The 144,179-nt window shown below is 44.4% G+C and overlaps 1 protein-coding gene across 1 annotated transcript; it reads right to left on the minus strand.

Annotated features, from left to right (window-relative positions):
• Positions 1-87,962: 87,962 nt before the first annotated feature.
• LOC123041683 (defensin-like protein CAL1) lies at positions 87,963-88,719 on the minus strand. The gene is made up of 2 exons (XM_044464264.1): positions 88,494-88,719; positions 87,963-88,389 (listed from the first exon to the last, which is right to left on the minus strand). Exons 1-2 carry the CDS (start codon positions 88,558-88,560, stop codon positions 88,199-88,201), a joined length of 258 nt encoding a protein of 85 aa, XP_044320199.1. The 5' UTR covers positions 88,561-88,719; the 3' UTR covers positions 87,963-88,198.
• Between the last annotated feature and the right edge of the window lie 55,460 nt (positions 88,720-144,179).

Genomic DNA, 144,179 nt, shown 5'->3' on the forward strand with positions numbered 1-144,179 from the left:
ATTCAGGTTAGCTGTAGCACGTTTCGGGAAATGCGCTACAACTATCCCTACCTTATCCCCACGCGCACGACCGGCCCTCTCACTCACACTCTCACTCTCTCCCGCATAAACCGTCGTCGTGCGTTGCCGCCGCCGCCGCCTTCGTCCGTCCGCCGCCGAGGTACTCCCCTCCTTCTGTCCCTCCTCCATCCTCCTCGCACATCCTCCCTCCTCCTGCGGCCGCCCCTCCCTCCTCCGCCGCCGCCCTCCTCCCTCCGCCTGCGGCCGCCCCTCCTCCCTCCTCCGCCGGCAGCCCTCCTCCCACCGCCTTCGACCTCGCCGCCCCTAGCTACCTCTCCGTCGCCCCCACCCCCTGCCACTAGTTAGTACTAGATTTAGTAGTAGTAGATGTTAATTTAGGGTTAGCTAGTACTAGATGTTGCTTAGTTAGTACTAGATTTTTAGTAGTAGTACTGGTAGTTGAACTACTTTAGTTGTAGTTGAACTAGTTTAGTAAGTAAATCAATAAACTAGTTGAACTAGTTGAATTAACAGAACTAATCTATTTTTAGTAAGATAATTAATATAACTAGTTGAACTACTTTATTTTTAGAAAGAACTAGTTTTTTTTCTATTTATAGTAAGTTTATATTTAGTAAGAACTAGTTGAATTAATAAAACTAGTTGAACATGTCATGTTTGTTGTTAGTGATAACTTATATGGTTTCAGGTGACCTCCGTTGTCCCCGTCACCGACCCCCTCCGACATCCCCGCCGTCGTCCCAGTCACCGACCCCCTCCGACATCGAGGTGAGACCAGCCAAATATCCTTGTATATCTTGTGTTGTTGCTCAAATAGGATATGTGGTTGCCCAAGTGGCCGTTCATGTTCAATTTACATCTCCGAGTGGCCTATGTTTTGCCGGAGTGTTGATTAATTTCCGTTCCGGCAAATTTCAGGCGCTCGATATGTCCTTTTTTAGCAAAGGTCATGCCGGATTTTGTCGTGAATTCTGCCATGACTTGTGCTAGAATATGTACAAGTTTAATCTTTGAATTATGATTGTAGGAAATGTCGTACTCGGACGACGACGGTCTCCCGGGGGAGTGTAGCTGGTGCCACGGTGATCGAGGTATGTGTGACAGGTTCGTTCGGCTGGACAAAGATTGGCGCTTCAGCATTAAGCTCGAGGAGACCTTCGATTATGCAACGGTACGCAACAACGACAAGTGTTTTTTTCTCCATTAAGCATGACTTCAACTATTTCAACGTCTAATTTTCATATTTTACAATTCGACTAGCTTATCCCATGCCATGCAAGACGCTATGTCTTGGAGAGGATGGGTTTTGAAGACCATGAAAATTTTGAAACAAAGAAAATACACCTAAGGACCCATCATGATATGGATTTTGAAGTAAATCTATGCAATGCTCAGAGCGTAACCCATTTTGGTTGCCCAAATTGGGAAGCACTTTGCAAAATGTATGGTTTTTATGACGGTATGATTGTCACCATGGATCTTGGTGATCCTGACAGCGAGGAAGACAATATGGACATTTGGGTCCTTGTTGATACGCTTCCGATTGTACCGCTATGTGAGTTTCTCAAACATAGTTATTAACTAATTTATATTATTTATTTCAAAATAGTTGATAGCTTATTTCCATTGACAGCTTATTTTGATTCTTCAAAGACTGTGCGGAAGATGGTAGATAAAACCCACTACACCGAAGGCACCCAATTAACGTATAAGGAGAAAAATCATCTGATCGCATTTTGTACTCTTCTTGACAATTACAATGACTATTATCAAACTCCTCCAAATTATAGTGAATACGTTCCACTAGTGCATGTGTTGAACAACGATAAGTTCTCTGGAGATACCCTGGTAAGATTTTTTACTATTACGACATCCGTGCATCTTTTGCATACTTCTAAAACTAGTACATCATTGCTAACTACGAAGTTATTATCATGTTTTTCAACAGAAACTCCCGATGGATTGTGTGCCTCATCTGATGTCTCTGCATGGTCGCCTCTCAGTTCTGAACATACTGCCAGGTAAATCTACGGAGCTCACCTGCGCATATCGGATTTCTAAAACCCGTGAACACATGATCATCAGAGAATGGAAGAAATGTATGGACATTCGCAAGGAGGTTCTTGGAAGTAACATTCAGCGAAAGGCAAGAATTGGAGACAGGCTAATCTCCATTCTCCATAATGGAGAGTCAGGGGCTATCTTGTTTTTTGTTATTTTACCTTAGAAAATGTAGTAGGTCTTAATCGAATGTAATAGGTCCTATGAGGTACAATATGTTTATTATGTGGTAATGTGTTAGAGTTGATAATGATGATCTTGAGGAGGTGTTATGTGATGTCAATGATAAAAAACGATGATATTGAGGAGGTGTTATATGAAAATGATGTATTATGATGCTAAGTTGTTAATGATATGATGATGATGATGATATTATTATATCATTGGGTGAAAGAACCGTGGATTAGTTTCAAGTGGATGGACATCCACTTGAAACTAGTCCACGGTTCTTTCACCCCACGATGTAATAACTCATTATGATGTAAAAACAATCTCTAAATTTCTGTTGTATGAAAACTTGTGTAAAGGTGTATGAATACAACATGAAAAGAAAAAGGAAAGAAATAAAATACTAATAAATAGTAGTAGCGCGGGTAAGGAGAAGCGCTACTACTAGTTACCAGTAGCGATGTTCTGATGAAGCGCTGCTACTAAGTCAATTTAGCAGTAGCGTGGGCCAAGACGCGCTATTGCTAAGCATTAGCTGTAGCGCCTTATCAGTAGCTCTCCTGCCCGCGCTACTGATAGGACCAAAACCCACGCTGCTGCTAGGCTTTTCCTTAGTAGTGTATGATGATAGTTGATTTGATTCTGCTGAAAAACAGAAACTTTGCGCTCACGAGAAAAAATTCAATAAATCACAGAAACGTGATTTTGCATTGATTCTTTTTTCTGCTGATCAATAGACGAATTTTACAGTACGTCCTATTTTGGTAGGAGTTTTAGAGTTCCATAAGTTTGAGTTAGTTACATATTTCTACAGACTGTTCTGTTTTTGACAGATTCTGTTTTTCGTGTGTTGTTTGCTTATTTCAATGCATCTATGGCTAATAAATTAGTTTATAAACCATAAGGAAGTTGGTATACAGTAGGTTTAACACCAAAATAAATAAATAATTATTTCATTGAAGTACCTATGTGGTGGTTCTATTTTCTTTCACTAACGGAGCTTATAAGATTTCCTGTTGAGTTTTGTGTTGTGAAGTTTTCAAGTTTGGGGTAAAGCTTTTATGGACTATGGAATAAAGGGTGGAAAGATCCTAAGCTTGGGGATGCCCAAGGCACCCCAATATATTCAAGAATATCCAAAAGCCTAAGCTTGGGGATGCCCCGGGAAGGCATCCCCTCTTTCGTCTTTGTTCATTGGTAACTTTACTTGGAGCTATATTTTTATTCGCCACATGATATGTGTTTTGCTTGGAGCATCGTGTATTATATTAGTCTTTGCTTTTTAGTTTGCCACAATCATCCTTTCTATACACACCTTTTGGGAGAAGCCTATTGGATTAGAATTTGCTAGAATACTCTATGTGCTTCACTTATATTTTTTGAGCTTGATAGTTTTTGCTCTAGTGCTTCACTTATATCTTTTAGAGCACGGTGGTGTCTTAATTTTGAAGAAATTGCTAGTCTCTAGTGCTTCACTTATATTATTTTGAGAGTCTTTTAGAACTTCATGGTATTTGCTATGGTCGTAAAGTTGGTCCTAGAATGATGAGCATCCAAGTTGGGTATAATAAAAACTATCATATGAAGTGAATTGGATGCTATGATCAATTTGATGCTTGATAATTGTTTTGAGATATGGAGGTAGTGATATTAAAGTCATGCTAGTTGGGTGATTATGAATTTAAAGAATGCTTGTGTTGAAGTTAGCAAGTCCCGTAGCATGCACGTATGGTTAAAGTTATGTAACAAATTTGAAACATGAAGTGTACCTGGCTTGTGCATCCTTATGAGTGGCGGTCGGGGACGAGCGATGGTCTTTTCCTACCAATCTACCCCCCTAGGAGCATGCGCATAGTACTTGGTTTTTGATGACTTTTAAATTTTTGCAATAAGTATATGAGTTCTTTTCACTAATATTGAGTCCATGTATTATACGCACTTTTACCTTTCCGCCATTGCTAGCCTCTTCGGTACCGTGCATTGCCATTTCTCACCTTAAGAGTTGGTGCAAACTTCGCCGGTGCATCCAAACCCCGTGATACGATACGCTCTATCACACATAAACCTCCTTATATATTCCTCAAAACAGCCACCATACCTACCTATTATGGCATTTCCATAGCCATTCCGAGATATATTGCCATGCAACTTTCCACCGTTCCGTTTATCATCATCATGACATACGTTACTTTTGTCTTATTGCCATTGCATGATCATGTAGTTGACATCATATTTGTGGCAAAGCCACCATGCATTATTTTTCATATATGTCACTCTTGATTCATTGCACCATCCCGGTACACCGCCGGAGGCATTCATATAGAGTCATATCTTGTTCTAGTTTCGAGTTGTAATTCATATGTTGTAATCAATAGAAGTGTGATGATCATCATTTTTAGAGCATTGCCCAAAGAAAAAAAAAGAAGAAAGGCCAAAAGAAAAAAAGGAAAGGCCCAAAAAAAAGAAAAAAAAGAAAAAAAAAGTAAAAAAAAGTAAAAAAAGAAAATAAATAAAAAGGGCAATGCTACTATCTCTTTTTCCACACTTGTGCTTCAAAGTAGCACCATGTTTTTCATATAGTGAGTCTCATAAGTTATCTTTTTCATACTAGTGAGAATTTTTCATTATAGAACTTGGCTTGTATATTCCTACGATGGGCTTCCTCAAATGCCCTAGGTCTTCGTGAGCAAGCAAGTTGGATGCACACCCACTAGTTTTCTTTTGTTGAGCATTCATTTATAGCTCTAGTGCATCCGTTGCATGGCAATCCCTACTCCTCATGTTGACATCAATTGATGGGCATCTCCATTGCCCGTTCATTATCCTCGTCTATGTGAGACTTTCTCCTTTTTGTCTTCTCCACACAATCCCCATCATCATATTCTATTCCACCCATAGTGCTATATCCATGGCTCACGCTCATGTATTCGTGAAGGTTGAAAAAGTTTGATATTATTTAAGTATGAAACAATTGCTTGGCTTGTCATCGGGGGTATAGAAGTTGGTAACATCTTTGTGTGACGAAAATGAAGCATAGCCTAACTATATGATTTTGTAGGGATGAACTTTCTTTTGCCATGTTATTTTGAGAAGACATGATTACTTTGATTAGTATGCTTGAAGTGTTACTATTTCTTTTATCAATATGAACTTTTATTTTGAATCATTTGGATCTGAACATTCATGCCACAATAAAGAAAATTACATTGAGAATTATGCTAGGTAGCATTCCACGTCAAAAATTCTTTTTTATCATTTACCTACTCGAGGACGAGCAGGAATTAAGCTTGGGGATGCTTGATACGTCTCCAATGTATCTATAATTTTTGATTGTTCCATGCTATTATAATACCCCTTTTGGATGTTGGCTTTATTTTATACATTTATATCATTTTTGGGACTAACCTACTAACCGGAGGCCCGGCCCATATTGTTGTTTTTTTTGCCTATTTCAGTATTTCGAAGAAAAGGAATATCAAACGGAGTCCAAACGGAATGAAACCTTCGGGAGCGTGATGTTTGGAACGAACAAGATCTGGAGAGCTTGGAGTGCAAGTCAAGAAGTTCCCGAGGACCCCATGAGATAGGGGGCCGCCCCCCTGTAGGGCGCCCCCCCTGTAGGGCGCGCCCCCTGTCTCGTGGGCCTCTCGGGCGGCCACCGACGTACTTCTTCCTCTTATATATACCTACGTACCCCGAAAACATCTAGGAGCACCATGAAACACAATTTCCACCGCCGTAACCTTCTGTATCCGTGAGATCCCATCTTGGAGCCTTCGTCGGCACTCTGCCGGAGGGGGAATCGACCATAGAGGGCTTCTACATCAACATCCTTGCCCCTCCTATGAGTTGTGAGTAGTTTACCACTGACCTACGGGTCCATAGTTATTAGCTAGATGGCTTCTTCTCTCTTTTTGGATCTCAATACAATGTTCTCCCCCTCTCTTGTGGAGATCTATTCGATGTAATCTCTTTTTGCAGTGTGTTTGTCGAGATCCGATGAATTGTGGGTTTATGATCAGATTTATCTTTGGATAATAATTAAATCTTCTCTGAATTCTTTTATGTATGATTGAGTTATCTTTGCAAGTCTCTTCGAATTATCAGTTTGGTTTGGCCTACTAGATTGATCTTTCTTGCCATGGGACAAGTGCTTAGCTTTGGGTTCAATCTTGCGGTGTTCTTACCCAGTGACAGAAAGGGTTGCAAGACACGTATTGTATTGTTGCCATCGAGGATAACAAGATGGGGTTTATATCATATTGCATGAGTTTATCCTTATACATCATGTCATCTTGCTTAATGTGTTACTTTGTTCTTATGAACTTAATACTCTAGATGCAGGCAGGAGTCGATCGATGTGTGGAGTAATAGTAGTAGATGCAGGCAGGAGTCGGTCTACTTGTTATGGACGTGATCATGCCTAGATAATCTCATAACTATGCGCTTTTCTATCAATTGCTCGACAGTAATTTGTTCACCCACCATAATACTTATGCTATCTTGAGAGAAGCCTCTAGTGAAACCTATGGCCCCCGAGTCTATCTCTTATCATATTTGCTTTCAATCTACTTTTATTTGCATCTTTACTTTTTGCATCTATATTATAAAATACCAAAAATATATTTATGTTATCATACTATATCTATCAGATCTCACTTTCGCAAGTGGCCGTGAAGGGATTGACAACCCCTTTATTGCGTTGGTTGCGAGTTCTCAGTTTGTTTGTGTAGGTGCGTGGGACTTTTGAGGAGCCTCGTACTGGATTGATACCTTGGTTCTCAAAACTGAGGGAAATACGTATGCTACACTTGCTGCATCACCCTCTCCTCTTAGGGTAAAACCAACGCTAGCTCAAGACGTAGCAGTACACAGTCTTGGGTTGTGGCTATACTATCATGTATGAATTAAAAACATGACAAAAGCTTACCTCCAGGTCAGCCACGAAGATATCCGTCATATCTTTCACGCCACAGTCATGGCGTATGCTTGCTCCTTGATGATCTGTGTCGGTGTCAAAACCAGCGGATCTCGGGTAGGGGGTCCCGAACTGTGCGTCTAGGCGGATGGTAACAGGAGACAAGGGACATGATGCTTTTACCGAGGTTCGGGCCCTCATGGTGGAGGTAAAACCCTACTCCTGCTTGATTAATATTGATGATATGCGTAGTACAAGAGTAGATCTACCACGAGATCAGAGAGGCTAAACCCTAGAAGCTAGCCTATGGTATGATTGTTGTTCGTCCTATGGACTAAAACTCTCCGGTTTATATAGACACCGGAGTGGGCTAGGGTTACACAGAGTCGGTTACAATGGGAGGAGATCTTCATATCGTATCGCCAAGCTTGCCTTCCACGCCAAGGAAAGTCCCATCCGGACACGGGACGGAGTCTTCAATCTTGTATATTCATAGCCCGGGAGTCCGACGAAAGGTCTTAGTCCGGTCATCCGGACACCCCTTAATCCAGGACTCCCTCTATAGCCCCTGAACCAGGCTTCAATGACGACTAGTCCGGCGCGCAAGTTGTCTTCGGCATTGCAAGGCGGGTTCCTCCTCCGAATATTTCATAGAAGATGTTGAACACCAGGATAGTGTCCGGCTCTGCAAAATAAGTTCCACATTCCACCGTAGAGAGAATAATATTTGCATCAATCGGATCTGCTGACGTATTCCATAGCATGACGTCACGGCCAGGCCTTCATTCGAATCATTTTACTGTTCCACCTCAGCGCGTTTAGCGAGGCGGTTTCCTTGGCACGTCCTGTCAAAGCAGAGATCGTGTCCCCTTATTCCGGGATTCTCATCAATACGGGCGTGGGTAACCCAACCGCGCCATTAACCACGGCGCTTGGGAGATAAGCGAGTTTTACTAGGCCGATGGGGGCTCGTAGTTTCGGCCGCCCATATAAGGGGATAAGAATCTGCCCTTTCCATTCACGTCTTCTTCCTCCTCTGCTTATCCGTCCCTGCGCGCTCAAGCTCCAGCGCCCAAGCCTGCACTTCCCACCTCAACCTTCTCCAATCATGTCCGGAGCGGGAGGTAGATGGATGGCCTCCTCCGTCACGGAGGGGCAAATCAAGAAACTGAGGGAAGCCGGATACTTGTCTGACGACATCGCGCACCGGCTTCCAGATGAGGGGCAACTCATCCCCACCCCCAGGCCCCATGAGAGGGTTGTATTTCTCCCCCATTTCCTCCGCGGACTGGGTTTTCCTTTTCACCCGTTCGTCTGGGGGCACATGTTCTACTACGGCCTGGACTTCCACGATCTGGCCCCGAACTTCATTCTCAATACCTCGGCGTTTATCGTCATGTGTGAGGCCTTCTTCCGCATCCAGCCTCACTTTGGCCTATGGCTGAAGATCTTCAGCGTCAAGCCGAAGGTTGCGAAAGGCCGACAAGCAGAGTGCGGAGGTGCTATGGTGGGCAAGATGGCCAACGTCACTTGGCTCGAGGGTGCCTTCCTGGAAACCATCAAAGGGTGGCAAGCGGGGTGGTTCTACATCACCGAGCCGCGTGACCCTAAGTGGGCAGCGGCCCCCGAATTTCGATCCGGCATCCCCACCCGACTCACATCTTGGAAAGAGACGGCGTGTCGTTTGGTAATCCGGAAGAGGTGACCAGACTCCAAACCTGCGTCCGAGACCTGGTGACCAAGAAGGTCAAGCTTGTCAATGTAGTCCAGGTCATGCTCTTCCGCCTGATCCTCCCGTGTCAATGACGGGACTTCAATTTGTGGGAGTTCGACCCGGCCCAGCACCAGACTCTATCCCGGCTCTTCGAAACGAAGCACGAGGACGCCTGGAAGGTGCTTTCCAAGAGTTCCGAGGTCTCCCCTCCCGTCACTGAGGATCACGGATTCTGCGCCAAACATCAAGCCTCCGAAGTAAGCTTACATTTAGTCCCTTACGCGACACCCGAATTTCATAGTGTGACTCTATGTGGGATCTAAACTCCCGTTCCTTTGACAGGACTGGAAGAGGACATCCAGACAGTTTGACTGTCCGGCCCCTTTGCCCGAAGGCCCAGCAGACGCACGCTTAGCGAAGCTACTGGTTCCGGCACCTCACGTGGTGCTGGAGAAGAAGGCCAAGGAGAAGGCCACGGGGACCCGAAAGAGTTCCCGGTGCTCGGTGGTGTCGGATTCATCGCCCGACGACCCCAAAGCACCCTCCGCCTCGGAGGACGAGGAGGAGGAAGAGGAAGAAGAAGAAGAAGCCTCTCCCCCTCCTGCGAAGGGAGGAAAGAAAAGGAAGGCCGCCCCAACTAGGGAGGCCGGAGGGTCCAAGAAGGGGAAGACCCCTCTGCCGGACTATGCCTCGGATGCCGAGGACAGCGGGGAGGAATGGCCACCCAGGGTCATGCAAAATCGTAAGTATCCGGATATCCGAATAAATTATGGCGCTCCTCTGATGCCTGGTTCCTTCTAATGCTGAATTTAATGATGCAGTCCACCCCGGGCTTAGCTCGGCGATTCATCGAGTGGATCCCTGGACTCGTCGGATGTGAATAGCGCTTCACTTCCGACGGCCTCCTCCCCTCTCCCTACAGACGATGCTGAGGTGGAGTCCCAAAAGGGGAAAAACCAGGAGGAGGTGGTCCTAGAGGCGCCACAAGGCAACCTCCCGGACTCCAGGCCCAAAGGGGGTAAAGCTCCGGAGGGATCTAAGTCTGGCCCCGGGCCGAACACTGCTCTGGAACCGTCGATGGTTCCGGAGCCCGACAGGCGACGCCTTCATAAGAAAGGTAAGCCTACGATGCCGGTGACCTTCGTCCATCCGGAGGCGCCGGCCAATTTGCTGGAGGCGCTTAACGGCGCTTCCATCGACGAGGAACACCACACTGTCATGAGTGCGGTGATTCAGAAGGTTTAGTCCGCCAAGAGCGGGCTGACAGAAGCCTGTACAAGCCTGTTAACAGGCTTTGAGGTATGTGTTCATAAACATATAAAAATGTTACCGCATAGACAGTAGCCCCTGATGCTCAGTTCGGTGTTCGGAAAGAAAAGCCGAGCTGAGGATCTAAAAAGATATACGCAGGAGTCTACTAGAAATGTGTCAATATGGGAATGCAGGTTGCGCTGCTGACCTCTGCCGCACTGACTGCGTAGGTCACTGCATTGAAAGAAAGCCTCGAGCGGTCCGAGAGCGAGCTCGGCCGTGCCAAGAAGCAGCTCGAGGATAAAGAGGGTACATAGTACCGCCTGTAAATGTATATAGAAATACTTGGTTGCAAATAATGACAGGACCAACGTAAATGTTGCAGGAGCCACAACCGAGGTGGCGACCCTGAAGGAGGCGGTCTCCAAGGCCGAAAAGAGTGCAGCCTTGGAGCGCACCGAGCGAGAGAAGCAGGAGGCGTGGGTGGCGGAGGTGCGGCAAGAGCTCCAGGCTCTCGTGGAAAAACACGAGAGTTTGGAGCGTGACTCGAAGACTCGAGAGTCCGAGCTTGCCTTGGCTCTTGAGAGTGCCAAGACCGCTAAGGCCGAATCCTAGAAGGCCCTTCAAGAGATCGAGGCGATGAAGAAGATAGCAGCGGGTAAGGCATTCTTTATGCAAAGCAAGAATATAAAAGTAAATTATTTGTTACTTACCCGAATCCGGAGCTCTCCAGGAGCGTTCGCCGATCTGCCCCGTAGTGTGTTTGATGCTGTCGCATTCTATCGAGCCGAAGAGGGCAGCTCGATGGAGAAGGTGTTCTGGTCCCAATATGCTGAGGCCGGACATCCGGTGCCCCTGAGCGACCAGATGAAGCAGTTGGTCGAGCTCCACAAGGTGGTCGAACAGGCCATGAAGGGCCTCGTAGTTCGGTATGGCCCGGGGAAGCCATGCCTGGGAGCTACTTCGGTTTGGTGCGGCAGCTAGTGGACGCTTGTCCGTGGATCGAGGTCATCAAGCGCTCCGTCTGCATTGAAGGTGCCCGTCGGGCCCTTGCCCGTGTGAAGGTGCACTGGGGCAAGCTGGACGCGAAGAAGCTTCTGACGGATGCGCCACCGCCGGGCAAGGAGTATCGCACGCCCGAGATGTATTATAATGGCGTCCTGAAGGGTGCCCGCCGTATAGCGGATGAGTGCTCCAAAGATGTAATTTTTGAGTAGACTCGCATTTATTATCCTGTACGCTGAAACTTCGTTCATATGCATTAAGCAAAGCTTGTTAATTTAAAATATTACCTTCTGTGCGGCCGTTTATCAAATCTAAGAGATGCAAGTCGTCGGCTTCGACCCCCATGCCACGAGTGCTGGGGTGTTCGGGATAAACCTGAGCGCCCTTGTTCCCATCCTTGGGTCCATCTAGGGAGGCGCTCAGCACAACGAACCAGGTCGTCGGACTTATGATGCTTTATCACTCTCACTTAGCCGTAGAATTCTATAATTTTGAATTTCGGCGAAGCCCCTAGTATTCGGAAGACCGAGTTCGGGGCGCTATCCACGCCTAGGCCGGATAAGTCCGGTTCCTCGCTCTAAGCGGCATAAGTCTTTAAGGACTCGTAAAACCTCGCGAACAGCGACCGGTCTCTCGCACTATCATGACAGTCGGTTTTAGCTTTCTCTACTAAGGTGTTAACCCAGCTCAACTGGGGCACAATCGCAGTAGTTCTCCCAGCACTACCTTAGCCAACATTGCGGAACGTAAGGTACCAAAACATGGGAGCCGGGCAAACCCAACTATTGACCAAAGACATGATTCAGAGCCGATGCATATAGTGCTATAAGTTTGGGGTGCCGCACTCATGAGAGTGTTCGGTCTTCTCACACCATGTTATGGGGTGTTTTAATCCCCTAGTGTATTGTCTGTACCAAAGTGTACGGTTGCAGAATGTCATGACTGAACATATTTGTATATAAAAAATAGATAAGTACAATAATAGATAAGAGCTATATATTGTTTATTAAAAAAGGGCTGCTGCGAAAGCAGAATGATACAAGGAGTGCGATAAGCAAGAGATGGGATTATTTGACATGTTCCCCTCCAGGGGCAAGCTGCGGGATTGTAAGTAAAACAGGTATTAAGCTCGTTATAGAGACCACCTGGACGTTTGACGTGGCTTGCTCTCTCCCTGGCTGTTGCATCGTGTGTTCGGCGAGTGTATTGCCGGACAGGCCTTCCGAATAGTTGGGTCCTGAAAGCGTGTAAAAAGGAAAACGGCGAAATAGGGAGCCCCTTAGTGTGGTTGAGCCGCATTCTGGGTGTGACGTAGTTGTGCCCCTCCCCTTATGCCCATGGTATCTCTAAGGCATAATTATGTACGCGTGGTACCAGTATCGCCATTTGGCGGGGGCTGGGGTTGGGGCCGCACTGCTATGCTTGCTCGGAACGTGCCAGCCGGATTTGTTGTAGGTTACTTCGGGCTCGCTTGACGTTGTCCGGACGTTTGACACCTGGATTGGAGAACTGCCTTGAGAGGCTACTCTGTACTTCCGCCGCTAGGGCCGCCGTGTGCTCCTCCGTTCGGAGAGAGCGTTTGGTGTTTCCGTTTACCGTGATGACTCCGCGAGGTCCTGGGATCTTGAGCTTGAGATATGCGTAGTGCGGCACCGCATTGAATTTTGCAAATGCGGTTCGTCCAAGCAGGGCGTGATAGCCGCTGAGGAATGGGACTATGTCGAAGATTAACTCTTCGCTCCGAAAGTTATCCGGGGATCCGAAGACCACTTCGAGTGTAACCGAGCCTGTACAGCTGGCCTCTACACCTGGTATGATGCCTTTGAAGGTTGTCTTTGTGGGTTTAATCCTTGAAGGATCGATGCCCATTTTTCGCACTGTGTCCTGATAAAGCAGATTCAGGCTGCTGCCGCCATCCATTAGGACTCTGGTAAGGTGAAATCTGTCGATAATTGGGTCTAGGACCAATGTGGCGAATCCTCCATAACGGATGCTTGTGGGGTGGTCCCTTCGATCGAAGGTGATCGGGCAGGAGGACCATGGGTTGAACTTTGGGGCGACTGGCTCCAACGCATAGACGTCCTTGAGAGCACGCTTCTGCTCCCTTTTGGGGATGTGGGTGGCGTATATCATGTTCACCGTCCGAACTTGCGGGGGGGATCCCTTTTGTCCTTTGTTGTTCGGCGGCCGGGGCCCCTCCTCGTCATTGCTATGTAGCCCCTTGTCTCTGGTTTCGGCACTTAACTTGCCTGCCTGCTTGAACACCCAACAATCCCTGTTGGTGTGATTGGCTAGCTATTCGGGGGTACCGTGTATCTGGCACGACCGGTCGAGTATCTGGTCTAAGCTGGATGGGCCCAGAGGGTTTCTTTTGAATGGCTTCTTCCGCTGGCCGGGTTTAGAGCCTCTAAATCTGGCATTGACTGCCGTATCTTCAGTATTGTCGCGGTTGATGCGGCGCTTATGCTTGTTGCGACGTGACCTGCCGTTGTTGTCCTTGGTATCCGAATTGCCGGGGCTCTTGGTTATGTTATTGCTATGAGCTAGCCAGCTGTCTTCTCCTGCACAAAAGCGGGTCATGAGTGTCGTGAGGGCTGCCATAGATTTGGGATTTTCCTATCCTAGGTGCCGGGCAAGCCATTCGTCTCGGATGTTGTGCTTGAAGGCTGCAAGGACCTCGGCGTCTGGACAGTCGACTATCTGGTTTTTCTTGGTTAGGAACCGTGTCGAGAATTGTCTGGCCGATTCCTCTGGCTGCTGGATTATGTGGCTTAGGTCATCGGCGTCTGGCGGTCGCACATAAGTGCCCTGGAAGTTGTCAAGGAATGCGGATTCCAGGTCCTCCCAACAACTAATTGACTCTGCTGGCAGGCTATTAAGCCAATGTCGAGCAGGTCCTTTAAGCTTGAGTGGGAGGTATTTGATGGCGTGTAGATCGTCACCACGGGCCATGTGGATATGAAGGAGATAATCCTCGATCCATACCGCAGGATCTGTTGTGTCATCGTATGATTCGATGTTTACGGGTTTGAAGCCCTCGGGGATTTGATGATCCATTACTTCGTCTGCGAAGCATAGTGGGTGTGCGGCACCCCTGTACTGGGCTATATCATGACGCAGCTCGGATGAGCTTGGTCTGTTGTATTCGGCCGGGCCGTACTTATTATGTCCGGCGTGATGGTTAGCGTCACGTGAAGCGGGGCGCCCATGCGATCCGTAGATCGATCTTGTTTGCCTTGCCTTATTCTCCAAGATGTCTCGCAGGTCTGTTGCGTCTCCCCGTACTCTGGTATGTTTTGAGCGGTGCCCGGGTGCGGCTTGGGTCGGGGGCCTGAAGGCCTCTCTATCGCGGCCACGGGGTGGCCGATCCGGTGCATCATACGCTGGTGATGTAGGTTTAGTTGCTTCCCCCTCAAGTTGGGGTAGCAGCCTGCGCTTTGGGTAGCTCTTGGAGGGGCGTTCTAGTTTATACTCTTCGGCCGCCAGGACTTCGGTCCATCTGTCGGCTAGCAAGTCTTGGTCAGATCTAAGCTGCTGCTGTATCTTCTTGAGGCTGCTTGCCGTGGCCACAAGTCTGCGTTTGAAACGCTCTTGTTCGACGGGATCCTCTGGCACGACGAATTCGTCGTCGTCGAGGCTTGCCTCGTCTTCGGAGGGAGGCATATAATTGTCGCCCTCAACCTCTCTGTCGGCCGCTGTCTCATGAGGGCTGACTCCTTCGTCCTCCTGCACGGAATCTTGCTGGAGGGGGTTGTCTTCGGCACTGTCCGGCGTGTTGTTATCTCCAGTGCCGGAATCGCCGTTTTTGCTTTGGCGGGACTTAGAGCGGCGCCAGTGACATCGGCGCTTGGGTTGCTTCTTGGAGGGATCATCCTCCGTTTTTTCCTCGCCATCCCCCGCTTTAGGGGTGTCCACCATGTATATGTCATATGACAAGGTGGCTTTCCAGTTCCCTATAGGTGCTGGTTCTTGATAGTCTCCTTCATCGGCGTCCATGCCGTCGATGTCTTCATAGTCAAAGTCAAGCATGTCGGTTAAATCGTCGACAGTGGCTACGAAGTGGGTGGTGGGTGGGCCTCGAATTTCTTCGTCGTCCGTATCCCAACCATGCTGGCCGTAGTTCGGCCAGGGCTCTCCTGACAAAGAGAGAGACTTTAGTGAATTCAGGATATCGCCAAAAGGCGAGTGCTGAAAGACGTCCGTGGCGGAGAACTCCATGACCGGAGCCCAATTGGGCTTGATCGGAAGAGGTGCGGGATATACGGAGTCCGGAGCGGAGTCCGGCACCTTGGAGTCACGGGCCTTGCGAAGGACCAGGCTGGTATCCGGCTCTATCGCTGTAGAGATTGCATCTTCCGGGGCAGCGTCCAACAGTCCATCCCCGACTAGCGCAGTGGGCTCTGAGCTAATGGTCGGAGCAGACACCTGAGCGACGCTCTATGCGTCGTCCGGCGGCAGACCTAAATCGTGCCCATCATGACAATGCGGCGCGCCCGGTCGTGGCTCGAATCCATCGAAGATCAAGTCCCCGCGGATGTCGGCCGTGTAGTTTAAGCTTCCAAACCTGACCTGATGGCCAGGGGCGTAGCTTTCGATCTGCTCCACATGGCCAAACGAGTTGGCCCGTAGTGCGAAGCCGCCGAATACGAAGATCTGTCCGGGGAGAAAAGTCTCATCCTAGACCGCATCGCGATTGACGAGCAAAGAAGCCATCGGGCCTAAAGGCGACGACACAGAGGAACTCTCAATGAAAGCACCAATGTCGGTGTCAAAACCAGCGGATCTCGGGTAGGGGGTCCCGAACTGTGCGTCTAGGCGGATGGTAACAGGAGACAAGGGACACGATGTTTTTACCCAGGTTCGGGCCCTCACGGTGGAGGTAAAACCCTACTCCTTCTTGATTAATATTGATGATATGGGTAGTACAAGAGTAGATCTACCACGAGATCAGAGAGGCTAAACCCTAGAAGCTAGCCTATGGTATGATTGTTGTTCGTCCTATGGACTAAAACTCTCCGGTTTATATAGACACCGGAGAGGGCTAGGGTTACACAGAGTCGGTTACAATGGGAGGATATCTTCATATCGTATCGCCAAGCTTGCCTTCCACGCCAAGGAAAGTCCCATCCGGACATGGGACGGAGTCTTCAATCTTGTATCTTCATAGCCCGGGAGTCCGGCCAAAGGTCTTAGTCCGGCCATCCGGACACCCCCTAATCCAACACTCCCTCAATCTGCAAAGAATTTCTCTGCGCCAATGTGAATACTTGGTTGGTCCATGCCTTATTCTCCTCCGGGTGGCGCAGGGCAGATGCGACCTCAGAAGCCATCACCAACAGCTCATCGGTTGACCCCTACACAGGTGCCGCAATGGGATTTGTCCTGGGAAGGGGAGTGGCAGTGCCGGTGACCATGCCATGGACGTAATGGTAGGTGGAATGGACGAGAGGTTTTACCCAGTTTTGGGCCCTTCTTGGGGGAGGTAATGCCCTACTCCTGGTTTTGGTATTATTTCTATTCTGATAAGTTGCCTTTCGCTTGATTACAAGGGTGCTTCTTGTGGAAGAATGCTCATCATTTTCGCTAGTCCCTAGCTCTACATCATATACCGGCCTAGGGTTACATTACGATCCCTGGGGTGGGCCTTGGGTCAACTATTCAGGTAGCATCGTCTCAGCTCTTTTCAGGAGGGGTGACCCGGGTGTCATATGTATCTTGGAGGGGGCATCCATCTCGGAGAAAGGTCATTCTTGGCTCTAGGGGTCGAGTCCCGTCATCCTTGCCTCATGATCTCGTCAATTATTCAAATGTCGTATTTATAGCGATGTATATATAATCATGAGAATTTTTGCCAAATTAGATGTGTCAGACAACAATGGCGTCGAACCACAAAATGAACCTTGTCGATATTTTAAGGGTGATGCCTAGCATGGGACACTGCTGGCACTGGCCATTTCTGTGGCGTTTAGGAAAAGTACACTAGTAGATAGGCCTGGGCTTTCGGTTAAACCGAACCGATCGGTTCGGTGCCTTAGTTAATTTTTAAATTTGGTTTCCTGATTTTATGGACTGATCGGTCTTGTGATAATACACTAACCGAGGCTTCGGGTGCACCGAGAATTTGGCTTGGTCCTAGGTTATAACCGAAGAGAACCTATATTTTCTTTCTGAACCTGAACACAGTACCTATACTGGCTGGGGAGGTGAATCGGGAGTCAAATGTTAAGTGAGAAACAATGAGCAAAGAAAAGGAATTGAACGCGTATATCATACTAGTGCTGACGCGCCGCATATGATAGGAGGAAACATAATATGGATGCAAGCGGGCTGCCAGAGATGAAGGCATGACGACCGCTGCTGCGTGGGCCCATGGCCACCGCCGGCCGCTGCTGCGTGGGAGCAACGGGAGCCTCCGCCGCGTGGGGCACATGGGTGCCGCCGGTCACCGATGAATTGTGGATTTATGATCAGTTTATCTATGAATATTATTTGAATCTTCTCTGAATTATTATATGCATGATTTGATACCTTTGTATTCCTCTTCGAATTATCGGTTTGATTTGGCCAACTATATTGGTTCTTTTTGCAATGGGAGAGGTGCTTAGTTTTGGGTTCAATCTTGCGGTGCTCTCACCCAGTGACAAAGTAGGGGCAGCAAGTGTATTGTATTGTTGCCGTCAAGGCTAAAAACATGGGATTTTCATCATATTACTTGATTTTATCCCTCTACATCATGTAATCTTGCCTAAGGCGTTACTCTGTTCTTATGAACTTAATACTCTAGATGCATGCTAGATGTGTGGAGTAATAGTAGTAGATGCAGCCAGGAGTTAGTCTACTTGACACGGACATGATGCTTATATTCATAATCATTGCCTTGGATATCATCATAACTTTGCTCTTTTCTATCAACTGCTCGACAGTAATTTGTTCACCCACCATATTATTTTCCTTCAAGGAAGAAGCCTCTAGTGAAACCTATGGCCCCCGGGTTTATTTTCCATCATATATTTTCAGATCTATAAACCAAAAACCCAAAAATATGTCGCTGAGTTTTATTTAATTTTATTTTGTTTTACATTTTAGTAATCTTTTATATCTATCTTTATCAGATCTCACCTTTGCAAGTGACCATGAAGGGATTGACAAGCCCTTTATCGCATTGAGTACAAGTGTTTGATTGTTTGTGCAGGTGCATAGATTGGAGACTCGCGTGTATCTCCTATTGGATTGATACCTTGGTTCTTAACTGAGGGAAATACTTATCTCTACTTTGCTGCATCACCCTTTTCCTCTTCATGGGAAAAACCAACGCAAGCTCAAGAAGTAGCAGTTCGTCCCACTTTCGTTGGATCTAATTTAAAGAAGGGGTCAATATATATGAATGAAACTCAACACAATTGATGGTAATAAAATAAAATTGTGAATATTGTTTACGTACTTCAAGTTGTTCTAAAATTCGGCCCTTCTCACAGGTCGTCTGGCAAATGAACTCGCATACAATCCACATAAATTATTCCCATCTTCCTGCCTTAAGCACTTGATGAGAATTGAGTTCAATCAAAATAATTATCAAGCATGATAATGCTATTGAAACTAGAATCAAAGAGAGATGCACAAAACTAGCTAGTAGTACTTACATTGAGATGTCAAAATCACAGCTCCTGTTTCCATTCACCCCTAGCCTGCTTGGTGAACTTTGTCCAAACCCTGTCCGACAAAGAAAATGAATAAAGGAGTTATTAATTACTTGATATCAGGAAATGAATGAAAGTTGCCGATATAGTGCGATAATGATTGAACTTACCTCTGTAGCATTTTACTCAGGTCCGCCCACATCTAAGGGTCTTTATGTTTCGAGTCCATGACAAGTACTGATCCATTGTCAACCTGAATGATTAGCAGAATAAAGTGGAACCTACGCACGCATAACTCATCAATTACACTTAACATCAAGTAAGTGAAATAGAATGTGTACCACACAGTAATTAACACTCAGTTGAAGTTGTAATGAAATAATATGTTGCAATGAACGCCTTTAGCAAGTTTTTCTCAGTGTCCTCGGGGCTCTTTTGTACCGTAAATTCATTTATGGTATTTCGGTTAATGAACCCAATGTCATATATTTGTCTTGTACTGCATTCGAGAATCTTCTTTCTGCATAATATAGTGAGGATAATTGTACATGCAATAAACAAGCTGAGCTAGAGACTTAATTACAGAATTAATACTTACAGACAATAGCAATTGAGGATAGATTTGTCGAGGGCGTCTTCATTGTATAACTAAAATAATTCATAAAATTCAATGAACATATCCTCGTCTCCATTGAAGTAATGCTCATCTCTAATTCCCACCATGAGCCAGTTGATCCCTTCCTTTGAGGCTTCCACGTACCACTCATGCAATTTTTGCATTTGTGTTGGTAGATGCCAGAGCTCCTCAGGTCTGACGAGAGGCTTCCCGTGCTGGTATTTGTATGCTAAATCAACCATGGGGAACTCTACCTGCTCACCTAAGTATTAACCAAGAGTGAAACCAAGATCATGTCCCACTGCCTCCGCATCATAATCCATATCAGTAAACAAGTTAAGTAGGGGGCATGAATGGTTTATGCTCGCCGAGCTAGGGAATTGTTTTCTCACTTGCACTACTACTTCCCAACGGCTGCACATGTTCTCTATGTGACTTAATAATCGAGCGGTCATAGTTTGATAGCAGCGAAGGAGCACTACAAGAAATATGTCAACTTGTGACCACCATTATTGGTCACTGAAAGGTCACAAATTTCCATTTGCGACCTTTTTGTGACCAAAAACAGAAGGTCAAAAGCTGGCCGTCATAAACTGACTATAGCGACCTTTCTTCTGGAATGGTCGAAGACGTTTACGACCAAAATATTCCTACTGTGGTGTTTTGGTCACTAGCAACCTCCCCAAGCCACGTAGGCATCCAGCGTGGCAAGCTGATGTGGCACAAGATTCAGCCCGATCCAATTCGGTTTTCTACATGGGCCTAGCCCAACAATTCGGCCTTTTTACTGTATATTTTCTCTATTAATTTTCTCTAGCTACATGGGCCTGGCCCAACAATTTGGCCTTTTTATTTTCTAGGCATGGCCTTTTGCGACCCATTTCATTTTTATTTTCGAGGCTTTTTTGTGGTCAAGTTTTTAGATGGGTCCCAATTGTCAGATTTTTCCTGGCAGTGGATCCACATCGCTTTTTAAGCAGTATATATCAAACAGAAAGAAGAAAAGAATATGAAAATCTTCAAATAACAACCAAAATAGGTTTATTACAATATATTCTGTACAGAACAGAACATGTGAAACTCCATACACTCGTTCACATCACAACAACCAGTTTAACCTACAAATATTGCATGCCCAGGAACTTAAAACTTCACGTACATAACCATACAATATTCCACACAATCACAAATATTGCGATTGAAAAATAAAACGCTCTGCCAAGTTAATTAAAGCTAGCTACTCTTGGATTGGTGTAGCATTCGTCTTCTCTGCTTCTGCTGCAGTCTCCTGTTAAACAGAATAACAACAAATCGAGTTAATAAACAAGCTTGAAGCACTGTCGGAAACAAAAGCATAAAAACAAACTAATGTCTCACGTATAATCATAGGATAAATCTATGTTGAAGCACTATGTTTAGATGTATTTTAATTAATTTCAAATGTGTAATGTAAGGTGTTGTGGATCAGTGTATAAGAACAGCAGTTTGTAAATAACAGGAACAACTTGGTATTACACACAAAGCACTATACAGATTTTAGCTTTTCTATCCAAGTACAAATAGTAAAATGGAACATAGGCAGGTTGATTATATTTGACAGAGCTAGCACATAGATACAAAATAATAATGTTTGATACAGAAATTAGTAATATGGGAATCAGTAAGGTCCTCTCTTAGTGCTATGGGGATTAAGAGTATGAACACGAAAAGCTAATTGGCAAAAAAACTTGCTGGTCTTATACAGCTTAGTTATATATGCACGACTCACAGCTCATGACATGATACTAAGAGAGAACATCATAGAGACTCAAGCAAATCCTAATATAAAGCTACTCAGACCATAACTTTCACATCATAGGGACACAATAGTGTATTACAACACTGTCCAGATATAAAAACTGAGTAACCAGCAAGCAATCAGATTGGGAACAAATCAGTTGGGGTTCTTAACTTTCAGTATGCAGTATGATGTTTGCTGTTCCAATGTCTGCACCAGTGGAGAACTTGACACCCTCCTTGGTGACAGAGATAATAACTGCAACACACACAAGCCACCGTCAGACTGGTAGAAACTGGTATTCAGCATATTTCTTTTATAGGAAACAGAGACGACAAGTGTAGCATATTTCTTTTACAGGAAACTGGTATTCAGCATACCAGTGTCGCCGATGCTGCTGAGATCCTTGCAGATCCTCTTCGGCCTCCACCAATGCCAAAACTTCGGCCTCTTCTCGAACAGCAGGTTCACCACCTTGTCCTGCAACCACACACCAACGCAACCCAGTCAGATCACACGCGCCAGGACCGGGAGATTCCAAGCAAGTGTTATTTCTGCCATTTATTAATTACACATGCAATAACAACATGGACATGCTACCAATTACCTACCAAGACACAGAAAGTCATTCACTACAAACAATAAACAGAAAATACAGCAGAGAGAGTGTCTCTTTCACCAGATGTGGTGGTCGCTGCTGGAATTACATAGTTCAATATAGACAAGGTAGCTTAATACAAGATAAGATAAAAAATAAGCCACATATTTTCTGCTAGCAAACAATAGGTTGAAACCAAGTCATGGCACCACCTATTCCTGCTCAAATAGAGTAGTATGTCATGGGAAAGTGACTTATCAATAATAGCATTTCAGGAAAACAGGAGGTTTACATGATAGTATGTAATGGGACAGTGACCTATCAATCACATAACACAGTCCAACAGAAATATCTCTATTTGCCCCTAAACTAAACCAAGATAGTATGTATTGCAGATAAAACAAACCTATAGCAGCCATGGTACTAAGAAGAGCAGTAGGTCAGCCTCCTACACACCCAACCTACAACAGTTGTGGCTACACCCAGACTACATCAGCAGTTCTACCAATAGCAATAGATCGAGTCAATTATCTCACCCACAGTAGCTCACCAGGAGCGAATTTGAGGAGGACCGGGGCACGAGCAGCTGGATGCAGGTCATGGGCGTGGTCGGGGAAGGACGCAGGTCGTCCGAGGATCCTGTCGACGCTGTCGCCGTCTTGGTTGCTGGAGAGTTGTGGTCGTGGCTATGTCCACATGCCTGTATCGAGCCTGCAGCCATCATACATACATTCAGTTTATTCAGCATAATCCTATTGTCATTAGTACTTGAGCTTCAACCTGAGCCAAGTAAATTAATTAATTCAACCACCAGACAAGGGTTTGATGCATTCATTCAGCCAGAACAGAATAGGAAATGGAGATATGCTTGTTAAGGCAGGTCAACCTGGGCCTAGTAGTAAGTAAACAACCAACAAACAAGGTGTTCATTCAGCCGGTGTAGACTATGAAACGGAAATGGAGTACTACTTGTTAAGGCAAGTCAACCTTGAAAAAGATAAGTCGTCGACGCTCACCGGCGCACGTACATCAGTCAAGACAAGTCACATGTTGGCCCACAAAGCCTATGTTTAACAATCCTGGTGAAATACTATCATGGGAAGAAAAACTGTAGGTAAATGGAACACCTGACGCTTCGTTCTTTACATGGACGCTGACAAAAGCACATACGCATGAACAACGTTCAGAGTGCGCTAACGAACTAGGAGTACTTAAGAAAGACAATGCAATCTTTCATGTCTAAGTCTAAGTTCTTTACACGTACGCTGACAAAGAAAACATTCAGAGTGCGTTAATGAACGAGGAGTGCTCGACTTGGACGCTTCCATCAAATGGTCAAAACAGGGAATGAACGCGAGCATGCGCAATCCACGGGTTATACCTCGGGTGCCGTCGGGGAAGGCCTTGGTGACGCTCTTGGGCGTCCTGCGCAGCCCCTCTCGGCGGTCGTCATCGCCGATCCCCACCAGCAGCGCGCGCACCGTCAGCTCCATGGTGTCCCCCGGCACCTTCCCGCCGCCGAGCTCCACCAGAAGATCCTCCTCCTCGTCATTGTTGCACACGCACGAGGCGACAGTGGCGAGGTGGGCCTCCTCGAGCGCTCCCATGGCGGCAAACGGTGTCCTCCACGCGCGCCCACCTAGTGATGGATCTAGCCGCTAGTGCTGGATCTGGCCGCTGCTGGATCTCGCCATGGCTGTGCGGTGCGGCTATGTTTAGGGCGCGAGCGAGGAGGGTCCGACCACGGCCGTGGGAGAGGAGGGGAGGGGAGAGGTCGCCGATGGCCGGGGTTGGCGGAGAGGATGGAGGTCAGCGGCGGCGGGTTGGGTGGGTGGGCTGGGAATCGAGAGAGACAGAGGAGGAGCGGCGCTCTCCTCGCCTCTGGTGGGTTTCTAGCCACTTGAGGGGGGAGGCATGGATACTCGGGCTCCTCGCCGTCGACGCAGGGGTGGAGGCCGGACATGGTGCGGGGGCAGGGGCGGCTAGGGTTTTGGCCAAAGGGGACGGCAGCGGCTAAGGGTGCGGGAGAGAAGGTGGAGAAGTGGGCGCGTGGGGGGCGTGGGGGTGGTTGTGTTAGGGCTAGGTGGGTGAGAGGGTGAGGGGGCAAGGACTACCGTTGGATCCAGGAGCATCCAACGGTGCTTGATGCATGATCTGCGTGAGATGGCTATGGCCCAATCAGAACGCAGCACGCGTGTATGACGTTATGATCATCTAGTATTGGATGTTATGACCATATAAAATTGGTCGTGGTCAAATAAAAATGAAGTGTAAAATCATGTCAGCATTTTATTTTTTATGTTTTGAGTGTCCAAAATGAATTTTTTTTGTGAAGAAGCTATCAAATATTTACTTGAGGTGCATCTAGGAATGAAAAACAATGTTGTCTAAGAGAGTTTTCATTTTTCTTTGCACGGAAAAACCATTTTCCATTTTTCGATTGCCCTAAATGAGGTTTTTTTGTGAAGGACCTACCAAATAATTGTTGCAAAATTGGACAAAATCATTTTTCTAAAATACTAGGCCATATTTAATGCACAATTGACCAAATGGTTGGGTGTAAAAAGTTTTGATCCACCTCTCATGAAAAAGACAAATTTCCGTCTATTCAGCTAGAAGCGGGTCAAATTAGAACTGTAGTTGCCTCGTAGTTTGCTCTTTATTTTTTCCAAAAATCATTTCTAAGTACATAAGTATCTATTTAATCATAAAAACATAAAAAAAATCCAAGATTCAACCACTAGCTAGGAACGGTCATTCCCGCCGTTTTGACCGCATTTTGAAACGGGCATAAAAAATTCCAAAAAAATCAAATAATTGGGAAACCTTCGCATTGTGTCATCATATGTGGTCAAGTTCCTAGTAAAAATAACAAACTTATAATACGTCAATTATTATAAAAAAGTGTTCTCGGAAACGAGCTATCATGTGTGGAGATCAATGGCTTTCAAGCCAAATGATCAATCTTATGGCCACATTCATGGCATAGTTGGTTCAAATTATCTCATATTGTGCACAAGAGTGCATATTGGAATGGCAAACAATGTTTCCTAAGAGAGTTTTCATTTTCGTTGGACGAAAAAACCATTTTCCATTTTTCGAGTGCCTGAAAGGAGGTTTTTTTGTGAAGGACCTACCAAATAATTGTTGCAAAATTGGACCAAATCATTTTTATAAAATACTAGGCCATATTTAATGCACAATTGACCAAATGGTTGGGTGTAAAAAGTTTTGATCCACCTCTCGTGAAAAAGACAAATTTCCGTCTATTCAGTTGGAAGCGGGTCAAATTTGAACTGTAGTTGCCTCGTAGTTTGCTCTTTATTTTTTCCAAAAATCATTTCTAGGTACATAAGTATCTATTTAATAATAAAAACATCAAAAAAATCCAAGATTCAACCACTAGCTAGGAACGGTCATTCTCGCTGTTTTGACCGTATTTTGAAACGGGCATAAAAAATTCCAAAAAAATCAAATAATTGGGAAACCTTCGCATTGTGTCATCATATGTGGTCAAGTTCCTAGAAAAAATAACAAACTTGTAAAACGGCAATTATTATAAAAAAGTGTTCTCAGAAACGAGCTATCATGTGTGGACATCAATGGCTTTCAAGCGAAATGATCAATCTTATGGCCACATTCATGGCATTGTTGGTTCAAATGATCTCATATTATGCACAAGAGTGCATATTGGAATGGCAAACAATGTTGTCTAAGGAAGTTTTCATTTTCGTTGGACGAAAAAACCATTTTCCATTTTTCGATTGCCCCAAATGAGGTTTTTTTGTGAAGGAACTACCAAATAATTGTTGCAAAATTGGACCAAATCATTTTTATAAAATACTAGGCCATATTTAATGCACAATTGACCAAATGGTTGGGTGTAAAAAGTTTTGATCCACCTATCGTGAAAAAGACAAATTTCCGTCTATTTAGTTGGAAGCAGGTCAAATTTGAACTGTAGTTGCCTCGTAGTTTGCTATTTATTTTTTCCAAAAATCATTTCTAGGTACATAAGTATCTATTTAATCATAGAAACATCAAAAAAATTCCAGGATTCAACCACTAGCTAGGAACGGTCATTCCCGCCGTTTTGACCGCATTTTGAAACGGGCATAAAAAATTCCAAAAAAATCAGATAATTGGGAAACCTTCGCATTGTGTCATTATATGTGGCCAAGTTCCCAGGAAAAATAATAAAATTGTAATACGGTAATTATTTTAAAAAAGTGTTCTCAGAAATGAGCTATGAAGTGTGAAGATTCATGGCTTTCAAGCCAAATGATCAATCTTATGGCCACATTCATGGCATAGTTTGTTCAAATGATCTCATATTGTGCACAAGGGTGCATATTGGAATGGCAAACAATGTTGCCTAAGGAAGTTTTCATTTTCGTTGGACGAAAAAACCATTTTCCATTTTTCGAGTGCCCGAAAGGAGGGTTTTTTTGTGAAGAACTGCCAAATAATTGTTGCAAAATTGGACCAAATCATTTTTATAAAATACTAGGCCATATTTAATGCACAATTGACAAAATGGTTGGGTGTAAAAAAATTTGATCCACCTCTCGTGAAAAAGACAAATTTCCGCCGATTAAGTTGGAAGCGGGTCAAATTTGAACTGCAGCTACCTCATAGTTTGCTATTTATTTTTTCTAAAAATCATTTCTAGTTACATAACGACCTATTTAATCATAAATACATGGTTTGGTGGCGATACGTCGAGGTTTGGGCGGTGGCCGAGTGCCCCAACTCTGGAGCGCGTAAACTCGCATGCCTGCCGCGTGGTCACCGCGTGACCGTGGCGTTGCCATGTGTTCTGGGCGGCCTAGGCATGTCTAGTGGGTTGGGCACTCCCCAGGTTGGTGCTAGGAAGAAAATTACAGCATAATATTCTCACGAGGACACCGATCGATGCTCAAACATGAATTAGCAGCCAAGTGTTTGATTAGCAGTACGGGAAATGTACATGGCTAATGGGCGTGAGTTTTGGGTGAGGATGATCAATTACTAAGAAGACCGTTTTCACAAATTTTCAGCTCAAAAGGAGGAGCCTAGGTGGTACTTGCTTTTCAAACTACCACACTGGACATAACTACGAATGTTGAAGCTCGGCTCAAAATAATGAATGTATTGAGCTAGCATTTGGTGGAGGATGGTTATTTGGGCATAGGAAAGCACTGTAGAAAATGGATACTATTTGGAGATGCCAAAGTGGTACTTCCTTCACAAACTGTTGTTCTCAACAGAATAAGAAAATGAATATTTTTGAATTATTTTTGAACTAGGCAAGGAAGGTCTTTACATATTTGACGAAGGTATGACCCAAAGAATTTATGAGATTTTTTTGGGAATTTTGGGAATGACAGAAATATAGGTTGCTTCACAACCTAGGGCAAAAACTGCCACATGGACATGACACATGGGCAAAACTGATGAGGTGGCGCCTAGTCATAGCAACCCACCACAATTTACAAGGCTATGACCATCTATATTGGTCGTTAACAACTAGAAATAAGGCAGCGGACTAGCGCTATTTGCTTTATGACCATTTCGTGTAAGGAAATTACGACCTTTCTGACCAAAATGGTCGCAATGGTTTAGGGTTTGGAGCCCCCCGAACAGCTTTTGACCAATTGGTCTAAAATGGTCATAAATTTATGACTAATTCTTCGAGGGTCACTGACATAAGGTCATAAGTTGACATATTTCTTGTAGTGGAGGCGGTGGTCGCGTAAGGTTTTTCAGACAACGCGTCGGTTTTCTCGGATCTATTTTCTCCTTTTGCTCGGGTCGTTTCGGTGCAAGATGGCATTTCACATCGGCATCCACGGCCTTCTTGAGTTCCTCATCACTCAGTTGGTATGGTAACTTGACAGGATCCTCCTTGACGCTTGTACCTGCTCTGTATTTCTTCATAATTGTACTACTAGCCACCGAAGCGGCGGTTCTCTTCCGCCCGCGGGGCTGAGGTGGCGGAGTCCGCTGACACGGTGGAGTCTACTGAGGGGCCTCCTCCCGCGTATTCTGTTGGCACGGTGGACACAACTAAGGTGGTGGAGTCTACTGACGCGTCCGAGACGGCTAAGGCAGCGGAGATAGAGCTGGATTGCTACTGTGAGGAGTCTGCCGAGGGGCCTCCTCCGATGGAGTCTACTGATGCGGGGTCCAATGTGGAAGCACAATGTGTTCCTTTTCCATAGAATGGTAGGTTTTTTTGGCATATTCCAGTTCAGTCTCGCCTTCACCTGTAGGGAATTCAAGCTCCAACTGCTCAAATCCGTTGATACTTCATCCACCCTAACAAAAGCATAGCCATCTGGAATCAGAGAGCATTGGTAAGTTTCATTAGGTCCAGTAGGTAAGACAAAGCCGACCGCCACCTTCACAGATATGTTCAAGCATTTTGAATGTAGCTCACAATTCTCCCTCTTCGTGATATCATCCACAGAGTAGCGAGGAGTCGTGATATGATCTATGGGCCGAACGGGCTCCATGGAAGCCTCGTTGCTTTTCCACTGAGATGGTGAGCCAACAGTATCAAATGCAGGATCTTTGTGCCGCTGAGATGGGCCGGTAGCTTGCTGGCTAGTAAGTGCCTCTATTTTCTTCTCGTGCAACACTAATATTTCTTCTACTTTCTGCAGCCGGTCTGCATCATGTTTCTTTTTTCTCGCTTGGCTTCTATATGTGTGACTGCTGCCGGGAAACCCAATCTTCCATGGAACCGAGCCTGGTGTGCCTCGTGTTCGTCCACCGTGTTCTGCATTCCCAAGGGCGCATGTTAGCTCATCTTCTCTCTATCGGGATTGAACTTCCCATCCAACACATCCTTCATTGCATCTTTAATAGCTTGGACAGGTGTTACAAGTTGCTCTTTGTATAAATACACTTCCCTGTTTCTGGGTTCAACGTTCCCCCATGTCTGTAGAACCAATTCCTTGTCCGTTCAGTCCACCCCAATGGCTCTGGATCGATCCCTTTAGCAATCAGGTCATTCTCAATTTTGTCCAATGGCAACCTTGAAGCCACCTGACCCCATAACATGCTGATATTCCTTCTTTGTAGCATTTTTCTTATTTATTCTTGACCTTTTCTTTGCTTCATCCGATGTCTTGTACTTCACAAATGAGGGCCAGTGATCTTTTATCTTCTCATTTGCTCTAGTGAATGCTGGAGTTTTGTTTTTTAGGGCATACTCTTGGTGCAATATTTTCTTCCAATTGCAGAATTGTTGGGCCATCTTCTTAAGAGCCCACGCCTTGACTTTTTGATCTATAACATTGTTATTTGGATCCACCTCTGGCGGTAGGGTGAAATTTGTCATGAGTGTATTCCAAAGCATTTCTTTGGATCTATCTGTTGGAAATATGCCCTAGAGGCAATAATAAAAGTATTATTATTATTATTATATTTCCTTGTTCATGATAATTGTCTTTTATTCATGCTATAACTGTATTATCCGGAAATCGTAATATGCGTGTGAATACATAGACCACAATCTGTCCCTGGTAAGCCTCTAGTTGACTAGCTCGTTGATCAATAGATGGTTACGGTTTCCTGACCATGGACATTGGATGTCATTGATAACGGGATCACTTCATTAGAAGAATGATGTGATGGACAAGACCCAATCCTAAGCCTAGCACAAAGATCGTGTAGTTCGTATGCTAAAGCTTTTCTAATGTCAAGTATCTTTTCCTTAGACCATGAGATTGTGCAACTCCCGGATACCGTAGGAATGCTTTGGGTGTACCAAATGTCACAACGTAACTGGGTGGCTATAAAGGTGCATTACAGGTATCTCCGAAAGTGTCTGTTGGGTTGGCACGAATTGAGACTGGGATTTGTCACTCCGTGTAAATGGAGAGGTATCTCTGGGCCCACTCGGTAGGACATCATCATAATGTGCACAATGTGACCAAGGGGTTGATCACGGGATGATGTGTTACGGAACGAGTAAAGAGACTTGCCGGTAACGAGATTGAACAAGGTATCAGTATACCTAATCTCGGGCAAGTAAAATACCGCTAGACAAAGGGAATTGAATACGGGATCGATTGAGTCCTTGACATCGTGGTTCATCCGATGAGATCATCATGGAACATGTGGGAGCCAACATGGGTATCCAGATCCCGCTATTGGTTATTGACCGGAGAACGTCTCGGTCATGTCTGCATGTCTCCCGAACCCGTAGGGTCTACACACTTAAGGTTCGATGATGCTAGGGTTATAAAGGAAGTTTGTATGTGGTTACCGAATGTTGTTCGGAGTCCCGGATGAGATCCCGGACGTCACAAGGAGTTCGGGAATGGTCCGGAGGTAAAGATTTATATATAGGAAGTCCTATTTCGGCCATCGGGACAAGTTTCGGGGTCATCGGTATTGTACCGGGACCACCGGAAGGGTCCCGGGGGTCCACCGGGTGGGGCCACCTATCCCGGAGGGTCCCATGGGCTGAAGTGGGAAGGGATCCAGCCCAAAGTGGGCTGGGGCGCCACTTCCCTCATGGCCCATGTGCCTAGGGTGAAGGGGGGACCCTAAGGAAGAGTCCTAGGAGGGGAAGGCACCTCCTAGGTGCCTTGGGGGGGAGGGAATCCTCCCTTGGCCGCCGCCCCTTTCCCATCTAGGGCCGCCGCACCCCCTAGGGTGGGAACCCTAGAGGGGGCGCACCCTCCTCCCTCTTCCCTATATATAGTGAGGCCTGGGGCTACACATAACACGTGATTCGATCTCTGCCTGTTGGTGCAGCCCTCCCTCTCTTTCTCCTCATATCTCGCGGTGCTTGGCGAAGCCCTGCAGGATTGCCACGCTCCTCCATCACCACCACGCCGTTGTGCTGCTGCTGGATGGAGTCTTCCTCAACCTCTCCCTCTCTCCTTGCTGGATCCAGACATGGGAGACGTCACTGGGCTGTACGTGTGTTGAACGCGGAGGTGCCGTCCTTTCGGTACTTGATCATCGGTGATTTGAATCACGACGAGTACGACTCCATCAACCCCGTTCTCTTGAACGCTTCCGCTTAGTGATCTACAAGGGTATGTAGATGCACTCTCCTTCCCCTCGTTGCTGGTTTCTCCATAGATAGATCTTGGTGACATGTAGGAAAATTTTGAATTTCTGCTACGTTCCCCAACAGTGGCATCATGAGCTAGGTCTATGCGTAGTTTCTATGCACGAGTAGAACACAAAGTAGTTGTGGGCGTTGATGTTGTTCAATATGCTTACTGTTACTAGTCCAATCTTGTTTCAACGGTATTGTGGGATGAAGCGGCCCGGACCGACCTTACACGTACTCTTACGTGAGACAGGTTCCACCGACTGACATGCACTTGTTGCATAAGGTGGCTAGCGGGTGCCAGTCTCTTCCACTTTAGTCGGAACGGATTCGATGAAAAGGGTCCTTATGAAGGGTAAATAGCAATTGACATATCACGTTGTGGTGTTGCGTAGGTAAGAAACGTTCTTGCTAGAAACCCATAGCAGCCACGTAAAACATGCAAACAACAATTAGAGGACGTCTAACTTGTTTTTGCAGGGTATGCTATGTGATGTGATATGGCCAAGAAGAATGTGATGAATATATGTGATGTATGAGATTGATCATGTTCTTGTAATAGGATTCACGACTTGCATGTCGATGAGTATGACAACCGGCAGGAGCCATAGGAGTTTTCTTAAATTTATTGTATGACCTGCATGTCATTGAACAACGCCATGTAATTACTTTACTTTATTGCTAACCGGTAGCCATAGTAGTAGAAGTAATAGTTGGCGAGACAACTTCATGAAGACACGATGATGGAGATCATGATGATGGAGATCATGGTGTCATGCCGGTGACGATGATGATCATGGAGCCCCGAAGATGGAGATCAAAAGGAGCAAAATGATATGGGCTATATCATGTCACTATTTGATTGCATGTGATGTTTATCATGTTTATGCATCTTGTTTACTTAGAACGATGGTAGTAAATAAGATGATCCCTTACAACAATTTCAAGAAGTGTTCTCCCCTAACTGTGCACCGTTGCTACAGTTCGTCGTTTCGAAGCACCATGTGATGATCGGGTGTGATAGATCCTTACGTTCACATACAACGGGTGTAAGACAGATTTACACATGCAATACACTTAGGGTTAACTTGACGAGCCTAGCATGTACAGACATGGCCTCGGAACACGGAGACCGAAAGGTCGAGCATGAGTCGTATAGTAGATACGATCAACATGAAGATGTTCACCGATGATGACTAGTCCGTCTCACGTGATGATCGGACACGGCCTAGTTGACCCGGATCATGTAATCACTTAGATGACCAGAGGGATGTCTATCTGAGTGGGAGTTCATAAGATGAACTTAATTATCCTGAACATAGTCAAAATATTTTTGCAAATTATGTCGTAGCTCACGCTATAGTTCTACTGTTTAGATATGTTCCTAGAGAAAAATTTAGTTAAAAATTGATAGTAGCAATTATGCGGACTAGGTCTGTAAACTGAGGATTGTCCTCATTGCTTCATAGAAGGCTTCTATCCTTAATGCACCGCTCAGTGTGCTGAACCCCAAACGTTGTTTGTGGATGTTGCGAACATCGGACATACATGTTTTGATAACTACGTGATAGTTCAGTTAAACGGTTTAAGTAGAGGCACCAAAGACGTTTTTCGAAACATCGTGGAACATATGAGATGTTTTCGAGGGCTGAAATTGGGATTTCAGGCTCGTGCCCACGTCAAGAGGTATGAGACCTCCGACGATTTTCTTAGCCTGCAAACTAAGGGAGAAAAGCTCAGTCGTTGATCTTGTGCTCAGATTGTCTGAGTGCAACAATCACTTGAATCGAGTGGGAGTTGATCTTCCAATAAGATGGTGATGTTTCTCCAAAGTCATTGCCACCAAGCTGCTAGAGCTTCGTGATGAACTATAAGATATCAAGGATAGATATGATGATCCTTGAGGTATTCACGATGTTTGACACCGCGAAAGTAGGAATCAAGAAGGAGCATCAATTGTTGATGGTTGGTGAAACCACTAGTTTCAAGAAGGGCAAGGGCAAGAAGGGATACTTCATGAAACGGCAAATCAGCTGCTGCTCTGGTGAAGAAACCCAAGGTTGAACCCAAACCCGAGACTAAGTGCTTCTGTAATAAGGGGAATAACCACTGGAGCAGAATTACCCTAGATACTTGGTAGATGAGAAGGCTGGCAAGGTCGATAGAAGTATATTGGATATACATTATGTTAATGTGTACTTTACTAGTACTCCTAGTAGCACCAGGGTATAAGATACCGGTTCGGTTGCTAAGTGTTAGTAACTCGAAATAAAAGAGCTACGGAATAAACGGAGACTAGCTAAAGGTGAGCTGACGATATGTGTTGGAAGTGTTTCCAAGTTTGATGTGATCAAACATCGCACGCTCCCTCTACCATCAAGATTAGTATTAAACCTGAATGATTGTCATTTGGTGTTTGCGTTGAGCATAGACATGATTGTATTATGTCTATCGCAATACGGTTATTCATTTAAGGAGAATAATGGTTACTCTATTTATTTGAATAACACCTTCAATGGTCTTGCACCTAAAGGAATGGTTTATTGAATCTCGATCATAGTGATACACATTTTCATGCCAAAATATAAGATGGTAATGATAGTACCACTTACTTGTGGCACTGCCATGTAAGTCATATTGGTATAAGAACGCATGAAGAAGCTCCATATTGATGGATCGTTTGGACTCACTTGATTTTGAATCACTTGAGATATGCGAATCATACCACATGGGCAAGATGACTGAAAAGCCTCGGTTTTAGTAAAATGGAACAAGATAGCAACTTGTTGGAAGCAACACATTTTGATGTGTGCAGTCCAATGAGTGCTGAGGCATGCAGTGAATATCGTTATGTTCTTACTTCATAGATGATTCGAGTAGATGTTGAGTATATTTACTTGATGAAACACAAGTCTGAATTATTGAATGGTTCAAGTAATTTAAGATTGAAGTTTAAGATCTTCGTGACAAGAGGATAGAATATCTATGATATGATCATAGAGATGAATATCTGAGTTACGAGTTTTGGCACACAATTAAGACATTGTGGAAATTGTTTTGCAATTAATACCGCCTGGAACACCATAGTGTGATGGTGTGTCCGAACATCATAGTTGCACCCTATTGGGTATGGTGCGTACCATGATGTCTCTTATCAAATTACCACTATTGTTCATGAGTGAGGCATTAGAGACAACCACATTCACTTTAAATAGGGCACCACGTAATTCCGTTGAGATGACACCGTATGAATTATGGTTTAGAGAAACCTAAGTTGTCGTTTCTTAAAAGTTTGGGGCTACAACGCTTATATGAAAAAGTTTCAAGGATTGATAAGCTCGAACCCAAAGCGGATAAAATGCATCTTCATAGGACACCCAAAACAGTTGGGTATACCTCCTAATTCAGATCCGAAAGCAATATGGATTGTTTCTTGAATCGGGTCCTTTCACGAGGAAAAGTTTCTCTCGAAAGAATTGAGTGGGAGGATGGTGGAGACTTGATGAGGTTATTGAACCGTCACTTCAACTAGTGTATAACAGGGCACAAAGAGTTGTTCCTGTGGCACCTACACCAATTGAAGTGGAAGCTTATGATATTGATCATGAGACTTCGGATCAAGTCACTCCCAAACCTCGTGGGATGACAAGGATGCGTACTACTTCAGAGTGGTACGTAATCCTGTCTTGGAAGTCATGTTGCTAGACAACAATGAACCTACGAGCTATGGAGAAGCGATGGTGGGCCCAAATTCCGACAAATGGTTAAGAAACCATGAAATCCGAGATAGGATCCATGTATCATAACAAAGCATGGACCTTGGTGGACTTGCCCGATGATCGGCAAGCCATTGAGATAAATGGATCTTTAAGAAGAAGACGGACGTGGACGGTAATATCATCGTCTATGAAGCTCGACTTGTGGCGAAGAGTTTTTTCACAAGTTCAAGGAGTTGACTACGATGAGATTTTCTCATCCGTAGCGATGCTTAAGTCCATCGGATTCATGTTAGCATTAGCTGCATTTATGAAATCTGGCAGATGGATGTCAAAACGAGTTTCCTTACCAGTTTTCGTAAGGAAAGGTTGTATGTGATACAACCGAAAGGTTTTGTCGATCCTAAGGATGCTAAAAGGTATGCTAGCTCCAGCGATCCTTCTAAGGACTGGAGTAAGCATCTCGGAGTTGGAATGTGCGCTTTGATGAGATGATCAAAGATTTTGGGTTTATACAAAGTTCATGAGAAACTTGTATTTCCAAATAAGTGAGTGGGAGCACTATAAAATTTCCGATGAGTATGTGTTGTTTCCATGTTGTTGATCGGAAATGATGTAGAATTTCTAGAAAGCATGCAGAGCTATTTGAAAAGTGTTTTTAATGGAAAGCCTGGATTAAGCTACTTGAACATTGAGCATCAAGATCTATAAGGATAGATCAAAACGCTTAATGGTACTTTCAAATGAGCACATACCTTGACATGATCTTGAAGGTGTTCAAGATGGATCAGTCAAAGAAGGAGTTCTTGCCTGAGTTGTAAGGTATGAAGTTAAGACTTAAAGCTCGACCACGGCAGAATAGAGAGAGAGGACGAAGGTCGTCCCCTATGCTTAAGACATAGGCTCTATAGTATGCTATGCAGTGTACCGCACCTGAAGTGTGCCTTGCCATGAGTCAGTCAAGGGGTACAAGAGTGATCCAAGAATGGATCACAGGACAACGGTCAAAGTTATCCTTAGTAACTAGTGGACTAAGGAATTTTCTCGATTATGGAGGTGGTAAAAGAGTTCGTCGTAAAGGGTTACGTCGATGCAAGCTTAACACCTATCCGGATAGCTCTGAGTAGAGATACCGGATACGTATAATGGAGCAACAATTTAGAATAGCTCCAAGTAGAACAGTTATTTGGAATAGCTCCAAATAGAATGTGGTAGCTACATCTAGGAGATGACATAGAGATTTGTAAAGCACACAGGATCTGAAAGGTTCAGACCCGTTGACTATAACATCTCTCAAAAGCATAACATGATCAAACCCAGAACTCATCAAGTGTTAATCACATGGTAATGTGAACTAGATTATTGACTCTAGTAAACTCTTTGGCTGTTAGTCACATGGGGATGTGACCTTGAGTGTTAATCACATATCGATGTGAACTAGATTATTGACTCTAGTGCAAGTGGGAGACTGTTGGAAATATGCCCTAGAGGCAATAATAAAAGTATTATTATTATTATATTTCCTTGTTCATGATAATTGTCTTTTATTCATGCTATAACTGTATTATCCGAAAATCGTAATACACGTGTGAATACATAGACCACAATCTGTCCCTGGTAAGCCTCTAGTTGACTAGCTCATTGATCAATAGATGGTTACGGTTTCCTGACCATGGACATTAGATGTCATTGATAACGGGATCACTTCATTAGAAGAATGATGTGATGGACAAGACCCAATCCTAAGCCTAGCACAAAGATCGTGTAGTTCGTATGCTAAAGCTTTTCTAATGTCAAGTATCTTTTCCTTAGACCATGAGATTGTGCAACTCCCGGATACCGTAGGAATGCTTTGGGTGTACCAAACGTCACAACGTAACTGGGTGGCTATAAAGGTGCATTACAGGTATCTCCGAAAGTGTCTGTTGGGTTGGCACGAATCGAGACTGGGATTTGTCACTCCGTGTAAATGGAGAGGTATCTCTGGGCCCACTCGGTAGGACATCATCATAATGTGCACAATGTGACCAAGGGGTTGATCACGGGATGATGTGTTATGGAACGAGTAAAGAGACTTGCCGGTAACGAGATTGAACAAGGTATCGGTATACCGACGATCGAATCTCGGGCAAGTAAAATACCCTAGACAAAGGGAATTGAATACGGGATCGATTGAGTCCTTGACATCGTGGTTCATCCGATGAGATCATCGTGGAACATGTGGGAGCCAACATGGGTATCAAGATCCCGCTGTTGGTTATTGACCGGAGAACGTCTCGGTCATGTCTGCATGTCTCCCGAACCCGTAGGGTCTACACACTTAAGGTTCGATGACGCTAGGGTTATAAAGGAAGTTTGTATGTGGTTACCGAATGTTGTTCGGAGTCCCGGATGAGATCCCGGACGTCACAAGGAGTTCCGGAATGGTCCGGAGGTAAAGATTTATATATAGGAAGTCCTATTTCGTCCATCGGGACAAGTTTCGGGATCATCGGTATTGTACCGGGACCACCGGAAGGGTCCCGGGGGTCCACCGGGTGGGGCCACCTATCCCGGAGGGTCCCATGGGCTGAAGTGGGAAGGGATGCAGCCCAAAGTGGGCTGGGACGCCACTTCCCTCATGGCCCATGCGCCTAGGGTGAAGGGGGAACCCTAAGGAAGAGTCCTAGGAGGGGAAGGCACCTCCTAGGTGCCTTGGGGGGGAGGGAATCCTCCCTTGGCCGCCGCCCCTTTCCCATCTAGGGCTGCCGCACCCCCTAGGGTGGGAACCCTAGAGGGGGCGCACCCTCCTCCCTCTTCCCTATATATAGTGAGGCCTGGGGCTGCACATAACACGTGATTCGATCTCTGCCTGTTGGTGCAGCCCTCCCTCTCTTTCTCCTCATATCTCGCGGTGCTTGCCGAAGCCCTGCAGGATTGCCACGCTCCTCCATCACCACCACGCTGTTGTGCTGCTGCTGGATGGAGTCTTCCTCAACCTCTCCCTCTCTCCTTGCTGGATCAAGACATGGGAGACGTCACCGGGCTGTACGTGTGTTGAACGCGGAGGTGTCGTCCTTTCGGTACTTGATCATCTGTGATTTGAATCACGACGAGTACGACTCCATCAACCCCGTTCTCTTGAACGCTTCAGCTTAGCGATCTACAAGGGTATGTAGATGCACTCTCCTTCCCCTCGTTACTGGTTTCTCCATAGATAGATCTTGGTGACACGTAGGAAAATTTTGAATTTCTGCTACGTTCCCCAACACTATCGTCAACATAAGTGATTCCATCCGCCTTTGGCTTATTCCATTCTTGAATGTGGATCGGGATGCAGTCCCTAATAGTAACTTCGCACTAACTTATAAATCGGTTTGCGTTCTATGCGGAAGAATCGGTTTGCCATCTGAAGTGACTTCTTCGATCTTGAACCTTTCATTATCGCCCAACCTTTTTTTCAGGCCTGTTTCTTTATATAAGATTGGCTCGATCTGGAGGGCTAAAAGAAGCAAGAAGCATTAATATATGTATGTACAAATCAATTAATCCATCTAGTCAACTGAGGCTTAATTAATATACCTCACTGGACTTTGTAATAATTAAGGTTCCAACACTGGAGCTGTCATGTTCTCCCTCCAATTCCTCACCAGAGCCGTCATCTTCTCCCGGCTCTACTCCCTCACCGGAGTCGTTCAAGAACAGTGAGGTGATATCATCATCTCCGTTGAGGATTATATCCCTCAACATTGCTTCTTGTTCTTTGTCTCTGTCGTGTTCCATAGTTTCTGCAAATATTACAACATGGCATAAACATAGGAGCAACAGGTTCATGGGAATCATCAAGGCAATATACAACCATGAGATAAACTATTTTTCAGACTTAATGAAATCATATGCATATGAGCAATGGATTAGTGGAAAACATCATGCAAAGTTGACAAGTTTTATAACAGGCAGTTTCAGACATGGCAGTTTTCAGCAAGTGTAAAACAACACCAGTATCATAGCATTTTTGCAAGCTTGCTACAGTGCCTGAACATGTTTACCATGGCATGGGAAAAATACCAATAGCAAGTAGACATGAAAATGCACCAAACACATGTACAAAGTTTATTGATATGATGCTTGCATTAAATCAAACAAAAATAGCAAAATGGCAAGTTTTATAAGTTTCAGCACTTAACATCAGGATGCACTTTTGCAACATAGATTAACACATCAAGATGAACTCTATTATGCATGCAAATGACACCATCATAGTGGGGGGCATGCTATCACCGGCTCCTGTAGGGTAGCAGGGAGGACACCAGTGGACGGAGGGACTCCTTCGGCGATCGTCGGGGACTCCTCCGGTGATCGTTGTGGGCTTGCCAACGGTGATCGTCGGGGACTCCTTCGGTGATCGTCGGGGACTCTTCCGGCGACCGTCAGGGAGTCATCATCGGCGTTCATCGAGGACTCATCACCGGCGACCATCGGGGCCTCCTCCGGCGAGTGATGCTCCGGCTCACCTTTATTTCATTGTTCGCATCATATTTCTTTAATTTTGTTTTTATCTCTCACCACATGTCTATATTTTTTGTACACCTATCAAATACACAATTCACATTTTTTTATAATATATGTTTTAATACCAATTCTTATTCATACACAATGTACATTTTTGTATACATCTACAACATTTTATACACATTGTACATTTTTATACACATCTAAAACTTTTTTGAATGCTAAGGAAAGGGGGACGACTGGAAAGCTCATCGCGGGGAGGGGGCTCGGTCGTAGGGGAGGGGGTCCGACAGTGTGGAGGAGTCGTACAGTCTCATCAGGGCAGGGGGGACTTGGGGCACCAGCGCAGGCTTGGAGGAGGTACGGGCGATGGCGCGTGGGGGGCGTGCTCACTAGCGCGGGCTCGGGAAGAGGAGATCGGCTGGCGATGGGCAGAGGACGGCGGCGCAGCTGGCGTCGGGCAGCGGGGCTGGCCCACCGTGAGAGGCGTGTAGCCGACATTAGGCAGAGGGGGCAAAGGAGGCAGAAGCATCGGCGAGGTGAGGCCGCGGCGCATGGAGTAGAGCGGCGTTGGCGGGCTCGGGCGGCACTTGGAGGCCAGCGGCGGGAGCTGACGTCGAGGGCGCGGTCGGGCAGCCTGACAGCGTCGCGTGGAGGCCAGCGGCGGGAGCGGACGTATCGAGGGAGCTGGTCGGGCGAGGGAGAGGAAGATTTGGGGGAGGAAGAAGGGGGCGGTTTAAATACCAAGAGGCCTTTAGTCCCGGTTGCATCCACCAACCTGGACGAAAGGGTCTTTAGTCCCGGTTGGTGGCTAGAACCGGGCCTAAAGGCCTACCTTTTAGTCCTGGTTGGTGCCACGAACCGGGGATAAACCAATTTTTGTCGTGGCCCAAAGGGCACGAAAGGCTGGGCCTTTAGTCCCGATTGGAGCCACCAATCGGGAATAACCTAATTTATAAAAATACTTTGTTTTGTTTTAAACAGATTCAGAAATAGTAGCATACATGCCTAGTTTTGATTTAATTCTTTTTTCTATTAAAGTTTTTAACAAAAATAATTTATAAAAAATTTAGTTGGGTAAATTTTACTTTCTGTTAACTTTACTTTAGATCAGAAACAAATTGTATTATTAGCTGAATTTTTTATTTAGTTCTAAGTTGATATTATTTTTATCATAACTAGAGTTTTATAAAAGCTTTTTAGTTGAGTCTTTTTGCTATTGAAGAATATTACAAAATACTTTTTGTTAACCTAATAGTGTTATATTTTCTTTTCTGTTAAGTTATTTGTTTAATCCAATACTTTTTGTTAACCTAATATATTTTGATGCATACATACATAGTGATTCAAAAGAAGCCGACACCAATGTTCCCTATGTGAAGGAGATAGACCCTGACTAGAAGATTCATAGTAAGAGTCCATATCCTTAACAAACGATGCAATTATGTCAGAAGCTTATCCCTTCTGGACAACCCAAATATTTAAACTAGTCGACTGGCTCGTCACTTGGCGAGGTGGAAAAAATACGGGTGCGAGAATGTGCGGTAGGCCTTTAGTCCCGGTTTGAGCCACCAACCGTACTAAATATCCAGATAATTTTAGTTTTGTTTTAAAGAGATTCAAAAACAGTAGCATACATGCCTAGTTTTGATTTATTTCTTTTGCTATCAAAGTTTTTAACAAAAATACTTTATGAATATTTTAGTTGCATAAACTTTATATAATTTTAAGTTAATATTATTTTGATCATAACTAGAGTTTTATAGAAGCTTTTTAGTTGATTATTTTTGCTGTTGAAAAATATTATAAAATACTTTTTGTTAACCTAATAATGTTATATTTTCTTTTCTGTTAAGTTATTAGTTTAGTATTTTCTTTGCTGCTAAGTTTTATTTAGGACAAAAACTATTTTTGTTGTTTGTAGTTAAGTCCTACAGTTCCACTAGGAGTTTCTATTAGGATTTCCTTGAAGTTTTGTTTTCCTTTCTATTTGCTTTTTCTTATTGTTTTCTTTATTGCTTTATTTATTGATTGTCTTTTTCTTGCTAGAGTGAATGCTTATATGAATGCAATGTTTGATTATATAGTGACAAACAGTTCTATCAAATTATTGTTCATAGGTACCATTGCCGCAACATTTCGCATTGAAGGGCCAGTATCAGGTGGTGGTTTATCAATATGTTTTTCAAAATATGACACAAGGCGATCAATGTTGTCAAAATCTTTCTTTCAGAATCTAAAGCCCTTGGAGTATAACCCAACATACTCATGATGTGTGTTTGTACTCCCGATGAAAGATAATATAAAGGTGCCTGGAGGTTCATGAGATATGCCAAAACAATAGACTATTCTCATAGGATTCTCTGGTTTCCTAGCCCTTAACATATCATCAACTTCCCCTTTTAACCCTTTCCTGAATTTAACTACAGAAAATTGCTATGGAAATCATCTTGTATGTAAACCAACCTCATCAAGATTTTCAAAAGATTCATCACCACTGGATCATGGTTATTTCTAGAGAATGGCCATCTCTTCATTTAGCTCTGCTTGCATGTTAGTTAAACTATGAACCTATTTTTGTTCACATTCTTAATTTTGCCAGATAATACATCGCCTTCATGTAACTGCAGTGATTCTAGATCAAAGCCATCATCAGAGTAGTTGTCTCCCATAACTATGGCTTTCAACACAGAACCAAAGCTGCAAATTATTTAGTTGTCATGTATATGTCGAATAGTTACTTGAACAATCCTACCCATCTGATATGTTGTCCTTAGTTTCACCAGAAAGCAACCAGAACTCCTCATCTGGACTTGGCTCGGTGCTATGTCTTGAGCTTGCGTTGGTTTTCCTTGAAGAGGAAAGGGTGATGCAGTAGAGTAGCGTAAGTATTTCCCTCAGTTTTTGAGAACCAAGGTATCAATCCAGTAGGAGGATCCTCAAAAGTCCCACGCACCTACACAAACAAACAAAGAACTCGCAACCAACGTAATAAAGGGGTTGTCAATCCCTTCACGGCCACTTGCAAAAGTGAGATCTAATAGAGATAGTATGATAAGATAAATATATTTTTGGTATTTTATAATATATATGTAGAAAGTAAAGATGCAAATAAAAGTAGAATGGAAGCAAATATGATAGGAGATAGACCCGGGGGCCATAGGTTTCACTAGAGGCTTCTCTCAAGATAGCATAAGTATTACAGTGGGTGAACAAATTACTGTCGAGCAATTGATAGAAAAGCGAATAATTATGAGATTATCTAGGCATGATCATGTATATAGGCATCACGTCCACAACAAGTAGACCGACTCCTGCCTACATCTACTACTATTACTCCATACATCGACCGACTCCTGCCTGCATCTAGAGTATTAAGTTCACAAAGAACAGAGTAACGCCTTAAGCAAGATGACATGATGTAGAGGGATAAACTCATGCAATATGATATAAACCCCATCTTTTTATCCTCGATGGCAACAATACAATACATGCCTTGCAACCCTTTCTGTCACTGGGTAAGGACACTGCAAGATTGAACCCAAAGCTAAGCACTTCTCCCGTGGCAAGAAAGATCAATCTAGTAGGCCAAACCAAACTGATAATTCGAAGAGACTTGCAAAGTTAACTCAATCATACATAAAAGAATTCAAAGAAGATTGAAACATTATTCATAGATAAACTTGATCATAAACCCACAATTCATCGGATCTCGACAAACACACCACAAAAAGAGATTACATCGAATAGATCTCCACAAGAGAGGGGGAGAATATTGTATTGAGATACAAAAAGAGAGAAGAAGCCATCTAGCTAATAACTATGGACCCGTAGGTCTGTGGTAAACTACTCACAACTCATCGGAATGACTATGTTGTTGATGTAGAAGCCCTCCATGGTCGATTCCCCCTCCGGTGGAGCACCGATGAAGGCTCCAAGATGGGATCTCGCGGATACATAAGGTTAAGGTGGTGGAAATTGTGTTTCGGGTGCTCCCTAGATGTTTTCGGGGTACGTAGGCTTATATAGGAGGAAGAAGTACGTCGGTGGCTGCCCGAGGGGCCCACGAGACAGGGGGCGCGCCCTATAGGGGGGGCCTCCTATCTCGTGGCTGCCTCGGTTGCTTCTTGACTTGCACTCCAAGTCCTTGGATCACGTTTGTTCCAAAAATCACGCCTCCAAAGGTTTCATTCCATTTGGACTCCATTTGATATTCCTTTTCTTCGAAATACTGAAATAGGCAAAAAAAATAGCAATACGGGTTGGGCCTCCGTTAGTAGGTTAGTCCCAAAAATGATATAAATGTGTAAAATAAAGCCCATAAACATCCAAAAGGGGTAATATAATAGCATGGAACAATCAAAGATTATAGATACGTTGGAGACGTATCAAGCATCCCCAAGCTTAATTCCTGCTCGTCCTCGAGTAGGTAAAGGATAAAAAAGAAAATTTTGATGTGGAATGCTACCTAGCATAATTCTCAATGTAATTTTCTTTAATGTGGCATGAATGTTCAGATCCAAATGATACAAAATAAAAGTTCATATTAACATGAAAATGGTAATACTTCAAGCATACTAATCAAAGTAATCATGTCTTCTCAAAATAACATGGCCAAAGAAAGTTATCCCTACAAAATCATATAGTCTGGCTGTTGCCCTATCTTCATCACACAAAGTATTTAATCATGCACAACCCCGATGACAAGACAAGCAATTGTTTCATACTTTAATAATCTCAAACTCTTTCAACTTTCACACAATACATGAGCGTCAGCCATGGACATAGCACTATATGTGGAATAGAATGGTGGTTGTAGAGAAGACAAAAAGAAGAAGATAGTCTCACATCAACTAGGCGTATCAATGGGCTATGGAGATACCCATTAATAGATATCAATGTGACTGAGTAGGGATTGCCGTGCAACGGATGCACTAGAGCTATAAATGTATGAAAGCTCAACAAAAGAAACAAAGTGGGTGTGCATCCAACTTGCTTGCTCACGAAGACCTAGGGCACTTTTGAGGAAGCCCATCATTGGAATATACAAGCCAAGTTCTATAATGAAAAATTCCCACTAGTATATGAAAGTGACAACATAGGAGACTCTCTATCATGAAGATCATGGTGCTACTTTGAAGCACAAGTGTGGAAAAAGACATAGTAGCATTGTCCCTTCTCTCTTTTTCTCTCATTTTATTTTTTTTCTTCTTTTTCTTTGGCCTTCTCCTTTTTTTCTTTTTTTCTTTTCTCCCCTTTTTTTCTTTCTCCTTTTTTTCTTTTTGTAAAGTCTGAAGTCTCATCCCGACTTGTGGGGGGATCATAGTCTTCATCATCCTTTCCTCACTAGGACAATGCTCTAATAATGAAGATCATCACACTTTTATGGATTTACAACTCAAAGCTAGAACAAGATATGACTCTATATGAATGCCTTCGGTGGTGTACCAGGATATGCAATGAATCAAGAGTGACATGTATGAAAATTTATGAAAGTGGCCTTGCCACAAATACGATGTCAACTACATGATCATGCAAAAAGCAATATGACAAAAGTAATGCGTGTCATATGAACGGAACGGTGGAAAGTTGCATGGCAATATATCTCAGAATGGCTATGGAAATGCCATAATAGGTAGCTGTGGTGGCTGTTTTGAGGAAGGTATATGGTGGGTGTATGGTACCGGCGAAAGTTTCACGGCACAAGAGAGGCTAGTAATAATGGAAGGATGAGGTGCGTATAATCCATGGACTCAACATTAGTCAAAAGAACTCATGTACTTGTTGCGAAAATCTAGAAGTCATCAAAAACCAAAGCACTACGCGCATGCTCCTAGGGGGATAGATTGGTAGGAAAAGACCATCGCTCGTCCCCAACCGCCACTCATAAGGAAGACACTCAATAAATAAAATTGTACTCCAACTTCATCGCAAGGCAGTTCACCATACGTGCATGCTACGGGAATCACAACCCTTAACACAAGTATTTTTCATAATCACCTTAACTAGCATGACTCTAATATCACTACCTCCATATCTCCAAACAATTATCAAGCATCATATTGATCATAGCATCCAATTCTTTTTCTATGATAGTTTTTATTATACCCAACTTGGATGCTCATCATTCTAGGACCAACTTTGTAACCAAAGAAAATACCATAATGTTCTAGAAGACTCTAAAAATAATATAAATGAAGCATGAGAGACTAGTAATTTCTTCAAAATTAAGACACCACCGTGCTCTAAAAGATATAAGTGAAGCACTAGAGCAAAAAACTATCAAACTCAAAAGATATAAGTGAAGCACATAGAGTATTGTAGCAAGTTCTAATCAAGTAGGATTCTCCCAAAAGGTGTGTACAGCAAGGATGATTGTGGTAAACTAAAAAGCAAAGACTAATATAATACACGACCCTCCAAGCAAAACACATATCATGTGGCGAATAAAAATATAGCTCCAAGTAAAGTTACCAATGAACGAAGACGAAAGAGGGGATGCCTTCCCGGGGCATCCTCAAGCTTAGGCTTTTGGCTATTCTTGAATATCTTGGGGTGCCTTGGGCATCCCCAAGCTTAGGCTCTTGCCACTCCTTATTCCATAGTCCATAAAAGCTTTACCCAAAACTTGAAAACTTCACAACACAAAACTCAACAGGAAATCTTATAAGCTTCGTTAGTGAAAGAAAACAAAACCACCACATAAGGTACTCTAATTAACTCATTCTTTATTTATTTTGGTGTTAAACCTACTGTATTCCAACTTATCTATGGTTTATAAACTATTTTACTAGCCATAGATGCATCAAAATAAGCAAACAACACACGAAAAACAGAATCTGTCAAAAACATAACAGTCTGTAGCAATCTGTAACTAACGCAAACTTCTGGAACTCTAAAAATCCTACAAAAATAGGAAGTACTGGAAAATTTGTTTATTGATCAGCAGCAAAAAGAATCAATGCAAAAGCACATTTCTGTGATTTATTGATTTTTTTTCTTGTGAGCGCAAAGTTTCTGTTTTTCAGCAGAATCAAATCAACTATCATCATAGTTTATCCTATAGTTTCTACTTGGCTCAAACACTAATTAAAAGACAAAAACACATCTAAACAGAGGGTAGATGCAAGATTTATTTCTAAACAGTAACAAAAACAAAGAACATAAAGAAAAATTGAGTTGCCTCCCAACTAGCGCTATCATTTAACGTCCCTAGCTAGGCATAAAAGCGAAGATAGATCTAAGTAGTGCCATCTTTGGCACCAAATTCATAAGTAGCATGCATGATAAATTCATGAGGTAATTTGACTTTATTTCTTGGAAAGTGCTCCGTGCCTTTCTTTAGTGGAAATTGGAATCTAATATTCCCTTCCTTCATATCAATAACCGCGCCAATCATTCTAAGGAAAGGTCTACCAAGAATAATAGGGCAAGAAAGATTGCAATCTATATCAAGAACGATAAAATCTACGGGCACCAAATTTCTATTTGCAACAATAAAAACATCATTGATTCTTCCCATTGGCTTTTTAATGGTGGAATCCTCAAGGTGCAAATTTAAAGAGCAATCATCAAGATCATGGAAACCTAGAATATCACATAAAGTTTTCGGAATCGTGGAAACACTAGCGCCCAAATCACACAAAGCAAAACACTCATGATCTTTAATTCTAATCTTTATAGTAGGTTTCCACTCATCATTAAGTTTTCTAGGTATAGAAACTTCCAAATTAAGTTTTTCATCATAAGATTGCAACAAGGCATCAACGATATGTTTGGTAAAAGCTTTATTTTGACTATAAGCATGAGGAGAATTAACAACGGATTGCAACAAGGAAATACAACCTTCTAAAGAACAATTATCATAATAAAATTCCTTGAAATCCGAGATAGTGGGTTCAATACTATTTAAAGTCATGACCTCTCCAATCCCACTTTTACCAAATTTAGCATCAAGATCTAAAAACTCCGAATTTTTTGGACGCCTTCTAGGTAAAGTTGACTCATCATCAGTCCCATAATTATCAAGATTCATATTGCAAAACATAGATCTAATAGGAGACGCATCAATAACTTTAAGATCCTCATCATTATTTTCATGGAAACTAGAAAAACACGCTTTTATAAAGCTATCTTTCTTAGCACGCAATCTAGTGGTTCTTTACTTACACTCATCAATGGAAGTTCTCATTACTTTGAGAGACTCATTGATATCATGCTTAGGAGAAGAAGATCTAAGTTTAAGAGAACCAATATCAAGCGAAAGTCATAGGGCATTAATATTCAAGCAAAGTCATTGATATCAACGTTCCTAACCAAATCATCAACTTTGTGCAATTTTTCTTCAAGCAAAGCATTAATATTATTTTGAGAGATCATAAATTCTTTCACACTATTCTCAAAATTAGAGGGCATATTATTAAAATTACCATAAGAATTATTGTAGGAATTTCCATAATTATTAGAGGAATTACTAGGGAACGGTCTAGAATTAAAGTTTCCCCTATAAGCATTGTTTCCGAAACTATTCCTACCAAAAAAATTCACATCCATAGATTCATTATTATTCTCAATTAAAGTAGACAAAGGCATATCATTGGGATCAAGAGGAGTATTTTTAGTAGCAAACAACTTCATAAGTTCATCCATTTTTCCACTCAAAACATTGATTTCTTCTATAGCATGCACTTTTTTACTAGAAGATCTTTCGGTGTGCCATTGAGAATAATTAGCCATAATATTATCAAGAAGTTTTGTAGCATCTCCTAACGTGATTTCCATAAACATGCCTCCCGCGGCCGAATCTAGGAAATTTCTAGAGGCAAAGTTCAAACCGGCATAAAAAATTTGTATGATCATCCATAAATTCAAACCATGAGTAGGGCAATTACGAATCATCAATTTCATTCTTTCCCAAGATTGAGCAACATGCTCATGATCAAGTTGTCTAAAATTCATAATATCGTTCCTAAGAGTGATAATCTTAGCGGGAGGAAAATACTTAGAGATAAAAGCATCTTTGCACTTGTTCCAAGAATCAATACTATTTTTAGGCAAGGATGAAAACCAAACTTTAGCACGATCTCTAAGTGAAAACAGAAATAACTTCAATTTAACAATATTGTTATCCGTATCTTTCTTCTTTTGCATATCACACAAATCAACAAAGTTGTTTAGATGAGAAGCGGCATCTTCACTAGGAAGGCCGGCAAATTGATCTCCCATAACAAGATTCAGCAAAGCAGCATTGATTTCACAAGACTCAACATCATTAAGAGGAGCAATCGGAGTACTAAGGAAATCATTATTATTGGTATTCGAGAAATCACACAATTTGGTATTATCTTGTGCCATGGCAACAAGTAATCCAACACACAAGCACACAGAAAAAGGCAAGCGAAAGAGAGAGGAGAAGATTGGGAAAGAGAGGGCGAATAAAATGGCAAAGGTGAAGTGGGGGAGAGGAAAACGAGAGGCAAATGGCAAATAATGTAAATGCGAGGGAGATGAGTTTGTGATGGGTACTTGGTATGTATTGACTTGAGCGAAGACCTCCCCGGCAACGGCGCCAGAAATCCTTCTTGCTACCTCTTGAGCTTGCGTTGGTTTTCCTTGAAGAGGAAAGGGTGATGCAGCAGAGTAGCGTAAGTATTTCCCTCGGTTTTTGAGAACCAAGGTATCAATCCAGTAGGAGGCTCCTCAAAAGTCCCACGCACCTACGAAAACAAAGAAAGAACTCGCAACCAACGCAATAAAGGGGTTGTCAATCCCTTCACGGCCACTTGCGAAAGTGAGATCTAATAGAGATAGTATGATAAGATAAATATATTTTTGGTATTTTATAATATAGATGCAGAAAGTAAAGATGCAAATAAAAGTAGATTGGAAGCAAATATGATAGGAGATAGACCCGGGGGACATAGGTTTCACTAGAGGCTTCTCTCAAGATAGCATAAGTATTACAGTGGGTGAACAAATTACTGTCGAGCAATTGATAGAAAAGCAAACAATTATGAGATTATCTAGGCATGATCATGTATATAGGCATCACGTCCGCAACAAGTAGACCGACTCCTTCCTGCATCTACTACTATTACTCCACACATCGACCGACTCCTGCCTGCATCTAGAGTATTAAGTTCACAAAGAACAGAGTAACGCCTTAAGCAAGGTGACATGATGTAGAGGGGTAAACTCATGCAATATGATATAAACCCCATATTTTTATCCTCGATGGCAACAATACAATACGTGCCTTGCAACCCTTTCTCTCACTAGGTAAGGACACCACAAGATTGAACCCAAAGCTAAGCACTTCTCCCATGGCAAGAAAGATCAATCTAGTAGGCCAAACCAAACTGATAATTTGAAGAGACTTGCAAAGATAACTCAATCATACATAAAAGAATTCAGAGAAGATTCAGATATTATTCATAGATAAACTTGATCATAAACCCACAATTCATCGGATCTCGACAAACACACCGCAAAAAGAGATTATATCGAATAGATCTCCACAAGAGAGGGGGAGAACATTGTATTGAGATCCAAAAAGAGAGAAGAAGCCATCTAGCTAATAACTATGGACCCGTAGGTCTCTGGTAAACTACTCACAACTCATCGGAAGGGCTATGGTGTTGATGTAGAAGCCCTCCATGGTCGATTCTCCCTCCGGTGGAGCACCGGCGAAGGCTCCAAGATGGGATCTCGCGGATATAGAAGGTTACGGCGGTGGAAATTGTGTTTCGGGTGCTCCCTAGATGTTTTCGGGGTACGTAGGCTTATATAGGAGGAAGAAGTACATTGGTGGCCGCCCGAGGGGCCCACGAGACAGGGGGCGTGCCCTATAGTTGGGGCGCCCTCCTATCTCGTGGCCTCCTCGGCTGCTTCTTGACTTGCACTCCAAGTCCTCTGGATCATGTTTGTCCCAAAAATCACGCCTCCGAAGGTTTCATTCCGTTTGGACTCCATTTGATATTCCTTTTCTTCGAAATACTGAAATAGGCAAAAAAGACAGCAATACGTGTTGGGCCTCCGGTTAGTAGGTTAGTCCCAAAAATGATATAAATGTGTAAAATAAAGCCCATAAACATCCAAAAGGGGTAATATAATAGCATGGAACAATCGAAAATTATAGATACGTTGGAGACGTATCACTCGGCATAAGGGGTCCTTCGATCAGAGAAACCACACAGTACCTCCAACTTTATGTCTACAATGTTTCCCTCTTATAATTAAAACACTAAAAGGATAGGAATAATTGAAAATTCATAACTTAATAAATAATTCTTAAAAAAAGCATGTTTCAAACGCCAAAATGCCCAAGCCCTTACAAAGATTCCCTCTGATTAGTCCGAAGTGGGATTTTCCATCTATAAGTCCAGAAACTCACTAGAGAGAAAGTCTTCACTTTTTCTTCGCGTGTGTCTTTGTTTGCAAACAATAGCCAAAAGTCTCCATGTGTGCATGTCTAATCCAGTCGTCAAACTGCCCTGTGTGTTGGAAGCATACAATATTCATGTGTTGATTGATATACAAGGACACCAAGGTAGAATTTTGTAGAACTGTGTAGTGTGCTTGCGCCCAAGAATGCCCATCCCTACATTTTATTGATTTTGGTCCTAGTGTGCCTTTTCCACTAAGTATCCCCTCATGCTGCGATTGAGGAACACAAATCCGCTTAAGGTCAGGAATAAAGTCAACACAGAACTCAATAACCTCCTTTGTTTCATGGCCCTTGGAGATGCTTCCTTATGACTACCATGAACCTCTCAAAGGAGAATATATTGTGTAGAAATACAGGACCCAGAAAGGCAATCTCTTAGACTAGGTGAACTAGGACACGCATCATAATATTGAAGAAGGATGGCAGGAACACGAACTCGAAACTGACAAGACATTGGACCAAATCATTCTATAACCTTGGTAGGATTTTCGGATCGATTACCTTCTGAGAAGTTGCATTGAGGAATTCACATAGCTTCTCAATGGCTAATTGAACATTTTCTGGTAGAAGCCCCCTCAATGCAAATGGAAGCAATTGCGTCATAATCACGTGGCAGTCATGAGACTTTACGTTTTGAAAATTTTCCTCTGCCATATTTATTATTCCCTTTATATTCGACGAGAAGCCAGACAGGACCTTGATACTGAGCAGGCATTGAAAAAAGATTTCCTTCTCTTCTTTGGTAAGAGCGTAGCTGGAATGACCTTGATACTACTTTGGATGCATGTTGTATTTTTTGTTCATACGTTGCTGGTCCTCCCATGCCTCCGATGTATCTTTTGTCTTCCCATACACGCCCAAGAAGCCTAGAAGGTTCACGCAAAGATTCTTCATCACGTGCATCATGTCAATTGTAGAGCGGACCTCTAGGACTTTCCAATAGGGTAGCTCCCAAAATATAGATTTCTTCTTCCACATGGGTGCATGTCCGTCAGCATCATTCGGAACAGATTGTTCGCTAGGACCCTTTCCAAAGATTGCTTTTAAGTCCCTGACCATATCAAATATATCATTACCAGTATGGGGGACAGGCTTCTTTTGGTGATCTGCCTCACCCTTGAAATGCTTGCCTTTCTTTCTTAAGGGATGCCTGCTCGGAAGAAATCGATGATGTCCTAGGTACACATTATTCTTACATTTGTCCAAATATATACTTTCAGTCTCATATAAATAGTGTGTGCATGCATTGTATCCCTTGTTTGTATGTCCTAAAAGGTTACTAAGAGCAGGTCAATCATTGATGGTTACAAACAGCAACACTCGTAGGTCAAATTCCTGATGTTTGTGCTCATCCCACATACGTATACCTTTTATATCCCACAACTGTAGAAGTTCTTCAACTAATGGCCTTAGGTACAGATCAATGTCGTTGCCAGGTTGATTAGAGCCTTGGATGAGCACTGGCATCATAATGAATTTCCGCTTCATGCACAACCAAGGAGGAAGGTTGTAGATATATAGAGTCACAGGCCAGCATCTATGATTGCTGCTCTGCTCCCCAAAAGTATTAATGCCATCTACACTATACCAAACCATACAGATGACCCACAAGTATAGGGGATCGCAACAATTTTCGAGGGTAGAGTATTCAACCAAAATTTATTGATTCGACACGAGGGGAGCCCAAGAATATTCTCAAGTATTAGCAGTTGAGTTGTCAATTCAACCACACCTAGATAACTTAATATCTGCAGCAAAGTATTTAGTAGCAAAGTAGTATGGAAGTAACGGTAACAGTGCCAAAAGTAACAGTAGCAGTTTTGTAGTAATTGTAACAGCATCAACGATAAAGTAACTAAGCAAATAGCAATATGTGAAAAGCTCGTAGGCATTGGATCAGTGATGAATAGTTATGTCGGATGCGATTCCTCGTGTAATAGTTATAACATAGGGTGACACTGAACTAGCTCCAGTTCATCAATGTAATGTAGGCATGTATTCTGAATATAGTCATACGTGCTTATGGAAAAGAACTTGCATGACATCTTTTGTCCTACCCTCCCGTGGCAGCGGGGCCTATTGGAAACTAAGGGATATTAAGGCCTCCTTTTAATAGAGTACCGGACCAAAGCATTAACATTTAGTGAATACATGAACTCCTCAAACTCCAGTCGTCACCGGTAAGTATCTCGATTATTGTCACTTCGGGGTTAACGGATCATAACACATAATAGTTGACTATAGACTTGCAAGATAGGATCAAGAACTCACATATATTCATGAAAACATAATAGGTTCAGATCTGAAATCATGGCACTCGGGCCCTAGTGACAAGCATTAAGCATAGCAAAGTCATAGCAACATCAATCTTAGAAGTGGATACTAGGGATCAAACCCTAACAAAACTAACTTGATTACATGGTAAATCTCATCCAACCCATCACCGTCTAGCAAGCCTACGATGGAATTACTCACGCATGGTGGTGAGCATCATGAAATTGGTGATGGAGGACGGTTGATGATGACGACGGCGATAGATTCCCCTCTCTGGAGCCCGAACCGACTCTAGATCAGCCCTCCCGAGAGAGTTTAGGGCTTGGCAGCGGCTCCGTATCGTAAAATGTGATGAATTCTTCTCTCTAATTTTTTCTCCCCGAACGTGAATATATGGAGTTGGAGTTGAGGTCGGTGGAGCTTCAGGGGGGCCACGAGGCAGGGGCGCACCCTAGGGGGAGGCGTCCCCCACCCTCGTGGACAGGGTGTGGCCCCCCTGGTGCTGATTCTTTTGCCAGTATTTTTTATTAATTCCAAAAGGTTGCTCCATGGATTTTCAGGTCATTCCGAGAACTTTTATTTCTGCACAAAAATAACACCATGGCAGTTCTGCTGAAAACAGCGTCAGTCTGGGTTGGTTCCATTCAAATCATGCAAGTTAGAGTCTAAAACAAGGGCAAAAGTGTTTGGAAAAGTAGATACGATGGAGACGTATCAACTCCCCAAAGCTTAAACCTTTGCTTGTCCTCAACCAATTCAGTTGATAAACTGAAAGTGATATAGAAAAACTTTTACAAACTCTGTTTGCTCTTGTTGTTTGCAAATATGTAAAGCTTTCAAGTTTTCAGCAAAGATTATAAACTAACCATATTCACAATAACAGTTAGGTCTCATGTTTACTGATATCAATGGCATAATCAACTAGCGAGCAATAATAATAAAACTTGGATGACAACACTTTCTCAAAACAATCATAATATGACATAACAAGATGGTATCTCGCTAGCCCTTTCTAAGACCGCAAAACATAAATGCGGAGCACCTTTAAAGATCAAGGACTGACTAAACATTGTAATTCATGGTAAAAGAGATCCAGTCACAATCATACCCAATATAAATTAATAGTAATGCATGCAAATGACAGTGGTGCTCTCTAGCGGGTGCTTTTTAATAAGAGGGTGATGACTCAACATAAAAGTAAATAGATAGGCCCTTCGCAGAGGGAAGAAGGGATTTGTAGAGGTGCCAGAGCTCGATTTTGAAATAGACATAAATAATATTTTGGGTGACATACTTTCATTTCAACATAACAACCAAGAGATCTCGATATCTTCCATGCTACACACATTATAGGCGGTTCCCAAACAGAATGGTAAAGTTTATACTCCCCCACCACCAACAATCATCAATCCATGGCTTGCCCGAAACAACGGGTGCCTCCAACTAACAAAAATCCTGGGGGGGGGGGGGTTGTTTGCAATTATTTTGATTTGATTTAAGCATGGGACTGGGCATCCCGGTGACCAGCCATTTTCTCGTGAGTGAGGAGCAGAGTCCACTCCTCTTGAGAATAACTCGCCTAGCATGGAAGATACAGACAACCCTAGTTGATACATGAGCTATTTGAGCATACAAAACAGAATTTCATTTGAAGGTTTGGAGTTTGGCACATACAAATTTACTTGGAACGGCAGGTAGATACCGCATATAGGAAGGTATGGTGGACTCATATGGAATAACTTTGGGGTTTATGGAATTTGGATGCACAAGCAGTATTCTCGCTTAGTACAAGTGAAGGCTAGAAAGAGACTGGGAAGCGACCAACTAGAGAGCGACAACAGTCATGAACATGCATTAAAATTAATCAACACCGAGTGCAAGCATGAGTAGGATATAATCCACCATGAACATAAATATCGTGAAGGCTATGTTGATTTTGTTTCAACTACATGTGTAAACATGTGCCAAGTCAAGTCACTCAAATCATTCAAAGGAGGATACCAACCTATCATACCACATCACAACCATTTTAATAGCATGTTGGCATGCAAGGTAAACCATTATGAACTCCTAGCTAATTAAGCATGGCATAAGCAACTATAATCTCTAATTGTCATTGCAAACATGTTTATTCATAATAGGCTGAAGCACGAACGATGAACTAATCATATTTACAAAAACAAGATAGGTCGACTTCATACCAACTACTCTCATCCCAATCAGTCCATCATATATCGTCATTATTGCCTTTCACTTGCACGACCAAATGGTGTGGATAATAATAATAGGGCACGTGCATTGGACTAAGCTGGAATCTGCAAGCATTCAATTCAAGGGAGAAGACAAGGAAATATGGGCTCTTGATTAAATCAACAACGATGCATATAAGAGCCACTCAACATTTTCATTATGGTCTTCTCCTCTCGACCCCCAAAGGAAAGAAATAAAACTATTTACACGGGAAAACTCCCACAAGTAAAAGAAGAACGAGAAATCTTTTTGGGTTTTTCTTTTAATTACTACTACAAGCATGGAAAGTAAACTAACTAATTTTTTTGTTTTCTTAAGGTTATTCAAACACACAAGAAGAATGCGAGAAAAAGAAAATAAACTAGCATGGATAGAACAATGATAAAGTATGAGCATCGACAACTAGAATGAGTGTGTGAACATGAATGTAATGTCGGTAAGAAATACGTACTCCCCCAAGCTTAGGCTTTTGGCCTAAGTTGGTCTATGGCCATGGATCTGAGCTACTCTCTCCGGTGTACTGAGGAGTGCCATCTGAGTGCCACTGGCTAGCGATCTCCTCTGGATCCCACTGATAAAAGGACGGTCGATAAGGATCAAGTGGTGGTTTCGGCTCAGGTTCTGGAGCTGATGTCTGGCCCTGGTACGCGTAAACGGCCTCCGGCATGACGAGAAACGTGCGTGAAGATAAGTCAAACAAAGAGGGTGCACGTAAGATAATAGTCTCACTATGAGTTTTATGAAATCTCAAATTATACTTAAGCATCTTCTCATCATTTTTAACAATAAACTCATGCGCTACCATACTCTTATAATCTAGAAAAGTAGGAGGCAGCAACTTTTCCTCTTTCTCATAATGCCTAATAGGTATCCTGAAGTGTTTAGCAAGGCGTGAAGCATAGATACCTCCAAAGATGGGGCCCTTTGTACGGTTCAGACTTAATCGTTGAGCAACAATAGCGCCTAAACTAATAGTGGTATCACGAAATAAAGCATGGCACAAAATAACAATATCAGGAACACTAAGGTTTCCACAGTTCCCACGGCCAATTAAGCATCTACTAGCAAATATTGCAAAGTATCGTAGAATAGGAAAGTGTATGCTAGTAATTCTTGCATCGTAAACCTTCCTCATTTCCCCTACGGTGATCATATCAATAAATCCATCCACATCTCTATGATGTGGTTCCTTTATGCTGCCCCCGAAGGGTATCTTGCAAACCGCACAAAATTCACATAGTGGCATCTCCCTAACCTCATCATATAAATGAAATTCCACTGAAGGTGGTGATTTCTTAGCATGAAAGTAAAAAATTTGCATGAAAGTATTAGTGAATAAGAGATAATGTTCGAGCTGGTCGTGGAGGAAGTCGGTGAGGCCTGCATTATCTGCCAAAGAATAAAAATCATCATGAATCCCAACTGCTCTCAAGAACTCATCACAAGGCCATTCACACGGCCGAACTTCCGCGACGCGAGGGATATTATACTTGGGCTTTTTATTCTCCTTACTTTGTTTATCCTTCGAGCTTTGGCTAGAAGAGCCCCTCAAAAACCTCTTTATCATTTTCTAAAAAATTTAGGAACTCAAAATAAAAGTGAACCAAACTCAACAAAATTGATAGCAACTACTCCCACAAGTGTCTAGAGACTATATCATGCATTAGAACTACTTGTTACCAAATAAATTTGACATGCAAGCTCAAGAACAGGGTCACCTTAGCAGCAAAAATTTGCAATGAATAAAGCACTAGAACAAAAACTAATTGGACCATTGGAGGAGTCACGTACCAAAGAACAATCCCCCAAAGCAGTTTTGTGAATGGAGCTTTGAGCAAGGAGATCGAAAATGGCAGCAAAATGAGCTAGAACTCGTGCTTGAGCTGGATAGTGATTTTTTTTGGGAGGAAGAAGAAGAGCATGGGTGCAGGAATAAGTGGAGGGGGGGTCATCAGGGGCCCACGAGGTAGGGGGGCGCCCCCAGGGGGGCGCGCCTTAGACCCTCGTGGCCAGGTGCTTGCTCCCCCTGCTGCGTTCTCAGTGCCAGATATTCACAAATATTCCATAAAAATCATATTTAATTTTTCAGGGCAATTGGAGAATTTTTATTTTCAGGGTACTTTTTATTTCATGGATAATTCAGAAAACAGACAGAAAATACTATTTTTACTTTATTTAATCTAAATAACAGAAAGTAAAAGGAGGGTACAGAAGGTTGTGCCTTCTAACTTCATCCATGTCATGCTCATCAAAAGGAATCTACTAACAAGGTTGATCAAGTCTTGTTAACAAACTCATTCTGAACTGCATGAAACCGGAGAAATTTCGAAATGACACTAGGTTACCTCAACAGGGATATGAACATCCCCAATAATAAGAATATCATATTTCTTTTTGACAATAGGAAGAGGAAATTCAAAACCTCCAATAATAATCGATGGAATCTTTCAAATAGAATTGATGATGTGGGCTTGAGGTTGTTTCCTCAGAAGTGTACCGTATGCTCATTACAATTAACATGAAAAGTGACATTGCCTTTGTTGCAATCAATAACAGCCCTTGTAGTATTCAAAAAGGGTCTACCAAGGATAATCGACATACTATCGTCCTCGGGAATATCAAGAATAACAAAGTTCGTTCGATAGTAATGTTTGCAACCACAACAGGCACATCCTCACAAATACCGACAGGTATAGTGGTTGATATATCAGCCATTTGCAATGATATTTCAGTAGGTGTCAACTTATTCAATTCAAGTCTACGATACAAAGAGAGAGACATAACACTAACACCGGCTCCAAGATCACAAAAAGCAGTTTTAACATAGTTTCTTTTAATGGAGCATGGTATAGTTGGTACTCCTGGATCTCCAAGTTTCTTAGGTATTCCACCTTTAAAAGTATAATTAGCAAGCATGGTGGAAATTTCAGCTTCCGGTATCTTTCTTTTATTTGTAATAATATCTTTCATGTACTTAGCATAAGGATTCACTTTAAGCATATCAGTCAAACGCATACGCAAAAAGATAGGTCTAATCATTTCAGCAAAGCGCTCAAAATCCTCATCATCCTTTTTCTTGGATGGTTTAGGAGGGAAAGGCATGGGTTTCTGAACCCATGGTTCTATTTCTTTACTGTGCTTCCTAGCAACGAAGTCTCTCTTATCATAACGTTGATTCTTTGATTGTGGGTTATCAAGATCAACAGCAGGTTCAACCTCTACATCATTGTTATTGCTAGGTTGAGCATCAACATGAACATTATTATTAACATTATCACCAGGTTCATGTTCATCACCAGATTGTGTTTCAGCATCAGAAATAGAAATATCATTGGGATTCTCAAGTGTGTCAAAAACAGGTTCACTAGAAGCATGCAAAGTCCTATCATTTTTATTTTTCTTCTTTTTAGAAGGACTAGGTGCATCAACATTATTTCTCTAAGAATCTTGCTCAATTCTCTTAGGGTGGCCCTCGGGATACAAAGGTTCCTGAGTCATTTTACCCGTTCTAGATGCTACACTGACAGCAAAGTCATGTTTATTATTATTTAATTCATTGAGCAAATCATTCTGAGCCTTAAGCACTTGTTCTACTTGGGTGGTAACCATGGAAGCATGTTTACTAGTGAGTTTAAGTTCACCCTTAACTCTAGACATATAATCACTCAAGTGTCCAATCATATAAGTATTACTTTTCAATTGTCTACCAGCATAAGCATTGAAGTTTTCTTGTTTAGCGAAAAAGTCATCGAATTCATCCAAGCATTGGCTAGCGAACTTAGTAGACGGGATTTCAACTTTATCATATCTATAGAGAGAATTTACCTTTACTACCTGTGTCGGGTTATCAAGACCATGTATTTCTTCAATAGGAGGTATATTAAGGCCATGTATTTCTTCAACAGGAGGTAAATTCTTAACATCTTCAGCTTTAATACCTTTCTCTTTCATAGATTTCTTTGCCTCTTGCATATCTTCAGGATTGAGAAATAGAACTCCTCTTTTCTTTGGGGTTGGCTTAGGAGTTGGTTCAGGAAGTGACAAATTGTTTTCATTAGTCAACATATTATTCAATAGCAATTCAGCTTGATCAACTGTTCTTTCCCTGAAAACACAACCAGCACAACTATCCAGGTGGTCCTTGGAAGCATCAGTTAGTCCATTATAAATGATATCAAGTATTTCATTTTTCTTAAGAGGATGATCAGGCAAAGCATTAAGTAATCCGAGAAGCCTCCCCTAAGCTTGTGGGAGACTCTCTTCTTAAATTTGCACAATATTATATATTTCCCTTAAAGCAGTTTGTTTCTTATGAGTGGGGAAATATTTAGCGGAGAAGTAATAAATCATAACCTGGGGACTACGCACACAACCAGGATCAAGAGAATTAAACCAAGTTTTAGCATCACCCTTTAATGAGAATGGGAAAATCTTAAGGATATAGTAGTAGCGAGATTTCTCATCATTAGTGAACAGGGTGGCTATATCATTCAATTTAGTAAGATGTGCCACAACAGTTTCAAATTCATTGCCATAAAAAGGATCAGATTCAACCAAAGTATTTATCTCAGGGTCGACAGAGAACTCATAATCCTTATCAGTAACACAGATAGGTGAAGTAGCAATAGCAGGGTCATATTTCATTCTAGCATTAAGAGACTTTTGTTTCAGCTTAGCTAATAATTTCTTAAGATCAAATCTATCATTGCAAGCAAGAAAATCTCTAGCAGTTTCTTCATCCATAACATAACCCTCAGGAAGAACAGGCAATTCATATTTAGTGGGAGAACCTTCATCATCACTTTCATCAATATTATCAGTTTCAATAATTTCATTCTCTCTAGCCGTAGCAAGTTGTTCATCAAGAAATTCACCTAATGGCACAATAGTATCAAGCATAGAAGTAGTTTCATCATAAGTATCATGCATAGCAGAAGTGGCATCATCAATGACATGCGACATATCAGAATTAATAGCAGAAGCAGGTTTAGGTATCGCAAGTTTACTCATAACAGAAGGAGAATCAAGTGCAGAGCTAGATGGCAGTTCCTTACCTCCCCTCGTAGTTGAGGGATAAATCTTAGTTCTTTCATCTTTCAAGTTCATCATAGTGACCAGAAGATATAAATCCCAAGTGACTCAAAGAATAGAGCTATGCTCCCCGGCAACGGTGCCAGAAAATAGTCTTGATGACCCACAAGTATAGGGGATCGCAACAGTTTTTGAGGGTAGAGTATTCAACCCAAATTTATTGATTCAACAGAAGGGGAGCCAAAGAATGTTCTCAAGTATTAGCAGTTGAGTTTTCAATTCGACCACACTTGGATAACTTAATATCTGCAGCAAAGTATTTAGTAGCAAAGTAGTATGGAAGTAACGGCAACAGTGGCAAAAGTAACACTAGCAGTTTTGTAGTAATTGTAACAGCAGCAACGGTAAAGTAACTAAGCAAATAGCAATATGTGAAAAGCTCGTAGGCATTGGATCAGTGATGGATATTATGTCGGATGCGATTCCTCATGTAATAGTTATAACATAGGGTGACACAGAACTAGCTCCAGTTCATCAATGTAATGTAGGCATATATTCCGAATATAGTCATACGTCCTTATGGAAAAGAACTTGCATGACATCTTTTTTCCTACCCTCCCGTGGCAATGGGGTCCTATTGGAAACTAAGGGATATTAAGGCCTCCTTTTAATAGAGTACCAGACCAAAGCATTAACACTTAGTGAATACATGAACTCCTCAAACTCCAGTCATCACCGGTAAGTATCCCGGTTATTGTCACTTCGGGGTTAACGGATCATAACACATAATAGGTGACTATATACTTGCAAGATAGGATCAAGAACTCACATATATTCATGAAAACATAATAGGTCAGATCTGAAATCATGGCACTCGGGCCCTAGTGACAAGCATTAAGCATAGCAAAGTCATAGCAACATCAATCTCAGAACATAATGGATACTAGGGATCAAACCCTAGCAAAACTAACTTGATTACATGGTAAATCTCATCCAACCCATCACCGTCCAGCAAGCCTACGATGGAATTACTCACGCACGGCGGTGAGCATCATGAAATTGGTGATGGAGGATGGTTGATGATGACGACGGCGACGGATTCCCCTTTCCGGAGCCCCGAACGGACTCCAGATCAGCCCTCTCGAGAGAGTTTAGGGCTTGGTGGCGGCTCCGTATCATAAAATGTGATGAATCCTTCTCTCTGATTTTTTTTTCTCCCCGGACGTGAATATATGGAGTTGGAGTTGAGGTCGGTGGAGCTTCAGGGGGCCCATGAGGCAGGGGGCGTGCCCCCACCCTCATGGACAGGGTGTGGGCCCCCTGGTGCTGATTCTTTCGCTAGTATTTTTTATTAATTCCAAAAAGTTGCTCCGTGGATTTTCAGATCATTCCGAGAACTTTTATTTCTGCAAAAAAATAAGACCATGGCAGTTCTGCTGAAAACAGCGTCGGTCGGGGTTAGCTCCATTCAAATCATGCAAGTTAGAGTCCAAAACAAGGGTAAAAGTGTTTGGAAAATTAGATACGACGGAGACGTATCACATACCTTGCATCATCTGCAAACTCCGGCCACTTTCTCTCGATTGTTCTCCACTGTGACCCATCAGCGGGTACTCTCAACATCATGTCTTTCTTACGGTCTTCTTTGTGCCATCGCAAGAACTTGGCATGCTCTTTGTTTCTGAACAAATGTTTCAACCGTGGTATTATTGGATCATACCACATCACCTTGGAAGGAACCCTCTTCCTGGGGCGCTCACCCTCAACATCACCAGGGTCATCGCGTGTGATCTTATACCGCAATGCACCACATATCGGGCATGCATTCAAATTCTCGTACTCCTCACCGCTATAGAGGATGTAGTCATTAGGGCATGCATGTATCTTCTGCACCTCTAATCCTAGAGGGCAGAGAACCTTCTTTGCTTCGTACGTACTGTCAGGCATTTTGTTATCCTTTGGAAGCTTCTTCTTCATTATTTCCAGTAACTTCTCAAATCCATTGTCAGATAAACCATTATCTGCCTTTCATTACAGCAATTTCAGTATGGTACCGAGCTTTGTGTTGCCATGTTCGCAATTTGGGTACAACCATTTTTTGTGATCCTCTAACATGTGATCGAATTTTAACTTCTCCTTTTCACTTTCACATTCTCTCTGTGCATCAACAATGACCCGCGAAGATAATCAGCGGGCACATCTGGTGCCTCTTGATCTTCAGCTTCCCGCATTGCAGTATCGCCGTATTCAGGGAACATATGATAGTTGTCATCATCCTCTTCTTCTTCATTGTCTTCCATCATAACCCATCTTTCACTGTGCTTGGTCCAACAACTATAGTTGTGCATGAAACCGTCTTTAAGCAGGTGGGTGTGAAGGATTGTCATGGAATAGTAATCTCTATCATTTCGATAGACAACACATGGACAACACATAAAACCATTCAGACGGTTTGCCTGAGCCACATCAATAAAATTATGCAGGCCCGTAACGTACTCAGAAGTGCGTCACTCACCGTACATCCATTGCCGGTTCATCTGCGCATTATATAATTAAGTATATAAAAAACCATTACAAAACATCATGAATAGAGAAATGACCAAATTAATACAAGTTTATCACATTAAAACCAAAGTACAGTAGTGATCAAATGTTATTACTGCAAAACTAAATACATAAAGTTCATATATAGTTCTCATAAAACAACATACAACTATCTAGAGCATCTAAAAACATTGAAACTAACATATAACTATGTAAAACATTTAAATGCAATAACAAATGCAATCCAAATCACAACTAAGGTAATAATTGATCCAACAGCATAATGATACCAAGCCTCTTTATCAATGACATATTTTATAATCTTTCTAATCTTCAATCGCATTGCATCCATCTGGATCTTGTGTAGATCGACGACATCGGCAACATGCAACTCCAATTTCATCTTATCTTCTTCAATTATTTTCAATTTTTCTTTCAAATAATTGTTTTATTTTTCAACTAAATTTAACCTCTCGACAAGAGGGTCGGTTGGAATTTTCAGTTCACATACCTCCTAGATGAAAATATCTATGTCAAGTTGGTCAGCATAATTGTCATAAACACTAAATGAAACAAATAGTTATAAAAAAATATACCACATTCGAATCATAGACCAGACGAGAGCTGGCGGGTGCTGATATCAAAACCCTATCACTATATAATAACAAACAATAAAACAAGTAAGAAAATTATACAAGTGACTATCTAAATCATACAAGTAAGATTATTATTTTTAAAGATAAGAACAAGAGGCTCACCAGGATGGTGTCGGTGACGAGATCAGCACGGGCGATCAACGACGGTGAGGACGGGGACAGGGACGGGCTTGGAGGAAGAACAGAGGAGAAGAAAGCTTAAGTGTGGCTCGGGCACCTCATATCTTGTTTGTTTTGTGTGAACTCAAGTGGCATCATGCTCTCAGGCATTTCATCGAGCACCTCTTGTGCATAGGAAGGGAAAATAAACTAGCACACACCTCCCACCTTCTATGAGGAAAAAACAGAGGAGAGGGCAGGCACGGGCGAGGGTATATATAGGCAAATTTGTAGTCCCGGTTGGTGTCTACAACCGGCACTGAAGAAAGACCCTTTAGTCTCAGTTGGTGTCTCTAACCTGGGCTAAAGGTCTCATTCGAACCGGGAGTGATGTCTGCCGAGCTCCGACCGGCGTCCTAGCCGCTCGAACCGGGACTAATTAATGCTCACACTAGTCCCGGTTCGTAACGCGGAACTATTGCTCCGGTCCGACTTGAACCAAAGCTCTGTTTTCTACTCCCTCCGTTGCATAATATAAAAACGTTTTTGACACTATTGTAGTGTAAAAAACGTTCTTATATTATGGGACGGAGTGAGTACTAGTGTAACACGCCCCGGGTACTTAGCATAAAACCAGGGGCATGCTGTCAAAATTCGACTCCACTAGTACTGGTGTAGTAGTGGGCCCCTTTTTCCACATGTCACTGGTACTAGTGGCGTCCTGTTTTGTGCACGCGTCACTAATTATTTACACCGATAAGGGTTTATCTGCTAGTGCCACATCGGCGAGGAGTCGGTTATGAGCCCCGCCCCTGCTGCCTATTCTCGGCCCCCGGTGACCTCTGCAGGCTGAAATCGCGTTCGACACGGTGGGATCCGCTTCCCAGCCTCCCCGCCATTGGATCACCATGTTTCATTTGTTTTTGAAAATTGATGTAACGGTTTTAGGTCATTTTTTCGCTACCTAAAACAGTGTCTCTCCACACCTAAAAAGTGTTTTTCGGCATCCAAATTTTAGGGTAGCTGTTGGACATGTTCTAAGATTTGAACGGGATACATTCCCATAAGGTTGTACCTACGGTCACGCAATATGAGATACGCGGATATGGCCATATGCCGTCCATGATCAGCCATCGGTTCAAAGCCTACCACCGTGTGCAGTCACATGCAACACATTGCCGAACCCTGCTGCAACGGTTCCACGTCACAGGTCAGAGGCGCTGCCCACGGGCGGCAGCGACAGTCCGAAATTCGAGCCCCTCGCTCTCCCCGCGCTTCGCTGGACGGAGAGCATCCGGAGCTGCAGCGATCAGAAAGATGGGCTTGACGTGCAAAGGCAGCGCCCCTGACGCTGACATCGCGTTTGAGGCATCGAACTCACTCGGAGCTCACTGAAGGGGACGAGGGCACGCTTTATGGTGCCGCCGATGTGTGCGGCAGACTCCGACGCGTCTCTTCGCGCCTCACGACCTCTGTGGGATGCATTCGTGGACCGTGGCGACCGCCGAAACAGAGGCGCGTCGAATGGGATGGAGAGTTGTGGGCTCGCATGCCACGTGAAAGCTAGGGTCGGATCACACACGTCGTTGCCGCCATCTTTCTTTGATGATGATGAAAAATGTCAGTGCTGCTGCCTTTGGTTTCCGAATATGTCGACGGTTCTATTGATGTATGACGTGGGAATAATAACCGTAAAAGGACTTTGCCAGTAGTGCATATTTTAGGAGCAACGCGCCACAGCCCACGGGTACCTGATATGGACGCGGGGGCGACGCGACACTCTTCCCTCATATGTGCCATGATCGACGCCTTCATCGGGCTACTAAACGACACGGAATTGTAGAGTAGAACTATTACAGGATGCACTGCCCACGTGAAGGATCGACGTGTTGCCACACGAGCCGTGCACCGGCCGCGTTCAGCATGTGCCCTTGAATCGGACCGGTCGAACGCTCGTATCAACCTCGGATAGTGCCTTCGGAATCTTGAATTGTCCAACTTCTTTCTTGTCTTCGTATCGGCCGCGTTGTGTGGAGGGGGAGACGACCACGACATGTGTTTGAAGCTCTTGTGGTGGACCAGCCCACGTCCACGACGCGCGACCGTCTCCGACTGGGGCTGCCCTCTACGTAGCTATGCTTGGACGATCTTCTCGTAATTGGACCGTCGAACTAGTAGTACGTAGACTACTGAGGAGCACAGAAGGGAGTGAGGCTCCATGGATGCACACCCATGCACAAGACGGAGTTACTACGTTAGACTAGACGAACTAGGAGAGTATTCTAGCAGGTCCTGAAAATGTGGTGAAACCCGTAAATTTATAGTTTTGGTCGAAAAAAATGCACCGAATAGATTCGTAAAACGGGGAAACCAAAAAAATATTATCCACCCCCGGATATTATCACCTACATACCCCATACTTACAATTCTAGAGTCGATTTTTAAGGTGAACGGGAACGAGTCAACACCCCCCTCGGTACCGGCACCGGCGACTCCCAAGCTCGATTCCACGACGAGTAGACTCGATTCCGACGTCAATCTTTGATTCCTGGCAAGAAAGTTTGTTACTGGCCGATTTCTCACGAAATTGTGGCCTATTCGTGTGTACCAGCATGGAAGCGCCTCCATGGCCAAGCTCCACACGGGAGAACCTCCACTCGAGGAGGCGGGTCGATGCGGGACAGGCCAGATCTAGGAGAGCCGGGCGAGGGTGGCCATGCTCGCAGCCCATGGAAGCACCTCCACGGGAAGAGGCGGGTCGAGGCGGGGGAGGCCAACATTAGGAAGGCCCGAGCCGGGTGGAGGCGGTGACGGGAGCCGGAGCGCTTCTCTAGTGGCGCTCAATTCGTACGTAAAATATAGACTCATTGAGGAAGATGAAGTAAAGAAAAAGGACATTTTTATAATGTGGTTTTACGAGATCCATTTTGCATGGACCTTCGCGATACCGTAAAATCATTCTCGGGGTACTGGAAATGTGTTTTTCAGTTTCAGTTTATCCGGTATCTACTAGAGATGCTCTGATCCCCGCAACTTGATTTCTTATTCTCCTCTCCTATATATGTAATTTTTTGGATACATTTTTAATTCAGAAGACAAACCCTCTATGAATATGTTAATTTCAAAACTGATTTAAGTTTTCAGATCCTTTATTTTAGCCAATTTTATTTTTTATTTTTTCAGACTCTGAAGTGGTCGTTGGATAGTTGTCCTATGTATGTTGCTTGACCAGGCGCTGTCCTCTCTAATTTCACGTCTTCACCATCCACTATTGCAGAATAACCTACAAATGAGTCCAAAACCTATTCATTGACAGGCTTTTATACCTGTTCACTTCTATATACATTAGTAGTGAATCCAGGCTTCCTGAAACACCTTTAGCCCTGCTGAAGTTTTCATAATGTTAGACAAATAAATAATGGAAAATTCTAGAACTAAGAAGAAGTGTCTTTTTGTGCATATTACGCATTGTGTTTAAGCCGGAGAGTGGAATCTTCTGGATAGTACATACACGTGGTAACATTCAATGTAATGAAGAGAATATCCAACAACTAACACTACTACTTAAATTTGCCACCTCTCAACCATTGGATCGGTTTTATCATGCGACCAACATACAAAGTTGTCCGTACACTATATATGTTGGAGAACATAGCATGCAATTTAAAAAAAATCCTACGCTCAAGCAAGATCTATCTAGAAGATGCATAGCAATGAGAGGGGGAGAGTGTGTCTACGTACCATCGTAGACAGTAAGTGGAAGCGTTTGAAAACGCGGTTGATGTAGTCGAACTTCTTCTAGGTCCGACCGATCAAGTACCGAACGTACGGCACCTCCGAGTTCTGCACACGTTCAGCTCAGTGACGTCCCTTGCCTTCTTGATCCAGCAAGACGTCGAGGTAGCAGATGAGTTCCGTCAGCACGACGACGTGACGACGGTGATGGTGAAGTGATCCGCGCAGGGCTTCGCCTAAGCACTACGAAGATATGATCGAGGGTGTAAACGGTGGAGGGGGGGGCGCCGCACACGGCTAACAATTGATCTGGTGTACGCTAGGCGCCTCCCCTCCTCATATATATAGGTGGGAGGGAGAGGGGAGAGGCCAAGGGGCGCCTCAAGTGGGGCGGAATCCCACTTGGGCTCCAGCCCTGGTTCTGCCCCTCCTTCTTTGTATAGGCGCCAGGTGAAGGAAGGGGGAGGTGGCGCCCCCCTTTCCTTTCTCCCTTGAGGAGCGGAAGGAAGGAGGGACTTGCCCTCCTCCCATTCCTTTCCCTAGGGCTGGCCGGCCTGATGGAGTGGCGCACCAGGCCCTTGTGGGCTGGTTTGTCCCTCCCTTGGCCCATTAAGCCCATAACTTTGCTGGGGAGTGCCCGGAACCGCTTCCGGTGACCCTATATGTACCCGATACCCTCCGCAACACTTCCGGTGTCCGAATACCAGCGTCCTATATATCAATCTTTACCACTCGACCATTTCAAGACTCCTCGTCATGCCCATGATCTCATCCGGGACTCCGAATAACATTCGGTCACCAAATCACATAATTCATATAATAGTATATCGTCATCGAACGTTAAGCGTGCGGACCCTACAGGTTCAAGAACTATGTAGACATGACCGAGACACCTCTCCGGTCAATAACCAATAGCGGAACCTAGATGCTCATATTGGCTCCTACATATTCTACGAACATCTTTATTGGTCGAACCGTTATGACATCATGGGTAATTCCTTTTCACTACTAGGAAAAATCCTAGCAGTAGCGTGTGTATTAGGTGTATCCGTAGCGCGGGGCCCCGCGCTACTGATACGGCGCTACAACTAACATGTATCAGTAGCGCGTGTTGACCCACGCCACTGCTATACATGGCTAGAAGCAGCGAGCTTTAGCGCAACACGCTACTACTAATAGCTGCAACGCTTTTATCTAGGGTGCGCTACTGGTAAGAGCACGCTGCTGCTAACTTTATTCCCCTTGCTATTGTTAGTTTTATTAGTTTATTTTGCATATTTATTTTGTATTTGAACAGGCTTTATACAATAATCTTTAGCATATCATACACATACAAATGTAATCATAGCATCAAATCATGTCATCATCATAATCATCATCCAACACGAAGTGGTCTCTCGTCATCATCTTGAAAATAGCGATACAAGTTTCGATTACTTGCAACTACATCGTCATCCATCTAAACAATGATATACGCGAGAAGAGCTATCACTATGAGTGAGAGCGAAACTATGTAGTACATAAGTTCGTATCCCTCTCTCGCACTAGCGTGAATCTAAACTAACTATTGGTTGTCGCTCGAAAACCGGAAATCGGTACACCTGGGCCTGACACTCTGGCCACTCATCGTATACTCCTGGCGTAGCACTTCTTCACCATCGATGATCTATGCACCTCCATCGTCACATGAGTTGATGATATGCAACATATATAGTTGAGCAACAGAAAGAGATAGACTTGGCAAAAATAGAAGCAACATATCATAAGCATAAATAACAAAGTTCATCGTACCCAAAATACCCTAACTAGAGATCTTCGCTAGTCGAGGAGGACGGTTTAATTACATCACAAATAAAGCTCCGTCGTGCATAACTCAAAGTTTCATCATACAGAAAGTATGGACTAAACGGACACATTGTCATATATCGACAATCATGCAAACATGTCGTGCCATCCATCCAAGTCAGGGAGATAGTCCCCGAGCTTAGTGAAAGGCTTCAGGTCGAGACGCTGAGTGGCTACACGTGTTCGGACGTCTTCCCACGACATTTGCCCTTCCTCGTAGAACATTAGTTTTTTCGAGGACCTCCTTCATTATGATTTGAGCAAGTTCACGCCGGATGTGATAGAACTCAGCTCGAAGTCGATGATCTGGGATATCTCCTACATTCTTTGCCCACTACAGAATATGGGTAGCCCCGGATGTAGGTGACATGCGAAGGTTCTGCTGATCCCATCTGTACTCCAGCATGTGGTGTAGGACATAGAATCCATCACTAAGAGTGTCACTCGATTGCTGGATGCAGCAGAAGTTGGTCTTACGGCCAAAGGCGGGCCCACCGTTCCTAGTCTTTTTGGTCTTGATCTCTCCACCCCGTACGCCGTAGAAAAAGATAGCAATGTTGAGAACCGACTTGATGTGGGTGTAATCCTTTTTGTTCATGTTCTTTGACGAGTCCAAGTAAAGAGCATGGAAGTATCAAGGGTAAAGGATTATGAGGACGGTGCGCCCGTGGCTGCGCAAAATAAGTACACCTCAAATTAATTAGCCTCCACTATGCAAACGGATGATTGAAATCGAAGGAGGGATATCCGTGCGGATGACTTACAGGGGATGATAAGGCATGAGAATCGTCTCCTTGTCCTTATTGGCGACCATGAAGTCGATGATGTAGTCCCTTGCGTATTCACGGTGCTTTGCGCAGACTGCCAAGAAGCCCTCGTGCATGAAGTACGGGCCAGCGACACAGATATAAGGTATCTGCTCAATCCCAATGATGTAGTTCATGTACAAGGCATAAAGGCGGACAAACCTAAAATCTAGTTTTTTCAAGTGAAACATGTTGAAGATTTAATCGAATCGAAGGAAGAACTTCTCTGTGGGGAATGTGTTGACGTACAACCTTTGCCGCGGCACGTTAACCGCGTAGAGTGGGTATCCTGGATTTTCCAAGGCGATTAGGCTTTTCTCTCTCCGTAGCACATCGTCATGCAGTCTACTTAGATCGTCATGTATGGCCTCTACCACTGCCTTAGGTAGGATTAGTTCACCGAGGATATGGTATTTCGCCGCACCAAGGACAGGTATACGGTCTTGAACCCGAGGCTGCGGAGGCGGCTGGATCATAGAAGCAACTTTATTGTTGCATTTCCTCGCTCTCTTCCTATGCTTATTTGGTGGAAGGTCGTCTATAATACGTTCAGCCTCCGGAGGCGGCAATTCAGGCACCGACTCATGACGCTCAAACCTTGAGTACTCATACTGCTGAGCCATCAATCCTCCGTCATCATAGGCGCCAGTATTGAGATACTGTTAAGTGTCATCGTCATCCTCATCCTCATCTATGGCGATGTCATCACTGACTAATGGAGCCTCTTCCACACGCCATCCGCTATCACCCAGCATGACAGGCAACGCTAATTGGGTAGGTGGGGTGTTGATGTTCATACCTTGCTGAGGCTGCGTGGTCGTGGGTGTGCTCCCGGCCACCTCCAGACGAAGCAGACTCTTTGGCCACAACAGGATCCACGTCTTGCAATCGCCAAGCCGCCGCGGGGTCTCATCATCACCCCCCTAGTACCGGAGGAGCCAAATTCTTGTGGCCCGGTTTGACACTGGCCACGGAAACCTTGAAGATGTATATAATAGGACCACTTAAGAACATGTACATGAGAAACTACAACAGTAGATAAACATGAGCAAACACAATTGAGGAATTTTCATATATCATGACCACTTCAAATTTGCCCAAATTATGAACCCTAGAACTCAAATTATGAACCTAGAACTCAAATTATGTCCTAAATTTTTGTCCTAATAAAAATTCACTAAAAATTAAGAACCTACTGGACTTGCAGCACTAATAGAAATTTATATTTTTATATTGTTTTTTCTCTAAACTAAATCCTACTACCCTAGTTAACATCTACTTAAACCTTACTTTTCTAACATTTGTAATTAAACACTACAGCCCTAACCCTACTGCCCTAGTTAAGCGTATACAATTGTTTCCAAAAAATTATATTTAGTTAACTACTGAACTAAAATTTTACTCTAAACTAAACCCTACCACCCTAATTAACATCTAGTTAAACAAAATTAATTCAAAAACTAAACCCTACTGAACTAATTAACATCTACATTATCTACTACTTAACATCTATTATTACCCTAACTAAAAAACATCTACTATTAACCCTACTACCCTAGTTAACTAGTACCATCACTACTACTAATTAACATCTACCACTACTACTAAAAACATTATCTATGAACCCTACTACTAATTAACATCTACTACTACTAATAAACATGGCAGGAAGAAAGGCAGAGAGAGAGGAGGGGGGCTTATAGAGAGGGGAGAGACGATGGCGGGGAGGTGCTCGGCGACGGAGGCAGGGGCGGCGAGGGCACGGGGCTCTGTTGGCGGCAACGGAGGCAGTGGCGGTGAGGATCGGACGAGGGAAGTAGTGGCGGCGAGGGCGCATGGCTCCGGTGGCGGCGACGACGGTGAGGGCGCACGGCTCCGGTGGCGGCGACGACGGCGAGGGAGCAGGGGCAGTGAGGGACAGACGGTGATGGACGAGATCGATGGGGAATTGGGGGAAGGACTTAGCAAAATTCTGAGCCCACACGGGGTTAAGTCAAAGTAGCAATGGCGCTGGTAGGAAAAATGCGCTATAGTTAAGTTAGCTGTGGCGGTTTCTACTAGAACGCGCTACTGCTATTGGAAGCAGTTATTTATTTTCCTTTTTCTTTTCCTTTTATCTAAGGAATGTAGCTATAGCGCGGGCTTGAGGGACGCGCTACTGCTATGCATTTCTCCTTTATTTTTCTTTTTCTTTTGTTTATCTTTACATTTTATTTTTTTCATTTCTCTTTTTTCTACTTCTTTCATGTTAATTATTTTTCTATTTCTTTTCCATTTTATTTTCTTCTTTATCAGTAGCGCTCTTTGCAGGAAACGCGCTGCTACAACGCACATAGTGGTAGCGCGCTTACTGTGGCATCGCTACTACTATTCCTAGCTTATCGCCAACAGGATGGGAACTATAGTGGTAGCGCTTTTTCCAGCAGACGCGCTACTGCTATAACTATATTTGTAGCGTGGTATATGGAAACGCACTACTACCTTGTAACAGTAGAGCCTTATTTTAACCTGCACTACTGCTTCTACAACTATTGCTTCTACAACTATCGCTAAGAATAATGATAAAGTAAAGCAATTACATGGCGTTTGCATTTTATACAAGAAAGAGACAACCATAAGGCTCCTGCCGGTTGCCGATAACTTCTACAAATATGATCATCTCATACAATAACGTATATCACATCATGTATTGACCATATCACATCACAATATTCCCTGCAAAAACAAGTTAGACGTCCTATACTTTGTTGTTGCAAGTTTTACGTGGCTGCTACGTGCTTCTAGCAAGAACCGTTCTTACCTGCAGCACAAAAACCACAACGGTGATTTATCAAGTTTGTTGTTTTAACCTTCAACAAGGACCGGCCGCAATCAAATTCGATTCAACTAAAGTAGGAGAAACAGACACCCGCCAACCACCTTTATGCAAAACTAGTTGCATGTCTGTCGGTGGAACCGGTCTCATGAACGTGGTCATGTAAGGTTCGTCTGCACCGCTTCATCAAACAATACCGCCAAATCAAAATACGACATTGGTGGTAAGCAGTATGACAATCACTACCCATAACTCTTTGTGTTCTACTCGTTCATATCATCTACGCATAGACCTGGCTCATGATGCCACTGTTGGGGAACGGAGCATGCAATTTCAAAAAATTTCCTACGCTCACGCAAGATCTATCGATGCATAGCAACGAGAGGGGGAGAGTGTGTCTACGTACCCTCGTAGACCGTAAGCGGAAGCGTTTGACATTGCGGTTGATGTAGTTGAACTTCTTCTAGCTCCGACCGATCAAGTACCGAACATACGACACCTCCGAGGTCTGCACACGTTCAGCTCGGTGATGTCCCTTGCCTTCTTGATCCAGCAAGACGTCGAGGTAGTAGATGAGTTCCGTCAGCACGACAGCGTGGTGACGGTGATGGTGAAGTGATCCGCGCAGGGCTTCGCCTAAGCACTACGAAGATATGACCGAGGGTGTAAACGGTGGAGGGGGCGCCGCACACGGCTAACAATTGATATGGTGTGTGGTAGGCGCCTCCCCTCCTCATATATATATAGGTGAGAGGGAGAGGGGAGAGGCCAAGGGGCGCCCCAAGTGGGGCCGAATACCACTTGGGCTCCAGCCCAGGTTTGCCCCCCCCCCCCCGCTTCCTTATATAGGCTCCAGGTGAAGGAAGGGGGAGGTGCCCCCACCCCTTCCCATTCTCCCTTGAGGAGGGGAAGGAAGGAGGGACATGCCCTCCCCCCTTTACTTTCCCTAGGGCTGGCCGACCTGGTGGAGGGGCGCACCAGCCCCTTATGAGCTGGTGTGTCCCTCCCTTGGCACATTAAGCCCATATCTTTGCCAGGGAGTGCCCGGAACCCCTTCGTGTGACCCTATATATATCCGGTACCCTCCGGAACACTTCCGGTGTCCGAATACCATCATCCTATATATCAATATTTACCTCTTGATAATTTCAAGACTCCTCATCATGTTCGTGATCTCATCCGGGACTCCGAACAACATTCGGTCACCAAATCACATAACTCATATAATCCTATATCGTCATCGAACGTTAAGCGTGCGGACCATACGGGTTCGAGAACTAGGTAGACATGACTGAGACACCTCTCCGGTCAATAACCAATAGCGGAACCTGGTTGCTCATATTGGCTCCTACATATTCTACGAAGATCTTTATCGGTCGAACCGTTATGACAACATACATAATTCCCTTTGTCCATCGATATGTTACTTGCCCGAGATTCGATCGTTGGTATCTTCATACCTGCTCAATCTCGTTACCGACAAGTCTCTTTACTCATTCCTTATCTTGCAACTAACTCATTATTCACTTTGCTTGCAAGGATTCTTATGATGTGTACTACCGAGAGGGCCCAGAGATACCTCTCCAATACTTGGAGTGACAAATCCTAATCTCGATCTATGCCAACCCAACAAACACCTTCGGAGATACCTGTAGAGCATCTTTATAATCACCCGGTTACGTTGTGACGTTTGATAGCACACAAGGCATTCCTACGGTATCCGGGAGTTGCATAATCTCATAGTCGAAGGAATATGTATATGACATGGAGAAAGCAATAGCAATAAAACGATCATAGTATAAGCTAACGGATTGGTCTTGTCCATCACATCATTCTCCTAATGATGTGATCCCTTTCATCAAATGACAACACATGTCTATGGTTAGGAAACTTAACCATCTTTGATTAACGAGCTAGTCTAGTAGAGGCTTACTAGGGACACGATTATCTATGTATCCACACATGTATCAAGTTTCCGGTTAATACAATTATAGCATGAATAATAAACATTTATCATCATATAAGGAAATATAAAATAACAACTTTATTATTGCCTCTAGGTCATATTTCCTTCGGTCTCCCACTTGCACTAGAGTCAATAATCTAGTTCACATCGCCATGTGATTTAACACTCAAAGGGTTTACTAGAGTCAATAATCTAGTTCACATCGCTATGTGATTAACACCTAAAGAGTACTAAGGTGTGATCATGTTTTGCTTGTGAGAGAAGTTTAGTCAACGGCCCTGCCACATTCAGATCCGTATGTATTTTGCAAATTTTGCAATGCTCTGAGCTACTCTAGCTAATTGCTCCCACATTCAATACCTATCTAGATTAAGGCATAGAATCATCTAGATCAGTGTCAAAGCTTGCATCATTGTAACTCTTTATGACGAACTCTTTATCACCTCCATAACCGAGAAACATTTCCTTTGTCCTCTTTAAGGTAACTAAGGATAATTTTGACCGTTATCTAGTGATCTATTCGTGGATCACTATTGTACACCATTGCCAAACTCATGGAAAGGTACACAACAGGTTTGGTACACAGCCATGGCATACTTTATAGAACCTATGGCTCAGGCATAGGGAATGACTTTCATTCTCTCTTTATATCCTGTCGTGGTCGGGTTTTGAGTCTTTACTCAACTTCACACCTTACAATATAGGCAAGAACTCCTTCTTTGACTGATCCATTTTGAACTCCTTCAAAATCTTGTCAAGGTATGTACTCATTGAAAGTCTTATCAAGCATCTTGATCTATCTCTATAGATCTTGATGCCCAATATGTAAGTAGCTTCACCGAGGTCTTTGATTTAAAAATTCTTATTCAAGTATCCTTTTATGCTATCAAGAAATTCTATATTATTCCCAATCAATAATATGTCATCCACATATAATATCAAAAATGATACAGAGCTCCCACTCAATTTCTTGTAAATACAGGCTTCACCGTAAGTCTGTATAAAACCATATGCTTTGATCACCTCATCATAGTGTATATTCCAACTCCGAGATGCTTGCACTAGTCCATAGATGGATCGCTGGAGCTTGCACACTTTGTTAGCACCTTTAGGATTGACACAACCTTCTGGTTGCATCATATACAACTCTTCTTAGAGATATCCATTTAAGGAGTGCAGTTTTGACATCCATTTGCCAGATTTCATAAAATGTGGCAATCGCTAACATGACTCAGACGGACTTAAGCATCGCTACGGTTGAGAAAGTATCATCATAGTCGACCCCTTGAACTTGTCGAAAACCTTTTACGAGAAGTCGAGCTTTGTAGACAGTAACATTACCATCGGTGTCAGTCTTCTTCTTGAAGATCCATTTATTCTCTATGGATTGCCGATCATCAGGAAGTCCACCAAAGTCCACACTTTGTTCTCATATATGGATCGTATCTCAGATTTCATGGCCTCAAGCCATCTGTCAGAATCTGGGCTCACCATAGCTTCTTCATAGTTCATAGGTTCGCCATGGTCCAGTAACATGACTTCCAGAACAGGATTACTATACCACTCTGGTGTCGATCGTGTTCTGGTTGACCTACGAGGTTCGGTAGTAACTTGATCTAAAGTTTCATGATCATCATCATTAGCTTCCTCTCTAGTTGGTGTAGGCATCACGGGAACGAATTTCTCGGATGAGCTACTTTCCAAATTGAGAGAAGGTACAATTACCTCATCAAGTTCTACATTCATCCCACTTACTTCTTTTGAGAGAAACCCTTTCTCTAGAAAGGTTCCATTCTTGGCAACAAATATCTTGCCTTCGGATCTGTGGTAGAAGGTGTACCGAATTGTTTCCTTAGAGTATCATATGAAGAGGCACTTCTCCGATTTGGGTTTGAGCTTATCAGGCTGAAGCCTTTTGACATAAATGTCGCAACCCCAAACTTTAAGAAATGATAGCTTAGGTTTATTTCCAAACTACAGCTCATACGGTGTCGTCTCAACGGATTTAGACGGTGCCCTATTTAACGTGAATGCAGCATTCTCTAATGCATAACCCCAAAATGATAGTGGTAAATCAGTAAGAGACATCATAGATCGCACCATATCCAATAAAGTACGGTTACAACGTTCGAACACACCATTATGTTGTGGTGTTCCAGGTGGTGTGAGTTGTGAAACTATTCCACATTGTTCTAAATGAAGGCCAAACTCGTAACTCAAATATTCGCCTCCGTGATCAGATCGTAGAAACTTTAATTTCTTGTTACGATGATTCTCCACTTCTCTCTGAAATTCTTTGAACTTTTCAAATGTTTCAGACTTGTGTTTCATAAAGTAGATATACCCATATCTGCTCAAATCATCTGTGAAGGTTAGAAAATAACGATACCCGCCGCGTGCCTCAACACTCATCGGACCACATACATCGGTATGTATTATTTTCAATAAGTCATTGTCTTGCTCCATTGTTCCGGAGAACGGAGTTTTAGTCATCTTGCCCATGAGGCATGGTTCACAAGTATCAAATGATTCATAATCAAGTGATTCCAAAAGTCCATCTGCATGGAGTTTCTTCATGAGCTTTACACCAATATGACCTAAATGCCAGTGCCACAAATATGTTGCACTATCATTATCAACTTTGCATCTTTTGGCATCAATATTATGAATATGTGTATCACCACAATCGAGATTCAACAGAAATAGACCACTCTTCAAGGGTGCATGACCATAAGAGATATTACTCATATAAATAGAACAACCATTATTCTCTGATTTAAATGAATAACCGTCTCGCACTAAACAAGATCTAGATATAATGTTCATGCTCAATGTCGGCACCAAATAATAATTTTTCAAGTCTAAAACTAATCCCGAAGGTAGATGTAGAGGTAGCATGCCGACGGCGATCACATCGACCTTGGAACCATTCCCGACTCGCATCGTCACCTCGTCCTTAGCCAATCTTCGTTTAATCTGTAGCCCTTGTTTCGAGTTACAAATATGAGCAACTGAACTAGTATCAAATACCCAGGCGCTACTACGAGCATTAGTAAGCTACACATCAATAACATGTATATCAAATATACCTTTGTTCACTTTGCCATCCTTCTTATCCGCCAAATACTTGGGGCAGTTCCGCTTCCAGTGACCAGTCCCTTTGCAGTAGAAGCACTCAGTTTCAGGCTTAGGTCCAGCTTTGGGCTTCTTCCCGGGAGTGGCAACTTTGTTCCCATTCTTCTTGAAGTTCCCTTTCTTTCCCTTGCCCATTTTCTTGAAACTAGTGGTCTTGTTAACCATCAACATTTGATGCTCCTTCTTGATTTCTACCTCCGCAGCTTTGAGCATTGCGAAGAGCTCGGGAAGAGTCTTTTCCATCCCTTGCATATTATAGTTCATCATGAAGCCTTTGTAGCTTGGTGGCAGTGATTGGAGAACTCTGTCAATCACACTATCACCTGGAAGATTAACTCCCAGCTGAGTCAAGTGATTATGATATCCAGACATTCTGAGTATGTGTTCACTGACATAACTGTTCTCGTCCATCTTGCAGCAATAGAACTTGTTGGAGACTTCATATCTCTCAACTCGAGCGTTTGCTAGAAATATTAACTTCAACTCTTGGAACATCTCATATGCTCCATGACGTTCAAGACGTCTTTGAAGTCCCAATTCTAATTCGTAAAGCATGGCACACTAAACTATCGAGTAGTCATCAGATCGAGCTTCCCAGACATTCAAAACATCAACATCTGCTCATGTAGCAGGACTTTCACCTAGCAGTGCATGAAGGAAATAATTCTTCTGTGCAACAATGAGGATAATCTACTTACTTTTCTCTAGGAACATATCAAAAAACATAGGGGAGCTACAACACGAGTTATTGATCTACAACATAACGCATAATGATAAAGTAAAGCAATTACATGGCGTTTGCATTTTATACAATAAAGAGACAACCATAAGGCTCCTGTCGGTTGCCGATAACTTTTAGAAAACATGATCATCTCATACAATAACGTATATCACATCATGCCTTCACCATATCACATCACAATATTCCCTGCAAAAACAAGTTAGACGTCCTCTACTTTGTTGTTGCAAGTTTTACGTGGCTAATACGGGCTTCTAGCAAGAACTGTTCTTACCAACGGCACAAAAACCACAAGGGTGATTTATCAAGTTTGTTATTTTAACCTTCAACAAGGACCGGCCGCAGCCAAATTCGATTCAACTAAAGTAGGAGAAACAGACACCTGCCAGCCACCTTTATGCAAAACTAGTTGCATGTCTGTCGGTGGAACCAATCTCATGAACGTGGTCATGTAAGGTTGGTCCGGGCCGCTACATCCAACAATACTGCTGAATCATTATAAGACATTGGTGGTAAGCAGTATGACAATCACCGCTCACAACTCTTTGTGTTCTACTCGTGCATATCATCTACGCATAGACCTCGCTCATGATGCCACTGTTGGAGAACGGAGCATGCAATTTCAAAAAAATTCCTACGCTCACGCAAGATCTATCGATGCATAGCAACCAGAGGGGGAGAGTGTGTCTACATACCCTCATAGACCGTAAGCAGAAGCGTTTGACAATGCGGTTGATGTAGTCGAACTTCTTCTAACTCCGACCGATCAAGTATCGAATGTACGACACCTCCGAGTTCTGCACACGTTTAGCTCGATGACGTCCCTTGCCTTCTTGATCCAGCAAGACGCCGAGGTAGTAGATGAGTTTCGTCCGCACGATGGCATGGTGATGGTGATGGTAAAGTGATCCATGCAGGGCTTCACCTAAGCACTACGAAGATATGACCGAGGGTGTAAACGGTGGAGGGGGGGTGCCGCACACGGCTAACAATTGATCTGGTGTGTGCTAGGTGCCTCCCCTCCTCATATATATAGGTGGGAGGGAGAGGGGAGCGGCCAAGGGGTGCCCCAAGTGGGGCCGAAACCCACTTGGGCTCCAACCCTAGTTCGCCCCCCTTCCTTGTATAGGCGCCAGGTGACGGAAGGGGGACGTGGCGCCCCCTTTCCTTTCTTCCTTGAGGAGGGGAAGGAAGGAGGGACTTTCCCTCCCTCTTTCCTTTCCTAGGGCCGGCCGGCCTAGTGGAGGGGTGCACCAGCCCCTTGTGGGCTGTTCTGTCCCTCCCTTGGCTCATTAAGCCCATATCTTTGCCGGGGAGTGCCCGGAACCCCTTCCGGTGACCCTATATGTACACGGTACCCTCTGGAACAATTCCGGTGTCCAAATACCATCGTCCTGTATATCAATCATTACCTCTCGACCATTTCGAGACTCCTCGTCATGTCCGTGATCTCATCTGGGACTCCGAACAATATTCGGTCACCAAATCACATAACTCATATAAAACTATATCGTCATCGAACGTTAAGCGTGTGGACCCTACGGGTTTGATAACTATGTTGACATGACTGAGACACCTCTCCGGTCAATAACTAATAGCGGAACCTAGATGCTCATATTTGCTCCTACATATTGTACGTAGATCTTTATCGGTTAAACCGTTATGACAACATACATAATTCCCTTTGTCCATCGATATGTTACTTGCCTGAGATTCGATCATCGGTATCTTCATACCCTAGTTCAATCTCGTTATCGGCAAATCTCTTTACTCGTTCCATAATACATCATCTTGCAACTAACTTATTAGTCACTTTGCTTGCAAGACTTCTTATGATGTGTACTACCGAGATGGCCCAGTGATACCTCTCCGATACTTGGAGTGACAAATCTTAATCTCGATCTATGCCAACCCAACAAACACCTTCGGAGATACCTATAGAGCATTTTTATAATAACCCAGTTACATTGTGACGTTTGATAGCACACAAGGCATTCCTCCAGTATCCGGGAGTTGCATAATCTCATAGTCGAAGGAATATGTAGTTGACATGAAGAAAGCAATAGCAATAAAACTGAATGACCATAATGCTAAGCTAATGGATGGGTCTTGTCCATCACATCATTCTCCTAATGATGTGATCCCGTTCATAAAATCACAACACATGTCTATGGTTAGGAAACTTAACCATGTTTGATTAACTAGTTAGTCTAGTAGAGGCTCACTCGGGACACGGTGTTTTGTCTATGTATCCACACATGTATCAAGTTTCTGGTTAATACAATTCTAGCATGAATAATAAACATTTATCATGATATAAGGAAATATAAAATAACAACTTTATTATTGCCTCTAGGGCATATTTCCTTCAATATAATGGTATAGACATGTCCTTGGTACTAACATGTGTCCAGCCCGTCAATGATAATAGGGACAAAGAAAGAAATTTAACATAAGAGGTGAGAGAATCTTGGTCCGGTAGCCCGCAAAGATGGCCACGACGCTGCCGCCGCCGTCATCCATGTAAAAAGATATAGTCGTTGCCCTTCGTTTATGGTGTTGACACGAGCAGTAGGACGGTGTTGCTCAATTAGGTGGAAGAGCTCAATTAGGTGGAAGAGCTCACAATTAGAAAAGATGTTCAAGATAGTATATTTATGGGCAATTGCATTTTTACCCCTAGTTGGTTCCTACCCATGGGTTTTGCCCTTACTTTTCGAGCTTGCTCAGTTTTGCCCTTACTTTTTCCATCGAGGTCCCTCAAATGCCCTTTGACCGTTTGACCAAAACTTTGGAAATTCATAACTAATTCATATGAACTCAGAAAAATGCAAATAAGATACCAAAATGTTCATATAAACATTACCTTTATGGTCATATCATTTGCATTCAGGACAAAAGCATCATTTAAACTACCTGAGGTAATTAATGTTATTAACATTATTAAAAATAAATAGGTATAAACAATATTTTTTCATGAATAAAAATTACATGCAAATGTAGGTGATGTTTTCTGAACATCCTGATAACTTATTTGCATTTTTCTGAGTTTGTATCAACTTGTTATGAATGTTCTAACGACTTTGACCATTATTTGAAAACTTCATAACAAGTTGATACGAACTCCGCAAAATGCAAATAAGGTATCAGGATGTTCAGAAAACATCACCTACATTTGCATATAAGTTTTATTCACGAAAAAATATATTGTTTATACCTATTTATTTTTAATAATGTTAATAACATTTATTAACTCGGGTAGTTTAGACGATGCTTTTTTCCTTAATGCAAATGATATGCCCATAAAGGTAATGTTTATCTGAACATTTTGATATCTTATTTGCATTTTTCTGAGTTCATATGAATTAGTTATGAATTTGCAAATTTTTGGTCAAACGGTCAAAGGGCATTTGAGGGATCTCGACGGAAAAAGTAAGGGCAAAACTGAGCAAGCTCGAAAAGTAAGGGCAAAACCTGTGGGTAGGAACCAACTAGGGGTAAAAATGCAATTGTCCCTATATTTATATGTGAAATCTCTCTTCCTTCAATATTCTTTCATGAATTGTTCAAGTGACCAATACAATGTTTGCTAACATTCAATAAATTTACCACCTCTACTTCTTATATGTGAAGTCATTACTCCCCATGGGATAAGCATATGAAACATATATAATTTCAGATTTATGATATTCAGATCATTCAACCACTTACTCATAGGATATAAGTGAAGCACACGAGTAATTGACAAACTACTCCAAAAAGATATAAGTGAAGATCAATGAGTAGTTAAATAATTATGTAGCTATGTGAAGACTCCCTTTCATTTAAGAATTTCAAATCTTGGTATTTTATTCAAACAGCAAGCAAAACAAAATAAAATGGCATTGCAAGGATAGCACAACTCATGTGAAGAAGCAAAAACTTAGGTTCAACCGATACTAACCGATAATTGTTGAGGAAGAAAGGTGGGATGTCTACGGGAGCATCCCCAAGCTTGGATGCTTGAGACTTCTTGAAATATTATCTTGGGGTGCCTTGGGCATACCCAAGCTTGAGCTTTTTGTGTCTCCTTAATTCCTTTTATATCTTGGTTTCCTAAATCTTGAAAGCTTCATCCACACCAAACTCACCAAGAACTCGTGAGATAAGTTAGTATAAACCAATGCAAAAACCTTATCATTTTCTACTGTAACAAATCACTAAAATTATTATTGAACATTGCATACTAAATGTCTCTGCATATTTAATATTCCTATCCTCAAATAGAATCATTAAACAAGCAAACATATGCAAACAATGCAAACATAACAGCAATCTGCCAAAACAGTATAGTCTGTAAAGAATGCAAGATTCATCATACTTCCCTAATTCCAACAATTATCAGAAAAATACTACACTGTAGAAGTTTTATCAGAGCTCAATATGCAAAAAGTTTCAATATTATATCATTCTCTGACTTTTCTAGGGAATTTTCGCAACAGCGGGAAACTTTCTATTTTGAAACAGCAACATGTATACTTGCAAAATAAGCAAGGTAAAGGCTATCCTTGACATTTTTATTGAAAATATAGATGAAAAACATTCTTCTAAATAACAGCACGCAAATACTAACAAAATAAAATGACGCTCCAAGCAAAACACATATCATGTGGTGAATAAAAATATAGCTCCAAGTAAAGTTACCGATGAACGAAGACGAAAGAGGGGATGCCTTCCGGGGCATCCCCAAGCTTAGGATCTTGGTTGTCCTTGAATATTACCTTGGGGTGCCTTGGCATCCCCAAGATTTAGTCTCTTGCCACTCCTTACTTCGTATTCCATTGAAACTTCACCCAAAACCTGAAAACTTCACAACACAAAACTCAACACAAAACATGTAAGCTCCGTTAGTATAAGAAAATAAATCAATAATTAGGTACTATTGTGAACTCATTCTAAATTCATATTGGTGTAATATCTACTGTATTCCAACTTCTCTATGGTTCATACCCTCCGATACTACTCATAGATTCATCAAAATAAGCAAACAACACATAGAAAACAGAATCTGTCAAAAACAGAACAGTCTGTAGTAATCTGTATCATTAGAATAATTCTGAAACTCTAAAAATTCTGAAATAAATTGACAGAACTGAGGAATTTGTCTATTAATCATCTTCAAACGGAATCAACCTAAAATCACTCTCTAGTAAGAAATGGCAGCTAATCTCGTGAGCGCACAAGTTTCTGCTTTTTACAGCAAGATAGCATAGACTTCACCCAAGTCTTCCCAATGGTTCTACTTGGCACAAACACTAATTAAAACATAAAACCACATCTAACAAGAGGCTAGATGAATTATTTATTACTAAACAGGAACAAAAAGCAAAGAACAAAAATAAAATTGGGTTGCCTTCCAACAAGCGCTATCGTTTAATGCCCCTAGCTAGGCATGATGATTTCAATGATGCTCACATAAAAGATAAGAATTGAAACATAAAGAGAGCATCATGAAGAATATGACTAGCACATTTAAGTCTAGCCCACTTCCTATGCATAGGGATTTTGTGAGCAAACAAAATATGGGAACAATAATCAACTAGCATAGGAAGGCAAAACAAGCACAACTTCAAGATTTTAAGCACATAGAGAGGAAACTTGATATTATTGCAATTCCTACAAGCATATGTTCCTCCCTCATAATAATTTTCAGTAGCATCATGAATGAATTCACCAATATAACCAGCACCTAAAGCATTCTTTTCATGATCTACTTGCATAGACATTTTACTACTCTCCACATAAGCAAATTTATTCTCATGAATAGTAGTGGGAGCAAACTCAACGAAATGACTATCATGTGATACTTTATTCACATAATCAATTTGAGCATTAAAATCATGAGGACAAGTTTCATGGATATCATTACTCTTTATAGCATAAATTTCATCATAATAATCATCATAGATAGAAGGCATGCTATCATCATAATATATTTTCTCATCCAAACTTGGGGGACTAAAAATATCATCTTCATCAAACATAGCATCCCCAAGCTTGTAGCTTTGCATATCATTAGCATCATGGATATTCAAGGAATTCATACTAACAACATTGCAATCATGCTCATCATTCAAATATTTTATGCCAAATATTTTATAGACTTCTTCTTCTACCACTTGAGCACAATTTTCCTTACCATCATTCTCACGAAAGATATTAAAAATATGAAGCGTATGAGACAAACTCAATTCCATTTTTTCTGTAGTTTTCTTTTATAGACTAAACTAGTGATAAAATAAGAAACAAAAAGATTCGATTGCAAGATCTAAATATATACCTTCAAGCACTCACCTCCCCGGCAACAGCGCCAGAAAAGATCTTGATGTCTACTACACAACCTTCTTCTTGTAGACATTGTTGGGCCTCCAAGTGCAGAGGTTTGTAGGATAGTAGCAAATTTCCCTCAAGTGAATGACCTATCAATCCGTGGGAGGGGCAGGATGAAGATGGTCTCTCTCAAACAACCCTGCAACCAAATAACAAAGAGTCTCTTATGTCCCCAACACACCCAATACAATGGTAAATTGTATAGGTGCACTAGTTCGGTGAAGAGATGGTGATACAAGTGCAATATCAATGGTTGATATGAGTATTTATAAGCTGAAAATATAAAAACAGCAAGGTAACAAGTGGTAAAGGTGAGCGTAAACGGTATTGCAATGCTAGGAAACAAGGCCTAGGGTTCATATTTTCACTAGTGCAATTTCTCTCAACAATAATAACATAATTTGATCATATAACTATCCCTCAACATACAACAAAGAGTCACTTCAAAGTCACTAATAGCGGAGAACAAACGAAGAGATTATTGTAGGGTACGAAACCACCTCAAAGTTATCCTTTCTGATCGATCTATTCAAGAGTCCGTAGTAAAATAACACGAAGCTATTCTTTTCATTCGATCTATCATAGAGTTCATACTAGAATAACACCTTAAGACACAAATCAACCAAAACCCTAATGTCACCTAGATACTCCAATGTCACCTCTAGTATCTGTGGGCATGATTATACGATATGCATCACACAATCTCAGATTCATCTATTCAACCAACACAAAGTACTTCAAAGAGTGCCCCAAAGTTTCTACCGAAGAGCCAAGACGAAAATGTGTGCCAACCCCTATGCATAAGTTCACAAGGTCACTGAACCCGCAAGTTGATCATCAAAACGTACATCAAGTAGATCACATGAATATCCCATTGTCACCACAGATAAGCACATGCAAGACATATATCAAGTGTTCTCAAATCCTTCAAGACTCGATCCGATAAGATAACTTAAAAGAGAAAACTCAATCCATTACAAGAGAGTAGAGGGGAAGAAACATCATAAGATCCAACTATAATAGCAAAGCTCGCGATACATCAAGATCGTGCCAAATTAAGAACACAAGAGAGAGAGAGAGAGAGAGAGAGAGAGAGAGAGAGAGAGATCAAACACACAGCTACTGGTACATACCCTCAGCCCCGAGGGTGAACTACTCCCTCCTCGTCATGGAGAGCACCGGGATGATGAAGATGGCCACCGGTGATGGATTCCCCCTCCAGCAGGGTGCCGGAACGGGCTCCCGAGAGGTTATTGGTTGCTACAGAGGCTTGCGGCGGCGGAAGTCCCGATCTATTATGCTCCCGGAGGTTTTTGGGGTATATGGATATATATAGGCGAAATAAGTCGACCAGGGGGGCCACGAGGGACCCACGAGGGTGGGGGGCGCGCCCAGGGGGTAGGGCGCGCCTCCCTGACTCATGGCTTCCTCGAAGCTTCCCTAATGTCTACTCCAAGTCTCCTGGATTGCTTCCATTCCAAAAATAACTCTCCCAAAGATTTCATTCCGTTTGGACTCTGTTTGATATTCCTTTTCTGCCAAACACTGAAATAGGCAAAAACAACAATCTGGCATGGGCCTCCGGTTAATAGGTTAGTCCCAAAAAACAATATAAAAGTGTATAGTAAAGCCCATTAAACATCCAAAACAGGTAATATAATAGCATGAATACTTCATAAATTATAGATACGTTGGAGACATATCAGGGTCCAACAGAGACTCATCTGCAGCAGTGATGGTATTTGGGCTACACTGCACGGTTAAGGCATCTCCAATGACCCGTAAACCTTTCGCAACCGTCTGAATCATGTTATCCAGACCGTGGAAGCAATCCAACGTCGACCTGTATCAGCCCGTGGAACGGTTCAGACGCAATGTCTCTCGCAAACCAGAGACAAAAGTGAAGGGGAGGGGGGTTGTGGGCTCCAGACCACTCTCAAGCCCGCTTTCTGACCGTCCTGACCCACCAAAACCCTCTCCCCCCTCCCGCGTGCGCTCCCGCCCGGCGCCAATTGCCCGTGTTCATGCCGCTGTAAAAAGCACCACTCCGCATTGAAGACGGCTTAGGGCTGACGCCACCTCTCACTGCTCCGCATTGAAGCAGCGCGCCAGCCGAGGGCGCCGCCCGCTTCCCGCCCGGCTGAACACGCCTCCTCGCCGCGTTGATACGCCTCCATTAAATCCGCATGGAAGCTAAAAAACCTACTCCGGCCACACATCTACTCATGAGCGGGCCGGCATTAAACGCAAAGGGCTGCCGAGCTCCTCCTGCCCGCCATCTATTTAAACTAGGCGAGATGCGCCGCTCCCATCTCCTCCTTCACCATTTTCACCACTCTTCCATTGACTTCCGAAGAGCAGTTCGCCGGATACAAGCTGATGGGTGGCCCACCGAGCCCGCCGGATATGAGCGAAGAAACTCGCCGCTCCACCTCTCGCGCCTGACCCGCTGGAGCAAATTGCCGTCCCAAGCCGCTGCGTGGTTCAGCAACTCACTACTCTAGGCCCACTCGATGAGGAGTGGCGAATTGCTCCATGCCGGCACGGCGGGGAGCACAGCGACACGGGCGTCATCACTGTCATCGACAACTGCGCCTCCAGTATCTGTGACCGCACCATGCAGGCAGAGACAGAAGTCGGTGCGGGAAGAGCGACGAGTCAGTGGCCGGCGGCTCCGCGTCATCATCGAGGAGAAGTAGAACACGGGAGTCCACTGTCGCTTGGGTCCCATGAAGGCCACCGTTTAGGCGACGCCAGCATACACAGCTAGTGTCTTGCTCGGTTCTTCTTTTGCGAGGACCTCTGTCGATCCCACACGGGCTCCACGAAAGCAGACGCGCCGCCTTCCCCTCCCGCTGAAGCATCAGCCGGGGCACAAGCCGTCCTTTGCGCTAAAGCACATACCTTCGGGGCTCTCGTCAGTCCCGTGATCGGGCTGCCTGACATGAGAAGACAAATGGATCCGCGAGCGGCGATTTAGATTAGGTATTAATTATACCTTCAGAGCCGGACTAGCACCATTGATGTAGATGTACTGAAATCCGTCATGTTTATATCAAATTCGGATTCTTTATATGAAATCCGTCATGTTTATATGAAATCTGGCAGTGTTTGATCGAATTTCATCTGGTTGGTTTGAGATGATGTGAAACTGTATGCGACCAGTCCACGGATGGATGCAGAAAAGATTCTGCGGGACAGTTGGAGATGCCCGTACAATGTGATAAAAGACGTCCAAGCACACCGACGACCAACTTTTATTAGCACCCTAGCTAGATTACACCGTACGAAGCAAAATACTTGTAACAAGGAAATGGCATGCACAACGCATGTAGACCTTACTAGATTAGGAATAAGGAAAGCGGTACACGAAACAGGAGAGGAGCACTACGAAGATCACGAGGGTGGTCGTGGTGCGCGGCTAACTAGCCAGCTGATCCATCGGTCGATGAAGTGGCTAGCACGGTTTCTTGCAGAAGCACTTCCTTTCGAAGTCGTGGAACTTGCACTTGCCCCAAGGGAAGCCCTCGGTGTTGCAGACGTGTTCGCAGTTGTCGTCCCTCCAGCACGCTCCGCGGTACCTGTGGCTTTGCGACTCGCAGTGCCTGTGCCCGTGCCTCGCCTCCGCCACCCTCATCGTCCCCATCTCTGCAGTTTAATTACTCCGTCGGATCAGACGCAAATGGATACTACAGGATGCATATTTGACCATCCGATGGTCTTAACAAATTGAGAAGACTAATGAAGATCACCTGTGGCGACGAGGAGAAGAAGGACCAAGAGGACGGACGCAACCATACGGCGAGAGGTCGACGCCATTTGCTCTGCTTGCGTAGAATGTCTACCTTATGATTCTGGTGGTTTCGCAACGGATGCTGTAGTCCAACTTAAGGTTACAGTGATATGATTTGCTAGGTGAGTGGGATGGGGACGATGGGGGGTTTATATAGGAGGTTCAGAAGCCTGGGCACAGTTCAAATTCAGCACAAAGGACTCAACTCTGAAACACAAATGCAGGACGGCTTTTGCAGTGGTTAAAATATTCTGGTGCAGGCAAGATTCGGTTCATTGCTCCTCGACGTCCTCGGTGTCTTAAACCGGGGGGTGCCAACAATCTCATCGGCACCGGGTTACAGGCCGTGCAGAAAGTATAGTATTGTACACGGGTTTAGAGGTTCATGCGTGGATGTCTTCAGAATGTAGTGCGGACTGCGGAGATGCATAGAGCATGCAGGCAGGGGCGGTGTCGTCTGCACGTGTTGATGCTGGGCAGGCTACAGATTCAGGGGTAGCGACTAGTCGGAGGGCACGGGTGGCTACACACTCATCGAGTGTTTGCTTTGTTGCGGGAGCTCAGCTACCGCCCTGACAGTGCGGACGGGCAATACACGTGATATGCACTATGATATGTGCGGACAGTGGTCGGTGGTGGTCAGGCTGTGCCGCGTGCAAGACAACTGGTCGGTGCGTAGCAAGGTGCGTTTCTTCAATTTTTTCACCCATTCATGATAAAAAGAGAAACGTTCTTTTTGGACCGGCTGATCTCGCACGCTTTTTAAGCCACGTCCATCGCCTTTCACGTGGCCTGTGGCCCACGTCTCCATCTCCAGAAGCGTCAGGGGCCTTCCCATCTTCCGTGATTTCTTTTCCTTCGTCATTCCTTCATCTTATCTCTTTTGCTGTGTCTCTCTCTTTCTTGTGCTTCTCTCGTCACAGAAGACCACCGCCGTAAAGCCACGACGCACCACACTCGGCTGCAGGCCGCCGGCAGCTGCTTCAAGCATGCCACTGCTGCCCGCCGCTACTGCTGCAACCACCTTTGTCTCTCTTCCACCCCGCTTCTCTCTTTCTCTAGATGCAAGAACACCACCAACGCAACATCCAACAGGTGCCAACGGCTGCAACCGCGGATCTCGCCGGCGGCAGGTTGCCTCTGCGCAACGCAGGTGATGCTACTTCCTACGAATCTCGTGGTCGGCGCAGCTGCAATGCAACTGGCTTTCCTGCTGCGACCCGGATCTCGCCGGCGGCAAGTTGCCTCTACGCAACGCAGGTGATGCTACTTCCTGCGGATCTCGTGGCCGGTGCAGCTGCATTGCAACTGGCTTTCCTGCTGCGACCCGAATCTCGCCAGCGGCGGGTTGCTTCCATGAAACGCAGACGAGCTGCGACATGTGGATCTCGTCGCCGGCGGAGCTGCAATGCAACGCCCCTGCTGCTGTGACCTAGGTGTTGCCGCCGGCGGAGATGCAATGCAACGCCAGTCGTGCTGCGACCCATGTCTCATCGCCGGCGGAGCTGCAAAGAAGCACGCATGGTGCTACGACCCAGGTGTTGCCACCGACGAAGCTGTAATGCTATGCACCTGGTGCTGCGACCCGGGTGTCGCCTGAGGCGGATGCTGCAATACAACGCGTGTGTGGTGCTACGACCAGCAGTTCTCGCCGACAGGGGTGGTCGCAGCAGCCACATGTGTTTCCAGGGGGACGAGCGGTTGCTTTTGTGGGGGCTGCTGCAAGGCGGCCATGGGTGTGACCGGCACGGCTGCACGAGATGGAGGATGAGGTGTGCTGGCGACAAGTGACTGAGGCTGCAGCACTACATAGGACGACGGGTCAACCCGAGCAACGTTGTGATCCACACTACCTGTGTCAGATGGATCGGTTGTCGAGCCAACTGATTTTGAGGAAAATAAGCCGGTCAACGCCTAGCAGCGCCCTAATAGAAAAGATTTATTTTCTATCCGATATATGGTACTAAATTATTGTGTGTCTATCCACTAGAAAAGAAAAAAAAATTGTCCAGAATTTGGTAATTTGGCCGGGTGCGCTCCGCCCCAACGAAGCCAGGCCACTTATTATTGCCTATGCAATTCGGAAGACCTTATTTGTCGCATGGAGCGATAATAGTTGAAGCTTTCCAGAGTGCGCCTGAAACTGGGCCGGCCCGTTTACCCATTTTCTTTGTTCTATTTATGTTTTTCTTCCTTTCTCTTTCTCTTTTATATTTTCTTTTCCTTTTTTTCCTTCTATATTTTTATTTTTTATGTGAGGTAAAAATTTACAAAACATATTCAGAATTTCATTTTTTTCAAATATTCAAAAAATGGTTAGAATTAAAAACATTTGTTTCCGTTTAGAAAAATGTTGGAAACTTTTAAAACATTCATGTTTCAAAATTTTCTCAATATTCAAAAAATCTTCTCATTTTTAAGCTTTTTCAAAAATTCTTTAAGATTTTTTATAAACATTACATTTTATAAAATGTTCCATATTTTAAAATTGTTTTGAATGTTCACAAATCCAAAAAAGTATTTGCGTCGAAGAAAATATTGTCTAAAATAATTTTAAATGTTCCCCTTTAAAAAACCAAAAATTCAAAAATATTAGAGTTTTTATAGAATATTCATGTTTTCAAAATATTGTTTGATTCAAAAACTATTAATGTTTCTACTTTTGTTTATGTTTTTCAAAATATTGGAATTTTCAAAAAAAATGTTCACATTTTTGGAAAATTGTTTGGGATTTAAAAATAATCCCAAGAATATTCACGAATTCATACTTTTTTGAATATTCAAAAAAATTAATAAATATTTCTAATTTGATGCTATAGTATTTTCTTAAATATTCGCGCTGGCCATTGGTTAGCGGTGCACGTTCGTTCTATGTTGGTTGACTATAAATGGAAGAAATTTTGGGCACGTGGCAATAAAAGAGAATATGTTGTTTGTCTTTAATTAGAGCAAAAATATGGGCACTTGAGCACTAAAATAATCAAAGAGAATAAACCCTCAAAAAGAAGGGACATTCATGTCTGATTATGCTAATGAAACGGGATTTATGCGCTGCAATTAATAATCCACCCGGTTACGCCGTCGTAGGATAGAGTGGCAGAAGTAACAGTGTCCCAAGGTAGCCGCGCATCCACCAAATGAGGAGGCAGACACAACTCCGAGATGGAGGCGGACCTAGAGGAAAAAAGACATGAGTTGGGTGCTCACCACCATGCCGATCAACCCCATCACTATCAAGATTTTGCGTGTCAAACATGTCCAACGAGAAGATCCTAACTTCTTGCTCTGCCGCCTACCATTGTGGAGACCTTTTTTTAGATGATACGTCAAGTATCTTTCTCATTGCTTCTCGCAAAAAAATATCTCTCCCGTTGCAACGCACGGACATATGTGCTAGAAATAAATCTCCGTGCTATGCCACGGAATCACATGAAATAAAGTGGAATTGCAAAAGCACAAACCCAAATATGTAGTAGAAAGATTTTTGTTAAGAGAAGATTAGTCTCTAGGACACATGAAACAGAGAAAAAGTTCTGTCGGATATCAGGTTCCGGCAAAACCCTTAAGGTTCGAACTCTGGGGTGCGCACGAAGATCTTCTCCCTACCGAAACACGCCCACAACCTCGCCGCGATTTCTAAGCTAGCACGATGAACAACACAAGAGACACAAGGTTTATACTGGTTCGGGCCACCGTTGTGGTGTAATACCCTAATCCAGTGTCTGGTTTGGTGGATTGCCTCTTGGGCTGATGATGAATAGTACAGAGGAAGAACAGCCTCGCAAGGAGAGGTGTTCTTATGGTGGTGTGTTTGGAGAGGAGTCCATCCGTCTCTCTTGGCTCTAGATGAGATGCCTTCTACTGTGGTGGCTAATCCTATTTATAGAGGCCAAGGTCCTCTTACCAAATATTGAGCGGGAAGGGAGCCAACAACGGCCATTTTGAAAGGGGACAGCTAGTACAAGCTATCCTGACTAAAGGTGGTCTTCGACTGCCAAAGGCACTGGTGATGACGCCGTCTTGGGCGCCACGGTGACCTCCGTCCTGCCGGCCTGCTGGTCTTGGTCTCGTTGCACCGATATGGAAACCTTTGCTTGATGCCTCGGTACTCCGCACCTGCGCTTGCCCGCTTTGCACCAAAGAGGAAATGAGGACACTGCGCAGGCTGGTGCCCGCCTAGTTTTATCGTCATGGCTTGCGTCATGAGCACCTCACGAGGTACTCCTCGCCTTGTATCTCTCTGCCTCCTCGCGAGCCTGCCTGGTGAGGCCGCCTCAAAGGAGGCCTTGTGTTGTCCGCCCCGCGAGGCTTGGCCCCTCGCGAGGGTCTTGAGTGTTTGTTGATGAAGACGGGCCGTACTGGGCCACTTGTTGAGCCACGCTTCAGGCCGCAGGCAGGCAAGCCTGGGGACCCCCGTTCCTAGAACGCCGACAGTAGCCCCGGGCTCAAGGCGTGCTCGGACTTGGCTTAGCAGCGAAGTCAAAGGGCAAGTGCGGAGCGCCACGGGCCCGAACAGCCTGCGGCCTTGGTCGCCGCGTGCCGATTGATTGGACGTGGGCGTCTCCGCTTCCCCATGCTGCCTTGGCAACTGCCTGATTTGACGAGTCCCTGCTGCATGCAAAAGAGTCATCATTACCTGTGATCGCAGAGGTCGACGGTTGGCCTCTCTGGGGCTATAAGTACGGATGGGCAGGAGCCCCCGTTGTCCATCTCTTCTTGCTCCGCCTGCTTCTTCTTCCTTGCTCCGCCTCCAATCTCGATGCCAATGGCATCGATCCACAGATTCTGGCGAAGAGAAGGGGAAGGCCCCCAGGAGGGGCCTGATCCGCTCCCGCCGAAGAAACGGTCGGTCCCCTGCCACCGCGACGAGGATGCGAGGCTGGAGATGACGAGGCCCTGGTGCGAGCGGCCACCTCCTAGGTTCCCGCTACCCCTGTACACCCGGGCCGAGGGCCCTGGAGAAAGGGACGACGAGCGACATCGCCCGTGCAGCAAGCGCGGTTGGCGAGCCATGGCGGCATGCGCTATCACTCCTGGAGTCCACGCCGCAGACTCCTCTCGCAAGCTCGTACTTCACGCTGTGATGCCTCCAAGCACCTGGATCTGCTTCCCTTCATTCTTCGCCATCGAGATGCCGCCGAGGGGGGCTCTCGAGCTTTGGCTGCAACACGCCGACTACGGTGCTCCGGCGACTGGAGTGGAGGTTGAGATCATCGCTCCGGGCAAGGTCTTCATGACCCAAGGCTGGGGTGAGGTCGCCCGGGTCTGCCGAACACGGGGTGCCCTCGTGATTCATTTTGAATACGATGGTGCCTACTTGATGTTCTTCAAGGTCTTCGACACAGAGGGCCGCCGCCTGGAGTGCTGCCACAGGGGAGGCAGCTGGGACGTCATCATGGCAGGGGCTAGGCCTTCCATCCGCTTCCCCAACGGCTCCTCCGGCAGCAGCGGCGATGCTTTGGAGTCCAGCGACTCTCCCGAACTCTTCGCGACTCCGGAGACGAGAGACGACAGCTACGTGCCCCCGAGCTCGCGCCGTGCCCGAAGCAAGGCGGCTGCATCGGGCCGTCGCCGCAGCTGATCTGGATGGGGTTGGCACCGGCCTCTCGTGGCCCATTGTTGATGATGGCGTCGGCCATGGAGGCAGGTGTAGTTAGGGCTCCTTAGGATTCGCGTCTTTTGTTCCCTGCGAGGAATCGAGAAAACACCCCGTGGGGGCATGTAAAGGGTCCGCAATGTATTTTGTTGATTTTATCCTTATTATGAAGCAGCGCGAATGCTTGTCCTGTCCCGGCTTGGTTCCCCCTTTCTAACCTCGCGAAGGTTTTAGTGCTCTATGCCAACAGGTCCCGGTCCCCAGGCAGGCTGCAGCCGTCGCTGGTATGCCAGGTCGCAATATCGAGGTCAAGGCTAGGAGGTGAGCGGCCCGAGGTCCAGTAAGAGCCCCTGAGGCGCGATGCTCAGGAGGTCCCCTTTAGTGTGCAAGCAACCGTCAAAAGGTGAGAAAGGAAGGCAACGTTGCCATGACAGAGCCGCGTTAAGTGGAGATTCTGTGCTGCATCGATTAGCTGCTCCATGCGTGAAACTTATCTTGATAGCATGGAGTTGCTCCTTCGAGTTGCGCCGGACTTGCACGTCGGCAGCTGGGATGTAGCTGGGTTAGGGCCTCGCGAGCTTCCCTTCTCTTTCCCACACTTTCCTTTGTGCTCTACACCCTCAGGTCCCGGCCCTCGAGCGAGCTCAGCCACCGCTGGTATGCCAGGTCGCGATGCCGTGGACAAGGTCAGGGGGTGAGGGCTGGAGAGCCAGTAAGAGCTCCTGAGTCGCGATGCTCAGGAGCCCCCCTTTTAATGCGCAAGCGGATCGCGCGGGAAAGAGGGAGAGAGCTCGTGGTGCCACCCACTATAGACCTCAGGAGGTTCCTGTAAACCAACACGAGAAAAGCACGGGTTGCCATTATGATTACCGACTGGCCATTGGTTGCTCCTAGAGAGAGGTGAGGGCACTGAGGGCCTGGTGAGGTGACGTGCAGGGCTGCCGCGCGCCATAGCTCGACCACTCAGATTTGTCAATGTTGCAGGGACGGACCCATGCACAAGCGCCGTGCCAGCGTAAGCAGCTCCAGAGGCAGGTGTAAATCAAGCAGGCGATAATCACAGGCGGGTTAGGCATGAAGGGCAAATTAGCTTAGATAAATGCAGGAGGGATACATGCCACTGGATCAGACCCGAGCGGCTTGGGGATGATGCAGCCCGAGGGGCGACCCCAGCAAGGTAAACTAAAGACATAAGCAAAAGAGATACATGCCGCAGGGACAGACCCACACAGCCTGGGAATGATGCAGCCCTGAGGGCACTCCCAGCTGAAATGAACTCAAAAGATGTTACCTGGTGCCATTGTAGAAGGGGGTGTTGGAGTAGCTGATGATGTGCGGTGAAGAGGCCGACCCTCACGAGCCACCGGAGCTCTGAGCCTCGGGAGGCTCTAGGGGTCCGGGCGGTTCCTTGAGGACCATCTCCATCTCCGCCAGGACCACGTGGTGCCTAGCCTCCTGAGCTGCCATAATGCTCCGCAGATGGCGCTGGTGAGTATCAGCCGTGTTCGGCAGGCAAAAGGCATGTGAATGTAGCTGTGTGGCGGACCCTCACAACATCCCACGCGCGAAGGCTAGAGGCGCTCCTGAGATGCAGCTTGGTTGATCCCTGGAACATCGATGCAGACACGCAGCCTACCATCCTCGCCTAGATGGGGAGCCACGCCAGGCAAACGACAGTCGCCGCGCATGGCTCTTGCTTCCTGAAGCTCCTGAGTGGTCTTGGTGATGAACTCCTGAGGATTGGGCTTTCCCCGCCCTGAGACTTCCCGAGGGAAAGGTGCCTCGAAGCACGCCTCCAAGTGGTGCCCGAGCGCCTCCCTCGTGATTTTGGCAAAGTCTGAGGCCCTCCATAAGAGAGCCCCCGAGCCCTGCCCGAGGAGGGCACCGGGCGCGCCTTCCTATGCGATGGAAGGAGGCGCCCCTTGCACGGGTGCGGATACTGATGTAGCACCTTCTAAAATGCCAACCTCCTGAGGCCTTGAGCTGGGTGATGTCTTCTTCTTCTTAGGGACTGCCTCAGGAGGGTTCTCGCCCTTGCTGTCTGGGTCCTCGATTGATGCACCTTGGAACTCGCGCTCAAGGGAGCACACCGCATCTTTCTCTTCACATGGGACTGTGATGATTCTGCCGCTTCCTGGCATCTTGAGGACGTTGTAGCCATGGTGGGTTACTGCCATGAACTTGGCCAGGGCTGGATACCCGAGGATGGCATTGTATGGCAGGCAGATGTGGGCGACGTCGAAGTCGATGAGCTCGGTGTGGTAGTTGTTGCGCTGCCCGAAAGTGACAGGGAGGCGGACCTGCCCTATAGGGGTAGTGGAACCGTCAATAACTCCTGAGAAAGGCTTGGTAGGCTGAAGTTGATCATATGGCACTTGAAGGTTGTTGAACATCTCGACTGTCAGAACGTTGAGCCCTACGCCGCCATTGATGAGGGTCTTGGTAACTTGCACGTTGCTGATGACTGGGGAACAAAGCATTGGGAGGACACCAGCGGTAGCCGCACACTTGAGTTGATCTACTGAGCTGAAAGTGATGGAGCACTTGGACCACATGAGCAGGCGCGTGGCCTCGAGCTTGGGGAGGACTGAATTCACCTCGCGAGCAAACTGCTTGAATATGCGCTGAGAGGCTGGGGCCTGGGCACCGCCCAAGATGCAAGCGATAGCACGCGGCTCCTGGAAGCCCCCAACCCCTCGTCCTAGTGGTGGTCGTCATTCCTTCTTGGTGGCGGTGGCAGAGGAGGAAGGCCTGCATTGCCCTGTGGGCGGTCCTCGCGAGGCTGATCCCTCCAGGCTCCCTCGCGAGGCTGGTCCTATTGGAAATATGCCCTAGAGGCAATAATAAAAGTATTATTATATTTCATTGTTCATGATAATTGTCTTTTTATTCATGCTATAACTGTATTATCCGGAAATCGTAATACACGTGTGAATACTTAGACCACACTATGTCCCTGGTAAGCCTCTAGTTGACCAGCTCGTTGTGATCAACAGATAGTCATGGTTTCCTGACTATGGACATTGGATGTCGTTGATAACGGGATCACATCATTAGGAGAATGATGTGATGGACAAGACCCAATCCTAAGCATAGCATAAAAGATCGTGTAGTTCGTTTTGCTAGAGCTTTGCAAGTGTCAAGTATCTCTTCCTTCGACCATGAGATCGTGTAACTCCCGGATACCGTAAGAGTGCCTTGGGTGTATCAAACGTCACAACGTAACTGGGTGACTATAAAGGTGCATTACAGGTATCTCCGAAAGTAGCTGTTGGGTTGACACGGATCGAGACTGGGATTTGTCACTCCGTATGACGAAGAGGTATCTCTGGGCCCACTCGGTAATGCATCATCATAATGAGCTCAATGTGACCAAGGTGTTGGACACGGGATCATGCATTACGGTACGAGTAAAGTGACTTGCCGGTAACGAGACTGAACAAGGTATTGGGATACCGACGATCGAGTCTCGGGCAAGTAACGTACCGATTGACAAAGGGAATTGCATACAGGGTTTGATCGAATCCTCGACATCGTGGTTCATCCGATGAAAACATCGAGGAGCATGTGGGAGCCATCATGGGTATCCAGATCCCGCTGATGGTTATTGACTGAGAGCGTCTCGGTCATGTCTGCATGTCTCCCGAACCCGTAGGGTCTACACACTTAAGGTTCGGTGACGCTAGGGTTATGAAGATATGTATATGCAGAAACCCGAATGTTGTTCGGAGTCCCGGATGAGATCCCGGATGTCACGAGGAGTTCCGGAATGGTCCGGAGGTAAAGAATTATATATAGGAAGTGCTATTTCGGGCATCGGGACAAGTTTCGGGGTTATCGGTATTGTACCGGGACCACCGGAAGGGTCCCGGGGGTCCACCGGGTGGGGCCACCTGTCCCGGGGGGCCACATGGGCTGTAGGGGGTGCGCCTTGGCCATCATGGGCCAAGGGCACCAGCCCCTATAGGCCCATGCGCCTAGGGTTTCCCCCTAGGAGGAGTCCTAGTGGTGGAAGGCACCCCTAGGTGCCTTGGGGGGAGGGAAACCTCCCCTAGGCCGCCGCCCCCCTAGTAGATCTCATCTACTAGGGCCGGCGCCCCCCCTGGCACCCCTATATATAGTGGGGGAGAGGAGGGACTTCATACACCAGCCCCTGGCGCCTCCACCTCCCCCCGTTACATCTCTCCCTCGTAGTCTCGGCGAAGCCCTGCTGCTGTGACGCCCTGCATCCACCACCACGCCGTCGTGCTGCTGGATCTTCATCAACCTCTCCTTCCCCCTTGCTGGATCAAGAAGGAGGAGACGTCTCCCGTCCCGTACGTGTGTTGAACGCGGAGGTGCCGTCCGTTCGGCGCTGGTCATCGGTGATTTGGATCACGTCGAGTACGACTACATCATCACCTTGCAAGCTTCCGCACGCGATCTACAAGTGGTATGTAGATGCAAACTCTCTCCCTAGACTCGTTGCTTAGATGAACTCATAGATGGATCTTGGTGAAACCGTAGGAAAAATTTTAATTTTCTGCAACGTTCCCCAACAGTGGCATCATGAGCTAGGTCTATGCATAGTTCTCTTTGCACGAGTAGAACACAACTTAGTTGTGGGCGTGGATTTTGTCATCTTACTTGCCTCTACTAGTCTTTTCTTGCTCAACGGTATTGTGGGATGAAGCGGCCCGGACCAACCTTACACGTACTCTTACGTGAGACCGGTTCCACCGACTGACATGCACAAGTTGCATAAGGTGGCTGGCGGGTGTCTGTCTCTCCCACCTTAGTTGGAGCGGAATCGATGAACAGGGCCCTTATGAAGGGTAAATAGAAGTTGACAAAATCACGTTGTGGTGATTCGTAGGTAAGAAAACGTTCTTGCTAGAACCCAATTGCAGCCACGTAAAAGATGCAACAACAATTAGAGGACGTCTAACTTGTTTTTGCAGCGATTGATCATGTGATGTGATATGGCCAGAAGTTGTGATGAATGATGAATTGTGATGTATGAGATCATGTTCTTTGTAATAGGATTCACGACTTGCATGTCGATGAGTATGACAACCGGCAGGAGCCATAGGAGTTGTCATTATTTTTTGTATGACCTGCGTGTCATTGAATAACGTCATGTAAACTACTTTAATTTATTGCTAAATGTTAGTCATAGAAGTAGAAGTAGTTGTTGGCGTGACAACTTCATGAAGACACGATGATGGAGATCATGATGATGGAGATCATGATGATGGAGATCATGGTGTCAAGCCGGTGACGAGATGATCATGGAGCCCCGAAGATGAAGATCAATGGAGCTATATGATATTGGCCATATCATGTCACAACTATATAATTGCATGTGATGTTTATTATGTATTATGCATCTTGTTTACTTAGGACGACGGTAGTAAATAAGATGATCCCTTATAAAATTTCAAGAAGTGTTCTCCCCTAACTGTGCACCGTTGCTACAGTTCGTCGTTTCTAAGCACCACGTGATGATCGGGTGTGATGGATTCTTACGTTCACATACAACGGGTGTAAGACAGTTTTACACAGCGAAAACACTTAGGGTTAACTTGACGAGCCTAGCATGTGCAGACATGGCCTCGGAACACGGAGACCGAAAGGTCGAACACGAGTCGTATGGAAGATACGATCAACATGAAAATGTTCACCGACGATGACTAGTCCGTCTCACGTGATGATCGGACACGTCCTAGTCGACTCGGATCGTGTAACACTTAGATGACTAAAGGGATGTCTAATCTAAGTGGGAGTTCATAATTTGATTAGAACTTTATTATCATGAACTTAGTCTAAAACCTTTGCAAATATGTCTTGTAGATCAATGGCCAACGCTAATGTCAACATGAACTTCAACGCGTTCCTAGAGAAAACCAAGCTGAAAGATGATGGCAGCAACTATACGGACTGGGTCCGGAACCTGAGGATCATCCTCATAGCTGCCAGGAAACAATATGTCCTAGAAGGACCGCTAGGTGACGCTCCCGTCCCAGAGAACCAAGACATTATGAATGCTTGGCAGTCTCGCGCTGATGATTACTCCCTCGTTCAGTGCGGCATGCTTTACAGCTTAGAACCGGGGCTCCAAAAGCGTTTTGAGCATCACGGAGCATATGAGATGTTCGAAGAGCTGAAACTAGTTTTTCAAGCTCATGCCCGGGTCGAGAGATATGATGTCTCCGACAAGTTCTACAGTTGTAAGATGGAGGAAAACAGTTCTGTTAGTAAGCACATCCTGAAGATGTCTAGGTTGCACAACCGTATGACCCAGCTGAACATTAACCTCCCAGATGAGGCGGTCATTGACAGAATCCTCCAGTCGCTCCCACCAAGCTACAAGAGCTTTGTGATGAACTACAACATGCAGGGAATGGAAAAGACCATTCCTGAAGTGTTCTCGATGCTGAAGTCAGCAGAGGCTGAAATCAAGAAAGAACATCAAGTGTTGATGGTCAATAAGACCACTAAGTTCAAGAAGGGCAAGGGTAAGAAGAACTTCAAGAAGGACGGCAAAGATGTTGCCGCGCCTGGTAAGCCAGTTACCGGGAAGAAGTCAAAGAATGGACCCAAGCCTGAGACTGAGTGCTTTTATTGCAAGGGGAAGGGTCACTGGAAGCGGAACTGCCCCAAATACTTAGCGAATAAGAAGGCCAGCAACACCAAAGGTATATTTGATATACATGTGATTGATGTGTACCTTACCAGTAATCGTAGTAACTCCTGGGTATTTGATACCGGTGCCGTTGCTCATATTTGTAACTCACAGCAGGAGCTGTGGAATAAACAGAGACTGGCAAAGGACGAGGTGACGATGCGCGTCGGGAATGGTTCCAGAGTCGATGTGATCGCCGTCGGCACGCTGCCTCTACATTTACCTACGGGATTAGTTTTGAACCTTAATAATTGTTATTTAGTGCCAAGTTTGAGCATGAACATTGTATCAGGATCTCGTTTAATACGAGATGGCTACTCATTTAAGTCTGAGAATAATGGTTGTTTGATTTATATGAGAGATATGTTTTATGGTCATGCTCCGATGGTCAATGGTTTATTCTTAATGAATCTCGAGCGTAATATTACACATGTTCATAGTGTAGATGCCAAAAGATTTAAAGTTGATAACGATAGTCCCACATACTTGTGGCACTGCCGCCTTGGTCACATTGGTGTCAAGCGCATGAAGAAGCTCCATGCCGATGGACTTTTAGAGTCTCTTGATTATGAATCGTTTGACACATGCGAACCATGCCTCTTGGGCAAAATGACCAAGACTCCGTTCTCCGGAACAATGGAGCGAGCTACCAACTTGTTGGAAATCATACATACCGATGTGTGCGGTCCAATGAGCGTTGAGGCTCGCGGAGGATATCGTTATGTTCTCACTCTCACAGATGACTTGAGTAGATATGGGTATGTCTACTTAATGAAACACAAGTCTGAGACCTTTGAAAAGTTCAAGGAATTTCAGAATGAGGTGGAGAATCAACGTGACCGAAAGATAAAATTCTTACGATCAGATCGTGGAGGAGAATACTTAAGTCACGAATTTGGTACACACTTAAAGAAATGTGGAATCGTTTCACAGCTCACGCCGCCTGGAACACCTCAGCGAAACGGTGTGTCCGAACGTCGTAATCGCACTCTATTGGATATGGTGCAGTCTATGATGTCTCTTACCGATTTACCGCTATCATTTTGGGGATACGCTCTAGAGACAGCTACATTCACTTTAAATAGGGCACCGTCTAAATCCGTTGAAACGACACCGTATGAATTATGGTTTGGAAAGAAACCTAAGCTGTCGTTTCTAAAAGTTTGGGGATGCGAAGCTTATGTCAAGAAACTTCAACCTGAAAAGCTCGAACCCAAGTCGGAAAAATGCGTATTCATAGGATACCCTAAGGAAACTGTAGGGTATACCTTCTACTTAAGATCCGAAGGCAAGATCTTTGTTGCCAAGAACGGATGCTTTCTGGAAAAAGAGTTTCTCTCGAAAGAAGTAAGTGGGAGGAAAGTAGAACTCGATGAAGTACTACCTCTTGAGCGGGATAGTGACGCAGCACAGGAAACCGTTCCTGTGATGCCCACACCAACTGAAGAGGAAATCCATGATAATGATCAAGGTACTTCGGATCAAGTTACTGCTGAACTTCATAGGTCCACAAGGACACGTTCCGCACCAGAGTGGTACGGCAACCCTGTCCTGGAAATCATGTTGTTAGACAACAATGAACCTTCGAACTATGAAGAAGCAATGGCGGGCCCGGATTCCAACAAATGGCTTGAAGCCATGAAATCCGAGATAGAATCCATGTATGAAAACAAAGTATGGACTTTGACAGACTTGCCCGATGATCGGCCAGCGATAGAAAACAAATGGATCTTTAAGAAGAAGACGAACGCGGATGGTAATGTTACCATCTATAAAGCTCGACTTGTCGCTAAGGGTTATCGACAGGTTCAAGGGATTGACTACGACGAGACATTCTCTCCCGTAGCGAAGCTAAAGTCCGTCCGAATCATGTTAGCAATTGCCGCATACTATGATTATGAGATATGGAAGATGGACGTCAAAACAGCATTCCTTAACGGGCATCTTAAGGAAGAACTGTATATGATGCAGCCGGAAGGTTTTGTCGATCCTCGGAACGCTAACAAAGTATGCAAGCTCCAGCGATCCATTTATGGACTGGTGCAAGCATCTCGGAGTTGGAACATTCGCTTTGATGAGATGATCAAAGCGTTTGGGTTTATGCAGACTTATGGAGAAGCCTGCGTTTACAAGAAAGTGAGTGGGAGCTCTGTAGCATTTCTCATATTATATGTAGATGACATACTCCTGATGGGAAATAATATAGAATTTCTGGACAGCATTAAGGCCTACTTGAATAAGTGTTTTTCAATGAAGGACCTTGGAGAAGCTGCTTATATATTAGGCATCAAGATCTATAGAGATAGATCGAGACGCCTCATAGGTCTTTCACAAAGCACATACCTTGATAAGATTTTGAAGAGATTTAGAATGGATCAGTCCAAGAAGGGGTTCTTGCCTATGTTACAAGGTATGAGACTGAGCTCAGCTCAGTCACCGACCACGGCAAAAGATAAAGAAGAGATGAGTGTCATCCCCTATGCTTCAGCCATAGGATCTATTATGTATGCCATGCTGTGTACCAGACCCGATGTAAACCTTGCCGTAAGTTTGGTAGCAAGATACCAAAGTAATCCCGGCAAGGAACACTGGACAGCGGTCAAAAATATCCTGAAGTACCTGAAAAGGACAAAGGACATGTTTCTCGTTTATGGAGGAGACGAAGAGCTCGTCGTAAAGGGTTACGTCGACGCTAGTTTTGACTCAGATCTGGATGACTCTAAGTCACAAACCGGATACATGTATATGTTGAATGGTGGAGCAGTAAGCTGGTGCAGCTGCAAGCAGAGCGTCGTGGCGGGATCTACATGTGAAGCGGAGTACATGGCAGCCTCGGAGGCAGCACATGAAGAGATTTGGGTGAAGGAGTTCATCACCGACCTAGGAGTCATACCCAATGCGTCGGGGCCGATCAAACTCTTCTGTGACAACACTGGAGCAATTGCCCTCGCAAAGGAGCCCAGGTTTCACAAGAAGACCAGGCACATCAAGCGTTGTTTCAACTCCATCCGTGAAAATGTTCAAGATGGAGACATAGAGATTTGCAAAGTGCACACGGATCTGAATGTTGCAGATCCGCTGACTAAACCTCTCTCGCGTGCCAAACATGATCAACACCAGAACTCTATGGGTGTTCGATTCATCACAATGTAACTAGATTAGTGACTCTAGTGCAAGTGGGAGACTGTTGGAAATATGCCCTAGAGGCAATAATAAAAGTATTATTATATTTCATTGTTCATGATAATTGTCTTTTTATTCATGCTATAACTGTATTATCCGGAAATCGTAATACACGTGTGAATACTTAGACCACACTATGTCCCTGGTAAGCCTCTAGTTGACCAGCTCGTTGTGATCAACAGATAGTCATGGTTTCCTGACTATGGACATTGGATGTCGTTGATAACGGGATCACATCATTAGGAGAATGATGTGATGGACAAGACCCAATCCTAAGCATAGCATAAAAGATCGTGTAGTTCGTTTTGCTAGAGCTTTGCAAGTGTCAAGTATCTCTTCCTTCGACCATGAGATCGTGTAACTCCCGGATACCGTAAGAGTGCCTTGGGTGTATCAAACGTCACAACGTAACTGGGTGACTATAAAGGTGCATTACAGGTATCTCCGAAAGTAGCTGTTGGGTTGACACGGATCGAGACTGGGATTTGTCACTCCGTATGACGGAGAGGTATCTCTGGGCCCACTCGGTAATGCATCATCATATTGAGCTCAATGTGACCAAGGTGTTGGACACGGGATCGTGCATTACGGTACGAGTAAAGTGACTTGCCGGTAACGAGACTGAACAAGGTATTGGGATACCGACGATCGAGTCTTGGGCAAGTAACATACCGATTGACAAAGGGAATTGCATATAGGGTTTGATCGAATCCTCGACATAGTGGTTCATCCGATGACAACATCGAGGAGCATGTGGGAGCCATCATGGGTATCCAGATCCCGCTGATGGTTATTGACTGAGAGAGTCTCGGTCATGTCTGCATGTCTCCCGAACCCGTAGGGTCTACACACTTAAGGTTCGGTGACGCTAGGGTTATGAAGATATGGATATGCAGAAACCCGAATGTTGTTCAGAGTCCCGGATGAGATCCCGGACGTCACGAGGAGTTCCGGAATGGTCCGGAGGTAAAGAATTATATATAGGAAGTGCTATTTCGGGCATCGGGACAAGTTTCGGGGTTATCGGTATTGTACCGGGACCACCGGAAGGGTCCCGGGGGTCCACCGGGTGGGGCCACCTGTCCCGGGGGGCCACATGGGCTGTAGGGGGTGCGCCTTGGCCATCATGGGCCAAGGGCACCAGCCCCTATAGGCCCATGCGCCTAGGGTTTCCCCCTAGGAGGAGTCCTAGTGGTGGAAGGCACCCCTAGGTGCCTTGGGGGGGAGGGAAACCTCCCCTAGGCCACCGCCCCCCCTAGTAGATCTCATCTACTAGGGCCAGCGCCCCCCCCCCTTGGCACCCCTATATATAGTGGGGGAGAGGAGGGACTTCATACACCAGCCCCTGGCGCCTCCACCTCCCCCCGTTACATCTCTCCCTCGTAGTCTCGGCGAAGCCCTGCTGCTGTGACGCCCTGCATCCACCACCACGCCGTCGTGCTGCTGGATCTTCATCAACCTCTCCTTCCCCCTTGCTGGATCAAGAAGGAGGAGACGTCTCCCGTCCCTTACGTGTGTTGAACACGGAGGTGCCGTCCGTTCGGCGCTGGTCATCGGTGATTTGGATCACGTCGAGTACGACTACATCATCACCTTGCAAGCTTCCGCACGCGATCTACAAGTGGTATGTAGATGCAAACTCTCTCCCTAGACTTGTTGCTTAGATGAACTCATAGATGGATCTTGGTGAAACCGTAGGAAAAATTTTAATTTTCTACAACGTTCCCCAACAGGTCCTGCCAGTGATCCATGCGAGGTTGGTCATGCCACTCTTGGCAAGGGCCTCGGTCGTACCATCATCCTTCACCTCGTCCTCCTCCTCGGCCATAGCCCCGGTCATTGCGCTCGGGGCAACGACCAAAGCGTCCTTCTCGAATGGCCCTGAGCTCCTGGCATTCATTGGTGTTGTGGGTGTGGAGGTTGTGGTAGGCGCAGAACGGTCGGCTGCCCTTGGACGACTCCGGCTGGTCCTTGCCATGCTTGGTGTTTGGTTCTGCTGCGAGCACTGCTGCTCCTTTGCGCTTCACGTCCTTGGCCTTGGCCTTCTTCTCTTCTGGGTCAGCAGCTGGAAGCTCGAGGAGGAAGAGGCGTCCTTCCTCAGCCCTTGCGCACTTGGTCGCCAGGTTGAACAGCTCCAGGGATGTGCACAGATCCTCGTGGATGGCGAGCTCCTCCTTCATCTTGACGTTGCGGATGCCATCAGAGAATGCTGAAATGATGGCCTCGTCCGTCACATTGGGGATCTTGAGGCGGGCGCTGTGGAAACGCTGGATGTATTTCTGCAGGGTCTCCCCAGGATGCTGCTTGATGCAGCATAGGTCACTCACGGTCGGGGGCGGTCGCGAGTGCCCTGGAAGTTAGCGATGAAACGGCTGCGCATCTCGTCCCAAGAGGAGATCTAGCCGGGAGGCAGGTTCAGGAGCCAGGTGCGGGCGCCATCCTTGAGCGCCATGGGAAACCAGTTCGCCATGACCTTTTCGTCTCTGTTGGCCGCCTTGATGCCCATCTCATAGAGCTGCAGGAACTCCGCGGGATCGGCAGTACTGTCGTAGCGAGGAGGCAGATCCGACTTGAACTTGCCCAGCCAGGCGACGCTATGCAGCTCGGTAATGAAGGCACGGCAACCTGCTGTGGCCACCGTAGCCCTTTGTAGACGCGGAGCTTGCTCTTGATGGTTCCCGCGCACCGCCGCCAGGGGCAGCACGGGGTCTTGGCGTGCTGGTGCAGGGATGCGGTCTTGTCCTGCTGGTGTGGGGAGCACGTGAGCACCTTCTTGAGGCTGAGGGATTTCTTGGCAGCTTCTTTCTTGCCACGCGGGCGCCGGACACGGTGGGTCACGTCCAAGGGCCACACGCCTTGGAGCCAGTGCGCCTTCTTGGAGAGGAGGTGGCAGGGGCGCTCCCTGAGCCGCGTCGCCCATGCATGACAGAGGGTGAGGCAGCGAGAGGGACGGCGCGGGAGAGCCCCCTGCGGCGCTGACGAGCTCGGTGATGCGAGCGAGCCATTCTTCGTAGAGGTCGTCGACGGGGTGGTAGTGCAGGAGCTCACGTGCCAGGAGCAATGCGGCCTGCGCGTCCGTGGGGGCGCGACGAGTGTTAGACGACGAGCCAGCTGGAGTCAGCAACGGAGTGGCGGTACGGCCTTCCCGCCGCACTGAGGGGTGCAGCGAAGATGCTTGCTGGTCGTTCCCCGTCGGGCCGGGGGCGGCGTTGGCGGCAGGCAACGGAGAATGATGAGGAGGCCCACCAACGGGAGCCATCTGGGTGACGCGGGTGGCGAGAGCAGCCCGGCGCTCGGCGCGGGCTCAGCGAGTGTCTACCATGGATGCGATGAAGCGATGGGACGCAGATCAGCGGAAAGAAGATTTCGGCGCACCCCTACCTGGCGTGCCAAATGTCGGATATCGGGTTCTGGAAAAACCCTTAAGGTTCGAACTATGGGGTACGCACGAAGATCTTCTCCCTACCGAAACACGCCCACAACCTCGCCGCGATTTCTAAGCTAGCACGATGAACAACACAAGAGACACAAGGTTTATACTAGTTCAGGCCACCTTTGTGGTGTAATACCCTAATCCAGTGTGTAGTGTTGTGGATTGCCTGTTGGGCTGATGATGAACAGTATAGAGGAAGAACAACCTCGCAAGGAGAGGTGTTCTTGTGGCGGTGTCTTTGGAGAGGAGTCCATCCGTCTCCCTTGGCTCTAGATGAGATGCCTTCTACTGTGGTGGCTAAGCCTATTTATAGAGGCCATGGTCCTCTTACGAAATATTGAGCGGGAAGGGAGCCAACAACGGTCATTTTGAAAGGGGACAACTAGTACAAGCTATCCTGACTAAAGGTGGTCTTCGACTGCCAAAGGCACTGGTGATGACGCCGTCTTGGGCTCCATGGTGACCTTTGTCCTGCCGTCCTGCTGGTCTTGGTCTCGTTGCTTGATACTTGTGTACTCCGCGCCTGCGCTTGCCCGCTTTGCACCAAAGAGGAAACGAGGACACTGCGTAGGCTGGCGCCCGCCTGGTCTTGATCGACATGGCTTGCGTCATGAGCACCTCATGAGGTACCCCTCGCCTTGATCTCTCCGCCTCCTTGCGAGCCTGCCTGGTGAGGCCGCCTCGGAGGAGGCCTTGTGTCGTCCACCCCGCGAGGCTTGGCCCCTCACGAGGGTCTTGAGTGTTTGTTGATGAAGACGGGCCGTACTGGGCCACTGGTTGAGCCACGCTGTAGGCCGCAGGCAGGCGAGCCTGGGGACCCCCGTTCCCAGAACGCCGACAAGTTCCCCTTCTTTGACACGAAAGAGGCATGGTAGAGATGAATTTATTGAGTTTCCGCATGGATGGAAGGGAAAGAGTGTCAGGTTCTAAAGCCTACTGTCTATTTTCTTTAGTTTTGACAGTCAATTGCCAAACTTCGCCCGACGGCTTAGATTCTTTAGTACCGACTTGCTCCCATCCCGCAGCTGAGATTATAAATACTTGTATTAGCACTAAGTGTACTTAATCAGTTGAGATTCGTTGTAAAAATCACTGTTGTGTCTCCTAGTCCTAGCTTGGTATAAAACTGAAGAGTGGGTGGTCATGGCAGTGTGGCACGACAAAGAAAAGCCTGGAATTCGTTATTCCCAATTGTGATTGTTCTTCTTTCTCTCTGGCCTTGTTCCCCTATTCCTCCGCAGATTTACCCTGATCTTGCTGGAACTAATACACTCCACCCTACAAGCATGGCAGCCAGGATCGTTGCTCCCCTCTTCCTAGGCGCAGGATCATGAGAAAGAAGACATAGCGCGACGAACGGTTTGCTTGCTTGTCAATGTAGCCCTGTGTTATGCTTGTGAGGTTGCATTGTAACTATAATTCCTGAGCGAGCTTTCCTGTAGGGGTTGCAACCTCTAGGAGGTACGGCGACGACGAGCGGGCAAGGTATGTGGCCTCCATGGAGTTAATTGCAAAAAACCACCACATTTGGGGCTTCTTCTGCAGAAAACCACCTGGTCCCTAATCATTTGCAAAAAGCACCGTGCATTCAGTAAACTTTTTGCAAAAAACACTAATCACTTTGGTTTGCAGCCTCTAAGGGCGTTTCCGACAGGTGGGACCCAAAATAGGTGACGTGGCGTAACGGCGAGGCGGACGGCGCCGTTACTCACTACCTGGTCCAACCGACGCGGTCAGCTCGCCCGACTGCACCAGCTCTCTCACTATCTTGCCCGCACTCTCTCTCCGTCCTTTGTGCTCCCACTCATGGCAACGGCGAAATCCCGCGACGGAGGCGCTGCTGATGCTAGGTGCGGCGCTAATGGAGATCCGCCGGAGTTCTGTGGTTCAAATCCATCTCAGCCACATCTTCCTCCCCAGCTGCCGATGACAAACCCATTAGTTGAATCTGCGGCGGCGGCCGCGTTCGCCCGAGCTGTGAAGGAAGATCCGACGGGCAGCCAAAACTGGGCATCCTCGTTCGGCGGCGTGTGGTAAGTAATGCATCCGCGTTCTCCCTTTTCCCCCGATTGGGTTTGTAGTTTAGGTTTCTAGGGTTAGGGTTCTATGGTTAGGGTTCTAGGGTTAGGGTTCTAGGGCTGGTGTTCGTCCTGTTGGGTTCTAGGGTTAGTGTTCTAGGGCTGCTGTTCCTGCATTAGGGTTCTAGGGTTAACTGAAATTTTGTTTGAATATTAAAATGAACATTTGTCTGAATATTTAGGGTATTGAAGTGTTAAGTTTACTATTTTAGTTGAATTAGTAACTGAACACTTGTTAATTGAACATTTACTGAAGTGTAAAATTATCTGTTAATTGAATATTTGTTTGAATATTCAGCAAACTAAAGTGTTAAGTTTACTCATTTGTCTGAATATTTAGTTAATTGAAGTGTTAAATTTACTGTTTTAGTTGAATTAGTAATTAAACATTTGTTAATTGAACATTTTACTAAAGTGTTAAGTTATCTGTTAACTGAACATTTGTGTGAAGTGTTAATTTTTTTGCATTTAACTGAACTTCTAACTGAACATTTAACTTAACTTGTAACTGCATTTATAAATAATCTTTTAACTGGACTTTGAATATAACATTTAAAGTAGCAAAGTACTAAACAGTTTACTGTCATTTTGTTTGTAGTTTGGAGGATGAAGTCTAGGAAGTCAGATTTCATTTCTAGTCCAGTGAAGCCACAACCAGAGCTAGTCCAGGTCATGATAGCATTGAACCATAATTTGTAGTGGACAATGGTGAGGATAGGCATGAGTATTTCATGGACATTGATCAGGAGCAAGAGAAAATAGAGCAACAAATGGAGGAGAATAGGAATAAAGAGATTGAGATGTTCAGGAGCAATAAGAAAAGAAAAGGGAAATATAGATCAGCTAAAAGGAAACTTCCAGAGTTGCTTGCTGAAGATTGTACTGACAGTGATACTGATAGCGAGATTCTAGCAGATGAGGACATAATTGCTAGGCTACAGGCAATGAAGAAGCATAGAGATGATCCACTCAACCACTTTGAAGGTGACACTGATGTTGAAGAGCTATATGAACAAGATGAGGAGGAGGCAGCAGAGCAGGAGGCAGTAGTGAATAGCAGCATAGGAGGAAGCACTACAGGAGGAAGCAACACAAGAGGCAGTAAGAGAAAGGGGCCAACAACCATGTCTAATGCAAGTTTAGATCAAATTATAGAAGAGGACTGGTACCCTTCCTCCGATGAGGAGATCAGCCCAGGTGACTTAAGCCAGGAAGAAAATGATGGGGCTCAACCACCAGCTTTTAAGATTCCAGGTGGTAGGAAGAGTAGGGCCAAGAAGAAGAAACCAAGGGTTTGGTATGATGAGAAGAGGGAGAACCCACAGGAGCAATTTGTGAAGAAACTATGTTTCCTAGATGTGAGCCAATTCAGGAGGACACTTCAAACATTCCACATCTCACAGAACAGAAGTATTCCTTTCATAGGAATTGTTTTGGTAGGGTTATTGCAGTTTGCAGTAGTGTAGAATGTCTTTTTTTCATTCCAGCCTCTCAGACAGCACATGAGAAGACATTTTGCATAAATAAAATGAACTTGTACCACAATTGTGCTGCAGTAGGAGAGAGCATCAAAGTAACTGCCAAGTGGTTGGCACATGAGTGTGAGCAATAGTTGAGGGCAGACATTAACACACCAGTCCAATCCATAATTGAGAATTTGAAGCAGAAACATGGCATAGAAGTTTCCATTCACATGGCCTATAGAGCAAGGAAAGTTGCTAAGAGTGTGGTCCAAGGAGATCATAAGGCACAATATACAAGGATAAGGGATTACCGCCAAGCTGTGTTGGATACCAATCCAGGAAGTAGATGCATTGGTTACAACAAAACATTTGAGGGCACATCCTAGCAAGAATCCTAGATTCCATGGCTTGTTCATGTGCCTAAATGCATGCAAAGAGGGTTTCTTAAATGGCTGCAGACCTTTGATAGGTACTTATGTGCTAATTGCTAGCACTAAAAATTTTATGTATAGCTGCACTACTTTGTTTCTAATGTGCTCTGTGTTGTTGTAGGTGTTGATGGGTGTTTTATAAAGCTTACCACAAGGCAACAATTCTTGGCTGCAACTGGAAGATATGGTAATAACAACATTTTTCCTATTGCATTTGCAATAGTTGACAAAGAAGATACTGCAAGATGGTCCTGGTTTTTAACACAACTCAAGTATGCCATTGGTGGTGTGTTTGGGAAGTATGGCTACTAAACTATCATATCTGATAGACAAAAGGTAAAACCAAAATCTGCTCCTCTACAATGCAAATTCTTATTATTGTCAACAGTGCCTTGTTAGTTACACTTTAGTTATTTCAAACAGGGCCTTCTTAAAGCCATAAATAATGTCTTTCCAAACTGCCCACAAAGATTCTGCCTTAGACATATTTATCAGAACTTTCAAACTGCTGGCTTTAGAGGGGAAGAGTTAAACAAATACATGGATCAGGCTAGCTATTCATATACTGAGCATGGATATGATGTAGCAATGGATGGCATGAAAAGAGAGTGTGAGGCAGCTTGGAAATGGCTTAGTAAGATTCCCAAACATACATGGGCTAGACATGCCATGGACAATAATAGTAAAACTAACTTGGTTGTCAACAATATTAGTGAAGTGTTTAACAAGATGATACTTGATCTCAGAGGCAAGCCAATTAAAACTATGGTCGATGGGATCAGAACTAAGTTGCTAGTTAAGTTCAACAGAAATAGGACTAAGACTGAGACAGCCAAGTGGCAGCTATGCCCAACATATGATGAAAAGCTTGAAGAAGCAAAACATCATTCAAGATACTGTCAATCTATCAAAGCTGGACCTGATCTATATCAAGTTACAAGTGGAGAAAGTGTATATGCAGTTAATTTGCAAGCATACACATGTGGTTGTAGGAAATGGGACATGATAGGGGTTCCTTGCAATCATTCAGTTTCTGCAATCAACAAGGCAAAATTACATCCAGAAGATTTTGTCCATGATTTCTTCAATAAACCCATGTACCAAGCAGCCTACAGTGCAATAGTTTACCCTGTGCCTGGGCCTGATCTATGGCGAAAGACTGGTACCCCTGACATAGAGGCACCAGTTTTCAAAGAAAAGCCAGGAAAGAAACAAACTAAGAGGAGGAAGAGTAGGTTTGAGAAGCCAGCTCCCAAGGATACTTCTAGGATGGGTACAATCACTTGTAGCAATTGCAACCTGGCTGGGCATAGGTACACTAGCTGCCACAAGACTCTTAAGCTAGCTCTGGCAATGAGAAGGAACTAGCATAAGGTAACTTTGTTACTATCTTGTAATCTGTCTATGTTTATGCAAGTTTCCTATATTGTAATCTGTCTATGTTGTAATTCCAGGAAAATAGAAGAGTTGATGCATCAGCTAGGACAACTCCAAGGGCCACAACAGTAGCAACCAAAGCTCCATCAGCTCCTCCTGCTCCAAGGGCACCAACAAGAGCTACACAGCAGTACCAAGGACAGCTCCATCAGCTCCTCCTGCTCCAAGGGCACCCACAATAGCTACACCAGCTGCAAACAAAGCTCCATCAGCTCCTCCTGCATCCAAGAGAGCTCCAAGGGAAGCTACTACTAGTGCATCTTTTGCTGGGCCCAGTTCCTCTACAGCTGCTGGTCCAAGTACCTCTACTACTGCTGTTGCTGCTAGGCAAAAGAAAAAGTTCTTGCCTCCAAGACCAGTAGGTACTGGAAGAGTCAGAAAACCATCTTTTAAGATGTCTGAATGGTTCAATTGTTCTAAGGGAAGCAAGTAAGTTTGTGGTGACCTGCTGAAGGTAAAAACATTATGAAGCATGTTGCCTATGTTGGCACAGTACTGTTAGGAACTCCAGAACTAGTGATGGTTGAACTATTTATGGTTGTGTTTCAGACTTTTTTGTAAGATACCTATTTTATGGTTGTGTTGAAGACTATGATGCATGAGTGCTGGTTGTTATGATCATTGCTTCTGTATTGTTGTTGATGATAGTTCTTATGATGCTAGTTATGTTCAAGATTTTTATGCATGAGTGCTGGTTGTTATGATGATTTGCTTCGCTGTTGTTGATGATGCTTCTTATGATGCTTGTTGTTGTGTTCAAGACTTTGATGCATGAGTGAGTTAGGTCATTTGGGGTGGATCAAGGTCGACAAAACCCCAAATGAGTGAGTTAGGTCATTTGTGGTGGGTAGAGGTCGACAAAACCCCAAATGAGTGAGTTAGGTCATTTGGGGTGGTTCGGGGTCGACAAAACCCCAAATGAGTGAGTTAGGTCATTTGGGGTGGATCAAGGTCGACAAAACCACAAATGAGTGAGTTAGGTCATTTGGGGTGGATCGAGGTCGAGAAAACCACGAATGAGTGAGGTCATTTGGGTTGGATCGAGGTCGACAAAACACCAAATGAGCGAGTTGGGTCATTTAGGGTGGATCGAGGTTGACAAAACCCCAAATGAGTGAGTTAGGTCATTTGGGGTGGATCGAGGTCGACAAAACCACAAATGAGTGAGTTTGGTCATTTGTGTTGGATCGAGTTCGACAAAACACCATACGAGTAAGTTTGGTCATTTGGGGTGGATCGAGGTCGAGAAAACACCAAATGAGTAAGTTTGGGCCAAAACACAACTTAGGTCTCACCTTTATTGGGCCAAAACTTTCCTAACACAACATTAATCACAAACCATAACATAAATGAAAGAACACATCAAATGACCAAACTTAGTACTTAAGATTCATAGTTCAAGGACATAACTTAGTCTGAATCACAAATAACCCAACTACAGAATTACTAGAGTTCAACACAGTCAAAGTTAACAGATTACAAGCTTTAGTCCAAAGCTATTACAAAAGGCAATGACCCACATGGTCAAACAACAATTCAAGTTAGTCTTCATTACAAATAACCTTAATCTAGTGAAGCTTCCTCTTGTTACTATCACCTGCTGTCTTGAGCTCAACAATGCAGGAAGCAAGAGTACTCTTCTCCATGGTCAACTTCTCCTTCTCTTTCATCAGCTCAGCAATGCAACTATCCACCTGATCCTTCTCTTTCTTCAGGCCATCCTTCTCTTTCTTCAGGCCAGCATAGCAAATCTCCAAAGTCCTCTTATCAGAGCTCATCTTTTCCTTCTCTTTAAGATGATTGAACATCAAATTCCTAATGACAGTGGCTTGAGCTACATGAATTAACTTTAACTGGTCATGAGCAGCCTTCCATTTTTTGATCTCAACATCCTTTGCAATGCTGCTTTCCACACTGATTGTAATGTTCTCAGCTTCATTCATCTTATTTTCGTCAGGTAGGTTATCCTATGAATCCAGGAGGTTGTTCACATCTTCAACAAGCTTCTCATATGTCTCATACAACTCTTTTTTTCTGCGGTGTGAGATCGTGTATAATAGATGAATGATCCAGGCATGCCATCCTATTGTTATGCTGGCTATGCTCAAACATAAGCTACATCTTGTGAAGAGCATTCTGCAGATGATCTGGCCACTCCTCATCTACCCACTGCACTCCACAATTATTAGCACCCTGCAATAGAAAAAATCAGTTCAAACTTGAAGCCATTAGTTACAGATTCAGTTAATGTACCATATGCAATGACGTTACAAATTAAATTAGTTACAGAAAAATTTAGTTAAATTAATGTTACCACATTCAGTTAGGTTAACGTACCAGATTCAGTTAATTTAATGTACCAGATTTAGTTAGCTTAATCCATCAGATTCAGTTAATCGATCAGATTCATTTAAGTTAATCTACCATATTCAGTTAAGTTTATCTACCAGATTCAGTTGAGTAAATCTACCAGATTCAGTTAATGAAGAGTTACTATGAACCATAGAACAGTAACTATGAACCCTAGAACAGAACATGAACAGTAACTATGAACCCTAGATGATGAATTGGACTGCTGCAAAGCTATGACTTCATACTTACTTTAGTGGCACATGCAATGAACCTCCTCCCAGTGCTTATCCCTTCAAATGCCACACATTTCCTCCCTGGATTCCCATGCTCGCACATTACCATCAAATCGTCAGCAACACCCTTGAACAACGGGTCATCTATTGTAGCTGGGATCTGGGCAATCCAACACAAACTTGTTCAAATCGAGCAGAACTGAGCAGAATTAGTAGAACCCTAGAACACAAATGAGCGACGGCCAAAACAAACAGAGAACCAGAGAAAGAACTAGCCTTGAGAGCGGAGTCGGGAGTGAACATGTACTGTGCGGCGGAGCCCTCAGTGCTTTCACTCTCGGTCCAGGATACCATGGCAGCCGGCGGCGACCGGAGAGGAAGAGGAGTAGGAGGGAGGGAGAGAGTGCGGGAGAGATAGTGAGAGAGTGCGGGCGAGATAGTGAGAGCTGGTGCGATCGGGCGAGCTGACCGCGTCGGTTTGACAAGGCAGTGAGTAATGGTGCCGTCCGCCTCGCTGTTACGCCACATCACCTGTTTTGGGTCCCACCTATCGGAAACGCCCTCAGAGGCTGCAAATCAAGCGATCAATGCTTTTCGCAAAAAGTTTACCAAATGCGCGGTGCTTTTTGCAAATGATTAGGGACTAGGTGGTTTTCTGCAGAAGAAGCCCCAAATGTGATGGTTTTTAGCAATTAACTCGGCCTCCATGCAATCCCGTCGAGGGCGAGCGAGCAAAAGGGCGGGGGTTGTAGCTCTGGTGTTCTGACGACGATGGGCAGTGGTTATGGTCTCCACGCATCACTGGCGATGGCGAGCGAGTAGGGCAGAGGAAATCGAGCATGCCGAGGGGCAGAGGAGAAATAGCGAGGAAGGGGTGGGGAAGCTGGGGAGGAATCAAGCGGAGACAACAAATCAATTTGGATTTTGAAGGTGGATTGGAGCTCAAGGCCGGGTGGAGTGGGATTTGAGGAGAGAGGCGATAAGAGAGAGAGAGAGAGATAGGGAGAGGCCATGAGCAGGCGACGGGAGAGGCGAAGCGAAACGATTGGGGAATAATGGTTGGTGCTTAGCAGGAGCTATTATTTTATAGGTCAAAGTTAGCTCGAAATCATTCACGTGCCAGACTGGCAGGGCAACAATTCTACTTTCATAGCTGCACGTTTTTTATTCCCATCTTGGGTGCGGAGAGGCAAACGGACCATCAACACAAACTTCCTCTTTTATAGGAGTAAAGATATACTCCCTCCGGTTTCTAAATATAAATCTTTTTAGTGGTTTCAAATTAACTACAACATACAGATGTATATAGACATATTTTAGAGTGTAGATTCACTCATCTTGCTCCGTGTGTAGTCTCTTGTTGAAATTTCTAAAAATACTTATATTTAGAAACGGAGGGAGTATATATTAGATAAAATCAGTCCTTATAAAAACTTTCTTACAGCAAGTTACATGCAAGTCCTTAAAGAAATCAGCACCGCCTTTCTTGTGCACCACTGGTAGCATGCCGTTGGAAAAGCTCATCGCCGTCTCTCGGTCTCTGTCTTAACGATGCAGTCTCGTTGAAATTCAGGAACTCAAAGAATAAGCGGTTGGCAGTCATTGATGTAAATTAGAAGACGTAGACAATCACGATCTGTCATAAACCAGATTTTGCTCCCTCAATTTTTATGTATTCATTTAAAATAAGTTGGTTTTCTTCTCTAGTTTATCTTTTGTAAATGTTTGCAACATTTTCCTTTGCTTAAATGTGTTGTACTCATACTAACCAAATCTTCTAATGTCCAAGATACATCTCATATATTTTTCCTAATCCTACGATAGTTTAGAAATGTGAAGGAGCCCTTTTTCTTTTGCTTAGATGGACCTAGGAAATTTCTCAAAGTATCTCATGGGCATGTGTATTTCAAATATGCAAAAACATGAATTTCCATAGTTTGAATGTATCCCATGAAAAAATTTGAACCTTCTACCTCAAACCTTCCAAAATTGTTTCATAAATCTAGGCTTGGCCATTTGGCTCGAAACTTTTTGGTGATCTTCTATGCATCATAGGAAACCTTCAGAAATTATCCTAGTCTTGAGTTCGTCCATTTTACCCCTCTATAAATTGAATGTCAGTTCTGTCCTGAATGGTGCAAACAACATCCCAATGTTGTGAGCCATGGCCTTTGCTCCCCATTATTTTCGAGAATGCCTAAAATCCCTAGAGACATGGCCACGCCAAAATTAAGCTCCGGGATTGAACCAGAGTGAGGCCTGCATCATGGCAATGTCGCCATCGACCTGTAGAACTCATGATCATTGTGTGTGTGTGTGTGTGTGTGTGTGCGCGCGCGCGTGCGCGCCGGATGATATCTATAAAGTGACTATGCTCTAGCACTGCGGTGCTCAGGTCGCTTACCCACCACCTTCCCCCAGGATGTCGTCCTCCCTGTAGGCCATGTCGCGCCCAATCGTACCCATTCCCATCCACCCCCGCTTCTTCATTGTCGACACCATTACCGTCGCAACTGGCACATGTATGGGACTAGCCGCCCAGGCTGTTCCTAGGTGTAGGGGAATGCACTACTCGATATTTTTTGTACAGTTATACAATCATGCCCAAGAACATTATGAAGAAGACAGGGTAGATCAATCTCACCAACAAGAATGTAACGGAGAGGAAGAAGTTGTTGGTGGTGATTCGCCCATTCTCGCACTAGCTTATACTCCCAGCCATGAGAATTTTCCAACAATCGAGAGTAGAAGTAGCGACCCCGCTGTGGTATCCACGTGCACCAAAGTAGTGATATCCAGCAACACTTTGTCGTCCAATACAAAGATCACTGAGAGAACTAGAGGGAGGAGCAGCCTAGCTACATGTCGGTCAAAACTAAGAGAGAGGGAGATAGGGAGAGCGCGCGGGGGGGGGGGGGGGGGCTGCCTTGGGACTTGTGTCCTTGGGGTGCCCCCCCCACACACATATATATATAGGGTGGTAGGGAGGTGGTTTGTCGAGTTGGAGCGCAAGCCCTCCTAGGGCCAACCCACCAGGAGGTGGACTTCTTTTAGGACTCTGCCTCCTTGCTTACCGCCCAAGACTCTTCGTTATGCACCGCTACAGGAGCCCAATAGGGTCCATGTGACACTGTCCATTGGGCCAGCTAAACAACCCACTAGGACCTTCCAACATATTCTAGAATTTCCAGAACCTTTCGGTTCCTTCTATAAACCTATGATACGGTCCTAGGTTCCTATGGGACACTCTCGGGCACTCCCAGGACGCTCTTGGATCCAATCAGAACACTTTAGGAGCCATCTAGGAATCTTCTTGTGTCCTTATATCATTATCCTATGAATCTCCTAGTTCTCTAACAAACCACTAGTTGTTATGCGTGTGACCATGCAGGTTCAGTAATATACAGACATGACCCGAAACACCTTTCGGTCAGTAACTGATGGATGTTTTTTTTACGCTCATGACACTTGAGTTTAAATTGGTTTATTTCATAAATCCCAAGATATCTGTTCTGATATTCATACTAATGATTAAGGAGTGCAAAGGATTCCAAAATCCTCTCTTAATATTGTTTCCACAGGAAAATGGGCTAAACCTGGACTAAGTCAAGCAAATATATGGAAAGAAGCACAAAGGATATAAGAGAGATCAAGTGGGCGCTCGTACCAACACTCGTACTAGGTTCCCACGATACCGTGGTGTCTAACCCTCCCACTTTTATTGAAGGGCCAACTCCAGAATCGGACCAGAGCATCACCGGGACCTCCATCTTCGCCACCAGTAGCATCCACAAAACCTAGCCGCCACCATTTTCCATCCCCATCTCTGTGGCCACCACTATCACCATCACTGCAACATTCATCCCAATGTTAGACATACCTTGTAATTGTGTACACATCCGTTAACCATTGTAAGACATATGTTAATAAAGAATTGATGACCCACAAGTACAGGGAATCACAACAGTCTTTGAGGGTAATATTTCACCCAAATTTATTGATTTGACACAAGGGGAGCCAAACAATATTTGTAAGCCTTAGCAGTTGAGTTCTCAATTCAACCGGCCTCATTAATTACTTCCTTGCAGAAATTTATTAGTAGCACAATGATATTATAGTAGTGATAGCAATAGTAATGGTAACAATAGTAGTAACAACAGTAGTAGAATATTTGTAGCAAGTAGAGTGGTTGTAACTTGAACAAAGATAATAGTATTAAAGCATAGGCATGGAGTAGCGATGGTATGTTCAAATGAAATTCAATATGTGACTGTCACAACCTAGAGCGACACACAATAGCTCCAATTCATCAATCATATGTAGGCATGTAATCCGTATATAATCATCTGTGCTTGTGTTAAGAACTTGCATGACTCTTTTTGTCCTACCCTCCCGTAGCAATAGGGTCGTAATGAAAACTAAGGGTAATTGGGTGCTCCTTTTAATAGAGAACAGGAACAAAGCATTAACACACAGTGAATACGTGAACTCCTCAAGTTAAAACTATCCCTGTTGATATCCCAATTCATGGTCACCTTGGTGGTCTAAGGTTCAGAATGATAACAGGTGCATACAACTTGCAGATAGGATCAAGAACATAGATATATTCATGAAAACTTAATATGTTCAGATCTGAAATCATGGCACTCGGGGCTAGTGACAAACATTAAGCATAGCAGAGTCATAGCAACATCAATCTCAGAAAACAGTGGATACTAGGGATCAAGACCTCACATATTGACATGACCACATAACGAATATCATTCAACTCCCATCTACATCCAGTGTGCCTACAAGGGGATTACTCACACATGATTGTAAGCATCATGAAATTGTTGACTGAGAAGGGTTGCTGATGATGACAATGACGAATCCTTCTCTCCGGAGCCATGAATGGACTCCGGATTAAGGCTACATACAAAGAACAGGGGGTGACGATGGCTCTAAATTGTAAACTACTATTAAACTTTCTCTCTAGTTTTCTTCTCGAGAAGACAGAATATATATACCACTGGAATTCGGTCACAAAGAGTTCACGGCCCCACAAGCCTGCCCGACGCGACCTGGGGGAGTGGTCGCGCCCCCTTGGCTTGTGGGCCCTGGATGGCCCCTCTGGCACTTCTTTGCTCCAGTATTTTTTATTCCAAAATAAATGTCCGTAAAATTTGATCCAATTCTGAGAACTTTTTATTTATGCACAAAAACAACACCATGGTAGTTCTGTTGAAAATAGTGTCAATCCGGATTAGGTTCACCCAAATCATGCAAATTAGGAGGCAAAACAAGAGTAAAAGTGTTTGAAAAAGTAGATACGATGGAGACATATCAACTCCCGCAAGCTTAATGCGTTGCTTGTCCTCAAGCAATTGAGTTGACAAACTGAAAGTGTAAAGAATTTCTTTTATGAACTCATTTGCTTTTGTCAGTATATATAAGCTTAACTAGCAATCAAGCTTTTAGCAAAGATCATGAAGTAAACACATATATGATAACACTTAGTAGCCACATTTACTCATGTTAATAACATAATTGATATGTCTCCAATGTATCTATAATTTTTTATTGTTCCATGTTGTTATATGATCAACTTTTGATGTTTTATCTACATTTACTAGCAACTTTATATCATTTTTGGGACTAACCTATTAACTTAGTGCCTAGTGCCAGTTGCTGTTTTTGTTTGTTTTTTACTTTGCAGAATATCAATACCAAATGAAGTCCAAATGCCCCAAAAATTTTTGGAGATTTTTTTCTCGCAAGAAGAGACCGTGGAAGCTTCTGGAGGCCATGAGAGGAGGCCTGTGGGGCCCACTAGGCACCAAGGCACTCCAGGGGCCTCAGGCGCGCCCTGGTGGCTAGTGGAGCCCATGGGAACCGCCTTGACCTACCTCCGACTCTATAAATACTCTAAAATCCCAAAAACCCTAGGCGAGTCGGCAAAATACTTTTTCCGCCGCCGCAAGTTCCAGAACCACGAGATCCAATCTAGAGGCCTTTTTCGACACTCTGCCAATAGGGGCAATGACCATAGAGGGGTTCTTGATCATCCTTGTTGCCCCTCCGATGATGCGTGAATAGTTAACCATAGACCTACGGGTCCGTAGTTAGTAACTAGATGGCTTCTTATCTCTTTTTGATCTTCAATACAATGTTCTCCTCGATGTTCTTGGAGATCTATTTGATGTAACTTTTTTTTGCGGTGTGTTTGTTGGGATCCGATGAATTGTGAGTTTATGATCATTTCTATCCATGAATATTATTTGAGTCTTGGTTGAACTCTTTTATGCATGATTTTTATAGCCTCATATTTCTTATCGGTTTGGTTTGGCTAACTAGATTGATTTATCTTGCCATGGGAAGAGGTGCTTTGTGATGTGTTCGATCTTCAGGTGCTCAATCTCAGTGATAGAAATAGACATGACACGCAAGTATCATTGCTATTAAGTGTAACAAGATGGGGTTTATTCATACATGAGTTTATCTTGTCTACATCATGTCACCATTCTTATTGCATTAGTCCGTTTTTTCATGAACTTAATACACTAGGTGCATGCTGGATAGAGGTCGATGTGTGGAGTAATAGTAGTAGATGCATGCAGGAGTGGTTCTACTAATCTTGGAAGTGATGCCTACATACATGATCATTGCCTTGGATATCATCATAATTATTTGCTTTTCTATCAATTGCCCAACAATAATTTGTTTACCCACTATATGATGTTTTCTCGAGAGGAGCCTCTAGTGAAATGTAACGCCCTCGATGCGGCTATATCTCCCACGTGTCGAAGCACGACTTAGAGGCATAACCGCATTGAAAGCAATGTCGCAAGTGAGGTAATCTTCAGACAACCCATGTAATACATAAGGGAAAGAGATACATAGTTGGCTTACAATCGCCACTTCACACAATTACATGAATAAAGCATTACATCATCCAGATACAATCAAGGTCCGACTACGGAACCAAAATAAAAGAAGAACCCCAAATGCGACAAAGGTCCCTGATCGACCCCAACTGGGCTCCACTACTGATCAACTAGAACGAAACAACACAAAGGGCAAGATCTTCATCGAGCTCCTCCTTGAGCTTGGTTGCGTCTCCTGCTCGGTAATATAGGCACCTGCAAACTGGTTTTGGAAGTATCTGTGAGCCACAGGGACTCAGCAATCTCGCACCCGCGAGATCAAGACTATTTAAGCTTATAGGAAGGATGGAGTAATGAGGTGGAGCTGCAGCAAGCGACTAGCATATATGGTGGCTAACATACGCAAATGAGAGCGAGAAGAGAAGGCAAAGCACGGTCGATAAAAGTATGATCAAGAAGTGATCCTATAGCAACCTACGTCAAGCATAACTCCAACACCGTGTTCACTTCCCGGACTCCGCCGGAAAGAGACCATCACGGTTACACACACGGTTGATGTATTTTAATTAAGGTCAACTTCGGGTTTTCTACAACCGGACGTTAACAAATTCCCATCTGCCCATAACCGCGGGCACGGCTTTCGAAAGTTCAATACCCTGCAGGGGTGTCCCAACTTAGCCCATCACAAGCTCTCACGGTCAACGAAGGAATAGACCTCCACCCGAGACATTCCGATCAGACTCGGTATCCCGGTACAACAAGACATTTCGACAGGGTAAAACTAAACCAGCAACACCGCCCGAATGTGCCGACAAATCCCGATAGGAGCTGCACATATCTCTTTCTCAGGGCACACTCAGATTGTCTTAGGTACGGGTAGGCCAACCCAGAGTTGCCCCTGGTGGTCACCGGTAGCTGACAGTTGGACCAACACTCAGAGGAGCACTGGCCCGGGGGGGGGGGTTAAAATAATGATGACCCTTGAGTCCGCGAAACCCAAGGGAAAAAGAGGCTAGGTGGCGAATGGTAAAACCAATGTTGGGCATTGCTGGAAGAGCTTTACTTAAGGCGAACTGTCAAGGGGTTCCCATTATAGCCCAACCGCGTAAGGGACGCAAAATCCGGGAACATAACACCGATATGACGGAAACTAGGGCGGCAAGAGTGGAACAAAACACCAGGCATAAGGCCGAGCCTTCCACCCTTTACCAAGTATATAGATGCATTAATTAAATAAGATATATTGTGATATCCCAACAAGTAAACATGTTCCAACAAGGAACAACATCTCCATGTTCCAACAAGGAACAAACTTCAATCTTCACCTGCAACTAACAACGCTATAAGAGGGGCTGAGCAAAGCGGTAACATAGCCAATCAACGGTTTGCTAGGACATGGTGGGTTAGAGGTTTGACATGGCAATTTGGGAGGCTGACAAGCAAATGGTAGGCATCGTAGCATTGGCATGGCAAAAGAGCGAGCAAACTAGCATAGCAAAGATAGTAGTGATTTCGAGGGTATGATCATCTTGCCTGAAATCCCGCAAGGAAGAAGAATGAGTCCATGAAGAAGACAAACGGACGTAGTTGAACGGATCCTCACAAACGCGACGTTATCGGAACCAACCCGAAGAAACAATCACCGGAAAAGAAGCACACAACATAGTAAATAACCAACACATCAACATGGCATGATGCACAAACGAGTATGATGCATGTCCGGTTTAATGAAGCATGGCATGGCAAAGTGCACAAGCAGTTCTACAAATTAAGTGGAGATCAATATGCAACGAGTTGCATATTGACGAAACACCACAACAAGTTATTTAGTTTGATCTCGTTTATGTACCCAACAATATTAAATGTTGTTAAGCATGGCAAGAGGGTGAAGCAAAGTAAAACTACCTATCTAGTCAAGTTTAAATGAGGCCGGAAGCAACGAACAACAATTCCGGTAAAACCTCATATGCAATTTATGAATTTTCTACTGTTCTGCCCTAAACCATATTTTAATGTTGTTAAACAGGAAAATAAAGTGGACCATGTTGATCTAGGCATTTTTCCACCCCATTTACATATAAAGTTTATTTAAAACCGAGCTACGGTTATTTAGTTATGAAATAAATCATTTTAACATGGCATTTGAGCAAAATTAAACAAACAGCATTTTAAGCATTTTAGCATGGGATGAAAATGGCATATTATTAATCTAGATGAAAAACTAAGCATTTTTCATGTTTAAATTATTTACATATGATGCATAGTTTGTGAGTTATTAAATGCATGAAGTTAGGGGGTTATACTGCCAAACTGCTTCAGGAATAATAGGAAAAATCGCAGGCGCTGAAAAAAAATACTTCACGGGCCGAATCTGAGGAAGCCCAACAGCGAGGAAAAAAGATAGAGGAGGGGGCGCTGGGGTCGGCTCACCCTGGGCCTTGGAGGCGCGGCCCAAAATGAAGAGGACGGAGGCCGAGGCGAGGCCGGTTGGGGAGGTCGGACGCGGGCCAGCTGGAGCCTGGCGCGGCTGGGCTTGGGTCTTGACTCGATCGAACGAGAAGGAGAAGGGGGCACGGTCAACGCTCGAGGACGAGCGGGCGAGCGGGCGCCTCATCCTGGAAGAAGCAGAGGACGCAGGCAGAGGCAGGTGTTCGGCGGCGCTCCTCCGCGCGGATCGGGACGACGGCGATGGCTTGGCGTGTCTCCGGCGAAGGAGGGAGGCGGATCCCATCGGAGATGGAAGGATCCGGGCGGTGGGGGCCGGATCCCGCCGGATCCGTCGTCGGAGCAGGGCGGCAGCAGGGAGCCAACGACGAACTCCATGGCGGTGGCGGCGAGGAGCACTGCAGGGGAGAGGAGAGAGGTAAGGGAGAGGCAGGGATATGAAGAGGAGGGCGGCGGAGCTGTCCTGAGGCTCGGCAGCGGCGGAGATGACCGGCTGGGCTGCCACTCGGGTTGGCGTGGCAGCGAGGCAAAGGAGCTCGTGCCCCTTGGCGACGGGAGGCTCGGGCACGGCGTCGCTGCACCGACGGGATGCAGGCGTGGCTCGCAGATCGAGGAGGGCCAAGGGGAGCTCCTCGCTCGGGCGTCGGGTGAGCACGGGGATGGAGGTGAGGGGGCCGGCCTGGAGCTTTGCCAGAGACGTCCGGGCACAGCTGCGCTGGATCTGCTGCTGCTTGCGGCACGGGGACGAGGACGAGGGAGCTCGTGCTCCTGCCGGGCTCCGGCGAGGCTGGCTCGTGGTCGCTGCGGGACAGCTGGATCCAGGGCCTCGGTGGGATTGGTTGGCTGGAAATGACTGCGCGAGAGGATTGGGCAGATGGATCGGGATGGATCCCGAGGTGAAAGAGGACTGGCGGCGGCGGCTGGGAGGATGGGACAAGGGCCCTCGGTTTTAGGGTTTTGTCCAAAGAGCACTAGGAGTATATATATAAAAAGGAAAAGGAAGACATTTAGGGGCTAAACCGTCCCTCCAAATAAATCGAGCGGTCGAGAAAAAAATAGGGTAGGAAGTCCAATTAACAAAACGGAGACGTTTTGTAGATGTTTGGAGATGATCCGGACATAGCGGTAACGACTGTCCGAGTCGGGTCCGGGACAACTTTCGGACGCGCGCGCGAGGAGGTCCGCGGGCATACGAGAGAGGTTAGGTAGGGCCTGGTGGTGAGAGGTAGTGAGTTGTGCGGACGGTCTCGGGCTGAGAGAAGAGAAGAGAGGGAGGCCCGGCGACTGTTTCCGGAGACCGAAAACGTCCGACGTTAGACCGGCTATAATGCCGCTATAGTTTAACGGTTGGGCTATCAAACGAACTCCGAACGCGATGAAACTTGGCAGGCGGTCTACCTACACTATAATAAGACCGCACGTCAACTCTCATCCCATTCCGAGAACATTTTCCGGCCACTTATAAAATACTATTTCGGACATGCCGCGGGCGCGTGCAAGTGTGTCTGGGCTCAGAACGGACAACGGAAGGAACGAGGAGACCGGGACGGATGCAAGTTTTGAAAACATGATGATGCAATGCACATGATGACATGATGAAATGCAACACGCAAGCCAATGACAAGACAACAACAACGAATAACTGAACGACACCTGGCACATCGGTCTCGGGGCGTTAAAACACTCCACCACTACGAGAGGATCTCGTCCCGAGATCTAGAATGGCACCGGAGAGAAATGGAAGAGAAAGAGAAGAGGTAAAACTAAGTTGCTTCTTTGACCAACGAGTGAAACCAAAGAACCTTGCGAGGTTGAACAAATTCGAGAAAAGAATACAACGAAGGAGAACAAAGTCGAAAACACTCCGTTAGAAAGAGGACAAGAGCATTGCGAAACCTTGAGGTTGAAGGGAAGATATACATAGAAAACACTCCGATTAAGGAAGGGGATCAAGGAAGACCAAATTCGGGCAACACTATGGTTGAGAAGGGATGCAAGACTTGATAAAATGAGAGAACTTGAGCAAAAGGGACACAACACTCCGGTTAAATGGATAAGTCAAGAAAAGAACATGATCCTGACAAAACAAGAAGATGGGTTGCAGAGAGGAGCATCACAATGCCTCCGGAATAGAAGAAAGAGTGGAATGGAATGAACGAAGTGAAACAAGATCTTGAGAGAGCACGATAACAACAAATGCTAGAACGGAGTTGTTGGAAAACCAACAACGAAAAGATAAGCTTGCTATGGTCTTGTGGAGTACATCTCAAATAATGAGGTGACAACCTGCCACTTACGAAAACAAGATTGGATTGATATGAACAAGAAGACGAGAAACTTATTTCACCGGGAGGATAAATGAAGAAACTTGGATCATTTATAAGCACCATAATAACAACCATCCTTAGGGAAGGCTTAAGGTGAAATATAATCCAAGATAACTCCAAAGAAGAGATTGATGGATTTAAAATATCTCATTCTCGATAACTTGTGACTCACGAAGCAACGAAGGGGAATTATCAAGAAGGACATAATACCACCTCAAAAGATAAGGTAGAAAGAATTGCACTCGGATAGCAAGATGAAGAATGCTTGAGTTTCTTAGAAAAGAATCTCGATGAACACTTCAAGAAGAAATATAAATCCTTGATGAACCATCATGTAGAGCCTCCATGAAGAACTCCGGTAATAAAAGGATGATAAAAAGAAAGAGAAGTTGAAAACACAAGGTGAAGCCTTGCGATGATTTAGATGGAGCTTCGCGACGAGATAATGCGGAAAACTTAGAACTCCGGAAGAAAGATGAACAACAAGCATCCAAGAATTTATTCCTCCTGGACAAACTCTGAAGGAAAGGATTAATCACTTGGATGAAACCAGAATAAGAATTATGTTATGCGTATCCTTCACCAATTTAAATTGATGACAAGCAACTGATTTGGCATACCACTTATTCTTGTAGAAAGGATTAAGAGAGATATGGCGTAAACTTGAGAAGGTCTTCAACGAACCACCGGTAGGATTTGGAAAGAACGAATGAATTGATATGATAACAAAGAAAGAGAACTCTTGAACGAACCACCGTAAGAATTGAAATCGAACGTAGCAAATGCACAAATCACCGGGAAGAATTGCAAAATGAATGAAGATACTTTAGGGTATTTAGATACATGAGAACGAAGAGAGCACGAGCCGATTAAAGATCACTTGAACGAAGCACCAGTATGATTTAGAGTATGCGAGCTGAAAGCTGGACTGAGTCAATCTTAGACGATGGGCTCCGGATAATCTGACAGAAAATACTCTGAATTACTCTGGATGAGTGAAAAGAATTCTGACAATCGAAAACAACTATGAGAGGATGGCATCAAGCTAGCACCAAGAATCTTGAAGAGAATAGAGCAAGATTAAAGAGAAACTCTTCTTCGGTCTTCAAATGATGAGAATGACAACGAGAAACACCACTAAGAATTATTGAGGCACACCGAAAGAATCAAAAGCGAAGAGGTTGAGCCAACTATGAAAAGAATTTGAAAGATCTTGGAGAAAAAGCATTTGACTGATGATAAATCATTCTTACGTCAAACTTCGAAAAGAATTTTAAGGACATCTCCGGGAGAATTAGAAGAGTCAGGTAAGATCCTGGGAAAAGACCTGTGGGTTAGGGCCCACTGAAAAGATACACCGTAGAAAAGATTTAAAAGAGATGTTGCACCGGTTGAATTAAATGACTTGAATGAGATACCAATCTCGAAAGAGCTTGAACGAATGCAGAGTGGAAACACGAATCTTCGAGATATCTTGAGCACTCCGGAATAACAAATAGCGAGAAGTAGAATGATAATGAGGTGCACCGGTATGAGAAGACATTGAAATGAGAGAAAAAAAGGTATGATCAACAAAACTTGACTTGAATCCACCGGAGAAGATAAAAGGAATGAGGAATGACGAACTAGTAGAACATCTTCTTGAGAACCACCGGGTAAGAACATTGACGGAAAAGAATGGAGAAACTTCACAAAAATAAAAGGATACTTGGTAAAGAAATCTTAGTCCTTGAGGAAAAAGGGTGGGTGGGCGGGAAAAAAAACAAAGGCAACTTGGAGACGGATGAAACAACCACCGTTGAGAGAAATGATAATTGGCCTTGCTGATGTTGAAGTGATCGGATCCACTTGAAGAGACACACTGGTTGAAAAGGATTGGCAAGACAATCTCGATGATCAAGAAGGATTAGTATTCACATAGCAATATGAGAACACCATTTAGGAAAGGTATGGATTCAACATTTGACTTCGAAGCAACTCGAATACCACAAATAAAACAAAACAAAAGATTGGCTTGCAAAATAAGCCGGAACAAACATATGATAGAGATTTCGTCCGAAGTTTTCGTGGTGGGGCCTACACGGGCTCGATCGTACAGCACCATCATGTACAAGGCAGTGCACATGACATACGAAGCGTCCCCGAGTCGGCATAGCCAAGGACTCTTTAAGACACAACGAGACCACTGTAAAACGACCGTGAATAGGCGGACCACTAGACGTCGAACCCCAATTTCATATCATACATCTGTCGGAAAGATATCCTAAGAGCTACTTGAATTCCCACCTATGAAACTCCCGAAATTTTCCGGTTATGCAATCAGGTGTTGGGGATACAGGGGAAGCATAATATCTCACCCAAACTAGCAAATCCTACATCCAGCTGTATCCATCCTTCAACACATAACCAAGAAACCTTCGGAAATCATCTACCTCAACCTTCGAAAAGCATCCGTTATACAAGTTATGGCGATACTCCCGTACTCACCCTCAGTACTGGGTTGGTCGGGGTTATCTCACCAACGAACTGCATAAAAGAGATTTTCGATGTCGGCGTACTAAACTCAGGTATTCCAGAACTGCAACGATAAAATTATGATGACAACACCTCAGAGCTCAACTCCCCGGGACACTTCCACAAAACCCCTGACAGGAGGCACCAAGACAATGTTCTCATCATAAAACCATCGGAACGATTCCAAGATACCCGCGTGATCCTAAAAATTTTTTAGTGAAATTTGAGAAGAGAAGAGTCAAAACTCTACGTCAGGATGCCTTACCAGAGCGATGAAGGAGACTGGGAGTAAAAAGAATTCCTAAACTCTCCGATATATAATTCCTAAATGACTCAAAACATTTTTTCTAGACACAACTCGGCCGCTAAAAACGATCAAGCAATGGGGCTCCTAAGGTCGGGGAAGGCTCTGATTACCAACTTGTAACGCCCTCGATGCGGCTATATCTCCCACGTGTCGAAGCACGACTTAGAGGCATAACCGCATTGAAAGCAATGTCGCAAGTGAGGTAATCTTCACACAACCCATGTAATACATAAGGGAAAGAGATACATAGTTGGCTTACAATCGCCACTTCACACAATTACATGAATAAAGCATTACATCATCCAGATACAATCAAGGTCCGACTACGGAACCAAAATAAAAGAAGAACCCCAAATGCGACAAAGGTCCCCGATCGACCCCAACTGGGCTCCACTACTGATCAACTAGAACGAAACAACACAAAGGGCAAGATCTTCATCGAGCTCCTCCTTGAGCTTGGTTGCGTCTCCTGCTCGGTAATCATAGGCACCTGCAAACTGGTTTTGGAAGTATCTGTGAGCCACAGGGACTCAGCAATCTCGCACCCGCGAGATCAAGACTATTTAAGCTTATAGGAAGGATGGAGTAATGAGGTGGAGCTGCAGCAAGCGACTAGCATATATGGTGGCTAACATACGCAAATGAGAGCGAGAAGAGAAGGCAAAGCACGGTCGATAAAGTATGATCAAGAAGTGATCCTATAGCAACCTACGTCAAGCATAACTCCAACACCGTGTTCACTTCCCGGACTCCGCCGGAAAGAGACCATCACGGTTACACACACGGTTGATGTATTTTAATTAAGGTCAACTTCGGGTTTTCTACAACCGGACGTTAACAAATTCCCATCTGCCCATAACCGCGGGCACGGCTTTCGAAAGATAATACCCTGCAGGGGTGTCCCAACTTAGCCCATCACAAGCTCTCACGGTCAACGAAGGAATAGACCTCCACCCGAGACACTCCGATCAGACTCGGTATCCCGGTACAACAAGACATTTCGACAGGGTAAAACTAAACCAGCAACACCGCCCGAATGTGCCGACAAATCCCGATAGGAGCTGCACATATCTCTTTCTCAGGGCACACTCAGATTGTCTTAGGTACGGGTAGGCCAACCCAGAGTTGCCCCTGGTGGTCACCGGTAGCTGACAGTTGGACCAACACTCAGAGGAGCACTGGCCCGGGGGGGGGGGTTAAAATAATGATGACCCTTGAGTCCGCGAAACCCAAGGGAAAAAGAGGCTAGGTGGCGAATGGTAAAACCAATGTTGGGCATTGCTGGAAGAGCTTTACTTAAGGCGAACTGTCAAGGGGTTCCCATTATAGCCCAACCGCGTAAGGGACGCAAAATCCGGGAACATAACACCGATATGACGGAAACTAGGGCGGCAAGAGTGGAACAAAACACCAGGCATAAGGCCGAGCCTTCCACCCTTTACCAAGTATATAGATGCATTAATTAAGTAAGATATATTGTGATATCCCAACAAGTAAACATGTTCCAACAAGGAACAACATCTCCATGTTCCAACAAGGAACAAACTTCAATCTTCACCTGCAACTAACAACGCTATAAGAGGGGCTGAGCAAAGCGGTAACATAGCCAATCAACGGTTTGCTAGGACATGGTGGGTTAGAGGTTTGACATGGCAATTTGGGAGGCTGACAAGCAAATGGTAGGCATCGTAGCATTGGCATGGCAAAAGAGCGAGCAAACTAGCATAGCAAAGATAGTAGTGATTTCGAGGGTATGATCATCTTGCCTGAAATCCCGCAAGGAAGAAGAACGAGTCCATGAAGAAGACAAACGGACGTAGTCGAACGGATCCTCACAACCGCGACGTTATCGGAACCAACCCGAAGAAGCAATCACCGGAAAAGAAGCACACAACATAGTAAATAACCAACACATCAACATGGCATGATGCACAAACGAGTATGATGCATGTCCGGTTTAATGAAGCATGGCATGGCAAAGTGCACAAGCAGTTCTACAAATTAAGTGGAGATCAATATGCAACGAGTTGCATATTGACGAAACACCACAACAAGTTATTTAGTTTGATCTCGTTTATGTACCCAACAATATTAAATGTTGTTAAGCATGTCAAGAGGGTGAAGCAAAGTAAAACTACCTATCTAGTCAAGTTTAAATGAGGCCGGAAGCAACGAACAACAATTCCGGTAAAACCTCATATGCAATTTATGAATTTGCTACTGTTCTGCCCTAAACCATATTTTAATGTTGTTAAACAGGAAAATAAAGTGGACCATGTTGATCTAGGCATTTTTCCACCCCATTTACATATAAAGTTTATTTAAAACCGAGCTACGGTTATTTAGTTATGAAATAAATCACTTTAACATGGCATTTGAGCAAAATTAAACAAACAGCATTTTAAGCATTTTAGCATGGGATGAAAATGGCATATTATTAATCTAGATGAAAAACTAAGCATTTTTCATGTTTAAATTATTTACATATGATGCATAGTTTGTGAGTTATTAAATGCATGAAGTTAGGGGGTTATACTGCCAAACTGCTGCTCCGGATAAATAGGAAAAATCCCAGGCACTAAAAAAAAACACATGACGGGCTGAATCTGAGGAAGCCCAACAGTGGAGGAAAAAAAGATAGAGGAGGGGGCGTTGGGGGCGGCTCACCCTGGGCCTTGGAGGCGCGGCCCAAAATGAAGAGGACGGAGGCCGAGGCGAGGCCGGTTGGGGAGGTCGGACGCGGGCCAGCTGGAGCCTGGCGTGGCTGGGCTTGGGTCTTGACTCGATCGAACGAGAAGGAGAAGGGGGCACGGTCAACGCTCGAGGACGAGCGGGCGAGCGGGCGCCTCATCCTGGAAGAAGCAGAGGACGCAGGCAGAGGCAGGTGTTCGGCGGCGCTCCTCCGCGCGGATCGGGACGACGGCGATGGCTTGGCGTGTCTCCGGCGAAGGAGGGAGGCGGATCCCATCGGAGATGGAAGGATCCGGGCGGTGGGGGCCGGATCCCGCCGGATCCGTCGTCGGAGCAGGGCGGCAGCAGGGAGCCAACGACGAACTCCATGGCGGTGGCGGCGAGGAGCACTGCAGGGGAGAGGAGAGAGGTAAGGGAGAGGCAGGGATATGAAGAGGAGGGCGGCGGAGCTGTCCTGAGGCTCGGCAGCGGCGGAGATGACCGGCTGGGCTGCCACTCGGGTTGGCGTGGCAGCGAGGCAAAGGAGCTCGTGCCCCTTGGCGACGGGAGGCTCGGGCACGGCGTCGCTGCACCGACGGGATGCAGGCGTGGCTCGCAGATCGAGGAGGGCCAAGGGGAGCTCCTCGCTCGGGCGTCGGGTGAGCACGGGGATGGAGGTGAGGGGGCCGGCCTGGAGCTTTGCCAGAGACGTCCGGGCACAGCTGCGCTGGATCTGCTGCTGCTTGCGGCACGGGGACGAGGACGAGGGAGCTCGTGCTCCTGCCGGGCTCCGGCGAGGCTGGCTCGTGGTCGCTGCGGGACAGCTGGATCCAGGGCCTCGGTGGGATTGGTTGGCTGGAAATGACTGCGCGAGAGGATTGGGCAGATGGATCGGGATGGATCCCGAGGTGAAAGAGGACTGGCGGCGGCGGCTGGGAGGATGGGACAAGGGCCCTCGGTTTTAGGGTTTTGTCCAAAGAGCACTAGGAGTATATATATAAAAAGGAAAAGGAAGACATTTAGGGGCTAAACCGTCCCTCCAAATAAATCGAGCGGTCGAGAAAAAAATAGGGTAGGAAGTCCAATTAACAAAACGGAGACGTTTTGTAGATGTTTGGAGATGATCCGGACATAGCGGTAACGACTGTCCGAGTCGGGTCCGGGACAACTTTCGGACGCGCGCGCGAGGAGGTCCGCGGGCATACGAGAGAGGTTAGGTAGGGCCTGGTGGTGAGAGGTAGTGAGTTGTGCGGACGGTCTCGGGCTGAGAGAAGAGAAGAGAGGGAGGCCCGGCGACTGTTTCCGGAGACCGAAAACGTCCGACGTTAGACCGGCTATAATGCCGCTATAGTTTAACGGTTGGGCTATCAAACGAACTCCGAACGCGATGAAACTTGGCAGGCGGTCTACCTACACTATAATAAGACCGCACGTCAACTCTCATCCCATTCCGAGAACATTTTCCGGCCACTCATAAAATACTATTTCGGACATGCCGCGGGCGCGTGCAAGTGTGTCTGGGCTCAGAACGGACAACGGAAGGAACGAGGAGACCGGGACGGATGCAAGTTTTGAAAACATGATGATGCAATGCACATGATGACATGATGAAATGCAACACGCAAGCCAATGACAAGACAACAACAACGAATAACTGAACGACACCTGGCACATCGGTCTCGGGGCGTTACATGAAAACTATGGCCCCGGGTCTATTTCCTATCATATATTAAATTCAAAATACATTGCTGCAATTTTTGTTTCTTTACTTTTTTAATTTTTGTTAGATCTATTTATCAAAATATATACAATTTAATCTATCTCAATACTGTTGAGGGATTGACAACCCCTCTTACGCGTTGGGTTGCAAGTATTTGTTGTTTGTGTGCAGGTGTTGTTTACATAGTGTTGCTTGGTTCTCCTAACAAATTGATAATCTTGGTTTCATAACTGAGGGAAATACTTACCTCTGCTATGGTGCATCATCTCCTACTCTTTGGGGAAATACCAACGCAAAATACAAGCATCAGGAAGAATTTCTGGCCCCGTTGCCGGGGAGGATCAAGTCAAGATAGTCTCCCGTCAACTTGCCAATTTCTGGCGCCGTTGCCGTGGATACATCACCAACATCTATAAAGTACGTACCCATAAACTCTCATCTCCTTGAAATTACTTTATTTTCCATTTTGCCTCTCCTTTTTCATCTCCCCCAATTCTAAAACGCTTCATAAAAAAACATAAAATGTTTTACTTTGTTGCTATGCTTGTTGTTTGGCATAATTGATGTTTATTGAAATTAAGAAAACAAATAGATTGTGGATCCTCATCCACTTGCTAATATTTTTAAAATATCCAATTATGATGAACCAATTGCTAGTAAGTTGTGTGCACTAGATTATATTTATGAAGTTTTGCTTGAAAATCATGAATCTGAAAAATTTGGTGAAGTGTTGAAATAGGAAATCTATAAAGTGATTCATGATAGTTCATTGAATGAAAAGCATTATTGCAATGATGTTATTATAAATTCTATTAATGTCAATTGTGCTAATAATATGCCAAGTTACAAGCTTGGGGATGCTAATTTTTCTATGTCCACTACTTATTGTAATGATCATGCTTGGGATGATGCTTCTTATGATCTTGAAAATTTATTTAAGCCTCATGATGAATATGCTATTAATAGTAATGTTTGCAATAAAATTGAAAGTTGGTTTGGAAGAGTGTCAACTTTAGGAAATAATAAACCCACATTTTTGGAGAGTGTTCAATCTTATGATTTTTTTTGATGTAAGTGGGTTCGGAGAGGTCAAGACTTTAGTTGATGTTAATCTCACTATCTTGGAAGATTATAAAACTTTTATGCATGTGGATCATGAAAGGAAAATTTTATATGATAACTATATCGTTTAATTTGATTATGATCCTACATCTAATTATTATGAGAGAGGAAAATATGGCTATCGAAATTTTCATGTTACTAAATTACCTCTTGTTATGCTGAGATTGTCAATGTTTTTAATTCTTCCTTGCATAGGCTAGTTTTTGCTTCTTTTGATAATTTGTTTGCTTATAAAATGCCTATACATAGGAATTATGTTAGACTTAAATGTGAATTTATCATTCTTTATGATGCTCTCTTCGTGCTTCAATTTTTGTCTTTCATGCGAGCATCATTAAAATTATCAATGCCTAGCTAAAAGACTTTAAATAAAAGCGCTTGTTGGGAGACAACCCAATATTTATCTTTTCTGTTTTTATGTGTTTACACAATTATGCTACTATTATGATTGTTTTTCCATGTTTTAATTAGTGTTTGTGCCAAGTAAAGCCTTTAGGATTGTGTTGGATGATAGTTGATTTGATCCTATTGAAAAACCGAAACTTTTGTGCCCAGTTCTGGAATTTTGTAAATTCATAGAAATGTGATTTTTCTCTGAAGTTTTTACACATGATTGACATAAAAAAATCCATGTTGTAATAATTTTTCAGAATTTTTGGAGTTACAAAAGTATGGTCAAAGTCCAGATTACTACAGACTATACTGCTTTTGACAGATTCTGTTTCCGTTGCATTGTGTGCTTATTTTTATGAATCTATGGATTGTATCTGGGGGTATAAGCCATGGTAAAGTTAGAATATAGTAGGTATAATTCAGTAATAAAATATGAATGGGTTTGCAATAGTACTTAAAGTGGTGATTTGCTTTATTATACTAACGGATCTCATGAAGGTTTTGTTAAGTTTTGTGTGATTGAAGTTTTCATGTTTCGGGTGAGATCACGATGGAGGAAGGAATAAGCAGTGAAAAGATCCTAAGATTGAGGATGCGCATGGTACCCCAAGGTAATATTCAAGGAGTACCAAGCAATTAAGCTTGGGGATGCCCCGGAAGGCATCCCCTCTTTCTTCTAACGACCATCGGTAATTTTACTTGGAGCTATATTTTTATTCGTCACATATCATTACTTTTGTTTGGAGCGTCTCGTATTATATGAGTCTTTGCTTGTTTTGCTTTTTAGTTTGTCACAACGTTCCTTGCTAGACACACCTATTTGAGAGAACCATATTGATGCTATGATTTGTTAGAATTGTTCTTTGTGCTTCACTCAAATTTTTTCAGCCATGGAATTTCTCTAGTACTTCACTTATATCTTTTGAGCATGGTGGTGGTTTAATTTTTTCGAAGAAATAATCTCATGTTTCACTCAGATTATTTTGATAGTTAGGATTTATTTGAAGAAATATCCTCTCATGCTTCACTTATATTATTTTGAGAGATTAAAATTTTGAAGAATATTTATGCTCTTGTGCTTCACTTAAATATTTTTGAGAGTCAAGAATAGTAATGGTAATTTGCACAAAATGTGAATTCGGTCCCAAAGTGATAAATATCCAATTATAAAAACTTTCATGAAGATCATTGTATATTATAAACTTGATTCCTTGCAATAATTTTTGATATGGAGATAGTAATATGTGAGTCATGGTGGTGAGTAATTATGCTTTAGTAAGAATATTGGTGTTAAGGTTTGTGATCCCCTATGCAAGCACGAAAGTCAATAGTGATGCAACAAAGTTATACCTACTTGTGGTGCATTATTCAGTGTTAACTATGTTTAATGCTCGTTTATGATCATTTTCGTTGCTTGGTTGCTCGCTTCTCAATCTATTTGCTAGCCTTCATTTGTACTAAGCGGAAATACTACTTGTGCATCCAACTCCTTAAACCAAAGTTGTGCCAAATGAGTCCACCATACCTACCTATATGCAGTATTTCCATGTTGTTCCAAGTAAATTTGTATGTTCCAACTCTAATTTTCAAAATGAATTTCCTTTTTGTGTGCCCGTACCGCTCATGAAGCGGCAGGGGGTGGCTAATATTTTTCATGCTAGGTAGGTTATTCTCATGATGAGTGTTTATTCAATTGTCATTGCACGAGAGTGTGGCAGGTAACAGGGATGCCTAGTCCTGAAATAAAAAAAATATTTATGTTGCTCATACTAAATTCCTTGGAAAGTGTTGGTTTGGAAGGAACCCATGTATACGGCTAGCCATGGATTGTGAAAGAATGGTGGAAAGGAAATAAACTTTATTTTGTGTTTGGGAACGACATATGATTTACCTAGCATGGAAGATATTGGGAATTCTTGGTCATTTTAGTTGACAGGAAAAGCATGCCTCTCCAAACAATTTTATCTCTCAATTTAAGCTTTGAGCTCTCGGACCTCTACAAATCTCTGCTTCCCTCTATGAAGGGCCTATCTATTTACTTTTATGCAATTTTTTATTTTTACCGAGTCTCCATCTTCTCTTATAAAGCACCAACTGGGGAACACTATTATCGTACTTGTGATTGGATATAGCTAATATTTGAGTGTGTCTCATGAATGGATCAATGATTAAGCATAATGGGCTAGGAATACCCTTCTTTAGCGTTGATATTTTGAAAGACATGGTTGCTTGTTGATATGCTCAAGTATTGATGTCTTCATGTCAAATTATAGACTATTGCTTTGAATCATTTAAATTCCAAATTTCCATGCTATAAAAGAAAATAATATGTGATGAACATGATAGGCAGCATTCCACATCAAAAATTCTGTTTTTATCATTTACCTACTCGAGGACGAGTAAGAATTAAGCTTGGGAATGCTGATACGTCTCTAACGTATCTATAACTTTTGATTGTTCCATGTTGTTATATGATCAACCTTGGATGTTTTATATACTTTTACTAGCAAATTTATATCATTTTTTGGGACTAACCTATTAACTTAGTGCCTAGTGCTAGATGTTGTTTTTTTACTTTGCAGAATATCAATACCAAATGAAGTCCAAATGCCACGAAACTTTTTGGAGATTTTTTTCTGGCAAGAAGAGACCATGGAAGCTTTTGGAGGCCATGAGAGGAGGCCCGTGGGGCCCACTAGGCACCAGGGCACGCCCGGGGCCTCCAGCGCGCCCTGGTGGGTAGTGGAGCCCATGGGAAACGCCTTGACCTACCTCCGACTCTATAAATACTCTAAAATCCCAAAAACCCTAGGGGAGTCTATGAAATACTTTTTCCGCTGCCTCAACTTCCAGAACCAAGAGATCCAATCTAGAGGCCTTCTCCGAAACTTTTCCGAAGGGGGCAACGATCACGGAGGTTTTTTTTCATCATCCTTGTTGCCCCTCCGATGATGCGTGAGTAGTTACCACAGACCTACGGGTCCGTAGTTAGTAGCTAGATGGCTTCTTATCTCTTTTTGATCTTCAATACAATATTCCCCTCGATGTCCTTGGAGATCTATTTGATGTAACTTTTTTGTGGTGTTTTTGTTGGGATCCAATGAATTGTGAGTTTATGATCAGTTCTATCCATGAAAATTATTTGAGTCTTTGCTAAACTATTTTATGAATGATTGTTATAGCCTCGTATTTCTTCTCCGATTTATTGGTTTTGTTTGGCCAACTAGATTGATTTATCTTGCCTTGGGAAGAGGTGCTTTGTGATGGGTTCGATCTTGCGGTGCTCAATTTAGTGACAGAAAGAGTCATTACACGCATGTATCGTTGCTATTAAGGGTAACAAGATGGGGTTTATTCATATGTGATTTTATCTTGTCTACATCATGTCATTGTTCTTATTGCATTACTCCCTTTTTCATGAACTTAATACACTTGATGCATGCTGGATAGTGGTCGATGTGTGGAGTAATAGTAGTAGATGCAGGCAGGAGTCGGTCTACTAATCTTGGATGTGATGCCTATATACATGATCATTGCCTCGGATATCGTCATATTTATTTGCTTTTCTACCAATTTCCCAATAGTAGTTTGTTTACCCATTGTATGCTATTTTCTCGAGAGAAGGCTCTAGTGAAAACTCTGGCCCCCAGGTCTATTTCAAACACTTTGTAAAAATAACCATGTATCCCAAATACCAACACTTTGTCAAAATAACCATGATACAATATGATAAAATGGTATCTCACTAGCCCTTTCTGAGACTACAGAACATAAATCCAGAACACATCTGAAGTTCAAGCATCGACTAAACATTGTAATTCAGGGTAGAAGACATCGAGTCATGCTCACACCCAACATTAATTAGACCAAATGCATGTTAAACTAAGAATGACAATAGTGTTCTATAACTTGGCGCTTGAATGAGAAGGTGATGACTCAACAATAAATTAAAAGATAGACCCTTCATAGAGGAAAGCAGGGATTTCCTAGGTGCTAGAGCTCATCTTTTAAAACAGAGATAATTGTATTTTGAGATGTGTACTTTTATTCAATAGTTTACAACAAAGAAACTCATCATCTTATATGATAAACATGTGCTAGAGAGGTTCCCATGCTTAACACCCGCCTCCACCTTTGTCTTTCCACAAACCATGGCTAGGCAAATTCATGGGTGTCCCCAACATACCCCGGGGAGGAGTGTTTTTTATTTAATTAATTATTTAGGGATTGGGCATCCCATTTACCAGCTCTTCTTGAAATATAAAGACAAGTAGATCTCATACTCGTCGAGAGAAACACTTTATTTATCATACAAGATGATGATGTTCCCCATCGCTCCATGAGCTTTATGGGCACACAAAATAGATATTCATTTGAAGTTTTAGAGATGGCACATGAAAATTTACTTGGAACGGGAGAGTAATTCCATATATAGGTAGGTATGCTGGACTCTTATGTCATAAATTTTGTTTCAAGGATTTGGATGCACAAGCAGTATTTTTGCTTACTACAAGCGAAGGCTAGAAATAGACAGGGAAGCGACCAACTGCAGAGGGACAACAGTCATAATCATGCATTTTGAATAATTAACATTGAATGGTAGCATGAGGAGGATATAAACACTCTGAACATGCATGGAGACAATATTGGGTTTGAATCAATTACATGAACAAACATGTGCCAGGTCAAGCCACTTGAAATTTTCAGAGGAGGATACCATCATAATATACCACATCATAATCAATTTAATGCATGTTAACACCCAAGATAACATATTATCCACTCGTAACTAATTAATCATGGCATGAGCAACTACTAACTTTTATGATCATCGTACAAACATGTTTATCCATAATAGGCTAAATCAAGACTACTAAGGTAAACATATTTACCAAAACAAAAACAAATATAGTTCATACCACCTTTTTTTACCACGATCACTTCATCAAATCATCATCATTATTGCCTTTTACTACATGTAAACTGCGTTGGGATTTTCCCTGGAGAGGAGGGAAGAAGCAGTATAGTAGAGATAAGTATTTCCCTCAGTGAGAACCAAGATTAAAAACCAATAGGAGAACCAAGGAAATTCCCATTGACAGCACCTACACACACAAAAGCAAACACTTGCATCCAACCAGGGCAAGAGGGTTGTCAATCCCCTTGAACTCGTTAATTGCAATGATTAATTTTGATAGTGATAGATAGATAAATTGCAAAAAAGTAAATAAATTGCAGCAAGGTATTTGTGGTATTAATAATATGATACAAGTAGACTCGAGGGCCGTAGTTTTCTGTGACGCCCGGATATTTAAGCTAGAGTGAACCTCTACTAATGATGCCACATCATCTCGATTACTATTGCTAATCTCGTGTTAGTTTGAAACCGGTTCGAATTCAAATTCAAAATCAGGCAAACAATAAAGGTTTTCAAATATTAAAACTAAATGTTCGGGTGGAGCCAAATAATGCATAGGTAATTATGGTGGAGAGACCACACTTCTATAAAATGTTAAATAATCTAAAATGAATAAATAGTAGCTAAAACAATTAATAAGTGCCTTTTGAATTTTATAAAATACTAACTATTTTGTTAGGGGGGTAAAACTTTTTGTGACGGTAGTTGGAATTGTAACTCTATTTTAGGTGTGGGTTTTACCTTTTGTAAAACTATAAAATATTAAAGAAATAAAAGAAAACAGAAAGCAAAGAAAAGAATAAAAACAAAAAAAAACTAGAAAAAAAGAGAGGAAAGGAACCCCCCCACTGGGCCAACGGGCCCAACTGGCCAGCCAGGCCCCCTCGCGCCCCTGGCCTATATGGCCTGCCCCCCATCCAACCCTAGCCGCACCATCCCGCACTCCTTGATCCCCATCTCCCCCCTCGCTTTCCCACATCCGCCGCCACCTGTGTGCTCGCACATATCGCGCCTAGGAGAGGAGCTCCCCGCGCCCGTCCCCTTCGCGAGTGCCTCCTACCACCTCAAACGCAAGCCGCTCCAGCGATATTTCGCTACCCTGCCACCCACCAGCTCCCTTCCTACTCTTCCTCTGTGCCTCCCCGTCGCCCCTGCCCGACTGCCTCGTCAACGGCGGCCCGCGCCGCGCCGGCCATTGGAGCAAGCAGCCAGCACCACCAGCTCCTCCCATGTGACGACCACGTCGTTCTCCATCGTCTGCGTTCGCTCGTCGCCCCGCTCACCGTCGTCGCCTCGCCATCGCCGGACCTCCCCGTCTCCTTCCCTGAGCCGTCTTCACCAAGCCTCGCCAGCGTACATCTACAACGTGGGGTCAGGACCCCGTTCTTCCCCTTCCCCCTTCGGTTGCCGGCGACGACCACATCCAGCACCGAACCTGCCGTGGGCCGCCCCCTTGCACTGTCTGCCGCGCCCGCAGCCGGCGCCCTCACGCGCACACGCCCATGTGTGGCCTCACTGCCACTGCTGCCACGCTATGCCAGCCGCTCGCCTCGCGCCGTCACATCCGCCGTCCGGGTTCGCCCGTCAACGGGCGCCCGCCCGTCACCCATTTCCCTTTCGCCCGTTCAGGCTGTGCCCATCGCCCATGCCTGCTATGGCCCCAGGGGCCTATGACAAGTGGGCCCTTGCCCTAGAATGTTTATAAAAATGTTAAAACTAATTAGTTAATTAATTAATTAGTGAATTAATTAAATTAATTAATTCTGTTTAACTAGACTAATTAAAATTAGTTAACATAATCCAGTAATTAAACTAATTAACCATGTTTAGTTAATCTATGGCTATAACGAGCGTGACCCACCTGCCAGGGTTGACCTAGTCAACCTTTGGTCTTGCTGACATCATGCAGATGTCATGCTGACATCATATTTATATTTTGTAATTAAATTAGTTCTGTTAATTCTAAAAATGAATTAAAACTTTGATAATTAATATAAAATAAACCGTAACTCGGATGAAAATACTTTGTACATGAAAGTTGCTCAGAACGATGAGGCGAATACGGATACGTAGCCTGTTCGTCTGCCACACATCCCTAGAATACCGAACACACAACTTTACCCCTCCGGTTCATCTGTCCGAAGATGCGAAACACCGGGAATACTTTCCCGAATGTTTCCCCCCTTCGTCGGTATCACCTACTACCGCGTTAGGGCACACCTAGCATCGCATATTCCCATGTTACGCTTTGTGATGCTTTGATTGCTCTATTATTTATTGTGTTCCCCCTCCATTACTTCTTTCCGATAGACCCCGAGACTGCCTCAACGGGCAACCTCTCCTTCTTGCCAGAGCAACCAGGCAAGCCCCCCCTTTGATCACTAGATATCACCTATTCTACCCTCTACTGCTTGCATTAGAATAGTGTAGCATGTTACTGTTTCAATTAATACTATTCTGTTGCATGGCTTGTCATTGTTGCTACAGTCGTTGATACCTTACCCGCAATCCTAATGCTTAGTATAGGATGCTAGTTTATCATCATTGGCCCTACATTCTTGTCAGTCTGCCTTGCTATACTATCGGGCCGTGATCACTTGGGAGGTGATCACGGGTATATACTATACATATATACATACTATATAGATGGTTACTAAAGTCGGGTTGGCTCGTTGAGTACCCGCAAGTGATTCCGATGTGGGGGCTGAAAGGACAGGTGGCTCCATCCCGGTAGAGGTGGGCCTGGGTTCCCGATGGCCCCCGACTGTTACTATGTGGCGGAGCGACAGGGTAGGTTGAGACCACCTAGAAGAGAGGTGGGCCTGGGCCTGGTCGGCGTACGCGGTTATTTCATAATAGCACACTTAACGAGATCTTGGTATTTGATCTGAGTCTGGCCACTGGCCTATACGCACTAACCAACTACGCGGAAAAGATATGGGCACTCGACGTCGTGGTACCAGCCGAAGCCTTCTTCACGTCAGCGATGGAGCGGCACGCGCCGGATTGGACTGGAACGCCTGCTCTTGTATTAGGGAGGCTAGGTCTGCTTCCGGCCGCCCTCGCAACGTGCAAGTGTGCAATGGGTGATGGGCCCAGACCCCTGCGCGCATATGATTTAGACCGGCATGCTGACCTATCTGTTCTGCCTAGGTGGGGCTGCGACGTGTTGATCTTTCGAGGCCGGGCATGACCCAGGAAAGTGTGTTCGGCCAAATGGGATCGAGCATGTTGGGTTATGTGGTGCACCCCTGCAAGGAAGTTTATCTATTCGAATAGCCGTGTCCCTCGGTAAAAGGACGCCCGGAGTTGTACCTTGACCTTATGACAACTAGAACCGAATACTTAATAAAACACACCCAGACAAGTTCCACAGACGACCCGCTGATCGCTTTTCCACAGGGCGACGAGGGGAGGATCGCCGGGTAGGATTATGCTATGCGATGCTACTTGGAGGACTTCACTCTACTCTCTTCTACATGCTGCAAGACGG

Source organism: Triticum aestivum, chromosome 2B (assembly GCF_018294505.1).
Source record: "Triticum aestivum cultivar Chinese Spring chromosome 2B, IWGSC CS RefSeq v2.1, whole genome shotgun sequence".
NCBI lineage: Eukaryota > Viridiplantae > Streptophyta > Magnoliopsida > Poales > Poaceae > Triticum > Triticum aestivum.

Bases quoted from the DNA above. Each gene is read 5' to 3' on its own strand.
- LOC123041683 (XM_044464264.1), bottom strand. From the start codon at position 88,560: ATGGCGTCGACCTCTCGCCGTATGGTTGCGTCCGTCCTCTTGGTCCTT. The intron at 88,390-88,493 runs GTGATCTTCATT...ATTAAACTGCAG, and splicing joins TCTTCTCCTCGTCGCCACAG to AGATGGGGACGATGAGGGTG.